General features: G+C 36.0%; 10 protein-coding genes and 4 pseudogenes across 22 annotated transcripts; 7 read left to right on the top strand and 7 right to left on the bottom strand.

Annotated features, from left to right (window-relative positions):
* Window positions 1-32609: 32609 nt before the first annotated feature.
* Window positions 32610-43519, bottom strand: LOC116105204 (annotated as a pseudogene).
* Window positions 43520-53951: 10432 nt separating this feature from the next.
* LOC116105188 lies at window positions 53952-59689 on the bottom strand (annotated as a pseudogene).
* A 1708-nt stretch (window positions 59690-61397) lies between these two features.
* Window positions 61398-64503, bottom strand: LOC116105203 (histone acetyltransferase TAP1). Its single transcript, XM_031391639.1, has 8 exons — window positions 64462-64503; window positions 64159-64357; window positions 64000-64060; window positions 63289-63472; window positions 63031-63130; window positions 62793-62893; window positions 62169-62262; window positions 61398-61833 (listed from the first exon to the last, which is right to left on the bottom strand). Exons 1-8 carry the CDS (start codon window positions 64501-64503, stop codon window positions 61757-61759), a joined length of 858 nt encoding a protein of 285 aa, XP_031247499.1. The 3' UTR covers window positions 61398-61756.
* A 2577-nt stretch (window positions 64504-67080) lies between these two features.
* LOC116105202 (BTB/POZ domain-containing protein At3g08570-like) lies at window positions 67081-70186 on the top strand. Its single transcript, XM_031391638.1, has 4 exons — window positions 67081-67172; window positions 67636-67702; window positions 67981-69135; window positions 69314-70186. Exons 1-4 carry the CDS (start codon window positions 67081-67083, stop codon window positions 69833-69835), a joined length of 1836 nt encoding a protein of 611 aa, XP_031247498.1. The 3' UTR covers window positions 69836-70186.
* Window positions 70187-72759: 2573 nt separating this feature from the next.
* Window positions 72760-74001, bottom strand: LOC116105221 (V-type proton ATPase subunit E2-like). The gene is given in 6 exon segments (XM_031391655.1): window positions 72760-72797; window positions 72975-73072; window positions 73196-73392; window positions 73493-73649; window positions 73726-73817; window positions 73900-74001. Coding segments are annotated over 6 exon segments (684 nt in total).
* A 246-nt stretch (window positions 74002-74247) lies between these two features.
* Window positions 74248-76481, bottom strand: LOC116105196 (acid phosphatase 1). 4 transcript variants are annotated; one of them, XM_031391634.1, is made up of 4 exons: window positions 76433-76481; window positions 74909-75312; window positions 74600-74812; window positions 74248-74515 (listed from the first exon to the last, which is right to left on the bottom strand). In XM_031391634.1, exons 2-4 carry the CDS (start codon window positions 75295-75297, stop codon window positions 74338-74340), a joined length of 780 nt encoding a protein of 259 aa, XP_031247494.1. In that variant the 5' UTR covers window positions 75298-75312; window positions 76433-76481; the 3' UTR covers window positions 74248-74337. The 4 variants fall into 4 exon arrangements, with proteins under 4 accessions (XP_031247494.1, XP_031247493.1, XP_031247492.1 ...); XM_031391633.1 differs by having other exon boundaries at window positions 76238-76476; XM_031391632.1 differs by having other exon boundaries at window positions 76333-76476.
* A 6816-nt stretch (window positions 76482-83297) lies between these two features.
* Window positions 83298-86846, top strand: LOC116105197 (sialidase). Its single transcript, XM_031391636.1, has 5 exons — window positions 83298-83585; window positions 83674-83779; window positions 84129-84252; window positions 84530-85441; window positions 86250-86846. Exons 1-5 carry the CDS (start codon window positions 83408-83410, stop codon window positions 86634-86636), a joined length of 1707 nt encoding a protein of 568 aa, XP_031247496.1. The 5' UTR covers window positions 83298-83407; the 3' UTR covers window positions 86637-86846.
* A 4886-nt stretch (window positions 86847-91732) lies between these two features.
* Window positions 91733-96529, top strand: LOC116105183 (probable inactive receptor kinase At5g58300). Of its 4 annotated transcripts, none has more exons than XM_031391619.1 (3): window positions 91733-91893; window positions 93952-95310; window positions 95632-96529. In XM_031391619.1, exons 2-3 carry the CDS (start codon window positions 94029-94031, stop codon window positions 96255-96257), a joined length of 1908 nt encoding a protein of 635 aa, XP_031247479.1. In that variant the 5' UTR covers window positions 91733-91893; window positions 93952-94028; the 3' UTR covers window positions 96258-96529. The 4 variants fall into 4 exon arrangements, with proteins under 4 accessions (XP_031247479.1, XP_031247476.1, XP_031247480.1 ...); XM_031391616.1 differs by having other exon boundaries at window positions 91733-92093; XM_031391620.1 differs by lacking the exon at window positions 91733-91893 and adding an exon at window positions 92479-92657.
* Window positions 96530-97585: 1056 nt separating this feature from the next.
* LOC116105177 (putative leucine-rich repeat-containing protein DDB_G0290503) lies at window positions 97586-102132 on the bottom strand. 4 transcript variants are annotated; one of them, XM_031391605.1, is made up of 14 exons: window positions 102023-102132; window positions 101594-101825; window positions 101246-101290; window positions 101076-101138; window positions 100784-100846; window positions 100593-100655; window positions 100426-100488; window positions 100206-100268; window positions 99958-100020; window positions 99715-99777; window positions 99171-99230; window positions 98883-99023; window positions 98564-98656; window positions 97586-98217 (listed from the first exon to the last, which is right to left on the bottom strand). In XM_031391605.1, the coding sequence occupies exons 2-14, from the start codon at window positions 101795-101797 to the stop codon at window positions 97765-97767; spliced, it is 1437 nt and encodes a 478-aa protein (XP_031247465.1). In that variant the 5' UTR covers window positions 101798-101825; window positions 102023-102132; the 3' UTR covers window positions 97586-97764. The 4 variants fall into 4 exon arrangements, with proteins under 4 accessions (XP_031247465.1, XP_031247467.1, XP_031247466.1 ...); XM_031391607.1 differs by having other exon boundaries at window positions 98564-98653; XM_031391606.1 differs by having other exon boundaries at window positions 101914-102024.
* Window positions 102133-103804: 1672 nt separating this feature from the next.
* On the top strand, window positions 103805-109786 carry LOC116105201 (annotated as a pseudogene).
* A 3176-nt stretch (window positions 109787-112962) lies between these two features.
* Window positions 112963-115514, top strand: LOC116105180 (thioredoxin H-type). Of its 2 annotated transcripts, XM_031391612.1 has the most exons (6): window positions 112963-113049; window positions 113160-113253; window positions 113762-113836; window positions 114031-114153; window positions 114820-114942; window positions 115136-115514. In XM_031391612.1, the coding sequence occupies exons 3-6, from the start codon at window positions 113816-113818 to the stop codon at window positions 115286-115288; spliced, it is 420 nt and encodes a 139-aa protein (XP_031247472.1). In that variant the 5' UTR covers window positions 112963-113049; window positions 113160-113253; window positions 113762-113815; the 3' UTR covers window positions 115289-115514. The 2 variants fall into 2 exon arrangements, with proteins under 2 accessions (XP_031247472.1, XP_031247473.1); XM_031391613.1 differs by having other exon boundaries at window positions 112987-113253.
* A 2957-nt stretch (window positions 115515-118471) lies between these two features.
* Window positions 118472-121781, bottom strand: LOC116105162 (receptor-like protein kinase FERONIA). The gene has a single exon (XM_031391585.1). It carries the CDS (start codon window positions 121417-121419, stop codon window positions 118735-118737), a length of 2685 nt encoding a protein of 894 aa, XP_031247445.1. The 5' UTR covers window positions 121420-121781; the 3' UTR covers window positions 118472-118734.
* A 2032-nt stretch (window positions 121782-123813) lies between these two features.
* On the top strand, window positions 123814-126800 carry LOC116105194 (eukaryotic translation initiation factor 2 subunit beta-like). 3 transcript variants are annotated; one of them, XM_031391627.1, is made up of 9 exons: window positions 123814-123941; window positions 124036-124150; window positions 124238-124296; window positions 124390-124444; window positions 124726-124802; window positions 125010-125155; window positions 125332-125474; window positions 125811-125896; window positions 126331-126800. In XM_031391627.1, exons 1-9 carry the CDS (start codon window positions 123897-123899, stop codon window positions 126406-126408), a joined length of 804 nt encoding a protein of 267 aa, XP_031247487.1. In that variant the 5' UTR covers window positions 123814-123896; the 3' UTR covers window positions 126409-126800. The 3 variants fall into 3 exon arrangements, with proteins under 3 accessions (XP_031247487.1, XP_031247489.1, XP_031247488.1); XM_031391629.1 differs by lacking the exon at window positions 126331-126800 and having other exon boundaries at window positions 125798-125873; XM_031391628.1 differs by lacking the exons at window positions 125811-125896; window positions 126331-126800 and adding an exon at window positions 125562-125773.
* Window positions 126801-127608: 808 nt separating this feature from the next.
* Window positions 127609-129921, top strand: LOC116105200 (annotated as a pseudogene).
* Window positions 129922-144179: the final 14258 nt, after the last annotated feature.

Genomic DNA, 144179 nt, shown 5'->3' with positions numbered 1-144179 from the left:
AGTAAAGAAGGTTTGGTCATAAATCAGGAATAGTTCCTTGCAATCTGCAGTTCCTAATCCTGTTGATTGAAAGGAAGAAATAAGCACAATGTTTTGATCCTTCAGTTTTTGTGTACTATTGCCTTCTATGTTATTTTAGCACTTGGCAGTGTATAAATAAAATAAAAGAAAATCCATGGGAGAGGAAGATTACAGCTTCACCAGTTGGGCATGTTTTTATAGAATTGGAATCTCGGTCCTTCAAAGTGTTGTTATCAAATTGTCTGCAACAATAAAGAAATGGGGTTATTACCAGAGACCAAAAGGTTTGAATACGGAGTCTGATAGTCATTACACAAGAGAACTTGAAGGAAGTGTGAACTTACAAAATCCTCAGGTTTCATCCGGAAAATTCTGCGGAAGATACCCTGATAAGTTTGTTATTGTCCAACAGGCTCAAATTAAATTTATCAAATATTTGTCATTGCAACACAGAAACATACTCATTGTGTAAAATAAGCAACATCAATAAAATAATGAACTCACAAGTTTAAGAGTTGAGGTAATCAGAAAGCCTGGTGGAATCTGACCACTGATTAGTTGTTGTTCAAATGACTGCCATTAAAAACAACTGAATAACTGCTTTTTGTAAAGGATTTGGCTAACTAGGGCACTTACAGTGCTGGCCTTGTCATATTTGCCAAAGTTTTTGGCAGTGGTCCAGAAATATTGTTACTGTCCAGGTTAAATTGTTACATTAGAAAGAGAACCAAGCTCATCTGGTATAGCCCTGATATTTGATTTCGCTCGAAGCCTGCATGCAAATAAAAATACACTTCCATATATAGGTCGAAATTTTCACGTGAGTAGTTAAATTAAGTTAAATGATAACTCGGCATCCAACTATAAAGTTATCACTCGACTTAGCTTGTAATTTGATGCTTACAGAAGCTTTAAAGTAATCAGATTGCCTATCTCCTTGGGTATGCTGCCGGTTAAATTGTCCACATAAATTCCTGGAAAAATGAAGTTAAAAAGCTAACTAAATTGATTAAATGGATGAAGGTTCATGGCAGAACAAGATATCATCAAGTGATACACAGAATGACATGACTCACAATACGGTCATATGAGAAAACAACCCAAGTGCCGGAGCTAGTTTCCCAGAAAGTTTCATGTTAGCAACCGCCTGTATTGCGAGATAAACCAGAAAACCAGAAAAGTATTAGTCCGAACAATCCCATGTGTTCATTTCATAATGTGCAATCAACTGTATGCATAAATCGTCATATTTATCAACTTACAGTTCTTGGACATGGAGATAGCCATCATTTGGATCCATTAAGCAGATTTCTCCGGTCCATTTGATACACATGGATCATTCTTTTCCAGCTATTGAGATTTTTCCCTGATCTTGAGTGCTCGGCGGACAGCTTGCAAAGCATCAACTGTATGCATAGTTCAGACATACATAATTTTTCAAAGAGATAAGAATCCAATAAAAGAAAATTAACTCCAAGTTTGAGTTTCCCTTACAAAATCACAGAGACCAACCTTCCAATGGATGAGTAATCTGGCAGAAGCAAGTTGCAGAAGTGACTGAAAGTAGAACAAGTATGATCCCAATTAGGCAAAATCTCCACCTTGGCATCTATGCAACAAGAAATTTAACACTTCAGTTAAACTACTTCAAAAAATTAAGAGATACCTAAAATGGCTAGTCGAAAGCAAAACAAACCTACTTTGAGAAGAAGCATGAGTTGACGTAAAAAGAGGATGAAGCCATTTTATTGCCTGAAAATATGGTGAGCTCAGAATGGAGAAGATTGAGTCAAATTATAATTTAGCTAACAATAAATGGATTCGGTAAGTTGGCACTTCCCAGTGGGGATTATTTTGGATTAATGGAGATTAAGACTGAAGAACTAGTGTCGAGGCAATTTAACTCTCACTTGGCCATTTAAAACTCCTGTTCTTGGGCCATAAAGCGGAAGTCTATATATTTGATAGCCACTCAAATTGTGCCATTTTTGGTGTCACTTTCTGAAAACTGTTGCGTATATACTGGCTCCAGTTAGTGCCCTTCTGAAAAAATGATTTCATCCTGGTATCCCTAAAAATCAAGGCTATTGAGTTTACGTCAGCTAACGCCAATCAGAGTTCAGAAGGTTTTGTGTCATCCTGGATTTACCACATTGTTACAAAGATCAGAAGAAGTATTTGTCATCACTTGCAAACTCAGCTTTGTCTATGAGTGGATAGAGCGCCAACTGTCCAAGCCTTCCGATTTGAGGATATCTCCATGTAATCACCATGGGAACCGGTAGGAATTGTCTACACCTCCACTTGCAGACTTATATCATTACCCTGAAACCTTACTATAAATACAGGTTCTCTCTTCATTTTCGGGATTGCATAAGAAACCCAGCATTCTCTGCAAGATAGAACTTGACTTGATATTCTCTCTGAATAATCAATCACTTGTACTTCTCTCGCTATTCACTAACGCGCTCCTATAACTCATATATATAAAAGAAAATGTGACGTAGGATTAGCTTTAAGCATCCAACCACTTTAAAATCATCTTCCATTTACTTCATTTGAATTTTCCATTCATGTTAATTCTCATTCGGCTTAGCCTTTGCACGTCGAATCATTAGTGTCAAAATCGCATTAACACATCCATTTATAGGATTACATTCGATTTTAACCACCGACAAAAATATTGTTGTTTAATTCTTTCTCTGCCTAACTCGTCAGCTGTTTACAGCCTGAAAGATCCTTGATCAAATTATAAATATCATCTCCTTTCAGTGTTCAGATGTCCCTTGGACTTATATTCGAGACCCATTATTTAGATTAGTGCTCTCAGTAGTTTATAGAATAGTTAATTATCAACTAAATCACTTTGGGTGTTTTGTAGATTATTAAAATATGATATTCAGAAAAACGATTTTAAATTGAGATGAGTTGGATTAATAGAATATGATAGGATTCTATTCTATCTTATTTCACACCTAATCTCAAACTCTTGATGTACTTGTCATTGGTCAGCTCACAAATGGTTCTCCCAACCCATTTGCGAGCAAACAAATGATGAACTGTCATTTTAAGGTTGTGAGAGAAGTTATGTGACCTATTATTATTGATTTAAAAACTATTTAATTTGAGTTGAGTTGATTAAATAGAATAGTAAATTCTAAGAATTGTTTGGTATATTTTAAATTTATCATGTTAGATAAAATGCTGAATAGTTGTTTAATATTTTTTGGAAAATATTTTCTGAAAATATTTGATTTTTTTTAACCCCATATTTTGTTAATTTAACAAACACCCCAAAAAACTTTAAAAATTAACACCACCCCCCAAAAATGGAGCTCATGGCCATCTCTGGTCATAGATTTGGTTGGAAATGGCAAGATTGACAGATCAACTGGTGCCTTCCCACGCGCGTTGACGGTGGTTGCTGGCTAAGGTGCTTTAATTAATTTTAAACTTTTATTGTGGGGGATGTTTAGTTAAATTAACAAATATAGGGGGTTAAATTAATCTAAATTTTGAGTTGAATAGAATAAGTATCTAGAACAAGTCCCCCCCTCTTTCATTTTCAATAGAAAATCTTATTTGATTGATTAATTTTCAGAATAATGATCCCAATAAGTAAACACATAGCCTAATGTATGCTCATGGTTTGACTAGACCTGACATTACTTTTGCAAGTTGCATGTTAGGAAGATATCAAAGTATCCAGGTTTAGATCATTGGGGAGCTGCAGAAGGTCATGAGATATCTTAAAGAACTAAAGGTTCATGCTTACTTATAGATGGCCTGACGTTTTAGAGTCATTCGGATATTAAGACTCAGACTTCGCTGGCTATGTTGATTCTCTGAATCACATCCGATATTTTTTTTTATGCTAGCGGAGGTGCTATATCTTGGAGAAGTACCAAACAATCTTTGGTTGCCACTTTGCTATGGAAGCTGAGTTTGTTTCCTGTTTTAAGGCTACTCAGGGTATTTGGTTGAGATGTTTCATTTCTAGGCTTAGAGTGTGAGTCTATCTCTAGGCTAATAAGTTTAATTGTACAATTCGCTGCTGTGTTCTTTGCTAAATAATAAGAGTAAATCGAAGTAAACACATCGCATTAAACTTAGCAATAGGGAGCACATTAAAGCCAAAAGTGCTCATTGACCACATACACTCAGTAGATGATGCTGTCTTTGACAAAAAGCATGCCCCCAAAGACGTTCAAATATCATGATACAAATGGGACTACGTCCTACTTTGTCATTATGAGAGGTAATACTTTCATTCTATGAAACTTTGTAATTTAGTTTGTTTTCTCTTTTTTGTATACATTTTAGTTGGAGACAAAACATTCTGGATGACCTAGAACAAACATTTGAGGTTTGTTCATAAAGTAATATTTCAATTTAAGCTTTTTTTAGAGAAGAAAATTGCATAGTACTACATGGAAGGTAGTACTTGTTTAAAAAGACTTACCGCTATATTCATGCAATTCTATTTTTCTAATTAAACATAAATAACTAAAACTACTAGGTTGAATTGTATAATAAAGTTGTGGACCAAGTGGGAGAATGTTAGAATTTTAATTAATTAAAATTCATTGCCCTAAAATTACTAGTTGGTCCTTCACTTTTATATATTATTTTTATATAATAAAATTTAAACTACTGAGTAGTTTTCAGCAGTTATCCCTAACAGTTTCTTTGATGGAAACTTACGTAAGTGGAAAAATGGGGTCGGTTAGGCGGCCAACCCTAACTCAGCCCGTAAAAAAGAGGCTCAACTGAGCCCCAACCCGCCAGCACCCCCGGTCGGCCCGTTACACAAGGGTAAACCGGTGGCCCGCGGTTGCTAATTTGTCCTCTTTGCAAGAGGCCCGCAACCCGCGGGTTGCTGGCGGTTTGGCCCAAAAAAAAAAAAAAAAAAGTAATCTTTTTTATTTTTTCAATTACACTTTATACCCTTGAATTAGCCGTTTTATAGCCGTTGAGGGGTCTTTTTCGTCATTTTCTTTCCCATTTTTTTTCTATAAATTGGCCCTAAACTCTCATATTTTTCTCACAACTCAAATTCTCTCATTTCTCATATTCTCTATTCTAATCTCTATTCTCTCAACTCTCAAGTCTCAATTATTCATTTATTCTCTTAATATTTTTGTTATCAATTTGCTCTTATTTAATTTTTATTAGGTTTTGCAATTTTCAATTCATATTCCAATTTCCATATTCCAATCTCTTTCTTTAATTTTTATTTCTTCTACATCATTTTTTTTTTCAACTACAAGTCTACAATGGATAGATATTTCTCTCCCATCAATTTCAATGAGGAAAAAACTATTATCCAAGTCCTAGTCCCGCCGATTTTTACTATGATGCAGGAGATTCAAATAGTCCCGCTCTGTCCCAATCCCAGTCTCAGAATCCGATACACCTCAAAATAGCCGTCGATTCACAGCGCCCGTGGTTCTAGAAGTCGTCCTCGAATCGTCGTCCTCGTCCAACTTCATCTCAAGCTGAGGCGGAATCATCAACTGCCGTCAAAGCGAAAACGACACCACATCAGACGTTTGGGCGCTTTCGACAAGTTTTACGAGACAAAAATGGCGTTCAAGTCAAGAAAGCAAGATGCAGATATTGTGCAAATGTTTATAAAGCTGATTCAGGTAATGTACTATACTTTAAAAGGCATGCTAATAACATCATAATCACATGGAAATAGAGAAAGCAATCAAACTCAAATAACTAATATGGGTACTACTTGGCGTTATAATCTGATGTATTAGGGAACAGTTAGCTTTATATATTGCTGCATCTGCAACCTATTAATATGACAAGATAAATTTTGAAAGATTTGTTCAAAATTCATTTTTTTCCAGGATTTAAAAGTTATTCTACAAACTGCAACTAGAAATGATTTAATAAAATTGTTTTTAAAAAAGAAATTAGAATTAAAAAATAATTTCATACTTGTCATATTAGTGTGGCTTAACTGCTGATATTTGGGAGTGGTAAGCTACAGTATATATTGTGTGACTAGTCATTATTTTGATAATGAATTTAAATTAAATAAATCTTTATTAGGATTTAGATTAATGGATGTGGATCATATTGGTTTAGAAATCTATAATAATTATTGAAGTTTTAGAAGATTATGATATTATTGTAAAGTGATAAGTTTAACTTTAGATAATGCAAGTTCTAATAGTAAAGCTATAGAATTTTTTCAAAATAATTATCTTTTATTAATAATTTGAAGTTTTTTCACCAACGTTGGCATGTCATGTTATTAATTTAATTGTGAAAAGTGGTATGAAAACAATTAAACAAATATTGATAGAAGTGGGAATCTTTAGCTTGGATTACTGTAGTAAAAAAGAATGCTGAATTTCAGACTTGTATAAAATCAAATATGTCTCCTAGAACTTTTGCATTAAAATATGTCTGTTAGATGGAATATTACTTATTTAATGCTTGATTCATGTTTACCTTATGCTATATAATTAGTTTATTTGTAGCAAATATAGAGGTCCTCATCATTTGGTAGAAAATGATTGGAAGATAGCTAAAGTATTTCATTCTTTTCCTCAAATGTTTTTACCAAGCCCTTTACAACTTTCTGTGTGTATTATCCTACTAGTCCATTGGTAATACATGCAATTAAAAAATTTCCGAGTTATTTACAAAAAACAAAACAATGAAATTTTACTGCACCAATAAAGGCATGGAATTTTTTTTTTTGAAATATTGAAACCCGTTCCTTTTCTTTATTGTTTAGTTGCTATATTTGATCCTAGAATTAAATTAGCACGTTTAGAAAATGGTCTTGACAATTTAAGTGAAAATTTACAAACGAATCATAGTCAATCAATAGAGAGGTAAAAATAGTCTTTTCGAAGTATATTTTCCAATATGAAAACAGGTAGGGAACCCGCAGTCGCAAAGAGGCGAAATATCCGAGAAGCTGTACCAGAAACAAATGAAGACTTATTCTCTTGGAATGCACTGAATAGGCCGAAGAGGACCCGAGTTCCGAAGCACAGCCTCCTCTTCAGAGCACCACCACCACCACCAAACAACTAATATGCTGTCCTCCATGGAGTCGCAAGTAATGAACTTCAACAATATTTGGCAACCCCCGAAAGTTTTCAACAGGTCCTTTGATCTCTTAGAGTATTGGAGAGCCAGAAATGTATTTTTTCCGGTATTATCAGACTTGCCTTGGTTTTCGCTGTTCCTGTCTCAACCGTCTCATTCGAACAAACATTTAGTGCAAGTGGAAGGATTTTAAATGAAAGGAGGACTAAACTTGCTCCAAAAATGATTGAAGTCCTCACATGTCTTCGAGATTGGGACCGTCGCGCCATCAAGATCAATACGAGTTATCGACAATGCTTTAGTAGAATCATTTCAATTTTGTAATATAGATGATACAGATGAGGGAGTTCCTAGTGAACCACCCCAAATTTAGTTGTTTTGTAAAATATAATTTTTAATTAATTGTCAATTATTGGCACTCTTTTTTCTTTCCAAGTTTTTTCCTCCCATTGGGTTTTTCTTGGTGAGGTTTTTAACGAGGCAATAATTGTTTAATTTCTTATTTTATTTTTTTGATAAATGAATAAGTCTAATTTTTTCTTATATTACAATTTTATTGTATTAAATTGAATTATATTTGAAATGTTAACAAAAAAAAAATTGATTGAATTGATTATTGATATTTGAAAGTTAACTAAACAATTATATTTATAATATTTATTTGAAAAGTTAAATTAAAAAACACAAAAAAATAAAAACACAAAAAAAAAAAAGAAAATCGGGCTAACCCGCCCGGACCGTGCCTAACCTGGCGGGTTAGGGCTGGCGGGCTGGGCTGGGCCAGCACTCTCCCTAAATTGGCGGGCCTAACCCGGCCCGCCTTTGTTTGCGGGCGGTTAAGCCCAGCCCGCCAAAGCATGTAACCCGCCGCGGGCCGGGCGGGTTACTTTCCACCTTTAGACTTACACGCATGCTTTAAAAGGGGAAACAGTTACGGTCTCTAATACACACAATTTTCTGATTTCCCAAACATGTTGTTCTGAGAATGCATGCATTGGAAGAGTCTGTAACCTTTGAAGAGCACAACAACAATAACTGCTATGGCTAGAGTTGTAATAAATTATTTTGCTTCTGCAAATCTTCATGAATATGTGAACATGTTATATGAATAATGTATATAAATATATACATGTTAGATTCTGGTGATTTCATTGCTGCTGTTTTAACAGTTTTATTATTGAAAGCACCACAGTATGTATATCATTTTCATAATGTAAATAGACCATCTCAATGTTGGATTAATGATCGTATTTTCGTAAGTTGTGATCAATCCAATCGTTAATATTATTCTAATAACATCACAATATTATATAACCATTTCAATAATGAAACTTTAACATATATTATAGACTTAATGATGATAAAGACGAATAGAGTCCTTGTTCTGGAGAGGGCATCATGTCGCATGTAATTTTTTTTTGGAATTGCCATCTTCCATTTAAATTTTCTTCACCACCTTGTGAATAAAAGTGAGTACCGCCATTCGAGAATTCGTTATGCAGGCACGATCGAGGATCAACTCCAAATGGAGTAAAGGCGTAGGCGGCACGGGTCTGTTTGGTAGAATATTTTCTACCCTATTTCTAATCCTTTCTCAAATACAGTTTGTTTCATTATTTAGGAAATACTATTATAATTTTATTCATTACTTTTAGACCTCTTAAGTTATAATTAATTAAACACCCCTAGAAAAAAGTTTAAAAATTACAAACATCCCCACCCACCCATATTTGCAAGATTCCATGCCCACCACCGGAAGTTGGCCAGAATCTGGTATATATGGCAAAATACCAGCTGGATCTTGGCGGTAGTGGCTGATCTATCATTTTTCGTTCAGATCCCTATGGGTCTAGCCGAAAGGCTGGATCTTTGGCCGTATATAGGTCATTGATGATCAAACATGGTCAGATCGGTCGTCAGTGTCCTTTTTCGGCCAGATCCAGTTGGATATGGTTGGAAAAGGCCATCTCGGCACATGACCGACTAAATCCAACTGGTTGCACGCTGATATGGCGACTCTGGCCATCCTCTGGCTGTTGGTGGCTAGCTGCCAAGTTTGATGGGTGAGTGGGGCTATTTTTGTAATTTTTAATATTTTTATTACCGGGTGTTTAGTTATTTACAAACCTAAGAGGTGTTTTTGTTAATTTTTAAATCCTACCTCGTTATTCCCACCCAACTCTAAAAATATCAAAAATTCTATCCAAAATACTAAACAAATGCATCCCTAAATTATTTTTTTTCATCACATCTTGATGGGTTAAAATTTTCTGGATCCATGTTTGTTGAATCCCTGTCCAGTGTCCAATATAGCTGTAAAAAATACTTTGTAATCAAATCATGAAGGTCAGAGCAGTGACAAAGCCAAAATTTTGTATCCAAGAGCAAAACCACGTTGAAGGTTAAAATTTCAGCCCTCTCCAAAATAAAATTCATATTTTGTAACTTAAATGTCATAGTCTATGTTACAAACAACATTTGTATAATATTATATATATATTATATATATAGGGAGAGAGAGAGAGAGAGAGTAAGGAAGAGAGAACTCTTTAGGATATATTCAGTGATTTTTTAAATTTAGACCACATTTATGAATAGTAAAATTAATAAATACTAAAGACAAATTTCCATCTAAAATTTGTATCCAAAATTAATGTAACAAACAAATCCCATATACCTTCCATCCTTTGGAAACGGTGTAACCAGCGTAAGTAAAATCTGTCATGACCTTTCTAAATGTCCCTCGAATTGTTGGTGTGAGTCTCATCACTTCACATACTGCATTCTAGGAATATTTCATCTTTTGCATATCATCCCAATTTAGAGCTCCCCAGGCTTCTTAGAGGCTTCAACTTCTTTTGCTGTAGTTTAATATATAAATTCAAGTCCAACATAACAATTATTAGAAGCCAAAGAATTTACTGATACATCTATATAGAAGTATCATGAATTTGATTTGGTTTAGATATGCATAGAGGGAAAAAAAAAGTGATCCCAATAGTACTCTACTATATAACAACGAGAATCATTAGACCTATCATGATAGTTTTCAATGTACTACTATATCCAATGATTGTTAGGGTCGATAATATTGTCAAGTCATACCTTAAAACTGAACGAAATACAGACACAATGAAACAAATAACAGTTAAACAAATACATAGTAAACAAAGAGAAATAACACGTGCATTTACCTTGGTTCATTTAATACCGAGTCAATATTATTGCATACTTCCTCACCTCTCTCGTTTACAATGAATGAATCATCCCTGATTTGCTACACACACTCATAATAAGAGGAAAATATGTTTATATACTAGGGGTTTAAAGTGACAAAACCTAGTTTTACAAGGATTCCTATTCTTATGTCCAAACCCTAAAAGGAATTAATGACTTAAATAATCTTTCATGGTTATACATGGAAAATGCCCAAACGTCTACGGGAGGGCCCCCCACCTGCTAACTGGGGAGTGAGACCGCCAATACACTTGCGTAGCCTTTATGTGAGTAGTCACAACTCCAACAAAAACTATCAATATCTTTCGATAGTCTCATCACACTAATCTAATTATTCTCAATAATCAATACTTTTTCCATTAGTAAGCATAACTCTAAAAGATTTTTTAAGGAAAAAAAAACTATATAATAAGTGTTGGTTAATCGCATGCAAAGAATTTTTGGTATGTTCAGGCCTCTCTCCAACATATTTCTTTCAATTTTTTTTTTTTTTTTTTTAATCTTGTCTACCTTTATACTGAATTTGATCAGTAGTATTAATTTAAACAAACATATGTGGTAAAAAATAATTGGTTGAAAATTTATTTTTAATTTAAAATTATCTAATTATTTTTTTACTACTCATTTGTTAAAAAGTTTGTACGTATAATATTACCCTTTAAATTTATGTGATGAATAAATTGCGTTAAGGGTGTTTTGGGAACAAAATTGAACAATTATAGATAATAAATGAACAACAATAATGTTTCAATCTAGTTTTAGTAGTCGTTAGATGTCTTGTACATTTAGTGCTAAGTAATGGCAATTCCTTGTACCCAACCTCTTCTGATCTGTTAATTAATTTTTTATTTCTGGCCGCTATGGAGTTTAATTCATCAATATTCTAAATTTTCCAAGTTAAGAAGTCAACACTACTATGATTCTTTTGATGACAGACCACTTTAACTAATCGGATCTCATTAACACCCTATAAGGTAATGTTCTAATAAATCATAAATATAGGAGGTGATCATAGGATATATCCACATAAAGAGTTTTTCTGTTGAATTGAACCCACTCAACTTTTTAAAAAATAAAAAAAATTCTTTATGTTTTTTAGATTTTTATAATTTTGACCTACTTAACTCTTCGTATTAACCCTACAAAAAATGAATTATTAATTAACATTTTTTTTAATTTTCCTCTCTTCTTCTTCTCTCTCATTTCTCTCATATTATCCTTTCCTTTGGTTTTATACTCAAGAAAATTTACTCTTTTGGATTACATATGAAATGATCACATTTTTTTTTTTTTTTTTTACTTAAATTCTTTTCTTCAAGCTTTCTTAATTGATAAATAATATGAACTATGAGTTTTTGTTGAGTTTAATAAATGTTTTGATATTGGAAGATTAATTCCCAATTTTGATGTGGGTTTTATTTATTTTGTTTATGATGAGGTATGAATTATTAACTATTTTTTTAAGTTAGGTTTGAAATTTTTGTTAGTTATTGATTATTTTTGAATGGTTTAAGAATTTATGAAACCCTAAGTTGTAGAGATTTGGGGATTTGATTTAATTTTTGATATATTGGTTAATTGTTTGATATTTAGACTTGCATTGATGAGTTTTTAGGGGTTTATGAGTGGAATTATTAGGTAGAAAATTTGTTGAAAAACTAAGTTATAAGATGTTGAGGTTTCGGTTTTCACTTAGATTGTTTGACCCCATTGAAATAAACCGTAAATCGCTTAGCGTCGTGCATCTAGCATATTGATTCTGCGTCAACTTGATCACTTAGCGTTCGAAATCGATTAAGCGACCCTGTGTAAGCACAAGAAATCATCGCTTAAGCCAGACCCGTATAAGATTGAAATTAACAAAACACCCCCTAGGTTTGTTAAATACACTAACACCCCATAATGAAAACATTAAAGTTACAAAAACATCCCCGCTCACCCATTAAATTCCGGCAGTCAGCCACCACTACCCGAGGCCGCCAGAGTCACCGTATCCACGCAGAACCGTCTGAAACTGGCTAGGCGTACTCGAGATGCAACTTTTTGGCCAGATCTATGGCCAATATGCCAGTTTGGTCATCAACGACGGCTGACGACTAGTCCGCCAAAGATCTGGTCATCAACGGCCATATCTTGGACCGTAACAAGCCGAAAAATTATAGATCGGCGCACTACCGACAAGATGCAGTCGATAGTGCATCATTATACTAGATTCCGCCAGCCAACCGCCGAAATCTGGTCATATGGGTGGGGATGTTTTTGTTAATTTTTAAACTTTTCTTCAGAACAAAAGATGTTAAGAGTTCGAGCAAGAAATGGCTTCAGAGTTGATATATGGACGAAGTAATTACCCTTAATCACTTAAGAAATCCTGTTTATTTAGCCTTGGTCGCTTAAGAAAGGTTACAGCAGTTGTGTTGAAAAACTTATTGTGATAACAAGAGCGAGCCGTTCTTCATATTGAAAAGTTTCTGAAAAATTCTGGCACTCTCTTGGTCACAGAGTGCAGAGCATATGGTTGCAAAGTTCAATTTATATTAATCTTATATTTTTTATATATTACTTTTCTTGCAAGAACTAACAAAAATAATAGAATAACATTAATAGATTGTTTAGCGATGTTATATCGCTTAGCGATCCATATACATAAGCCATGATTTCGCTTAAGTGATATCTCGCATCGGTTAAGCGATCATGCCTAATTTCCTTTGTACTCTACAATAATCATTCTCAATTCAGGGGTACGATTTGGGTTGAAGAGAACTAGATAACCATGCAGCTTAGTGAACATATCTTCTTCTTCTTTCTTCGTAACATAAAGATGTTAAGAGTTCGAGCAAGAAAAGGCTTCAGAGTTGAGATATGACGAGAAGAAGATGGTGAAATTTTTAGAGCATCGATAATTATTACACTATTTTGAGATTCTTCTTGTTCTGATTTTGAAAGAGATGTTTTTTCAAGAGTAAACGAAGTTGAATGACTAATCAACAGATTATTTGTGCAAATGGTTTTGCAGAGTTAGAACTCTATACATAAAACTAAATGATCTACTTTAATCTATTACTGTTGTTTAGTATTATTATTAACCAATTATTTTTTCATTTCAATAGAATGTGAAGAATTGTGTTAAATAAAAATATAAATAATAATATTAGTTGTTAAATATTTTTTTCATTCTATTGAAATGAAAAAAATAATTCATATAATAAATTAAATAAAAAGGACTACAACAGTAATATAATAACTGTAGTATTTTAGTTTTATTTACAGAGTTGTAACGCTGCAAAACCATTTGCACAAACTAGATATGTTGATCATTAACGATCTATTATTATTCTATTTTTTTGTTTGTTCTTGGCAAGAAAGTAATTATAAAAAATATAATATTAATCAAATTGAACTCTGCACCCATATGTTCTGCACTCTGTAGACCAAGAGAGTGCTAGAATTTTTCAGAAACTTTTTCCTATGAACAACGGCTCGCTCTTGTTATCCCAATAGTTTTTCAACACAACGTTGTACCTTCTTAAGCGACTTAGCCTAAATAGAAGGGATCACTGAAGTGATTAGGGTAATTTACTTCAATATTTATCTCCCAGTTCATGGACTATGTTTAATATAGACGTAACCATTCTACACCTATATGTTTAATATAGACGTAAAAAACTATATGTTTACTAAAATATATAATGGTCATGTTCTACTGAACGAATCATACACCCAATCTGTTTAATATAGACGTAAACATTCACCCATATATGTTTATATAGATGTAAAGAACTATGAGTTAATTAAAATATAATAACGGTAATGTTCCCTGAACAAATCGTACACCCTATATGTTTAATATAGACGTAAACATTCTACACCATATTGTATAATAAGACGTAAAAGAACTATATGACTGTTATTTATTAAAATATAATAACGGTCATGTTCCACTGAGAACAATCCTACACCTTATATGTTTAGGATAGCGTTAATCGCTTAACGATCTTATGAAATACAATTAAAAATATCAAATACACATCGCTTAAGCATCATTTGTATTAGACTTAGTCATTTAAGAGATCCGATGGTATTTATGATACGCTTAACCGATTCTAACCTTTTACACTTGGTCGCTTAAGCGATCACGAACAAAGAATCCATAATGCCCACACGAACATTGCTAAGAGATTTATATATTGCTAAGCGATATTTGCTTTTAACCATGGTCGCTTAGGCGATTTATAATTAACGCTCATGTCCAAGGTAGAATCAACCTCTACCCAGATGCACATCGCTTAAGCGATCGATTCTTCGTTTTTACTCTTGGTCGCTTAACGATTTAAGATTGCTTAAGCGATCATGTCCGAGGCAGAAACATCTGCCCAGATCTATGATCGCTAGTATCCTTTTGTATCGCTTAAGCGATTCTTCTCTTTTACTCTTGGTCGCTTAAGCGATCATGTCTGAGGCAGAAACATCTGCCGATCTATGATTGCTTAAGCGATCCTTTTGTATCGCTTAGCTCTTCTCTTTACTCTGGTCGCTTAAGCGATTTTAGATTGCTTAAACGATCATGTCCAAGGCAGAATCAACATCTGCCTAGATATATGATCACCTAAGTGATCTTTGTATCGCTTAAGCGATTTATCACTTTACTCTTGGTTGCTTAAGCGATCTTAAATCGCTTAAGCGATCATGTCCGAGGCAGAAACATCTGCCCAGATCTATGGTCGCTTAAGCGATCATTTTGTATCGCTTAAGCAGTTCTTCTCTTTTACTCTTGGTCACTAAGTGATTTTAGATCGCTTAGCGATCATATCCGAGGCAGAAATCAACATCTACCTAGATATGTGATCGTTTAAGCAATCTTTTGTATCGCTTAAGTGATTCATACTTTTACTCTTGGGGCAGAATCAACATCTGCCCAGATCTAAGATCGCTTAAGTGATTCTTCGTTTTACTCTTGGTGGCTTAAGCGATCATTTCGGAAAACTCTTGGTCGCTTAGACATATATGTGGTCGCTCATATATCGCTTAAGCGATCATGGGCAAAACAGATTTTTCATACTTTTCTCCTGAATTATGTAATAATCTCTCTTTACAGAGCTAATTTCTAAATTACTGGATTGTGATACTTTCGACCTCACTCATTTTCCTCCCAAATCCAAGAGAATAAGCAGCAAAATTAAGTAATTTATACAGCTAATTCATCACAAATCAAAATATAAGAGACATCAATGTAATTGAAGTTTAAACTTAAAAGCATCCATAATAGTCCAAAACACAATAATCCTAAGTCATTAACTCCAGTTCTGATTGTAATAAAATTTCCTTCACCCAGACAATTGCGAAGAAAAACCCAACTCCAAGTACCATTTTTCCTCTCATTTCCCTTCCATACATCTCATTTCCCTCTTGTGACACCCCAGCCATTTGAGAAGTTTTCGAATTCTATATAATCACTGTTTGAGATCATTGTTTGGTACCATGGCTTGCCAGCAGCCTTGATTATAGATGCCTCCTCCTGCCCACCAGTTTTTATTGTAGATGCTTTGTCGACAGCCTACTATGACACCCCAAACCACTTTGAGAAGTTTCCTCTCATTATTTGCCAAGAACCTACAAATTAGCCGCACACCTGCAGCCACGTCGCATTGTAAATTAAAAAAAAAAATCAAATTTTTTCAGAAGCATTTTGTTAATGTGAAACTTGGATGTCCGGAGCAAATTTTCTCTATTCACGAACCCAACTGTTGCTTTCATCCTTTTAATTTATTTACCAAACCAAGCTTCAAGTAGGAGTCTCACTCGCTTTCATGAATAGAAGGAAGCCGAAACGAAGCTTTTATTATGTAAAATGTTTGCGTCCAAAGAGGATAAGTTATGGAGTGCAAGATTGAGAATTCACTGAGTCGTCTCTTTCGTAAAGCTCTGTATAAGCATGACATTTGCAGCATTAGCACCACAACCCAAGTATCAACATCAACATCACATAAACTCACAATTCAAAGTCCAACTTCCATACCTTTGATTGGGTTCTATTCACTCAAAAGGGATCCATATACCTTGGAAGCACTCAATAGCCCAGTGCTCTCAACAGTTGCTCATGTTCGTCATTCAAGCCATCATTGGGGTGTTGGTCATGTCAGACTGAATAAATTTCAAGGTATGCCCCACAATCAGCACTACAATAGGAAGAAGACATAGCATTATATCAACTTAAGAACAATTGTATTATGTAAGTTAGTTTTTAACAAAATTTACCTTCCTCATTTGTTAGGACGGGAAAGCGCTTGAGTGGCCACTTTCTGGTCAGTATTTGATCATCGAGTGCTCAAACATCCCACGTCACGCAACAGCGGTGGGAACAACATGTACATGGCTCCAACTCGGTCTCCAACTGCCAGTCGACAATAGTTGGGTTGCAATCAAGGATCTTCAACAACCCCTCCTTTGAAGCGCGATGACTGCTATCTAGTGTATATCCTTGTTGTTGATGATGCAGTAGACTATTTTAACCTTTTCCCAACTGTGGCCATATTGGGCATTTCCTCCCATACATACTGCATGATCTTGTCACTCAGCTTAAAATTATCAGGACGTAGTCCAATCTTATGTGCCAATCTTTTTCGCTTGGCTCCTTTTACTGCACCTCTACTAATGGCCTTTTCATTAAACTCGCGATATGTCGTTACTAGCGTTTGGCCGAAGGCCACATTAGTGATGGCACAATCAGGATACAATCGATCACCAGTATTGGTCTGTCATAAGCCTCATCAGTGCCAATACCCATCGATATGCTGCATCAAATAAACAACATAATAAGTATACAATAGCTCATGGAAAGCATAAGCAAATAAGGAAAATTAAGCGAATAACTCACCAGTCGTCAAGCCACCTGCCCATGGTCAACATCTGTTCAAACCAGTCCCGAGGATAATCCCTGGTCTTACACTTTACATGGGCATCACTTCCGATTCTTGTAATAGGCATAGAAGAGTTTTTTTTCTTCCTCTATTGGCCTATACAAATCGACCATTGACTCCATTTTCACTTGCCCACTTCCTCCCTCTTCCTCCATTTGTACATCCTTGCTTTCTTCGCCTCCCACCTCACCTTTTTCCATTATCACTGCCCCACTTCCTCCAACAACCTCCTAAACCTCCTCCTTTTGCTTCTTCCTCATTTGTTTCTTCATTTTCCTCTTCTTTCCATGTGTTACTATGGTGTAAGGCGATTTGACAAACTTGCTCTTTCGACTCTCTCTTTTTAGCCTAGGTTGCACTTCAACCGCTTTCAAACTCTCCACCAACTTCCTCCTCCACCCTACCAACTTTCTCCGCTACCTTATTCACTTTCTGCTCTACACTTTCATCCGCTCTTCCATCTTCTCGAACCTCTCATAAACGATTGTTGTACAACCCTCAAACAGACCATTATGAGGTCAACACCTTTCTCCTCCTGACCCCGATGCCTCAGTAAGCGGTACTTGTTGTACCGTTTGTTGAGGCATACGAACCTCTTCCTCCCTCCTCCTCCCCTCCTCCTTCCTGTCGATTGGAGCTTCATCATCCTCGCGTGACCATATTCTCAAGCAGTGGCCCTGCAACTGCCATCACATGCATGACCCCTTCTAGGCCCCGCATCAGGCAGTCTATGCTTCATCATTTCATCATTTTCATCCTCCAGTGGTTGGAAAGATGTGACATAATGCTTTTCCTTCACCCGTAGTAGTGTGGAGAAAGGGATGGACGCCTCCTTATATAAGAAACAAAATCAATCAGATGTAGCGACATTTTAAAGCAAGTGTATATCAAAAGCTTATTCTTTATTTATTACCCGAGCCGCTGAATTTCAATGTCTATTTGGTCGTAATCTCAATGGGTACACTTCTCGCACATGCACCGCAACATCCTAAGAAATTGATGTCGCACATCCGAGTCTTCATCCCCCCCCCCTTCCCCCTCCCCCTTAGCGAAGACAAGGACAACCTCATACATCCAAGCCTACATTGTAAAAAAAACAGTTCATCATAATTCAAACACATATATTACAAAAATATAACAAAAAGCGATTAATATTTACCTATATTCCCCATGGGAAGCCAAACAAATTGTATGTACTCGGGCTGTTCTTCCCGCCCGTTGGGAGTGCTTTAACGCCATGTCTTTTAGTTTAGGGACTCCATGGTTCGCTTAAATGATACCCGTCCCCACGGATAGCATTAAAGAAGTCCAACTTGCTTGCAAACATCACCCAATCAATATCAACAGCTTTTGTTGAGTCAGCACATTAGGATCGAATGTAAGAACAATACCAAGCACAGTTTGAACTTCTCTGAAGAGCTTAGCCCACCTTTTTTCTAACCTCTCCTCTAATGCATCTCGTAATAGACGCTCGCCCCGCAAAACCTGTTAGCCAAACTTCTGGTTGCCCTACCTCCTTTTTCTTTTTTTGCTCAACCGCATCTGGCAATTCCCTACATCTTAAGCTTGTCACTAAGGCATATTCCATCATCCCAAAACATAGTGGCTTTCCATCCACCACGAACTGCATTTCTTGCTTTTTTTTTTTTTCTTTTTACTGAGTGCAGCAACATATAATGCACTCCCTGCCCCCAAACGCCTTTTCCATTTGTTCTGATATCCAAAAATGACTGAAACAAGTCTCTTTGAATCAGCTTTCACCATTCCTCACTCCCTTTAAAATCCCCTTTATTCTCGTAAAACTTCCCAACTCGACTTACGGTCACCCTTACAGGGAAGTACGGTACCTTATCGCTTACAATCTCTAACTAGTAGTCTCTATAGTTACACTCCGAAAATCTGCACAATCAATATACACAAATATCAACAAAAAAATAAACCAAAACAACTAATAGCTGCCAACATACTTTGTAAACAAGAAAAAGTATCTACAATCAACTTTTCAACTACACGTGTATCAAAAAAAAAAAAAAAAGGCTTGTAATGAAAATGTTTTCTTCTTAAAGCACAATGGTTACTATCCTTTCCGCTTGTGCTCATTTGGGTTTCTGAATTAGGCAACTGGGTTCACTCTTGGATTGAAGAACATAGACTTGGTACTAATCTTCATACCATTAAGGTGCTTATTGATTTGTACCAAAATGAGTGAGGTCGAAATGTATCACAATCACAGTAATTTAGAAATTAGCTCTGTAAAGAAGATTATTAAATAATTTAGAAGAAAAGTAGGGAAAATCTGTTTTGACCATGATCGCTTAACCGATATATGAGCGACCACATATATCGCTTAAGCACCAAGAGTTTTCCAAAATGATCGCTTAAGCAATCACCTCAATCCCGAAAGCGACCAAGGGTAAAAGTGAGAATCACTTAGGCGATGCGATATAAAAGATCGATTAAGCGATTTTAGATCTGGGCAGATGTTGATTCTGCCTCGTACAAGATCACTTAAGCGATCTGAATCGCTTAAGCGACCAAGAGTAAAAGCAATGAATCGCTTAAACGATCTGAATTCGCTTAAGCGACCAAGATATAAAGCGATGAATCGCTTAAGCGACCAAGAGTAAAGCGATGAATCACTTAAGCGATCTTGATCTGGGCAGATGTTATTCTGTCTCGGACATGATCGCTTAAGCAATCTTAAATCACTACGACAGTACAAAGCAAAGGGATGTTATTTCTGAATTTTGATTGCTGGCTATTCTAAAATGAGCCACTACAAAGAAGCATTAATGTTATTTCAGCATGCTATGATCAGATGTACAGCCTATGATTTCACCTTTTTAGCATTCTTCCCTTGTGCTTATTTAGGTCGATTGATCTTGACAAATGGATTCGCGCTTATATAGACAAGAACTTCCAAAAAAACTAAACAATTATCCCTCTAGACAAGTCTTGTTGACATGTTGCTAAATGTAGAAATATAGAGGCAGCAACACAAGTTTTTGACACCATGAGTTCCAAAAGCTTGGCTTCACTTTCTAAAACTTAAAAATCAAGCAAGCATTTCTGTTGACATTTTTAGTCGGATAGCACACTTGCATACATTCTTCCTACCGATATATGAATTTTCTGAATTCAAAAACTTAATGCATCTCTTATTTCATCACGATAAAAATGACCACCTGATTGTCCATCTATCAATAGTTCAATACACAACTTTCTCTTATTTATCAACAAGTGCTTGAAATTTTCAAGCAAAGTGTTTCACAACCAAATACAATTCTTGTTTCCATTTTGGGCAACAAAAAGTAAAACCTCACACCAAAACACAAGATCTAACATTATCAGTTAATAATAGAAAGTAAAAGGTTTCTTCTAACCATATATTCAAGATTGAAGTAAAGAAACAAAACTACCAAATCTTATATTACTTCCTTCAAGGAATGATTAAATTAGATCCTGTCTCTTCAAAGCAAATGACTGGCCATCAAACTAACATCACATACACACAATTCAAACCTGTGTCTGAATTGGTAGGTTAATCAGAGCCGCATAGAAGCACTAATAGAATAAAAAGCTTTTAATCATTCAAATTCCAGCAGTGTTTTCCATCCACAAGCAGTACCCGAGAGTACGCCATCACATATCTAGACCAGTAGCTCAGTGACATGAAATGTCGACACCACAGCCATGCACTAAACAAAGGCTAAGCATAGAATTGGTATGGTGACTAAAGTACAATACAGTACCATAACTCCAAAAACAAATACGTACCATTTCTTTGCCGGCCTCCTCGCCAATTCTCGCCAACCTCCTCCTTCTCACCTGAATCTCGCTGGCCTCTCCTCCTCTTCAAAACCGTTTTGTGATCTCTCTCTATTGTGTGCTCTCGTCTCCTCTTGCCTGTGGACCACCTTCACTGATCGAATGATCCACCGGATTAGCCATTGAACTGCTTGCGCCGTCGGACTTTAGGATCAAAGTGGCATTGGGTTTTCCTCCTCATTGTGGTCAACCGTGGTTTTAAAAAAGGAGCTTTAGGATTGAATTTGATGTGAAAATTTGCAGGAATGTGGACTGTATCACCAAAAATCACAGACAATGGGTTTAAGGTTCAAGAAATCAATTTTGCCTAATCAGTTTGATTAAGCGATTTGAATGTGTGGGCTCTTTTTAAATTTTAAATATTAAAAAACTTTCATTAACATGATTTTGCTCACATATGTTGAATCTTTTCATTTTAACCCATTTACGTTTAATGAATCCTAACTGTGCCACATCAGCTTTCTAAATAAAAATAAAATCAAAAAAATTTAAAAAAAATGAAAAATTTTCAGGCCATTTTGTTATAGGAACTTGGGATTGCGGGGAGTTAAATTTTCTTCAATGACATGACTTTCAATACGGTCATATGAGAAAACAACCCAAGTGCCGGAGCTAGTTTCCCAGAAAGTTTCAGTTTAGCAACCCGCCTGTATTGCGAGAGAAACCAGAAAAAAAGAAAAACCAGAAAATGTATAGTCCAAACAATCAATCAATGTGTTCAATTTATAATATGGCAATCTACTGTATGCATAAATCGTCAATTTATCAACTTACATTCTTGGACGTGAGATAGCCATCATTGGATCCTAAGCAAATTACGCCGGTCCAATTTTAATACACATGGATCATCTTTTTCCAGCATTGAGATTTTCCCCGTATCTTTAAGTGCTTGGCGGACAGCTTGCAATGCATCAACTGTATGCATAGTTCAGGACATACATAATTTTTCAAAGAGATTAAGAATCCAATAAAGAAAATTAACTCTAAGTTTTGAGTTTCCCTTAAAAAAATCACAGAGGAAACCAACCTTCCGATGGATGAGTACTGTGCAGAAGCAAGTTGCGAAAGTGACATGAAAGTAGAACAAGTAGATCCCAATTAGGCAAAATCTCCACCTTTGTATCTATGCACAAGAAATTTAACACTTTAAGAAACTACTCGAACATTAAGAGATACTCTAAATGGCTAGTGGAAAAGCAAAACAAACCATACTTGTAGAAGAGATGAAGGTTGACGTAAAAAGAGGATGACAGCCTTTTATGCTTGGAAAATATGGTGACTTAGAATGGGAGAAGATTGAGTCGAAACTAAATTTTAGCTAAACAAGTAAATGGATTTAGTAAGTTGGCACTTCCCGAGTTGGGATATTTTGGATTATGGAGTTAACATGAAGAACTAGGTTGGAGGAAATTTAACTCCCCGACATCCCAAGTTTGCATTTACAAAATGACCCTGAAAATCTTTTTCATTTTTTTTTTAATTTAGAAAATCTGACATGGCACACTTAGAATCATTAGGTGCATTTTATTAAAGTCATTTGAAGTTAAAATTATTAAAAAGCTATATAGTTGTAAGTGTAACTAAATAGTCTTGTTTTTATTAAGGTTAATTGAACATCATTAGGGTTTATAGGATTATGAAGTATTGTAATCTTTTAAAATTTATATACTCCCAAAAGAGCCGAAATGCTTGCAAACAAACCCAAACACCTCCTTCTCTTCCTCCACAACATAACGCATTCCCCCTTGGTTGTTGTTCTTGTAAGCTTGTCTACATCTTCTTCTTCTTCTCTTCTCTTCTACTCTTCTTCTCGCACATCTTCTTATTCCTGTACTCTTTTTCTTCCTCTGTCCTAACTTCTTCTTCTTGCTGTACATCTTTTTCTTCCTCCGTCCTATACATCTTCTTCTTCCCGCCATAACACTATCTTCTCCTTCTTACCATTACTTCTCCACCACATATCCTCCTTCTTCTTCCTTCGACATTTGTCCAAGATGTTATCTCCCCTTTCCATTTTTATTTATTTACAAAGATTTAATGATGGATTGGGTTGGGTTATGATTTTGATTTAGTTGTTTAGGTTTGTTGGTTTGGTTGATGTAATGGAGTTGAAAGGAGTGAAATTTGTTGAATATTTTATTGCATTGTGGGTAGCTGAGGGTGGTACACCGATTGTAGGTGGAGATGACTGAAAATGTGTTCTGGATATGATGGATCACTTAGCGACTTGGTATGTCTGACATAATGCAGCAGTTCATAGATCGCTTAGCGATCAGGTATATGGCAGAAGATCGTTTAAGCGATATTTTATAGTCTAGTAAATAGCATAAGATCGCTTAAGCGATCCATTATACGCTTAAGCAATCCAGTAAACGATATACCAGATTGCTCAAGCGACTCTACAATGCTTTTAAATCTTTCAACACTTATACATCAGTTAATAATATTTTTTCTTGCATTATAGGTCTTGCTATTATTACATGAGATAAGTGTTTTGGATGTTGAAATTTTGGTGAGTGGGTTGAGGAAGAAAGTTGCTTGAAGTGATTGGGAAGAACAAGAAGTTATACCAATTGTTGTGAGCACAGAGGTTAGTTTTGATGAGTTGATTGATGAATAATTAGAAGAGGTGTTGAGTTGCTCACATAGTGATATAGTTGTGAAGTATGTTTTAGCAGAGTTTTTGAACTTATAGGTACTTCCTGCTATATTAAAGTCAGATGAAGGTGTGAAGTTATATATGGTTGATTGGGCGATATGGTTCGAGGCCAATTTTAGGGTTTCTTTGTAGTAAACTGTTGGAAGTTGGTTCAAGGAAGGGGATAACGAGGAATGACAGGATTTGGCTGGTTTTAATTAAACTACGAGGGCATTGATTTGTTAGCTGAAAAATCAAGAGTAGTGAGGATTGGTGTGTGAGGAGTGCTACCACAAATCCACAACAAAGAGCCACTTTGATGTTTTAGAATGTTGTAAACCCAGAAATTGTATTTTCTTACGAATTTAACACTTTCAGTTAAACTACTTCGAAAATTAAGAGATACGCTAAAATGGCTAGTCGAAAAGCAAAACAAACCATACCTTTGCAGAAGAAGCATTAAGGTTGACGTAAAAAGAGGATGAAAGCCATTTTTATGCCTGGAAAATATGGGTGAGCTCAGAATGGAAGAAGATTGAGTCGGGAAATTATAATTTTAGCTAAACAAAGTAAATGGATTCGGTAAATTGGCACTTCCCAGGTTGGGATTGGATTAATGGAGATTAAGACTTGAAGAACTAGGTCGGGGACGAATTTGTCTTTCAAGTAACTGAGGAACTCGCCATATTCCTACTTCCTTGCAGGATTTTAGAAAGCCCTATAGGGTGCGTTTGGTGTATTATTTTGAATAGGATTTTAGGGATAATATTAGATAATTGAATATGAGATTATTACAAGGTAAAATTTAAAAATTTATAAAATAAATCTCTAAGTTTGCTAATTTAATAAATACCCCATGTAAAATGACAAAAATACCCCCACCACCTGCAGTGCCAGATTCCAGCCACCACCGTCGGAATCTGGCTAGAAAATCGTGTTACGACATAGACCAGTCGGAACTGCGTCGTAACGCATCGTTATGGCCTTTTCCGACCAGATCCACCACGAATCTGACCGAAAAAGGCCAGATCTAAGGCCTGCCGTGCCGTCGACGGCCGAGAAAGGCCAAAACGACGACCATCTTTGGTCGTCGCTCACGGCCAGATCTGGCCTTTTCTGGCTAGATCTGTGGTGGATCTGGCGGGAAAAGGCCAGATCGGTGAACTTTCGGCCATTTATGGTCGTCAGGTAGGCCGTTGTACAGATTCCGGCTACCACTGACGGTGGTTGTCGGAATCTGGCAAATATGGGTCGCGGGAGTGTTTTTGATAATTTTTAAACTTTTTTTTTCAGGGTGTATTTGTGAAATTAATAACTTTATGGGGTCTAAAAATACTTAAAAAAATAAGGTAATATTTCTGGAATAATATGCCAAATATTATTTGAAGAATAGGATTGGGAATAGGGATAAAAATAATAAGCCAAACATGGCTATAATTATCATAAACCGTAAATAAAGAGAGAGAGAGAGGTGGAACAAATAGGTCGGCTTAGCGGGTCAACCCTATGTCAACCCGCATCAAGATGGGTTCAACTCGACCCGTGTATACCCTATCAGGCAGGGCGGGTCTTTGTAGACCAGCCCGACGGCCCGACGGGTTATATATTTAAAAAAAAAAAAACATTTAATCTGTCAGGTTGGCAACCGCTAACTCGGGGGGTTGGACAAAAATTAGATTTTTTTTTTTCAAATACCCCATTTACCCTTAAAATGTAATCATTTTATAGCAGTCGGAGAGGCCTTTTTGGTCATTTTCTTTTCCCTTTTTTTTTTTTTAAATAAATAGGTCCTAAACTCATATCTTCTCACATCCCAAATTCTCTTATTTTCTCTATTGAAATCTCTCAATTATTCTCTTTATTGTTAATTTGCTCTCATTTTAATTTTTATTAGTTTTTACAATTTTTAATTCATATTTCCAAATTCCAATTCTCCTTCTTTAATTTTTATTTCTTCTATATCCATTTTTTTTTTTAACTATAATAGATAGATATTTCCATCCCATCAATTTCGATGATGAAGGAAATTATCCTAGTCCCCTTGAATTTACTAACGTAAATGCAGTAGATTCAAATAGTCCCGCTTTCCTATTCTCAGAATCCGATACACCTCATAATATTCCCTCCTTTCCTCCCCATGCTGTTACAGCTCCTAGTACTTCTAGAAATTGTCCTTGTAATCGCCGTCCTCATCCAATTCCATCTCAAGCAAAAGCGGGTTCATCAATTATAGTCGAAATCGACTATAGTCACACATCAGACGTTTGGGTGCATTTCGATAAGTTTTACGAGACAGAAAATGGAGTTCATGCACATGAAGACAATAAGATGCAAGTATTGTGGAAATATTTATAAAGCTAATGCAGGTAATGATACTAGTACTTTAAAAAGACATGCTAATAAACATATTACTCAACATGGAGATACAGAAACCAATCAAACTCAAATAACTAATATGGGTACTACTTAACGTTATAATTCTGATGTATATAGGAAATAATTAGCTTTATATATTGCTGCAACTGGTCAACCTATTAATATGGCTGAAGATAAATATTTTGAAAGATTTATTAAAAATTCATTTTTTCCAGGATTTAAAAGTTATTCTAAAACTGCAACTAGAAATGATTTAATAAAATTGTTTGGGAAAATGAAATTAGAATTAAAAAATAAAATACATGGTTGTCATGTTAATGTGACTCTAACTGTCGATATTTGGAGTAGTAGAGCTAAACAAGATTATATTTGTGTGACTAGTCATTATTTTGATAACGAATGTAAATTAAATAAATTTTTATTGAGATTTAGATTAATGGATATGGATCATAGCGGTCAACAAATTTATAATAAAATTGTTAAAGTTTTAGAAGATTATAATATTGTTCATAAAGTGATAAGTTTAACTTTAGATAATACAAGTGCTAATAATAGAGCTATTGATTTTTTTAAAATAAATTTTCCTTTTTATGACAATTTGAAATTTTTTTACCAACGCTATGCATGTCACATTATTAATTTAATTGTGAAAAGTGGTATGAAAAAAATTAGAAATAATATTGATAGAATTGGAGATTTTTTAGCTTGGATTACTAGTAGTAATAAAAGAAATGTTGAATTTCAAGATGATTGTATAAAATCAAATATGTCTCCTAGAACTTTTGCATTAGACATGCCTGTTAGATGGAATAATACTTATTTAATGATTGATTCATGTTTACATTATACAAATATAATTAGTTATTTTGTAGCAAATAATAGAGGTCCTCATTATTTGGTAGACAGTGATTGACATATAGCTAAAAAATTTCATTATTTTCTTAAAATTGTTTATTAATCCACTTTACAACTTTCTAGGGTGTATTATCATATTAGTCCATTAGTAATACATACAATTATAAAAATTTCAGATTTATTTAAAAAAATAGAAAAAATGAAATTTTAGCGGACCAATAAAGGCAATGGAATTAAAATTTAAAAAATATTGGAAACTCATTCCTTTTCTTTATTGTTTAGCTGTTATATTTGATCCTAGAATTAAATTAGCACATTTAGAAAATGGTTTAGACACGTTAAGCAAAAATTTATGAGACGAAGCATATGCCAATCAACAAGGAGAGATAAAAGAGTGTTTTGCAGAGGTATATTTGTAATATGAAAATAAGTATGAGAACCAACGAAGAGGCGAAATACCCGAGGAAGTAGCATCAGAAGAAACAAATTAAGACTTCGACTTCTGGAGTGCACTTAATAGGCCGAAGAGGACTCGAACCCGAAGCACAACCTCCTCTTCAGAAGCATCAACAAGAATGTACTGCCCTCCATGCAGTTACAGGGTAATGAGCTTCACCAATATTTGGGAACCCTCGACGTGCTATTTGCAGATCCACAACCAAGAGCCAACTTTGATGTCTTAGAATATTGGAAAACCAGAAAATGTATTTGTTTGATATTGTTAAGACTTGCCCTGGATATTTTCTCTGTTCCTGTCTCAACCATCTCATTCGAACAAACATTTAGTGCAAGTGGAAGAATTTTAAATGAAAGGAGGACTAAACTTTCACAAAAAATGATTGAAGTCCTCACATGTCTTCAAGATTGGGAACGATCGTGCCATCAGGATCAATACAAGATTGTCAACGATACTTTAATAGAATCATTTCAATTTTGTAATATAGATGATACGGATGAGGGAGGTCCTAGTCAACCCCCACATTAGTTGTTTTGTAGATTATAACTTTGTAACTTGTAAATTAATTGTCAATTATTGCACTCTTTTTTCCTTACCAAGTTTTTGTCCCAATTGAGTTTTTCTTGGTAAGGTTTTTAATGAGGCAATAGTTGTTATATTTTCTTATTTCTTATTTTATTTTTTTATAAATGAATAAATCTAATTTTTCTTATATTACAATTTAATTGTATTAAAATTGCATTAAAATTTGAAATGTTAACAAAAAAAAAAAAAACAAATTAATTTAATTATTGATATTTGAAAAGTTAGTTAAAAATAATTACACAAAAGAAAAAAAATTTAAAATTTAAAATTCAAAAAAAACTTTGGGCCAGCCTGCCCGATCTGCACCAAAACCCGCTGGGCTAGGGTTGGCTAGCTAGGCTAGGCCAGCCCTTCTAGCCAAGAGGCGGGCTGGGTTTTGCATAACCCACCGTGGGTCGGGCGGGTTATTTTTCCACCTTTAAGAAAGACTATTGAAGAAAATTACTATTTCATAGTGCATTTTAAAATATAGTTGATTAACAGCTTCAAATAATTAAGTGGAAACATCTCTTTCAAAGTATTGTCACCATGGTTATTAGTCTCCTACGATACCCGATATGTATCATACGATACGATTCGATACAGGTCACCAACGATATGTATCAGATAGTGTATTATAAACCTTTCAATATGTTAATATATATCCTATGATATGAGACATATCCATTCGTATCCTTAAAAATATCGATATAACTTTATTAATTTAGGCCAAAGGTCCAAAAAAGATTTTGGGTCGGAACCGGGTCATCCAACCCGATTCACTAAAACTTGCTCAAATTTACTCATTTTGCATGGAGAAAGTGAAGAGAAACATGTGTTGCCCATTTTGCATGATAATAATAATACAAGTAGAGATATAGATATTAACACTAATCTTGGAAATGATATGAATGGTTGAGAGAAAATAATATAGATTCTTAATTTTGTGATTAATTTTGATTATGTAATATCATAATTTAAAGCCAATAATACCACAAAATTTTTTAATTAATCTTGGGCATAATATTAATTTTTAATTTTTTTAATTATTTTATTCATTTTTTTAAAAAAGGCGTATTCTACGATACGATACGATACGATACGCGATTTGACAACCATGATTGTCACTGCAATATTGTATAGGAAGCATGGTTATTAGTATTCTACGATATACGATACGTATCCTACGATACGATTTGATACGGATTGTCAACGATACATATAAGAGAGTATATCCTAAACCTTGGTTATTAGTATCCTATGATACGCGATACGTATCCTATGATACGATTCGATACGGGTCGCTAACGATACTTATCAGAGAGTATATCCTAAACCTTTTGATACGTTGATATGTATTCTACGATACGATACGTATTTATTCATATCCCTAAAAATATCGATACGATTTTATTAATTTGGGCCAAAGGCCCAAAAAGAATTTTAGATTGAATCTGAGTTATCCAACCTGATTTACTAAAACTTGCTCAAATTTATCTATTTTGCATTGAAAAAATGAAAAGAAAGATACGTTACCAATTTTTCATTATAATAATAACACAAGTGCCTTCTACGAATTCATATGCAGCTATTTGGATATAAATTGACTATTTTCTTTCATAATTTATGCATATCCATCAATTATACAACTGCCCAGTTGGCCAGTTCTTAAAAACTCCTGTCTTGGTGCACATAAAGTCAAGCCTACAGATTTGATAGCCACTCAAATGGTGGCCATTTATGGTGTCACCTTTCTGAAAACTGTTGCCGTAAAATACTTGGTCAGGTTAGTGCCCTTCCATGAATAAATGATTTCATCCATTTACACAATTACATTAGATTGTTAAACCGACAGAAAAATATATGAAAAAAGACAACCACTGTGTTATTTAATTCTCTGCCTAAACTCGTCAACTGTTTGACAACCTGGAAGATACTTAATGCAAATTATAATATCATCTCCTTTCAGGCGTTCAGATGTCCCCTGGAGTTATATTCGGGGACCCATTATTCGATTAGTGACTCTCAGGATAGTTTATAGAATAATCAAATATTCAAACTTAAATCGGTTTGGGTTGTTTGGTAGAATATTTAAAATATAATATTAAGAAAAACGATTTTAAGTTGAGATAAATTGGATTAAACAGAATAGGATAGGATAGGATTCTATTATATCTTAGGTTTAAAATCTAATCTCACAACTTTCTCTCACAACTTCTAATGTGGTAACTCGTCATTAGTCAACATACAAAATGAGTCCTGCCAGCCTATTTGCGAGCAAACCAAACAAATGATGAACTATCATGTCGGAGGTTGTGAAAGAAAGTTATGGACCTATTATTATTGATTCTGAAAAACTATTTTAAGTTGAGTTGAGTTGGATTAAATAGAATAGGATAAGATTTTAAGATTGTGTTTGGTATAATATTTGAAAATTATATCAAAGTTAGATAAAATGCTGAATAGTTGTTTGATATATTGTTTGAAAACATTTTTTTGAAAATATTTAGATTATTTTTTAACCCCCTACATTTGTCAATTTAACTAAACACCTCAACAATAAAACTTTAAAAATTAACAAAAACACCCCCCAAAAATGGAGCCATCAATGGCCAAATCTCTGGTCATGGATCTGGTCAGAAATGACAAGATTGACCAGATCCGGTTGATCGTGTGCCATTCGCGTGCCGGCGACTGACAATGGTTGCTGGCTGGGGTGCTTTAGTTAATTTTTAAACTTTTATTGTGGGGGATGTTTAGTTAAATTTACAAATATAAGGGGTTAAAATGATCTAATTTTTTTGAGTTGAATAGAATAAGATAATAGAAACAAGTCCCCCCTTTTTTCATTGTTAATAGAAAAAGTCTTATTTGATTGGATTAATTTTTAGAATAATGATCCCAGTAAGTAAAGAAACACATCCTGTTTTTAAATTTACATAGGATAACATAAAAATGATAAAAAAAAGTGAAACAAACAGGGGCTTGGTATTTGGGATTTGAAATATACTATTCTTGATAGATACAGGAGGATTTGTTGTTGAGTTCGGAACTAAATTCAACTAGAATTAAAGAAAGCAAATATGCATATCCTATAGCAATTTTCTAGTTATAATAAAGATTTTTTTTTTTTAATATCACCGGGGGTGACCGAGCTAGCTTACGCATACTTTAATTAATCCACCAGGACCTTGGAATTGCTGGCCAGGTAAAAGCTCCAGTAGTCACCTCTATTAGTGCCTAGGAAGACTTAAACTTAAGAGCTCATGAGACCTCTTTTTACTCTTTTATCATCAGGCGACCCAGTGGTGGTTCATAACAAAGAATGTTCGCTATGAATCCCACAGGGTAAATTGCTGATTCACTAAGCGAATTTCTAAATAGTATTTTTTAAATTTGTAGACATTAAGCAAGTAGGTGGGATGCCCCTAAAACACTACTAAGGGTAATAATTTAGAGGTTTCATATGAAATTTTGCACCGGTAAAGTAGATATAACCTCTCATAGAGAATCAAACAGATAAACCCTTATGTATACGGTTTGTGATTTATCCTACCCTTTGTTTGCTCAATTTATATCGATTTTGTAGGGATTAAGGCTAGTGGTTATTGAATAATAAATCCCATCATTTACTTAATCACATAGTTTAGATTATGTTAGGATCCCACATTGGAAAGGAAAAAGGTTGGCACTGTGGGTTATAAAGAAATTGGCACCCCCCTTGACAAGCCAGTTTTCCACAGTAGAGTTTTAACCAATCCCACAAAAGGTCACTACTCAGCCCAATTTCCTACAAAATGCCCATTGCCATCCAATTAATATCATGAGTGGGAGGGTTCTATCATTGGTATCAGAGCATGATTCTATGTCCACTGTGGACGCCTACTGGCAGGTTGACTTCGAGCTAGGATGCTACCTCGAGAAAAGGCAGAGGTCGAGGGAAGGGATATGACGTAGTCACCCAAGGGGATAAAGAGGCCGACTGAGAGTAAGAGGCTGAGCGTGGACCTTGTCGGTGCGTGGAAGCATGGTGGTGTATTAGGATCCCACATTGGAAGAAAGAGTGTTGAGCGACCTTGGCCTGGGCTGCTTACCCCGAGAAGGGCATGGAGGCCCAATAGAAAGTGGAGATTCGTGTTGTATCCCAAGGGTAAGAGGTCGACGTTAGATGTCAGCTGTAAGACGCATAGTGTGTGTTGTTGAGTCCCACATTGGAAAAGATAAGTGTGGGCGTAGTGGGTTATAAAAGACTTGAGCATGTCTCCTTTGGCCAACTAGTTTTCTAGAGAGTTCTCATCAACCCACAAAAAGCTCATTGCCCAACCCAATCCTACAAAAGGCCCATTACCCAGCCATTATATAATTATTTGGGCGAGTGTGGTACCTACCTCTCTGAGCTCTTCTATTTGTTTCTATGGAAAGTCTTCTACATATGATCAAATATACAAGTGGCTCTAATAAAGACAAATATGTATTATTTTACAGCTCACTGACACGACCTCTCAGCTCGTACATCGAGCTAATACAAACTGATACACACAAAATCAGAGTTCACTTTATTTCTGCCAAAAAGGAGATAATATAACAGTAGTAATAGTAGATTCTAGTATAAAGTTCCATAAAGAAATAGTGGGAATCAGCGAGGCCTGATGGTGGGGACAACACCACTAACAAGGTCGCTTCCAGCTTCAGGAAAGTCACCAGACACGTATGAGTTTCTTTCGGAATAGAGAGATGATGTGGGGATTCCTGAGGATCTGAGGCTGAGATATCTGAATCTGTTTAGGATGTTTCTGATTCTGGAGCTTGAAGATAGGTTCTCTAATTCTCTCTACCACTTCCAGCATTGAAGGTCGACGCTCTGTCTCATCCTCACAACACTTGAGGGCTAATGCCATAAATCTTTGAGGCATTCGGAAGAGTATGGACCCATGCGCTGTCTATTACAGAGTACATCATCCAGATTGACATGCTGAATTCACCTGTTGTTGCATTTAAATCATGGCATCTTCTCAGACGTTAGGTGTGAACGAAGGCATATTGAGAGTGCTGGGAAAAAAGTAAAAAAAAAATCAAAGTACCTCTGGACAATGTTTCACCATGAGAAATAGGCTTCATTCCTGTCAACAACTCGAGAAAAACAATTCCAGGCTATAACATCACTCTTCTCGTTAACTGGTGGTGAGGAAGTACTGGGATCAAGGTAGCCCTGCAATAGGAGAATAAGTGGGTTCGAATTCACTCTGAAAATTGAAGCATGGTGTTCAGTGTTCATCATTTAAAGGATCAATTGAGAAAGATGACTTGAGAAATCCAAATTCATAACGGTTTCAATAATGCTACTATCTGGGTGCCTCTCAAAACAGTGAATACATGACCTTCACTCCTGATATCAGTTGGAAACTGGTGCAAGCTTTGAGATTCCGAAATCAGAAACTTTTGCAGTAAATTGGAGTCCAACAATATGTTGTTGCCTTGATATCTCTGTGATGATGGGTGGGTAGCTTCTTTATGGAGGTAGATAATGCCTTGGCTGAACCCAATGCAATATGCAATCTCATGGCGAAACTCAGGATTTCGGAATCTACCTGTCATAACACCAACAATATCAAATTCACATCATGATATAGGTTGCAAGAGGTAGAACAAACCAAGTTTTGCAATAGTAAACTGGGGAGGAAAAATCTAGAGATTTACCATATAGGAGGTCATACAGAACCATAGGCATAAACTCATATACTAACATCTGCAAACACAAAAATCAAGGATACTTTTGAGTATTAGCAGTTAATGAAGCTCACTACCTACTATTAATGTATCTTATTTTACTGAGCAATTTTATCTTGTTCTAAAATCCAGGCATGTTATGAGGAGAGTATCAAAAATTTTCTGATAATGCCATAATATTTTACAGAAGTGGCAATGGATAAAGTACTGCCTCGTTCTTCATCACAATATCCAACCAATGAAACGAGGTTGCGATGATGTAAACGCTGACAAATTTCTATTTCAGTTAGAATTCTCTCTCACCCTGCAAAGGATCCTTGCTGTGCCCTCTTGATTGCCACAGCTGTGCCATTGTCCAAAATGCCTTTATATAACCTTTCCATAGCCTCCTTGACCAACTAGACTGGACTCACTAAAACCACTGGTAGCTTTTAAGTTCTGTGAAACTAAATCCCTTGACACGCAGCTTTGATTGGAATTTTGCACTGTTAAAAGAAACATCATTTATGCTTCTAAATATAAAAACAAGAGAAGTAGCCCTCTAGGTCAAGGCAAATACAAAAGAACTTACTTGACTGTTTCTTGAAACTCTTGCTTGTGTTTGATTCTTTTTGTAGAAAATAAACAACAAGACCAAAGATATCGCCAATTAGGCCAGCAATGGACCTAACACAATTCCAATCCAGCACCTTTGCTCATGCCTGTATTTTGATCTTCGAGAATGACTGCAACAAGACAGGTTTGAGAACACCTTGCCATTAAGTTTAAGAATGCAACCAAATATGATTAACTATAATTATTGAACTACAAAATTTTGCATACCATGAAAATGAGTAATACTCTTAGGTAAGATCATTGATGATAGGATAAGTAAATAGTAACCCACAGAATAGCAGGCCAGAAATGGAACTGGAACTACAATTTTAATTGGAAAATTTTGCAGCCTTGAGACTTACCATCTGCATAAGGTCCATGGCGAGTAAAATATGATCAGTCATATGGGCCAAAGACATCACTCAAGAGAGAGTAAATGTAGCAATTCGGTCCATAATGATAGACCTCAATCTTGTTAAATTCATTGGTAGTATATTGATATACTGGAGAAAACCTTTAGGTAATCAATAGCTAGACCATTTGCCATAAATGAGTTGATAAGTAGTTGAAACGATTCAAGCCAAGACTGGAGAGGTCACGTACAGCACAAATGCATTCATGTATGGGGGAAATCGATATGCAGGACTTTTCAAACGTACATCAACTCCAAGGGGCAGAGCACAGAAGCAGGAAGCAGGCGTGATTCTGGGACATATTCCATATACAACTTGCCGGACAGGACTGTGGGGGCAGGTAGGATTAGAAGTGTTATTTGAAGTTCCAGAAACCTCATCATCTCCGATATTGGGGTCCACAGAATTGAACTATATTAGGAATTCGTTCTGCATTTGACAAATAGGATGCCCTGAAGCTAAGCATCCAAAAATTGCAACTGATAAGTAATAAACTTCTTACATGGATTTCTATTTGCAAAGACTACAAATACTCACCTAATGGTGACATTTGAGGAGGATCTATGTACCCGAAACATTTGTAAGTGAATTATTCTGGAAATCCCTGCAGAAAAAAAAGAAAAAGAAGATCTTATGAGAATTAGGTAACTAGAATGTAGTATTGATGTTCGACCCACTGTTCCTGATGTAGTTAATTCAAAACTAAGCAAATAAAAACCATTAACTTTTTCTTGTCTTACAAGGTAAGTGTCCATTTGCAGAAAATTAACATTCTGCCAAATGTTGAGGGAACACTGACCCTCAAATATTGTTTTCAAGTGACCTGCAATAAATTACAACTAGCTTATTAATTATTCATAGGAAGATATAAACTGCCATCTTAAGTATTCATTGGAGATAAATTTTAACCGCATATATCTTCATCTATTGAGGAATTCTAAGATTTTCAATAAAAAAAAAAAAAATTGAGATTAAAATGAGAGAGAGCCTCTTACAGTCTCTGGAAGAAGTAAACCTGAAAATTGAGGGGATAGGTCCAGTAAGCTATTATGGATAGATCACTGCAACATTGAAAACAAACAAGTTACCTTTATCATATCAAGGTATAAAGAAATTCATTATAAGCAATAGCCAGAGATATATGTATGTATATATGAAAAAAGTAGCACGTGTAAGGAACTTGAACATGGAAATGACATACATAGTTGTGATATGTTGCAAGCTTATTTGTTGGTATGCCTTCCGGTAAGTTGATTCGAGCTAACGATCTCTGTAACATGAAAAGTAATCGAGGTCAGATATAGATGAAGACCAACTCTAAGAAAGTCTTAGTAATTTAGCTAAAAGCTTGGTTATGTAATTCAGCCCAATTTTTCAAATCAATACTTGGAAATTGTGCACAGATGATAATCATAAATGCGAGAACAAATATTGTGGAGATAAATATTAATTTTGACTAGCTTTGTTCAACATAAAGATATAACCATCATTTATTGCCAAGAAATTATCAACAACTCCTGCAACTTACAAGTAAAGAAGGTCGGTACACTGCTAAAATCAGGAATAGTTCCTTGCAATCTGCATTCCTAAGACTCCTGTTGAGGTGAAAGGAAAGAAATAAGCACATGTTATTGATCCTTCAGTTTTTGTGTACCATTGCCTTCATATGTATATTTTAGCATTGGCAGTTGTATAAATAAAAAATAAAAGAAAAATCCATGGGAAGGGAGAGGAGTTACACTTCACCAGTTTGGGCATGTTTTTATAAGAATTTGGAATCTCGGTACCTTCAAAGTTGTTGTTATCAAATTGTCTGCAACAATAAGAGAAATGGGTTATTAGCCACAGAACCAAAAGGTTTGAGATACTGGAGTCTGATAGTCATTACACAAGAGAACATGAAGGAACGGTGAACTTACAAAATCATCAGGTTTGGCATCCGGAAAATTCTTGCGGAAGATACCCTGATAAGTATTGTTATTGTCCAACAGCTGCAAATTAATTGTCAAAATATATGTCATTGCACAACCATACAGAAACATACTCATTGTGTAAAATAAGCAACATCAATAAAAATGTATGAAATCACAAGTGTAAGAGTTGAGGTAATGCCAGAGAAGCTCTGGTGGAATCTGACCACTGATTGAGTTGTTGTTCAAATGACTGCCAATTAAAAACATGAATATGCTTTATTAAAGTATTTGTGCTAACTAGAAGGCACTTACAAGTGTCTCGGCACTGCGTCATATTTGCCAAAAGTATTTTGGCAGTGTCCAGAAATATGTATGTCTAGTTTAATATTGTTACCATTAGAAAGAGAACCAAGCTCATCTGGTATAGGCCCTGATATTTGATTTCGCTCAGAAGCCTGCATGCAAATGAAAAATACACTTCCATATATAGGTTCGAAATTATCACGGGAGTATTAAAAATTAAGTTTAATGATAACTCGGCATCCAACTATAAGTTATCACTCGACTTAAAGCTGTAATTTGATGCTTACAGAAGCTTTAAAGTAATCAGATGCCTATCTCCTTGGTATGCTGCCGGTTAAATTGTTCCACATAAATTCCTGGAAAATGAAGATAAAAGCTAACTAAATTGAGTTAACAACGGATGAATTCAGGCATAACAAGATATCATCAAGATACACAGAATGATCATGACTCACTACGGTCAATGAGAAAACAACCCAAGTGACGGAGAGTAGTTTTCCAGAAAGTTCAGTTTAGCAACCGCTGTATTGCGAGAGAAACCAGAAAAAAGAAAAACAGAAAATGTATTAGTCCAACAATCCATATGAGTTCAATTATAAATGTGCATCACTGTATGCATAAAATCGTCATATTATCACTTACAGTTCTTGACATGGAGATAGCCATCATTTGATCCATTAAGCAGATTATCCCGTCCAATTTGATACACATGGATCAGTCTTTTTTCCGCTATTGAGATTTTTCCCTCGTATCTTTGAGTGCCTCGCGGACAGCTTGCCAAGCATCAACTGTATGCATAGTTCAGGACATGACATAATTTTTCAAAGAGATTAAGAATCCAATAAAGAAATTAACTCCAAGTTTTGAGTTTCCCTTAACAAAATCACAGAGAAACCAACCTTCAATGGATGAGTAGATCTGTGCGGAAGCAAGTTGCAGAAAGTGACATGAAAGTAGAACAAGTATGATCCCAATTAGGAGAAATCTCCACCTTGGCATCTATGCAACAAGAAATATTAAACTTTCAGTTAAAATACTTCGAAAATTAAAGATACCCACTAAAATGGCTAGTCGAAAAGCAGAACAAACCATACTTGCGAGAAAAGAAGTATGAAGGGTGACGTAAAAAGAAGATGAAAGCCATTTTTTTGCATGAATATATGGGTGAGCTCAGAATGGGAGAGAGATTGAGTCAGGAATTATAATTTTTGCTAAACAAAGTAAATGGATTTCGGTCAGTGTGCACTTCCCAGGTTGGTTATTTTGGATTAATGAGAGTTAAGACTTTAGGATCTATGTCGGAGACGACATTGTCTTTCAAGTAACTGAGTATAGGCGCCATATTATTAAATTGTACATACTGAGAAAGATGCTGGAGAAAATTCTTTCATAGTGCATTTTAAAATTAGTGATTTAAAGCTTCAAATAATTCATGGAAACATCTCTTCAAAGTGTTTTCATTTTAAGGGAGTTGAAATAAATGACACAGAACAAGACCTGTCAATGAAGGGCCTTCTAAAATTCATGTGCAGCTATTTGGATATAATAATATGACAATTTTCTTTCAATTTATCATATATTAATATACAACTCCAGTTGGCCAGTCCTTAAAAACTCCTGTTCTTGGTGCACGATAAGCCAAGTCTACAGATTTGATAGCCACTCAAAATGTGGCCCTTTATGGTGTCACCTTTTCTGAAAAACTGTTGCTGTAATATCTGCGTCAAGTTAGTGCCCTTTCATGAATAAATGATTTATCTTGTTATCCCTAAAAATCAGGTTAACATGAGCTTACGTCAGCTAGCATCAATCAGGTTTAGGAAGGTTTTATGTCATCCTGGAGCTACCACATTATCAAAAAGATAGAAGGAGTACAGTTGTCATCAACTTGACAGACTCAGGCTTTATCTACGAGTGGGAGGGAGTAGCCACATGTCCAAGCCTTGTGCGATTGAAGATATCTCTGCCATGTAATCACCAATGGGAGCCGGCTGGTAGGAATTGTATTTACACCTACACCACCTACTTGTAGAATTGTAATCATTACCCTGAAACCTTCTACTATAAATAACGATGCTCCCCTTCTCATTTCGAGATTCTGATACAACCCAACATTTTGATTGATACTTTTTATCTAAAAACATCATAATAGCAGAGAAATAAACGTAACTTGGAGATATCTCTTAAAATCAGTCATTTGTACTTATACGCGTATTCAATAACGACGACCTCCTGATAATTCATTATATATAAAAGAAAAATGGACGTAGGATTCACTTTAAGCATCCAAACCACTTTAAAAATCATCTTTCATTTACTTCATTGTATTTTTCATTCACGTGTAATTTTTAAACCAGTTTAACACTTTGCACGTACGAATTATTAGTGTCAAAATCAAGCATTAACATATCCATTTATAGGATTACATTAGATTGTTAAACCGACATAAAAATCTGTGTTATTTAATTCTCTGCCTAAACTCGTTAGCTGTTTCACAGCCTGGAAGATACTTAATGCAAATTATAATATCATGTCCTTACAAGTGTTCAGATGTCCCTTGGACTTATATTCGGGGACCCATTATTAGATTAGTGGCTCTCAAGATAGTTTATAGAATAGTTAAATATTCAAACTTAAATCACTTTGGGTTATTTGGTAGATTATTTAAAATATGATATTCAGAAAAAAGATTTTAAGTTGAGATGAGTTGGATTAGATAGAATATGATAGGATTCTATTCTATCTTAGGTTCACAACTTACTCTCATAACTCTTGATGTAACAGCTTGTCATTGGTCAGCTCACAAAATGAGTCCTACCAATCCATTTGCGAGCAAACAAATGATGAACTGTCATGTCACAGGTTGTGAGAGAAAGTTGTGAACCTATTATTATTGATTCTGAAAAACTATTTTAAGTTGAGTTGAGTTAGATTAAATAGAATAGGATAAAATTCTAAGAATATGTTTGGTATAATATTTAAAAATTATATCAGAGTTAGATAAAATGTTGAATAGTTGTTTAATAAATTTTTGGAAAACATTTTCTGAAAATATTTAGATTATTTATTTTTTAACTCCCTATATTTGTTAATTTAACTAAACACCCCAACAATAAAACTTTAAAAATTAACAAAACACCCCCCAAAAATGGAGACATCAATGGCCAAATCTCTGGTCATAGATCTGGTTGGAAATGGCAAGATTGACTAGATCCAACTGGCCGTGCATCATTCCCACGTCGGTGGTCGACGGTGGTTGCTGGCTAAGGTGCTTTAATTAATTTTTAAACTTTTATTGTGGGGGATGTTTAGTTAAATTAACAAATATAGGGGGTTAAAATGATCTAAATTTTTTAGTTGAATAGAATAAGATAATAGAAACAAGTCCCCCCCTCTTTTCATTTTCAATAGAAAAAATCTTATTTGATTGGAATAATTTTCAGAATAATGATCCCAATAAGTAAATAAACATAGCCTAATGTATGCTCATGTTTGCACTAGACCTGACATTGCTTTTGAAGTTGGCATGTTAGGAAGATATCAAAGTAATCCAAGTTTAGATCATTGGAGAGCTGCAAAGAAGGTCATGAGATATCTTCAAAGAACTAAAGGTTTCATGCTTACTTATAGACGGCCTGACATTTTAGAAGTCATCGGATATTTAGACTCAGACTTCGTTGGTTGTGTTGATTCTCTGAAATCAACATCCAGATATGTTTTTATGCTAGCCGGAGGTGCTATATCTTGGAGAAGTACCAAACAATTTTTGGTTGCCACTTCTACTATGGAAGCTGAGTTTGTTTCCTGTTTTGAGGCTATTACATAGGGTATTTGGTTGAGAAGTTTCATTTCTAGGCTTAGAGTTGTCTAGGCTAATAAGGTTGTATTATGACAATTCAGCTGCTGTGTTCTTTGCTGAGAATAATAAGAGTGGAAATCGAAGTAAACACATCGACATTAAATACTTAGCAATAAGGGAGCACATTAAAGCCAAAGAAGTGCTCATTGACCACATACACACCGAGCAGATGATTGCTAATCATTTGACAAAAGGCATGCCACCAAAGATGTTCAAGGATCATGTAATACAAATGGGACTACATCTCGCTTTATCACTGTGAGAGGTAATACTTTCATTCTCTGAAACTTTGTAATTTAGTTTGTTTTCTCTTTTAAGTTATATATATTTTGGTTGGAGACAAACAAACAATCTGGATGACCTTGAGCAAACATTTGAGGTTTGTTCATAAAGTAATATTCCACATTTAAGCATTTATTTAGAAGCAGAATATTGCATAGTAATACGTGGAAGGTATGACTTGTTTAAAAATGACTTACCACTATAATTTATGCAATTCTATTTTTCTAACTAAACATAAAGAATATAAAACTACTAAGCTGTGGCTTATGTAATAAAAGTTTAGACCAAGCGGGAAAATGTTAGAATTTTAATTAATTAAAATTCATTGCCCTAAAATTACTATTTGGTCCTTCACTTTTATATATATTATTTTATATAAAAATTTAAATTGCTGAGTAGTTTTCAGCAGTTATCCCCAACAGTTGTCTTTGATGGAAAGCCTTCTGTGTGCTTTAAAAGGGGGAACCGTTACAGGTCCCTAATACATACAATTATTCTGATTTCCCAAAAACCATTGTTCTGAGAATTGCAGTACATTGGAAGAGTCTGTAACCTTTGAAGAACACAGTAACAACAAATTGATATGGCTAGAAGTTAGTGAATAAATTATTGTGAATAAATTATTTTGCTTCCGAAAAACTCCATGAATATGTGAATATGTATATGAATAATGATATAAATATATACATGTTGGATTCAGAGTGATTTACATTACTGATTTTAACAAATTATTATTGAAAGCACTACATATATGTATATCATTTTCATAATGTAAATAGACCATCTCCAATGTTGGAATAATGATCTTATTTTCGATAAGTTGGATCAATCCAATCGTTAATATTATTCTAATAATATCACAATAGTATATAACCATTTCAATAATGGAAACTTTAACATATATTATAGACTTAATGATGATAAAGACAGATTAAAAGTCCTTGTCCTGGAGAAGGCATCATGTCGCTTGTAATTTTTTAATCTAGAATTGCCATCTCCCATTTAAATTTCTTCACCACATTGTGAATAAAAGTGAGTACCGCCATTCGAGAATACTGTTATGCCAGGCACGATTGAGGACCAACTCCAAATGGAGTAAAGGCGCAGGCAAGTAACGGTCTGTTTGGTAGAATATTTTCTATCCAATATCCAATCCCCTCTCAAAATAACTGTTTATTTCATTATTTAGAAAATACTATCATATTTTATTTAATTACTTTTAGACTTTTTAAATTTATTAATTTAATTAAACACCCCTAGAAAAAAGTTTAAAATTTGATAAAAACACCTTCACCTACCCACATTTGGAAGATTCTGATGGCCACAACCAAAAGGTAGCCAGAATTTGGTATAATGGCACACTACCAACTAGATCTTGTCGGTAGTGGCCGATCTATCATTTTTCGACCAGATCCATCGTGGATCTGATTAAAAAGTGTCAGATCTACGTCCAAAAATTTGGCCATATGGTCATCGTTGACAACCAAACATGGTCAGATCTAGCTATCAACAACCTTTTTCTGGCTAGATCCAAGGTGGATATGACTAGAAAAGGTCATCTTGACGCACGACCGACCAAATCCAGCCAGTTGTATTCCAATACGACGACTCCGGCTACCCTCCAGCAGTGGTGTCCGGCTGCCAGAATTTGATGGGTGAGTGGCGGTGTTTTTGTAATTTTTAATATTTTTATTACAGGGGTGTTTAGTTATTTAACAAACCTAGAAAGTGTTTTTGTTAATTTTCAAATTTTACCTCGTTATTCTCACCCAACTCTAAAAATATCAAAAATCCTATCCAAAATACTAAAACAAGTGCACCTTAAATTGTTTTTTTCATCATATCTTGATGGGTTAAACTTTTCTGGATCTGGGAAGTATTTAGCGTCCATGTTTGTTGAATCCACTGTCCAATCTAGCTGTAGAAAATACTTTTCTAATCAAATCATGATGGTCAAGAGCAATGACAGAGCCAAAATTTTGTCTCCTGTCTCCAAGAGCAGAACCACTTTGAAGGTTAAAATTTCTGCCCTTTCCAAAATAAAATTCATATTTTGTAACGTTAAATGTCATAGTCTATGTTACAAGCAAACATTTGGTATATATATATATATATATATATATATTAAAAAAAAAAAAAACTTATTTTCATAAGTTACATCACTTTTTTATATAGAGAAAGGAAGAGCGAGCTCTTTAGGATATATATCAGTGATTTTTTAAATTTAGATCACGCTTATGAATAGCAAAAATTAATAAATACTAAAAAGACAAAATTTCAATTAATAAAATTTTGTATCCAAAATTAACGTAACAAATAAGTATCCATATACCTTCCATCCCCTGTAAACGGTGTAACCAGCGTAAGTAAAATCTGTCATGACCTCTATAAATGTTCCTCGAATTGTTGGTGTGAGTCTCATCACTTCACATGCTACATTCCAGGAATATTTCATCTTTTGCATATCATCCCAATTTAGGAGCTCCCCAGGCTTCTTAGAGGCTTCGACTTCTTTTTGCTCTAGTTTAATATAAATTCAAGTCCAACATAACAATTGTTAGAAGCAAAAGAACTTACTGATAATCTATATAAAAGGTATCATGAATTTGATTTGGCTTAGACATGCATTAAGGGGGGGAAAAAAAAAGTGATCCCAATAGTACTACTATATATAACAACAAGAATCATTAGACCTATCATGATAGTTTCAATAGTACTACTATATCCAATGATTGTTAAGGGTAGATAATATTGTCAATTCAATACTTTAAAACTGAATGAAATAGAGACAGCAGCCAGAACAAAACAATAGCAAAATAAATCACAGACAGTAAACAAAGAGAAAATAACACGTGCAATTTATCCTGATTCATTTAATATGGGCTGCGTCTAGCCGAGTTAAGAGAAAAAATATGTTTATATACTAGGTTTAAAGTGACAAAACCTAGTTTTATGAGAACTCATATTCCTATATCCAAACCCTAAAAGGGATTAATGACTTAAAGAAATCTTTCAATAGTTATACATGGAAAAGGCCTAGACCGCCTACGGGGAGGAGGCCCCTACCCGCTAACTGGGGAGCGAGACCCCTGAATACGTCTGTGTAACCCTTTAATGTTGAAGTAGTCGACAACTCCAGCAAAAACTATCATATATCTTTCGATAATCTCAATCACACTGATCTAATGATTCTCAGTAATCAATAACTTTTTTGGTTAGTAAGCATAACCCCTAAAAGATTTTTTAAGGAAAAAAAAAAAACTATATAATAAGTTGTAGGTTAATCGCCAGCAAGAATTTTTTGGTATATATCAGGCCTCTCTCCAACATATTTCTTTCAATTTTTATTTTTTTTTAGTAGTAATTAAATTTAAACAAATATATGTGATAAAAGATGATTGGATGAAAATTTATTTTTAATTTAAAATTATCTAATTATCTTTTACTATATCAATTTGTAACAAAAAAATTATTAGTATAATATTATTCTTTAAAATTTATGTGGAGTGAATAAATTGGTGTTAGGTGTGTTTTGGGAACAATAATTGAACAATTATAGATAATAAATGAAAAACAATAAATGTTTCAGATCTAATTTTAGAAGTAATTAGATGTCTTGTACATTTATTGCTAAGTAATGATAATTGCTTGTACCCATCCCTCTCCTAATCTGTTAATTTTTCAATTCTGGCTGCTACGAGAGTTTAATTCATCAATATTCTAAAATTTTCCAAAGTTAAGAAAGTCAACACTACTATGATTTTTTGATAACAGGAGACAGGACCACTTTATCTAATCGGATTTGATTAAACATCTTATAAGAGTAATGTTTTAAGGTAATCTATAAATATAGTGACGATAGGGATATATTCACATAGAGAGTTGTCAGTTTAATTGAACCACTCAATTTTTTAAAAAATTAAAAAAAAATCTTTATGTTTTATAAATTTTATAATTTTGACCTACTTAATTTCATATTAACCCCACAAAAATGAATTATTAATTAACATTTTTCTTAATTTTTCTCTCTTCTTCATTTCCTCTCATATTATCTTTTTCCTTTGGTTTTATACTCAAGAAAATTTACTCTTTTGGATTACAATGCAAAATGATGCATATTTTTTTTTTTTTTTACTTAAAATTCTTTTCTTCTAGCTTTCTTAATTAATGAAATAATATAAACTATGAGTTTTTATTGAGTTTAATAAATGGGTTTGATATTGGAAGATTAAATTCTTAGATTTTAATGTGGGTTTTGATTTAATTTTGTTTATGATAAGGTATGAATTAATTAACTATTGTTTTAAGTTAGGTTTGATAATTTTTTGTTAGTTATTGAGTTAATTTTGAATTGTTTAAAGAATTTATGAAACCCTAAGTTGTAGAGATTTTGGGATTTGATTTAATTTTGATATATTGGTTAATTGTTTGATATTTATACTTGGAATGATGAGTTTTCATAAATTTATGAGTTGAATTTTATTAGGATGGTAGAAATTGTTTGAAAAAACTAAGGCTCCGTTTGGTTCAAAATTTGGGGGTTTTGGGAAAAGTTTTTTGAAAAAAGTTAAAAAAAAGTTGAATTGGGCGGGTATTACGATGTAGGATTTATAAATTAATAAAATACCCTATATATTTATTTTTTTACAAAATAATAAAACATTAAAAGTTAACAAAAATACCCATAACCCACCCTCAAACACCCCCAGTCGGCCACCACCACCGGAGGTGGCCGAAGTCACCTTATGGGCGCATGACCGGCTGGATCTTGTTGGTCATGCGCCGATATGGCCTTTTCCAGCCAAATCCACGGTGGATCTGGCAGGCAAAGGCCAGATCTACGGCCAGATCTGGCCGTCAACCGCCAGATCTGGCCGTATTTGCTCTCAATGACGGCCAACAAACGGTCGTCGTTGATGGTCAACGACGACCGTTTGTTGGCCGTCGTGACCGACTGTTACGGCCAAAGATCTGGCCGTCAACGGCCAGATCTTTGGCCTTAGATCTGGCCTTTTCCGGCCAGATCCAACGTGGATCTGGCCGGATAAAGCTAGATCGGCGCACTACCGGCCAGATTCAGCCGGTAGTGCACCATCCTACCAGATTCCGGCCATTTTCCGGTGATGGTGGCCGGAATCTGGTAAATGTGGATTATTGGGGTGTTTTGTAATTTTAAAAAAAATATTTAGGGGTATTTAATTAAATTATCAAATTTAAGGGGTTTAAAAAAAGTTGAATAATATTGGGAGTAGTATTCCCAAAAATCTGAGTTTTTGGGTATTTTACTGTTTAACTTTTTTGGGAATACTAAAAGTAGTATTCCCAAAACTGAAACAAACACAGCCTAAAGTTTTTGGGTATTTTACTGTTTAACTTTTTTGGGAATACTAAAAGTAGTATTCCCAAAACTGAAACAAACACAGCCTAAGTTGTAAGATTTAGGGTTTCAGTTTATCAACTTAGATCTTTTGACCCTATTGAATAAAAATTCTGGCTACGTCCCTAGGTGACCTCGAGATAATTCGAACCTAAAAAATTAATGAAGAGACTAAACTTTCTTAATTGACAGACCAACCTCTTAGAGTTAAAATTTAGACACACCATGTCATCAAACAAATTTTTTTTTTTTTTTCAAATTTCTATCCTTACAGTCCCCATTCAATAGTAATAAATCTCTTGCTTTTGTAAGCAAAAGTCTCCCACTTGGAGATCAAGAATAAATATTTAACAATTACACTAACATTTATTGTTTCCCACAAAAAGAGAAATTAAAAATTAAAAATTTCTTTTAAAAGAATTGTAATGAGAGCTGGCGCTTGTTGGTAGTTGGGGGCCTATTTATAATCTAAAATTTCATTTAGATTTGGGTTTAATTATTTGATTGGGTAAAATTTTATTTAGCATATTTTTGGATTTGATTATTCGAGGGTTAATTGAAATTATTTTAAACAATGAAATCATTATTGGCCACTTTTTTTTTTTTTCCAAATTACAGGGATGGCGTGGGCCGACCCTTGCCTTTTTACTTTCCTTTCTCTCCACTACCATAGAACCACGACCAACAGACACCCTTCCTTCACCGGAACCATCTCTGCCAACCAGCCAAAAAAACCCGCAACCATCTCCCCCCACCAGCCTGTTATCACAACACCAATCCAAAATGGCTACCCCATTCCCACCCCAACTATCAACACCACAAAAGAATCAATTCAAAACACTGTAAATTCTAAAACAGCAGAGACAATAAAAGTGTTGGTAAATTCACTTAAAGAATTTTATGTGGTTCGAATTGAGGGAGAGTGTTGACTATGTTGCTCAAGTGGAGGTCAACAGGACTAAAGTGCAATCTTGTAAAACACAATGGTTGATGTTTAGAAATGTAATTTTGCTATATAAACTCAACTGTAGCTTTACCAATTCAGTTAAGAAAAATAACAGAAATTGATTCCTTGAAACAGAATCCAAACTCGTTTTTGCTTCTCTCTTTCTTGATTCTTTAGCTACATTCTTGCTCCTTCAGCTGCATTGACATGGTATCAAAGCGGTGACTCACGTCAATGGCAAAGGTTTCTGGTTCCTCTTCACAATTGCTCAAAAGTGCTGAAGAAATGATGCACGAATCTTCAAATCGCACTACCTCAGCTTTGGTGTCGAATCTGCATGTGATAAATCCTAAACTCACTCGGAATAACTATCGTTTTTGGAGCTCATAGGTCTTGTTTACGGTTTGGTTCACACAAACTTGAGGATCACTTGCTTGATAAAGCTCCCCGTCCTCCTCCTCTTATACTGTCTAATTCCGCAATTGAGAATGAATTAGGACAAATTCATGGAGAACCTAAGACTACTAGTGACTCTGTTAGTGATAAGATTAATCCTGCTTATATCATGTGGAAACATACAGACAAATTCCTTGTGCGTTGGTTGTTAGCATCCATATCCGAGAGTATGGAAATGTCTCTTAAGTGTAAATTTTCAACAGAGATTTGGTATACTTTAGAGAATGAGCTTATTAATGATTCAAAAGCCAGAGCACTTCATTAAAGAATTTATTACAAACAACTCAAAAATGCAATTTAGGAATTGCAGAATACATAAAAAAATGAAAGAAATTTCAGAAAGCCTCTCTGCCAGTGGGTTGGTTATATCTGATGAAGAATTATTGTAGTATGTGCTTGATGGTTTAGGCCCAAAGTATGACGCAGTTGTAGTTAATCTTACATCTAGGCCTGAATCAAAAGTGGACAATGTTACGTTACAGGAGGCTCAATTTTTGCAGCAGAAATTTGAGATTAGACTTGATAAGTTCAATTCAATTAATCCATACAATAGCTCTGCTAATTTAGCTTCAGTCAATTTATCTGGACTCAATGTAGAGAACAAGTCTTCTGATGTTCAACTTCACTCCACTACAATGTTTTAAAACTTAGCCCGACCGGTTCAACCGGGACCCGAAAGCTTTAACGGGTCGGGTTTATACTTTTCCTAGTTACCCAAAACCCTAGGATTTGGGAGGATGATCGACGAACAATTGACGGCCGGAATGTTGGGGCTTTTGAAGATAAAGTTCTGGTGAATGCAATGGTGGTGACGGAGTTTCGAACAAAACTAGCAGCGGCAACAATGGGATTTTTTCAACGATTGGCAAGGCTAACGGGCGTGGGGTGAGGTGGATTTTGGTCAGGAGGAAGAGGGGAGTAATTTCTAGGTGATGGGGAGGGTTTCTGACACTGGCGTCAATGAGATCTGGCCTAGAATGCCGACGCCGACGTCGACGTCTGTGAGATCTGGCCAAAATCAAACCTATTTCGGCCAGATCTTGGGTATATTTTAATGGGAATGGACTCAAGGGACGATTAGGGTTGCATCTGGGGTGTCGCCGCTGCCAATCAATCATCGGTTGATTTGCATTTGGGTGTGTTTGATAAGTTTCAAACTTATAGGGACTTACCTATAATTTTTAGGGGTATATTTGCTAAATTTTAAAAGTTTTTGTCAACCGGTTTGACCAACAGTCAATCCGGGACCCGAAAACTTTGTCGGGTTTCACCCCGGGTTGGGTTTTAAAACATTGCTCAACTAGAGGAGTTCAAACTTCCTCTAACCTCTTTCCTAATACTGTTCCCTCACTTATCTCACTAGGGAATCCACACTATCATCAAAACAATCCTATACTTGTCATAGAAGCTTATGGAATAGGAAACGGAGGACAACCATTTTACTATCCTAATGTTCCTTTGAATAGTCCAAGACCACCTGGTTTTTAGAATTATAGGAGAGGTAGAGGACGAACTACTTGTAGAAATAAGATAATATGCCAAGTCTGTCATAAAGTTGGTCACTCAGCTGCTCATTGCTATCATAGGTTTAACGCTACATATACTAGAACTTATCATGGTAGTTATAATATTGGTGCATAATCCACACAAATACCTGGTTCACAATCCTCGCACACTCAAGGGATGTTTCAGTTTCCTCAATCATCTCAGCCACAACAGTATGACTCTTATCAGAACCTTTCTTAAACATCACCACCACAATTTGGTTCTCCCTATTCTCACACTAACACTAATGCTTCCCAACTAGGAGGTGATTTTGTTCCCTCACAATTTCTTGTAGTACCCAATAAACAAGATTCAGGTACTAATCAAGCCTTCCTATCATCTACTAGTGTTGCTCAACCCATTCATAATGTTACTGGTATGCAAACGCATCCTCGGTAGCAAAGTCAACATTCAGCTTTGGCCACTTCACTAACTCCTACAAATCCTATATGGTACATGGATTCTAGAGCTACTGATCATGTAGCATCGGATCTCAGCCATTTGAACATAAGTCAGCCTTATGATGGTGGAAATCAGCTGTAAGTTGGTAGTGGTGAGTGCCTACCTATCTGACATATTGGCTGGTCCTTTTTACCTAGTACTTTGCGTTCAAAATGTCTCCATCTTAAAAATATTTTGTGTGTGCCCAAAATTACTAAAAATCTTTTAAGCATTTTCAAGTTTATTAGAGATAATAGTGTGGTTGCTGAGTTTAATGCTGACTGTTGTATTGTTAAGGACAAGCTAACCAAGGCAACACTACTATAAGGGGATCTTAAAGGTGGTTTGTACCAGTTCCAAGTTCCTCACCCCAAGTTCTTCAATGCATCATCTCATATGTCTCCTAAATCTGTTTTAGTTTCACAATTTGCATTTGGTTCCAGTTGTGTCAATAATTCTTTGCTTTCTAGTGATTTGCATTCTAGTAACATGTCTAATAGGCATACTGCTTCTCAAAGTATTCATAACAAGTCTGTGCATTGTGCTACTACTACTAATATTGTGTCACCTATGCAATGTAATAATGATACACAATGTACCAGCTCTCAACAATGTAATACATTACCTATCATTAAAGCTAGTAGTTCGAGTTTTTTGGATGCTACTATAAATAATATGACTGTTCAACCTGCTGATCACAATTTAGTTTACTCTGCTATACATGTTTTAATTGCTACTAATGCTAATTCTGGCATGATTTGGCATAAGCGCCTAGGACATCCACATTCAACTATCTTACATAAAATTCTTACAACATTGCCAAAGAACACTTCACCTAAAATTAGTTTACCTTCAAATCAGTCTAATACTTTACCAAATCCAACATCTGTGTTCTGTTATGCTTGCCAATTAGGGAAAGTACATAATAATTGTTTTCCCTCTTCTTTATCACAAGCAAGTACACCTTTAAAACTTGTCCATAGTCATGTGTGGGGACCTGCACCTTTATTGTCCTTTGAGGGTTTTAGCCATTATGTCCAGTTTCTTGATGATTATAATAGATACACTTGATTATTTCCTTTTAGAACCAAGGCTAAAGTTAAGTCAGTACTCATCAAGTTTCATCACTTGGTCGAGAGGCAATTTGGTCACAAGCTTAAATGCTTGCAATCTTACCAAGGAGGAAAGTACATTGCTCTCCACTCTTATCTCACTAGTTAAGGAATTCAATTCAAGCATTCATGTGCTCACTTTCATTAGCAAAATGGCAACCTAAAAGAAAACACAAATACCTTGCTGAGACAGATTTAACTCGCCTTGCACATGCCTCCATGCCCCTACAATTTTGGTGGCTGGCATTTGAGACTACTGTGTTCCTTATAAATAGAATGCCTACACACACTCTTGGTGATATATCACCTTATCAAAAGCCTTTTCAAACTACTCCTACTTATGCACATCTTAAAGTGTTTTGTTGTTCTTGTTTCCCTTTTCTTAGAACTCTCAACAAACATAAGTTTGATTTTCATATTGTGAAATGTGTTTTTGTGGTTATAGCTTAGTGCATAAAGGATATAAATGTTTAAAACCTAATGGCAAACTTTTTATCACACCAAATGTCAAATTTAAAGAATGTGAATTTCCATTCTCTCATGGAAATGTGTTTTTATCATCTGAATCTAGTCCTTCTTCAAATGATTTAAATTTTGCCATTTCATATTCATCCTTTCCTTTCATTTTCGTGCATTCACCTATTCATACTACTATACATACTCATGGTTCTTCAACTAGACTTGCCCCTTGTTCTTTAGCAGTTAGTCCTTCACAGCACAATCGTAGTGATACAGTAGCAGGTAATAAAACTACACCTACACTCTCTACTAAGCATGCACCTTTGTACTCATTACCTACCCCTAATGATTCCACTCAAGTTCATTCTCCACCTACCTCACCACTTTTTAACTCAACTCCTACCTCTTGGACACGTAAATCTAAATCCCTGCTACAGAATCATTCTAACACAACAAATATTTCTCATTCTAACTCAATCAAAACTTCCTATGTTCACATCTCCTCATCACCAGTTCGTACTTTAATTGAATTATATACTTCCTCACTACTTTCACCTGAATTACCCATCTTTTCCTTGCCAGTTATCACCTCATCTGACTCAATACCTTCCTGCCCTCTTGAAGTTGATTTATCATTGTCTAAGTTTGCTGACATCTCTGAAGTTTCTCTTAACTCAAAATATGATGCTATCAACACAAATCCTATGATCACACAAGCAAAAGCAACAGCACAGTCTAAAGCAGCAATTTATTCTCTTCCTGCAATCGGTTCTCATAATCAATCTGCAGCTCTACTTATTGGGAACTGATAACATTGCACCAGGATCTGTGTTTCCTACACATGTCAGTATTGAACCATAACCTTCCTCTCCTTTTGACGCTTGAGCCAGTGTTAAATGGAAAGTTGCCATGCAGGATGAGTTCAATGCATTGATCAAGAATGAAACCTAGACACTTGTTCCTCTCACTCCTGATCTCAATGTAGTAGGAAACAAATGGGTATTTAGAGTTAAATATAATACAGATGGCACTTTACAAAAGTATAAAGCTAGACTTGTTGCTAATGGTTTCCAACAAACACCAAGTCTTGACTATTTCGAGACATTTAGTCCAATAATCAAGCCTTCTACCATCAGGATAATCTTGACTTTTGCAGACGGCCAACGGTGGTGAGTCATGGCCGAAGGTGGTCTTGGGTGGCTGAGGGTATTTTGTTAACTTTTAAACTTTTTTGTGGCTAGGGTGTTATAACTAATTTCTCAAATTTATAGGGGCATGGCTAATTGTTATTTGTTAGACATTTGAGGGCAATTGTGTCCGAAATGGTTTTTAATTAAGGGCAAAATGAGAAGAAAAATCATATTACCCGGGTAATGTTTTAATAATACCCTCTAGCAAGGTAATAAGATTACCCCCCACATTACCAACAGTAACCATTATTTGCAATAAAAGATTACCGTAATATTTTATTACTTGCAAACCAAACAGATAAATCTTGCAAAATTAAACGAATATTACCCTAGATCCAAACGGCACATTTGTAGTGTTTAGGGCATCCCAACTGCTCTGCTAATGTAATACAAAGTTTAAAAATAGTTATTTAGAAATTCGCTTTAGTAACAATAAATTTACCTTGGGATTCATAGCAACCATTCTTTATTATGAACCACCACTAGGTCGTCTGATGGCAAAAGAGCAAAAAGAGGTTTCATGAGTTTTTGAGTCTGAGTTTGAGTTGGTCTTCCTAGGCACTAATAAAGGTGACCACTAGGGCTCTTACTCAGCTGGCAATTCCAAGGTCCTAGAGGATTAGTTAAGCCCTCCCTTGGCAAGTCAATTTTCTAAGGAGGGTTTTATCCAATCCCACAAAAGGTCCACTACCCAGCCTAATTCCTACAAAACGCCCATTGCCTAGCCAATTACTATCATATTGGGAGTGGTTTCTATCAATTGGTATCAGAGCATGATCCTACACCCACGTGGACATCGCCTACGTGGCAAGTTGACCTTGGGCCCGAGTTGCTACCCCAAGAAAGGGCATAGAGGCCCAAGGGAAAAGGGATCTATGTAGTCACCCAAGGGATAAAGAAGCCAACAGGGGTAAAGAGGCTGACGTGGACGTCGGCTGCGAAAGCGTGGTGGTGTGTTAGAATCCCATATTGGAAATATGGAAGATTGACCTTGGGCCCGGGCTGCTATCCTGAGAAAGGGCCTGGAGGCCCGATGGAAAGGGGATCCGTGTAGTTACCCAAGGGTAAAGAGGTCAACATTTACGTTGGTTGCAGACGCATGGTGGTGGGTTAGGATCCCACATTGGAAAAGAAAATAGTGGGCATGTGGGTCATAAAGAGCTTGAGCATCCTCCCTCGGCAAGCCAGTTTTCCAAAGATAGTTATATCCAAGCCCACAAAAGGCCTATTGCCCAACCCTACAAAAGGCCTATCACCCAGCCAATTAATATCAATTTGGGAGTGGGTTCCTACCTTGGAGTCTTTCTATTTGTTTCTATGGAAAGTTCTTTACAGATAAACAAATATAAAAGTGGCTCTAATAAAAAAGCATAAATATGTATTATTTACAGTTCATGAACACAACCTTTGAGCTCTACATTCAGCTATATACAAACTGATACACACATAAATCAGAGTTCACTTTATTTCTGCAAAAAGGAGATATAATAACAGTAGTAATAGTGATTCTAGATATTAAAGTTCCATAAAGAAACTGGTGGCAATCAGCGAGGCTTGATGATGGGGACAACACCACTAACAAGGTCGCTTCCAGCTTCAGGAAAGTCACCAGACACGTATGAGTTTCTTCCAGAATAGGCAGATGATGTGGGGATTCCTGAAGATCCTAAGGCTGAGATATCTGAATCTGTTTGGATAGTTTCTGATTCTGGAAGCATTGAAGATAGGTTCTCTAATTCTCTCACAACTTCCAGCATTGAAGGTCGACGCTCTGTCTCATTCTCACAACACTTGAGGGCTAATGCCATAAATCTTGTGAGGCATTCGGAAGAGTGAGGACCCATGCCGTTGTCTATCACAGAGTAACAAGAGTAAATCATCCAGATTGACATGCTGAATTCACCTGTTGTTGCATTAAAATCAGGCATCTTCTCAGACGTTAGCATGTGAACGAAGCCATTTGGAGAGTGCTGGGAAAAAAGTTTAAAAAAAATTAGTACCTGCTGGACAATGTTTCTACCATGAGAAATAGGCTCATTCCTGTCAACAACTCGAGAAAAAACAATTCCGAGGCTATAAACATCACTCTCTGTTAATTGGTGAGTGAGAGTACTGAGGATCAAGGTAGCCCTGCAATAGGAAGATAAAGGGAAGTGATTCACTCTAAAAATTTGAAGCCTAGGTGTTCAGTGTTCATCATTTAAAGGATCGATAGAGAAAGATGACTTGAGAAATCAATTCATAACTAGGTTTCAATAATGTACTTACTGGGGTGCCTTCACAACAGTGAACATATGACCTTCACCTCCTGAATCGTTGGAACTGGTGCAAGCTTAGAGAGTCCGAAATCAGAAACTTTTGCAGTAAATTGGAGTCCAACAATATGTGTTTGCTTGATATCTCTGTGGATGATGGGTGGGTCAGCTTCTTTAGGAGGTAGATAATGCCTTTGGCTGAACCCAATGCAATATGCAATCTCATGGCGAAACTCATAGGATTTCGGAATCTACCTGTCATCACACACCAATATCGAATTCACATCATGATATAGTTTGCAAGTGGTAGAACAAAACCAAGTTTTGCAATAGTAAACTGGGGAAAAATCATAGGATTTACCATATAGGAGGTCATGAACAGAACCATTAGGCATAAACTCATATACTAACATCTGCAAACACAAAAAATCAAGGATACTTTTGAGTATTAGCAGTCAAAGAAGCTCACTACCTACTATTAAGTGTATCTTATTTTTACTTGAGCAATTTATCTTGTTCTAAAACTCAAGACATGTTATGAGGAAGTATCAAAAAATTTCTGATGATGCAAATTTTCCAAAAGTGGCAATGGATAAAGTACCTGCTCGCCTTCTTCATCACAGTATCCAACCAATGAAACGAGGTTGCGATGATGTAAACGCGACAAAATTTCTATTTCAGTTAAGAATTCTCTCTCACCCTGCAAAGATCCTTGCTGTGCCCTCTGATTGCCACAGCTATGCCATTATCCAGAAGCCTTTATAAACCTTTCCATAGCCTCCTTGACAACTAGACTGGACTCACTAAAACCACTGGTAGCTTTTTCAAGTTTGTGAAACTAAATCCCTTGACACTTGCAGCTTTGATTGGAATTTTTGCAACTGTTAAAAGAAAAATCATTTATGCTTCTAAATATAAATAAAAGAGAAGGCAAATGCAAAAGAACTTACTTGACTGTTTCTTTGAAACCTCTTGCTTGTGTTTTGATTTCTTTTTGTAGAAAATAAACAAAATGATCAAAGATATGCAATTAGGCCAGCAATGGACCCTAACACAATTCCAATCACAGCACCTTTGCTCATGCCTGATTTTTATCTTCGAGAATGACTGCAACAAGACAGGTTTGAGAACCCTTGCCAGTTAAGTTTAAGAAATGCGACCAAATATGATTAACTATTATTTATTGAACTACAAAATTTTGCATACCATGAAAATGAGTAATCCTTTAGGTAGATCATTGATGATAGTGATAAGTAAATAGTAATCCACAAGAATACGCAGACCAGAAATGTAACTGGAACTACAATTTTAATTGGAAAATTTTGCAGTCTTGAGACTTACCATCTGCATAGGTCCATGGCGAGTAAAATTGATCAGTTATATGGGCCAAAGACATCACTCAAAGGAGAGTAAATGTAGCAATTGGTCCATATCGATAGACTCATTCTTGTTAAATTCATTGGTAGTACTATTGATATACATGAGGAAAAACCTTTAAGATATCAATAGCCTAGGACCCTTTTGCCATAAAAATGAGTTGATAAGTAGTTGATAACGATTCAAGCCAAGACTGGAGGTCACGTAAAGCATATATGCATTCATGTATGGGCGAAAATCAGATATGCTAGGACTTCTCAAACGTACATCAACTCGAGAGGCAGAGCACAGAAGCAGGAAGCAGGTGATTCTGGGACATATTCCATATGCAAACTGTGCGGACAGGACTGTGGAGGCAGGTAGGTAGAAGTGTTATTTGAGGTTCCAGAAACCTATCATCTCCGATATGGGTCACAGAATTGATATATTGAATTCGTTTGCATTTGTACAAATAGGATTGCCCTGAAGCCTAAGCAGTCCAAAAAATTGCAACTGATAAGTGCAATAAACTTCTTACATGGATTTCTATTGCAAAGACTACAAATACTCACCTAATGGTGACATTTGAAGGGGATCTATTACCCGAAACATTTGTAAGCGAATATTCTGGAAATCCCTGCAAGAAAAAACATAGAAACAAAGAAGTACTTATGAGAATTCAGGTAACTAGAATTGGAATATTGATGTTCGACCACTGTTCGATTGATTAATCTCAAAACTGAGCAAATAAAAACCATATAACTGTTCTTGTCTTCAAGGTAAGTGTCGCATTGCACGAAAATAACATTCTGCCAAATGTTTGAGGGAACACTACCACTCAAATTATTGTTTTCAAGTGACCTGCAATAAATTTCAAACTAGCTTATAATTATTTCATATGGAAGATATAAACTGTCATTCTTAATTTTCATATGGAAGATAAATTTCTAACCGTATATAGCTTTCTAATTATAGAATTCTTAAGATTTTCAATTAAAAAAAAAAAAAAGTGAGAATAAAATGAGGAGAGCCTCTTACAGTCTCTGGAGAAAAGTAAAGCCTGAAAAATTTGAGGGGATAGGTCCAATAAGCATATTATTGGATAGATCACTGCAACATTGAAAACAAAACAAGTTACTTTTATCATATCAATGTATATATGAAAAAATGTAGCATGTGTAAGGAACTGGAGCATTGACAATGGCAACATAGTTGTATATTGTTGGCAAGCTTATTTGTTGGTATGCTTCCGGTAAGTTGATTCGAGCTAAGATCTTGTAACATGAAAAGTAATCGAGGTCAGATAACATGAATCCAACTCTTAAGAAAGTCTTAGTTAATCTCTAAGAGCTGGTTATGTAAATTCAGCAATTTTTCAAATCAATACTTGGAATTGTGCACAGATGATGTCATATAAATGTGAATGACAAATATTGTGGAGATAAATTATAATTTTGACAGCTTTGTTCGACTAAAAGATATAACCATCTTATTGCAAAGAAAATATCAACAAATCCTGCAGACTTACAAGTAAAGAAGGTTTGGTACACTGCTTAAACAGGAATAGTTCCTTGCAATCTGCAGTTCCTAAGACTCCTGTGAGTTGAAAGGAAAGAAATAAGCACAATGTTATTGATCCTTCAGTTTTTGTGTACCTATTGCCTTCATATGTATATTTAGCACTTGGCAGTGGATAAATAAAAAATAAAAGAAAAATCCATGGGAAGGGAGAGAGATTACAGCTTCACCAGTTTGGGCATGTTTTTATAAGAATTTGGATCTCGGTACCTTCAAAGTTGTTGTATCAAATTGTCTGCAACAATAAGAGAAAAGGGGTTATTAGCCAGAGACCAAAAGGTTTGAGATACTGGAGTCTGATAGTCATTACAAAGAGAACTTGAAGGAACGGTGAACTTACAAAATCCTCAGGTTTGGCATCCTGGAAAATGCGGAAGAACCCTGATAAATTGTTATTGTCCAACAGGCTGCAAATAAATTTCAAAATATTATGTCACTGCAACAACAGAAATATACTCTTGTGTAAAATAAAGCAACATCAAATAAAATGTAATGAATCACAAGTGTAAGAGTTGAGGTAATGTGGAAAGCTCTGGTGGAATCTGACCACTGATTGAGTTGTTGTTCAAATGACTGCAATTAAAAACATACTGAATAAGTTTTTGTGAAGCATTTGGCTAATGAGAAGGCACTTACAAGTGTCTGGCACTGGTCATATTTGCAAAAGTTTTTGGCAGGGTCCAGAAATATGTTATTGTCCAGGTTTAATATTGTACATTAGAAAGAGAAACAAGCTCATCTGGTAAAGGCCCTGATATTTGATTTCCGCTCAGAAGCCTGCATGCAATGAAGAATACACTTCTATATAAGTGCGAAATTTTCATGGAGTAAAAAATATAAAATTTAAGTGATAGCTCGGCATCCAACTGTCAAGTTATCACTCGACTTAAAAGCTTATATTTGATGCTTACAGAAGCTTTAAAGTAATCAGATTGCCTATTCCTTGGGTATGCTGCCAGTTAAATTGTTCCACATAAAATTCCTGGACAAACGAAGTTAAAAAGCAAGATAAATTACAGTTGATGATTAACAAATGGATGAAGATTCATGGCAGAACAAGATATCATCAGAGACGCACAGAATGAGATGAATCACAATATGGTCATTTGAGAAAACAAACCAAGTGCCGGAGCTAGTTTCCCAGAAGATTCATGTTTAGCAACCGCCTGTATGCGAGATAAGCCAAGAAAAAAAAAAAAAAAAACCAGAAAATGTATAGTCCAAATAATCCATCATGTGTTCAATTTATAAACGTGCAATCAACTGTATGCATAAATTGTCATATATATCGACTTACAGTTCTTGGAATGGAGAAGCCATCATTTGGATCCATCAAGCAGATTACCCCGGTCCAATGATACACATGGATCAGTTTTTTCCAGTTATTGAGATTTTTCCCCGTATCTTGAGTGCTCGGCGGACAGCTAGCAAAGCATCAACTGTATGCATAGTTCAGGACATTCTAATATTTTTTCAAAGAAATTAAGAAATCTAATAAAAAGAATAACTCATCCCTTAATAAAAATCACAGAGAAACCAACCTTCGAATGGATCAGTCATCTGTGCAGAAGCAAGTTGCAGAAAGTGACATGAAAGTAGACCAAGTATGATCCCAATTAGGCAAAATCTCCACCTTGGCATCTATGCAACAAGAAATTTGAAACTTTCAGTTAAACTACTTCGAAAATTAAGAGAATGGTTAAAACTAAAACTTGGGTTACGCAAAAATGGCTAGTTGAAAAGCAAGACAAACCATACCTTTGTAGAAAAAGCATGAAGGTTGACGTAAAAAGAGGATGAAAGCCATTTTTATGCATGGAATATATGGGTGAGCTCAGAATGGAAGAAGATTGGGTCAGGAAATTATAATTTTAGCTAAACAAAGTAAATGGATTCGGTAAGCTGGCACTTTCCAAGTTGGGATTATTTTGGATTAATGTAGATTAAGACTTGAAGAACTAGGTCGGGGACGACTTTGTCTTTCAAATAACTGAGGAAGGCGCCATATTCCAACTTCCTTACAGGATTTTGAAAAGCCCTATAATTATTATAAACTGTACATAAAGAGAGACTGCTGGAGAAAATTACAGTTTTAGTTATACTATTTCATAGTGCATTTTAAAATATAGTTGATTTAAAGCTTCAAATAATTCAGTGGAAACATCTCTTTCAAAGTATTGCCACTGCAATTTTGTATAGGAAGTCTTTACAAAACCAGATACTAAATTCCAACTTGATCATCTCTGGCAAAATCTTATCTGAGTTACAGACTCTGCTGCAGCTTTCAACAGCCCAGGAGCCTATCAAACAAAAGGAAAATTTTCGACGTTTCGGTAATCAAAATGAACATCGAGTAGGTCACATACAATACATCATTAGTGAATAAGTCTACGATTCAGTTTATAAGGCATGAATATAATACGTCATCAGCGAATAAGTCTATAATTCAGTTTAACAATTAACAGCAGGCTTGAAAAAGTATACATAGAATAAGAATTAAATTCTTTTTTGAATGTTGGTTACTATTTGCAAGAAGGGTTTTATGCTTCCATTGCCATGAATAAGCCAAATGAAATAAATCAAATCAAATACAGACAACTCTCTCCTCGCATGGAACATCATACACCATTGAGAATGACCTGAGATGACAGAACAACACTGAGACACCAGAGAGATAATTTTCCTTTCTATAGCCAAGCTGAAGCTGGCAAAAAGGGAAGATGATATTCAATCCAAGGTACGGATTTAGCTTGTGCTGAGGGTTATAGAAAATTCTCTCCTGTATACCGGATGAACATACATCTGGTGTATGATCTGATGAGGGAATATGAATGCACATGTTGCATACACACGTCCCCTATCAGGGCATCCGTACATAAGGATTTTTTTTTTCTTTAAGCTGACTTTCATGGTTCAGGTGGCGTAAGGAGCTCTGAGTGATGATGAGGACAAGGATGAAACAAAATTCAAAGACTGAAAGAAGATAACCCTTTTGAGAGTGAAAGATCATATAAATATTTAATATAATGAAGTCCATGGTATTAAATATAATCAAGTTTATCCATTAACACAAACAATTAGTTGAATGAGCAATTCCTAAATGCAATTATGTACACAACAATTAGAATTCCATTTTAGAAAGAATTAGGTCGATCTCATACTATAAACAATTCAACAGCAAGGTGCATTAAATAACTTCCACTGGATGCTGCAGAAAAGAAATATACTAAGTTTCTTATGAGAAGGTAATACAGACTTTTAGACCATGGAAGTTCCTTCAAGTGCATACAAGCATACCCAATTGAGGAAAACACAAGAAAGTTAAAAAAAGAAGCTAAATCTAAATTCTTAGAGCAGCCTCGTCAAAAAAATTTAGTCAAGTCAGCAGCTTTTCCAAGATTTAGAAGCTAACCACAATTTCCTGGATATCAGCATTCATAATAGGTGCAGATGTCAAACCGACCACGAAGACCAGGTACAACATTCATCAAACAATAGTATAATCTATCAGTTTATTCTAAAATCAAACTTAAAATAATGCAATTAGACATTGCAAAACCTAAATATTATCTTATTGGGCAGAAATGTAAGCCTACAAAGTACATAAAGTGGAAATTATTCAATAAACATCCCTTCTAATTAAATAGTAATTTATCCGTGCTGTACTACAACTAGTTCCACAGGAAAAGGACTTTCTCCAACAAGGATATAAAAAATATACAACTTATGTCACAACGAATTCAAACTGGTAGTCGAATGAACTGCCCCTTGACTCTCAAGGTAAAGAAATTCACTTGAGAAGCATGGTTAAAGGCTCACATTGGATTATTCTGTAAGCCTAAGACATGAAATGTTTAAATTACTCTTACTCAGAAAATAATAATAAAATAATTACAATGTATTGTACAAACAGAATTTTCTCCCATCGTCCCAAACAAACCTGCCAGCTGAACCAATGTAATTCATTTAACGAATAGTTATCTTGGGTACCAAAACATTCCTTTAATGCCCTCTGGATCAGGTTCAAAACCTAAATTTCGATAGAACTCCACAACTGCAATGTCAATGTACAAAACAAATTTTAAACTGCTTAAGGTAACTTTGCAATTGATAAGGTACAATTTGTAAAATAGTTGCAAAAGAAATAAGGGAAGGACTAAATAAAAGGGCACTATTTATAAGGTTTGACACGGTAGAAATATACTGAGGTAAAGCAGAAGCTTGTAAGTTGATGGGCAAATGGGTTCTCACCCCTATATACTCAAGGATAGAGATGATTCTCAGATTTATAACATGCATGCTAAAATTAGCATACGAATGGACCAACTTTGGCAATTAGAACAGGATTCTGTGGTAATGAACTTGAACTACTACTGTTTAGAGTTATACCTTGACTATCTGCGAAGAGAGATATATTCCCAATATCCCTTTGTAGAAGAGCTCTTACAATCTTTTCAACAAGGGCCTTACCAAGACCCTGGCCCTGTATGGAAAGAAAATAGTCAAAATAAATTTATTGCAGTTTGCAATACATCAAACAATATTAATGTTTACAACACCAATGGTTTCAGCTCCCATAATGCCCACAATTTTACTCGGAGAATCTAACAAAAATTTTGAAATCTCAAACCATGACTGAATTAGAACATTTCACACAATGTTTTGTAGGTGTGACAAGAGCCATTGTACTTGAACTAGTTTGTGACAAAGTCCAGTTTTGTGTTGAGTTACTACCAGGTCCTTCTTACCCAACCTGGCCCAAAGACCTGTTTTATATCACCTAAGGACAAAATCATGTCAATAGTGGGTATATAGCGATTGGCGAGCTTCAGTTTCTCCCACTTGTCATAACTACCATATGCACTATTTCACTTATCATGCTTCAATATGTTTTGTGTTATTACAATTTTTTTCCAACACAATGACCTTTATATCCACAATAGTATCTTTGCCACTCATGCCTGCATGTGAATCCAGGAATGTTTGTCCATGCTCATGTAACACAAATTATACCTGATAGCTGGGATCAACAAGAACATCCCAAATTGTGGCATTGAAGGCATGATCTGATGTTGCACGAGCCAAGCCAATTAACTTCTTTTGGTCATTCCCCTCTGTCAAATAACTTCTCCTAAGTACACTAAAATGTTCATCAAATAATTTTAGAGGTAGAAACAAGTTTGCATATAGCTTAACATACCGTTACAAGCGAATATGAGAATACTAAAGCACTTCAATTCTCACTAAGTACCTGATCCTGGTGATTTCCTAACAGAATGCAGTGTGGCAACCATATAGCTATTTTTCAAAGCTGCAGCTAGTTTTGACAGCGGCCTCCGAGGCCAGCCTACCTGTTAAATAGTTGATTTTCAGAAGTAGAGCATAATACAATCACAAAACCCCATGCATAGTGACAACATGATGCATATATAAGTATGAAGTCGAGTTCTTTGACTTGCAGCTCTTACTTATGTGTGCACAAACAAAGATACTGACAGCCCATAGTTACCTTATCACATAGGGCTTGAAGATCATAAACATCAACATCTCCACCCGATGAGAATATAATTTGCTCAATTTCTCCATCTTGTTGAGTCTTTTCAATAAGAACAAACTCCTCAGGCATTGGCTCTTCCTCTTCTTCAAGTGTGGAGGGTGGATCCATGACTTGTGTTGTGTTGTTTTTCAAGAAACTGCCAGGAGATGTAAAAGTGAAGCCCCTCAGAATAAGAATACAAGTAATGAAACTGGCAAAGTTGATGATAAGATGACAGACAATAGGTTTCTTCTTCATGTGAGAAGAGTTGTGTTAGTTTGAGAGTAAAGTATAAGGTGTATAGTTATAGAAATTAGGTATAAGTTTTTTTTCTGAAAGAACTAAAAGGGCTCTAGTACATAAACCAATCTAAAACAGCAAAATTCGTTACCACCAGCTCAATAAACCTTCCCTATATAGAAATTCATGACACTACAAACTCGGCCAATTAAGAGACAGGAAGCTGATTAAAGTTGACAATACACAAGCACAAAAAGACCATATGTTCACTAAACGGTTAATGTTCCACTAACATAAATTCAACCTCACAGAAATGGACTAAACAGCGCACATTAATTTAAACAACCAGGTAAATGAATCAATCAGAAAAGCATATATGTATCTTCAACCACATGTGTATGAGTTTGGCGTGTACAGTGGAAAACAATATAAATCTTCCCTTACCCAGATCTGATAGAGTCCCAAAAGTTAGCCTTGAGTCGTGAAGCTTTAAAATTTCTGCTGGCTGCCAAAGAAAAAGTAAAAGCTGAATGTCACAAAACCCAAGACAGAAAAACACAAACTAATCACCATTAAAAACAACAGATTGTGAACCTAACATACCTTTGGAGAACCCGTAATTGAAATTGTGTGGAAACAGTGACTGATAGGAGAATTGAGAGTGGCAATCAAATGAAACAACTGGGTGTCTGAAAAAACATGAAAGAAAATCATAATTAAACCAAAAGAATAGAGTCACTTGAAGAGGATTTTGCCAGTGATTAAACCTAACGTAAAGCTTACAGAGGAGAAGAAGCCATAGCTTTTTGGGTTAACATTTTTTTATCTGGTTGCAGATTTTCTCTCAGTCTCTGTAGTCTGTACTGTACCTATCTTTAGAATTAACTATGGCTGCTAATGCCAAACATCAACTTGCACATTTTTAGTCTTTTTCACTTTACCCCCCATTTACTTTTTCATTTATCATGATTTTTTTAAGAAAAAATTTAACTTTTTTTTTTTACATTTGATTTTTAGTATTTTCATGTAATTAATCATTAATATGTTTTTATTTTTAAAAGGGTATTATCATTTCGCATAAATTTAGATTTTTTTATTAAACATTTATTATATTATCATCAGGTGGCAAGGCCAGAGTGCTAGCCACGCGAGGAGCGCCCAAGCCGGCGGCCTTGCGCGGTGAAAAGGAAAGGCCAATGGCAGCCGGCTACCCATTTTAGTTTTCAAATGGGCTCTACTTTTCTTCTAATTGTTTTTTCATTTTAACACTTAGGAAGAGAAAAGGAAGTGAAGTACTTGGGTTTGGCTCAAATAATTGCTGTCTTTATTGAGTTCTGTGCCACCTCTGTCGCCACCCTCCACGCCCACTCTCTCTTTGTCACTCTGTTTTATTCTTTTTCCAATCCACCACGCCCATACATTTCTTTATATTATCATAACCAGTGGCGGATTTAGGATTTTTGCCCAAAGGGATCCCTATACTTCTACCATAGTTTGTTACACAACTAATAAAAACTTTAAAAAAATTATCAAACCTTAAGCAAAGGATATAATATAATAAAGTAATGTAATAACATGATACTTTATTACATAAATAAATCTATGAGAAGCAAAATATTGAGCAAATTATGTTAAAAATAACATCTAATTCATAAGAAAACACAATAAAATTTTTATGTAGAAAAATTTTTTCAATTAAAGAGAGCAAAAGACCACGGAAATCTAATGATCCATTTAAATCCAATATAATTAAAAGAGTTCACAACAATCACAATTCGAAAAAATGTTCTACACAAATTTCTTATTTCTCTTATTTTTTTTTTTTTTTTCGCTCTCAAAAATTATAATATAAATTTTCATAACTTTGATCAGGCATAGCCTAAGCTACAATCAAAACTTAAATTAAGTGAGCGTTACCTTGACTTTTAATATGAATTAATAAAAAAAAAAAAATTTCTTAGTATAAACATAGATAATAACTCAAACTTCTTAAATAATTTTGAATTTTATGTAACGGATCGTACCCTGACTCTGATACCAGCCCAGTCACTTCGCGCAAGCGTCCTTCGTGACAAGTATTGTCACGAAGGACCCTTGCGTGAAGTGGCCGGACTGGTATCAGAGTCAGGGTACGGTCCGTTACATAAAAAGGAGCTAGTCAAACGATGACGTTTGAAATATAGGAAAGTAATGGGTGAAGGATGAAGAATAACATTCAGTAAAATATAGCTAAGGTTTAATTTGGGAAAGCATGAACATTCTTAAAAAAAAAAAAACAAAACAAACTCACAAAATACATGCCTTTTTCCATCAAATTAGAATAAAAAACTTTAAAAAATAAGTATGATTCAACCCTAAAATAAATTAAAACGAAATGAGCAATACACATACCTAAAACTGATAAAACAGAAAACAAAGCTAATTGTGACACCTTGATTAGTGAAAGCTTCAACAATTTCAGTCTTCAAAAGTTTTAAGAACAGATACGATAGAGAAAGTGAAAGAGAGAATGAGAAAATAAAGAATTTTAGGGATAAAATCATAAAAAACAGATTGACATAGAAAAAAGTGGTAAAAATTTTAAACTTTTGATATGATGTAAATCTGGAATATATATATTAATAACAAGTTTTTTATGAGTCTGAATATATATATAATATTTCTCATTAAATATGAAAATAGCCCTAGATATATATCTATATATTAATAGAATTTTTTAATGGTCTATATAAACTTTTTTTTTTTTCAAATGTGAGGGTAGGCCAAGGGCTGGGTCCGCCCCTGATCAGAACTGCCATGAGAAATCTCAATGGTGGACCAACAAAGGCCCCAGCCCCTACCCAATTTAACATCAAAATCTCACTCAGATTTCTTCCCCAATTAACTCGGTTGGCGCTCCATGCCTATCATCTCCATTCCACCCACAAAAACATCACATCAAATCATTTACATATTCATTCAATAAGGTTCCCATAACTTAGCCATGTCCTTGTCCATCGTGCCTTTTAGCCGTGAGAAAAAAAAAATGGAAAATTTATTGAATATATGAGGTGAGTGTAAAATAAAGCCGTTAAAAGGTTGAATGCAGGGGATAAAAAGCAGTCAATTCAAACAAAACAAAAAAATCAACGTACGACAGTGTGTTTGCTTTGCTTCTCGTAACGTCTTGGCCCCAACTTCGAAACTTTGAATAATAATTGAGCTCTCTTCTTTTGTATTTTTTTTCTTTTATCTTTCAGAATTAGCGTGAGTTCTGTTCTGTCACTCTTCATCAAGTCCTCTATTTTCTTCTTTTTCAGATAAGTTGACATAAATAATACATAAAGATAACACAACCCAACGACGGAGAAAGCAAAAGGTGACTCCAGTTCTTTTCAATTCAATTCATCAAGCTGTACATGTCAAAAAGACAAAGGTCATGCAAGTAAATTTGTGCCACTTTGAGTTATTAACGTCGTTTCAAGTTCATTCTCCAGCCTCACATGGTGAATGTTATTGACTGTTCTTTTGACTGACTGAGTTTGAATGAAGCTGATGAAAGAGACATGGTTTCTAAGCCTCCTTCCTTCTTCCATCCGCTCTCCAGCTCCCAAGTTCTGTAACTCCTTCACCACTCGGTAGTTTGCATTGCATGTATTGTTAAAAGTGTTACATTTTTCTTCCAAGGTTTTGGATTAGAATATGGAGGCTTCTAGTCTTATTGTAATTTTATAAGTGTATTTTTCTTGTCCTGTTAGCTTGCTGAACGTGGGATACTTCACTGCTTGCTTAGTTTTAGGCTTAACGGATGATTTGATTTTTAGTTTTAAATGGATAAACAATTGGTATTTGTACTGCAAGTATTTTTGTTCAGATTCTTGTGTTTTTTTTCTCACTTTGGTTATGCTGAGACATGAAAAAAAGGTTTCAGGTCTGAAGTAAAGAATGTGGATGGTTCCAATTCTTCTGAATTCTTGTTTCTTTTTTCTTTCTTTTCTTTTTTTTAATCTGACCTACAAATTTTCTTGAAGAATTTAATTTGAATGCGGTTATAAATCATTTTAGAATGCTTATATTTAATAAATATCCTTCTGCATGCAGTATCTTTTCAGATGTTGCAGGGGACATTACAATTGTTGTTGATGGGGAACCCTTTCTACTTCACAAGGTAAGGCTCCTTTTATTATAGTGTTTTGGTGATTTTATTCTAATATTTTCTGGTGTCTGCTTTTTATGTTGTTTCATGAACTTGGTTTCAATAAAGGTTCTTTCCTCCATATTACTTAATGTTAACAATTGCAAAATCAGGCCCAAGTTTTATTGATCTGGTCTAAACCTTAGCTCAATTTTCTTGTTGCAGCCTTGTATAACTAGCAATCTGAGCTCAATAACTACTTGATTTGTCCAAAACTAATCAAATTATGTTATTTGTTTTGGTTTTTGAAGTTTCCCCTGGTCTCTCAAAGTGGAAAGATTCGGAAAATGATTGCAGATGCCGAGGATTCTAATAATTCCAAATTGGAGCTTCACAACTTACCTGGTGGACCACAGGCATTCGAGCTTGCTATGAAATTTTGTTATGGTATGAACTTTGAGATCACAACTGCAAATGTTGCCCAATTGCGCTGTGCTGCAGAATACTTGGAAATGACTGAAGACTACCGTGACGAAAACCTTATTGCACGCTCAGAAGTTTATCTGAATGAGGTTGTGGTACAAAGTCTTGAAAAATCTGTGGAAGTCCTTTCTACATGTGAGATTCTACCTTCCTTAGTAGAGGAAGTGGGGATTGTGAAGAGATGCGTGGAGGCTATTGCTATGAATGCTTGCAAGGAGCAATTGGCATCTGGTTTGTCTCGGTTAGATTGTGATGGTGAATCGACAGAACTCAAGGGTGGGTGCCTTGATTGGTGGATTGAGGATCTCTCACTGCTTGGAATTGATTATTATCAGAGAGTCATCTGTGCCATGGGAGGCTTAGGTGTTCGACCAGATAGCATTACTGCGTCTTTGATGCATTACGCTCAAACATCATTAAAGGGTATTGGAAAATGTCAAATTTGGAATCCAGCAAGGATGAGATCAAGCCCTACTGCAGTAGAAAATGACCAGAGGACTATACTGGAAACTCTTGTAAATCTTCTGCCAACTGAGAAAAGCTCTTCCATTCCACAGAATTTTCTTTTTGGGATGTTAAGGATGGCAATCATGGTGGATACAAGTATTGCCTGCAAGCTTGAACTGGAAAGAAGGATTGCGTTTCAGTTGGAAACGGTTTCACTTGATGATCTACTTATACCATCCATCCAGGTTGGGGATTCATTATTCGATGTTGATACCGTCCATCGGATACTAGTAAATTTCCTGCAGCGGATTGCAGATGAAGAAAATGAAGAATGTGGTTATGAATCAGAAGGCTTTGGTTCTCCAGGCCACGGTTCTTTGTTGAAAGTAGGAAGGCTTATTGATGAATATCTAGCAGAGATTGCTCCTGATCCTTACTTGAGTTTGCAGAAATTCATTGCTATGATTGAGATATTGCCTGATTATGCTCGAGTTATTGATGATGGGCTTTACAGAGCAGTTGACATATATTTGAAGGTAAGACTTTTTTATTTTGCTGGATGGTTAGCCTAATTTTTCTATCATTTATGACTAAAATAGATTCCTGTTGAATCTCAATTATTACGACTAGTGTTGCTCGAGTGAGCCAATTTCTTTCATTGTTTTCTCCTTTTCAGTTCTAACTTTGGTCAATGTCTTTCATATTCTTGCCCAGGCTCATCCAATGCTGACTGAACATGACTGTAAGAAGCTGTGCAAGTTCATAGACTGTCAGAAGCTCTCACAAGAAGCCTCCAATCATGCAGCACAGAATGATAGGCTACCCGTACAGATGGCCGTCAGAGTCCTCTACTTTGAGCAACTCCGTTTGAAGAATTCCTTATCTGGAAATTCTGGAGATGGATTCCTGTCACAGAGAATAAGCAGCGGTGTCCCCAGTGCAGCCATGTCCCCTCGAGATAACTATGCTTCCTTAAGGAGGGAAAACCGAGAACTAAAGCTTGAGATCTCAAGAATGAGAGTAAGGTTGAGTGAGTTGGAGAAGGAGCAGATATTCATGAAACAAGGTATGATGGATAAGTCAGGAAATGGGAAAACCTTCTTTACCTCCCTCTCTAGAGGGATAGGAAGGATTGCTATTTTTAGTGGTCCGGCAGGAGGTAAACGTCAAAAGTCAGGTCGTAAATCTAGAGCAGAAGGGAAAACCGGCAGGAATCGGAGGCACTCTGTTTCCTAGGTTAGTTCTTTACCTCAAGCGAACTAATTGGTCAAGTGTATATGAGTTCATGTATCATGAGTTCTGAAAGAAATATGGCAGTTTACTTGTCAGGCCCTAGATGAACAATTCTCTGTCACCTCCACAAAGAAAATGAAGTCTGAAGATTGTTCAGGTCGTCTGGAAAACCTTGAGCAATCTCTGGAAATATATAATATAAATTTCTTTCTATCTCATCCAAACATCACTGACCAATTCATTTAGTTAAATCCCCCATTGTTATTGGCAAGATTATTTGTCACATTGAACACTTGTGTATTAGTATGTACAAGTAAGCAATTTTTTAGATCAAATCAGTTGAATCAGATGAGTTACTCTCCTTTTACATGTTTGTACAAACGGATAAGAGTGGAAAAGGAAGACATACTCTGCTTTATTTCATAAAATTATTAGAGAACAAATCAAAGGATTAAGCCCTTACTTAGAGCTAGAAAACTGATAACAAGAGAAGCATTACTTCTTGAAGAAGGAACCTTTTGATCTAAAGCAGCCTAGTGTAACGAAATCCTTATATGGAAAGTATATTGGGGAGGTCTTAAGTTTATAAATGGTTAGAGTCCTTCCATCTAATAGGTTAGTTTTTTGAGCGTGAAACTCTCATCCTGTGATAAGTGGTATCAGAGCAAATCCAGTCTACCTTTTGATGTCTTACCAAGCATTCATGTAGAGACATTCACGTGTGATTGTAGGTTCACATGAAAGTGAAGTAAACGGGTAGGCAAGGGGTCTCACCTGTGACAAGGGCGTCACAAGATTGGGTGAGGGAGAATGTAACGAATCCTACATCTAAAGCATATTGGAGAGGTCTTGAGTTTATAAATAGGGAGACTCTCTCCACCTAATAGATTAACTTTTTGAGTGTGAAACTCACAGCCCGTAACACTAGTTAGTATATTCACAGTTTATATGCAAGTTATATGCCCAGTCGTATAATTTGTGTATAAAATGTGAATTTACATATTTTATAAGTACAGTTGAATTATACACTACTCATATGTCCCAACCGTATAATTCGGCCCTAAATTTTTAAAATAAAATGCCCTAAATTTTTAAAATAAAATTTTGTTATTTAATCAGCCAAAACGTCATGTTTTAAGTGCAGTTTGCTCAAAACTCAAATGAAATGAAATCACTTTCTCTTCTTCAATTCTCTTCGTCTCTTTTTTGGCGCCCTCTTCCTCTTCTTCTTCAACTATTTTTCAACTTCTTCAGTTCTCTTTGTCCCATACACCCCACCATCGCTCAAGAGTCAGGACCTTCACCATCACCAACCCAATTTTGGTGTTTGTAATGGTGATGGAGGCTGTCATAGTAGTCTTGCCGTGGTGGTGGTTTCATGCGTTAACTGGGTTTTAAGCAAGTTGGTTCTTGAATTTTTTGGTGGCTTTGTTGGTGGTGCAGTGGTGGCGGCTTTATTAGGGTTGAATTATTGTTGTGTAGATTAGGGTTTTGGATTTGAATGATTTTTCTGGTCTTTTTTTTGTTTTTTTTTTTTATTTTATTATCTTGATGCTTGATAATACATGGAATTTTTTTTTTTAAGGTAGAAAATTTTATTTAAAATATTTAATTTTTAGTTTTAGTTGTGAAAATGTTTCAATTTTTAACAAATCCTGTTCATTTTATTTATTATTATTTTGTTATATTAATCTCCACAGTCTTAGGCTTCGTTTGGTTAGATTTTGGGAATACTACTTTTAGTATTCCCAAAAAAGTTAAACAGTAAAATATCCAAAAACTCACAATATTATTCAACTTTATTCAATATTTTTTAAACCCCCTAAATTTAGGCTTTCAATTAAATACCCCTAAATATTTTTAATGTTTTTGTTACGGCGACTCCGGCCACCCTCCGGCGGTGGTGGCCGGCTGTCCGTATTTGAGGGTGGATTAGGGGTGTTTTTGTTAACTTTAAATGTTTTATTATAAGGGGTGTTTTGTAAAAAAATAAACATAGGGGGTATTTTATAATTTGTAAATCCTACATCGTAATACCCGCCCAATTCAACTTTTTTTTTAATTTTTTTCAAAAAACTTTTCCCAAAAACACAAAATTGTGAACCAAACGGAGCCTTAGTATTTTATTTTGTATTTAGTCTTCCTAGTATGAGAAATGGGGGTACACTAGATTAAGAGTTGTTCGGGTGAGTTAGTGCTTATAAGCTTAAATAGCTAATTTGAGTTTATAAGTATTTAAAATTTTAAACAATTATATGTTTGGTTAAAGTATTTATAAGTAATTGATAAATAGTTGACGCGTTTAATAAAATGTGACTTATAAGTATAATTTATTATTAAAATAACTACGAATAATATTATAACAATGAAATTTTAAAATTAAATTAAGATAATATGGTAATATATTTTGTTAAACTAGCTTATTAACAGAATATTCATAAGCAAAATAATAATAATAATAATTTTTTTTTCTTATAAGTTCAAAAAGTTATAACAAATCGTATTAGCTTAATTTTAGAACTTATAAGTTAGTTTGACCAGCTTATAAATTTAGACAAACACCCCCTAATTCAATGATTATAAAAAGCCTTAACAAACACCCCTTAATTCAATAATTATAAAAAGTTTTAAAATCAAGATTAATATTATTGTATTTTTCAAAACGTACTATTAAAGTTATGTCATATAAAATCAGTATATACTCATATTGTATTTTTTCATATCCAAATTTTATGACTGAATTTTTATAAATATATTTTTCACCATATACCCGTATCATACCCTTACCTATTTTTGGCGTACCCATACTTACTAACCAGGTAATAGCAGTGGAAAGCTCATATACAAGATGCTTAACCAATGCTCAAAAAGAGGATTCTGCCGCTCTTACCATTATAAAGAAAAAGCAATAGACTAAAGACCAGCAATCATGCACCCACTTTTCCCAGAAGGCGCTTCCTAATCTGCAAGAACAGAAGAGTAGAAGAAGAAGAAGATTAATCTTAACTGATTGTTGATCAGTTCCATAAAAACATTAACTTCAGTGAATAGTCAATAATGCTACAAGCAATATACCAAGAAAACAGAATTTATGCAAAGGCATGCTTGGGGCAATGCTGCTGCTGCTGATCAATACATAGCTCAGGCAGTTTTTTGCGAAAAGCAATATCCAATCTATGATCTAAAGTATTCTCACACACTATCTTCCGATCCTGCGAAGCCGCGACTACCCCGCCAGAGCTTTCAAAGCATCAACCAATAAATGTGTTAAACAACAGTATGTAATGTGATCAAAACTTATTAGATAATTTAAGAGATGCATCGAATTTAAGAACTTGCAGATAGAGGTGGGAAATGAAATACCAAGAAGGAGCATGTGGATCTTCATTGCTTGGAGGTGGTGGGAGGTGCACTTTAGTGTCAATGGTGATACTGGGGGCTGCTACTTTGGCCTTCTCAGTATGGTCTTTTATCACTTCATACAAGATTGACTCAACCACTTTATGGTCTATCTCTCTGCACCTCAGCAACACCGCCGGCGCCCTCAGGCTTAGCATAGTCTAGAGGATACAAAAGAAACATATCAAGATTATCAGAATGTAAACAATGTCACACCATTTGTAAATTTAGAAGATGAAATGTAAAAAGAATTGTGATTGCCTGAACAATTAAGCTTTTTAGAAGCGTTTTGTATGCCTTCTTGTCATTGGAAACGCGCACAAGCTCCTCGGAAGCTGAATCTTTCATGGCTTTCACCACATCATCCTGCGCCTGAAGAACTTCTATTCGAGCTGCATTCAATTGGGTTGAATATTCGCTGCATGTATCACCAAATAATCACAAACACCATTGTGAAGATTACAGTTAATGCTCTGCTTTAGCGATGAGTTTACTCGCATTTTCTTGTTTTCCCTTAACGCTCATAATCTTGTTTGATCTTTTTCTTCTCAGCTTCAACTAGTCGCAGTTTCTCTATGTTGGATTCCTGTTAAATTATTTGCAGTCTAAGCAACTCGAAAATTAAGAAAATTTTAAATACAAAATTATTTTGTCAAGACATTAATGACCTCCTCGGCGGAGACACAGATTTCATTAGCTTTCTCCTCCGCCTCCAGGCGGATGAACCGCACCATCTGCTGAATCTGCCTCGATACATCAGCGTCATTCATTTTTTTTTTTTTTTAATTTTTTTGTCTAAATTTTTAGTTTTAATCAGAATTTGTTTTCATTACTTGAACAAAGAATGAAACAAACAGGGCCTTCCCCTTTTCTTTGTCTGTTAGTTTGATCCGAAATTTCGTCTCAACTTACTGCTGGACGTTTACTGAATCCAATCCAAGGAAATATGGCGAAATTTCAGAAGTGGGATAATTTATTAAGTCCATATAATTTCAAAATCAACACAAAGGTCCCTAAAACATGAACTTTTATTGAATTTGTTATATGCTTCATCTGAAGGGTTACAGTTCAAACTTATTTGAGTTGGAATTTATATATGTAAATTTTTAAGGAACAAAATACATGGGATTGGGAATCTTAAAAGTGCGGTTTCCCACATATTCTCCTTGCAAATCACTCCACTGATCGCCCACATTCCCCCAAATTCTGTAGCCTTCTTCCATTAACTGTTTCCGAATTCCAGATTTGTAAGCCACTGCAGTTTTGCCTCTGTCACTTTCACTCCTGTGCCCACAGAAACATATTTAAAACTTAAATGAAGTCGTTGACTTAGAAAATACGGCTTAAAAACTGCAGTTTTTGTCTGACCTCATAATCAGCTTTTCGTAGCCACTGAATCCCTGATTACGCAAATTCTCTCGAGTGACCTCCCCGAAAGTGGCTTCATCTCTGCCAGTCACCAGGATGATTTTGAATCCACCTTCAACCAGCTTGCTAAACAGCACAAGCATGGCAGGAATCGAAGGGCAACCTCCCTTTAACGCCCATGCCTTGAACCCAGATGGATCATATGGATCACACCTGCATATAACTCAAAACTTAACTCCGCATGAACACAAAATCATAACGATAATGACTGCATATATAAATCAATTATACAGCTTTATGTTGATGTACCCGTAACGCTTTCCTCTGTAGTAGAAAACGTTTGAGATGCAAGTGTCATCGACATCGAGAATCCAGGCGTCCATGCCATCGTCGGAAACAACGATTTCATTAACATAGCTTAAGATTTGCTCCACAATCAGCTCGACATCTCTGTCATATTGGCCGCCGATCATGTAAGTTTCAATGTAGCGCAGGCACTGAGTTGGGACAGTGCGCCATGCACGTACATTGTTGGCCTCGACTGCGAGCCTCCAGCTCAGGCAAAAGCTGATGCTTTGCTGAGAATCACTCGCACTTCTCGAGTGCGGAGGCCTCATGCCAGTGGCCTTGGTAAAAATCGCAAGCAGCAGAAACAACAGTAGTTCCTTTACGGGCTGCATCATTGCCTTTAATAACATAAGTTCCTGCTTTTCCTACACGAAGAAATCAAATCAATTAGATGAATTGAATTCTAACAAAATAAAAAAACCAACTCTTTGCAAACATGTTTTGTGGATACATTTCCCAGATATATAACTGATTAAACAATGACTTAGATCAAAATTAAGTCTACTAAATTCTGTCGTGCCTGTGGAATTTATGTTGCACTGGGGTCATAGGAAGGTTAACACTTACGAAGATGACAATGAACTTAGAATCAGGAGAAGACTGAGTCAAATTTTTCAGCACAAAACTTACGACGCAGAGGATTAAGTAAAGGTGTTATCATATTTATATATAGAAAAGGTGGGCTGATTAAAGAAAGAATGGTAAAGTAATGAGAAGATGGGGGAGCAAGTTTCTGTGTAACTAGGAGATGAGAAGGAATAACGTATGGTGTAGGGCAAATCAATCTAGCATTAGATTTGGTTGAAGGTCGTTTTCTGGTGGAAATTCCCAGGAAAGTGATGAGAGAAAGATCCATCCTGTCAAAATTATTTTTACCAAATTAGCTGCTGCTTTGTCTGCCACGTGAATTAATTGATTGAACCTATGTTTTTCTTTACTTAAATGATTGAGCTACGTATACGTATACTGTATACGTATAAAGCAGATAAGAAAAGAAGATGCTAAGTCAACAATAAGAGATTAAGTTGAAGAGAAGTTATTCTATTTCTACCTCTCAAGTCCAGAAAATAAGTATAAAAATGAAGTGGGGCAATTAAGATATAGACTTGTTGGGGTCACTGATATCTTGGAAAGGAAAAGGAAGATCATGAACAAGGAATAATATAACGAATTGCAGAAGAATGTCTTTGTGATTGTAACTATTATAAGTTAAGGAAGGTATAATCAATCAAGCACACCATTAATGGCCCCAAGGCCATCTATACATGCTAAAATGTTGAAGATGCATGCATCCGAGCAGCCGATCGACAATGGCCATGTGATGGAAAGTTTTAAATTTCAATAAGAAAAATCGAAGAAGATGATCATTAATGAACCTGGATTACCTAACTATTGAAGAAGGAGGAGATAGAGAGAGCTATAACATTGCATGAAATTTTGGAAAATATATATGTATAGTACATGAACTAGTGTATATAGATATACCAAAACAATATATATGGAGCAAGAAGAAGTTATAAAGTCCTTAAAACAAGAGACATTTTTAGAAATGAAGTTGGATGTTTACTTATATATAGCAAAATAAATCGGTGGGGGTGGCGTCAGAAAGCAAAAAACAGGTTGGGAAATGTGATTGGAGAGTATATCCCAGAAGTGGGTTGGAGAAAATTATTGATGATGATGAAGAAGAAGAATTGAGTAGCAACAACCGGCAAGGTTTGTGAGAGCTGGGATTATTAGTAGAGAAAGCCATGACAAAGTGGAAATGGAGTCAGAGACCATCAACTTCACAGAAGTGGAGGTCCAGCCGTCACTGTGCCATTCCATAACATTGCATTTTGCATGGGTTGGTTGGAAAGTTTTAAGAAATATTTGATCCCCATTTAGTCTTATTCTCCATCATCATCATCATCAAGTACTATATTTTCCACCTCAAAAGACGAAGTGTTTATTAATTAGCTTAATCATAAAGTGAATAGCTGGTGCATAAACAATTATGCACCAGCTACACCGCCTAAAATATTTCTGTATTTTCCTCCATAATGGTGGTACGCACATGCATTGACGGAGCATTTTCTTCTGCATTATATTCTGATAAAGGGCTGACCTATCCATGGATATATCAATAAACAAGTGAATGTGTGATTGAACCACCAATGGAAGTGTGAGAGAGATTCAAGGAGGGAGGCAGAATTGAGCCAATAAAGAAGGAATAATATTGAGATTGGATCACACGTAATGTAAAGCAAATATTTGATATAATTTTATGGGAAAAGTAGTGTTAGAAAGAAGTCAACTTATGTTAAAGATGTAAATTAGTGGGCATGATACAAAGAGTGGTAGCTACTAGCTAGGGTTTATCCAATCAAAACATAAAATTTGAAATTGGGAGAAGGTAGAGAGGGGGTGGGATTATTTTGTGTATTAGGCCAGCTCCCTATTTCAACTAGTAAGATGGTTTGTGTATCTTCCATTGTCGGCAACCCAATCCAAGTCAATTTAGTATCTCCTCAAAATGGAGGATGAGCTGTGTTTGACTTTACTATTAAGCACATAGTCATTAACAAGAATCATTACCTCTAATCCATTTTTCATTACCTAAAATTAACCTACCTGAGACCATTCATTCCAAGTATTGTAAGTTGCTAATTATATCCTTATATGTATATTGGTTTGTTTTAATTAGTATTAAATTATGCTCTCCCACAACCCCATTTTCACGATTAGGTTATGATCTTATTTTGCCCACCACTACTATAGGAATCATTATTCTAGCTACCAATGTTTTTAAACTCAACCTGGGCCTTGACCTGGGTTAAGGAGCCAATTCCTAAGTTAGGAGATCCCACTGGTAGGTCAAATCAGTGACATAAACATAAAACCAAAAAAAAAAAATAAAAAAAAAAACCATAAAAAAATTCTAACAGTACATATAGGTTTGAAATCCAGCAAACACACCCATACGTGCGAAACAAAACTCCACTTCAGAATCAGAGCATATCCACGATTGATCAATCATTCAATCAAACCAAAACACAACCAAACACAATCAGCATCAACTTGAGAATGACAGTGCGATGAGATGGTAGCTCGGGGAAGGTGAGAAAGCTTGTTCGCGTGCGGTTGGGGAGGCACAAAGTGTTGGGCGATTGATCGGTGTAGCAAGTGGCGGGCGATGATCAGCGAGCAAACTCAAGCCGTGGTGAATGGGGTTTTGGTGTGGAGAAGGAGATGGTGCTGATGGTGGTGTCAGGTGGAGTGATTGTCATTAGAAGCGATAGGAAATTGGCCTAAAGATTGGCAGTTGTGCAAACCAGCAAGTGGACGGCGATTGACGATTGACGGGTTCACTTGGCTTGAGATGGTAGGAGTTGTGTCATGGAGGTGAAGGTGATGCCGATTATAGTGTCAAGTGGTTGCAATGGCATCGGAATCAGTGAAAATGGCTCGCGGCGACGCCAACACTGTAGCAAATTTTAGTAACCCGATTTAGCCACCAAGTTGGTTGAACTGGCGATTTGATACTGTTCCACTGATTCAACCGCTAGTCAATTCGTGTTAATAGGGGCCTCAAACCAAAGAAGGGGCCGATCAATGGTCGAACCAATCGAACCAACCAGTCCGGTCCAGGTTTCAAATCATTGTTGGCTACTAAGATGTTTCAATTCATATATTGTCTCTTGTTTACCCATGAATTCAATAGTAGATCTAAAGTTTTAAATTATATCCCATGAATTAACTTCTTAAACTATATGAAGTCATTTTATTGTAAGGTTTGTTTAGCTCTCACAATACATATCATATGTATGATTTGAATTCATTCCTTTTCTTATCGTGAAATTAAACAAATAAATCATGATAATATGAATATTTCAATAACTAGCCATTGATCATTCCCTTTTGATAAAACTTTGTTTATGGAGGCCTCTTCGTCCAATTTCCTCAATTTGGTGTAGCAAAATATTTTAACTCTCAATATTTTTTAAAGATTAATAATCCCACCCGCATACATCATTTGCCTTCCATTTTTTTTAAACCGTGTGTCTTAACCACATATCCCAGCACTGGTCCAACCATTTGAGTTACCCAAGAACCAAGGGGGTAAATCTGTTATTTTTTTTGTGTAGCTATATATCAAATTCTTGTTTAACAATAAGTCAGATTCAACCATCAATATTCATCTACTTGAAATATTTGTGTGAATATTTTGCATATGGGTAAACTTCCATATTATTATGAAATAATAAGTATGTGTGTGTGTGTGTGTGTTTAATATGAGAGATTCACGACACCTCAAATATTAGTTCGTCCATAAAAATAGTATGAATACCAAATACATATGAATTATTAAATGAATAATATGAGTTTTATAGCAAGTTGATGGGAGAAGATGGCGACTTGCAAAGCTATCCTGCAAGTTCTTTCTTTAGCTGTCTACGTTGTACCATTACATTCAATAATTCAACTCTTAGGCTCTTACCACATATTTGGATATAGCAACCTCTCATGTACTTCAATAAAGAATTTAAGATGTAAAGTGAATTTGGTTTGTTCATACGAGTTAGCCAAACGATCAATTCTCTCTATTCCCGAATTATAGGGTTCAACCAGATTCTAAGTTCAATGTTAGGTTCATTTCAAAGATTTATTCTCAAAGACTATAGGGTTCAACATGACTCTAATTTCAAATTTGGGTTTGTTTCAAAGATTTCTTACCAAAAATTATAGGGTTTGATGGGATTCAAATTTCAAAAGCGGGTTTGCAAAGAGAATTGAGAAATTATCATCAGTCCCTACAGGTTTGAAATCCAGCAAACACACCCCTACGTGCGAAACAAAACTCCACTTCAGAATCAGAGAATATCCATGATCGATCAATCATTCAACCAAACCCAAACACAACCAAACACAATCAGCATCAACTTAGGAATGACAGTGCAACGAGATGGTAGCTAGGGGAAGGTGAGAAAGCTTCTTTGCATGCGGTTGGGGAGGCACAAAGTGTTGGGCGATTGATCGGTGCAGTAAGTGGCGGACAATGATCAGTGAGCAAACTCAAGCCGTGGTGAATGGGGTTTTGGTGTGGAGAAGGAGATGGTGCTGATGGTGTTATCAAGTGGAGTGATTGTCGTCGAAGCGATAGGGAATTAGCCTAAAGATAGGCAGTCGTGCGAACTAGCAAGTGGACGGCAATCGAGATCGGCGGGTTCACTTGGCTTAAGATGGTAGGAGTTGTGTCCTGGAGGTGAAGGTGATGTCGATGGTAGTGTCAAGTGGTTGCAATGGCATCGGAATCAGCAAAAATGGCTAGCGGCGACGCCGGCACTATAGCAAATTTTAATTTTAGGGATTTTAGTAAACCAATTTAGCCACCAAGTTGGTTGAACCGACGGTTTGGTACTATTCCGCCGGTTCAACCGCTAGTCAATCCGGGTTAATGGGGGCCTCGGACTAAAGAAGGGGTCGATCAATGGTCGAACCGGTCAGTCCGATCCAGGTTTCAAATCATTGCTGGCTACTAAGATGTTTCAATTTGTATATTGTCTCTTGTTTACCCATGAATTCAATAGTAGATCAAAAGTTTTAAATTATATCCCATGAATTAACTTCATTAACTATATAAAGTCATTTTATTGTAAGGTTTGTTTAGCTCTCACAATACATATCATATCATATCATATCATATGTATGATTTGAATTCATTCCTTTTCATATGGTGAAATTAAACAAATAAATCATGATAATATGAATATTTTAGTAACTAATCATTGATCATTCCCTTTTGATAAAACTTTGTTTATGGTGGCCTCTTCATCCAATTTCCTCAGTTTGGTGTAGCAAAATATTTTAACTCTCGATATTTTTTAAAGATTGAATAATCCCACCTACATACATCATTTGCCTTCCATTTTTTTCAGACCGTGCGCATTAACCACATATTTCAGCACTCGTCCAACCATTTGACTTACCCAAGAGCCAAGGTGGGTAATCTGTTATTTCTTTTCTATAGCTATATATCAAATTCTTATTTAACAATGGTTAGCCATTTCCGTCGTTACAAGTATCATTACAATTAATGAAAAATAAGTCAAATTCAACAATCAATATTCATCTAGTTGATATATTTGTGTGAATATTTTGCATATGGGTAAACTTCCATATTATTATGAAATAATAAGTGTGTGTGTGTATATATATATATAATGATGTGTTTAATACGAGAGATTCACGAAACCTCAAATATTAGTTCGTCCATAAAAATAGTATGAATACCAAATACATATGAATTGTTAAATGAATAATATGAGTTTTATAGCAAGTTGATAGGAGAAGATGGCGACTTGCAAAGCTACTTTGCAAGTTCTTTCTTTAGCTGTCTACGTTGTACTATTACATTCAATAATGCACCTCTTACCACATATTTGGATATAGCAACCTCTCCTGTACTTCAATAAAGAATTTAAGATGTAAAGTGAATTTGGTTTGTTCATACGAGTTAGTCGAACGATCAATCCTCTCTATTCCCGAATTATAGGGTTCAACCAGATTCTAAATTAAATGTCAGGTTCATTTCAAATATTTATTCTCAAAGACTATAGGGTTCAACATGACTCTAATTTCAAATTTGGGTTCGTTTCAAAGATTTCTTTCCAAAGATTATAGGGTTTGATGGGATTCCAATTTCAAAAGCGGGTTTGCAAAGAGAATTTGGAGGATTTTTGGATTACACAAAAACATTAATAATAGCAAGACTTTAGCCATTTGGGTGGGTTATCCAAAGGTCTTGTATTCGAGTCTCACAAAGTAATCATCTATCATATTTGTAACTTATCTGGTTCATTTGGCTTATAGGTTGTTCAATAGATTTTAAAAATTAGTTAAGATGGGTACAAACTAGCCCGAATACCCGGTTATTAAAAAAAAAAAAATAACAACATGGGCAAATTGTGAAACATCAAAGTAAGTGTTGTTGTCGGATACATTGATTTATGAATGATGAATGTGGTTTCTGAGGAAGCATCACATGGCTTAATGGCTCCTTGGGCTTGGTATGTTGGTCCATATGTTTCTCTCACATCCTTTTCCAAAATGGTCCAAATATCACAAGTCTTGGTCTTCTTTTTATCCATCATGGCCCATCATCGATTCATGTAATATCCTGTGCTTGCCCTTGCCCTTGCCCTTGCCCCCACTCATTTGATGTTTACGTATTTGCCCACCCACCACCATTCTTCAACATTAATCAAATCAAACATCACAACTTCTCTCTACCTTCATCATATCATGCAAATTCATCACATTATTTACATTTTTTACTAAAACTATGTAATGGGTCGATATGTATAACGTTTAGTATCCATCGCTTATAACTAGGGTTATAAGGATATTTAATCTTATTCTCTTCTAGCTTTCGTCTCTCAATGTTAGCCGATAATCCTCCCATCAACATCTGCACGCAAGTAGCATGCTCTTCAAAGGACTCAACCCCATAACTAAACTCTGATATCACTAGTCAAAATTAGACAATTATCACCATCAGTCCTATACAACGATCCAATGTGACTCTACCTCCAAGCTTCCGCCATTACAGGATATTGGCCCACCTAACCAATACAACAAAGTGTTTTTATTGTTTATGATTTTTTTTTTTTTTTTTTAAATCTCTACGCATTTCACCATTCTATCGAAAATTTCATTTACTTGAACCATGCTCTAGCTTAGTAATTATCCACAACTTCCCCATGGTTGAACGTTCATCGATAACAATACCCAAATTTGAACATAAATATTCGAAAACTACCTGACTTAAAAAGATGCTCATTTATCGTTGGTGGGTGTTATGTCTCATGAAACACACCTATAAAATAAGAAAAAGTTGTTTACTTGCAATCACCTAAACATTCATAATTAATCATATAATTATATATAAAATAATGACCTTAATTGTCAAAATTAATCCAACTAACTTTGAAGGAGTGGTTGGGATAATGAGAGAAGTGATCACATTCATCTTTATATGGGTGAGACATCATATCTTAAAAATTTCCCAAATATAACTATATACTATATAAATAACACATTAATTAATAAAAATTTTACAATAAGGTCGGTGGGTCCAAAATTTATCATATTATTATTATTATTATTAACAAATCAAAACTCCATGTGACACCCACACAATCACCCCCTTTTGTTTAATTACATTTAAGCACAGATCTTAAAGCTAATTATTAATTAATTAATTAATTAATTACGCTAAATGGCAAATTAATGGATCTCTCTTCTCACTGTCTTTTTCATTTCATATGACGTAAATTAAAAAATAAATATTTAAAAAAAATGGAAAAATAAAAATTTGAGAAGCTGGCTTTGCATATACTACTACTGCCATTGTGTAGCGGTGGATCTCTCTCTCTGTCTCTCGGTTATGGTGGAGGAAAGGAAGGTAATTAGTGTGAAATGATGAACAGGTCAAGGAATATTCCTGCGGCGGAGGGAATGCAGTTACGGAGTCACCGCCGTGGTCAAAGTTTGACCGGCGGATTGTCGAAGGACGTGTCGGATGAGAACCAGCTTGACCTTTTCTCTAAGACTCGTCGTACTCTGTCCGTTGCGTCCTCCGATGATTCTTCTGATGGTGAGTCATTTTTTTGGATTTTATTATCTGGGGAGGAAAAACGGTGGCGTTTTGGCTGATGTTAGTTAGTTATGAAAAATTTTAACAGTTTCGGTGAAGCTGGGGAGACTGTCAGTTGGATCAGCGAAATTGGCAAGGAGTGGGATCGATGATCTGTTGTCGTCTACGGAGGGAGGAAAGCACGATTATGACTGGTAATTTTTTTTTAATAATCATATGTTTACTAAGTCAAGGTTTGGATCTTTAATATCTTTAGTTTGTTTATTTGAATCTGATGCAGTATGAAACCAAGTCATTAATTGAAAATTTGCTTGTTTTTGTTTGTTTGTTTGTTTAGTAACATCTTTAGAGACATTTGAGTGAGTCTTGCGGTTGATATGGCTTCTGCCATTGAGATGTTTATTTATCTTGAGATAGTTAGAGAATCGACTAAATATTAAGATAACATTTACAGGGAGGACCTCACTTTAGGAGATCACTGCCTGTGTTGAATTAGTGGCTTACTTTTTTTTTTTTTTTTATTAAATCTGTTAATGAAATTAGGCTTCTTACTCCTCCTGGCACTCCTCTCTTACCTTCATCCGATGGAAGTGAATTTCAAACAAACCCAGTTGCTCCGAGAAGCAGTTCCTTGGCTAGATCTGTTTCCACTACAAAGGCTTCAAGGGTATGTGTTTTCATCCTTATCTTAACTCTGCCTCCCTTCCCTGGTTTAATGAATAGATGTTAGACTCAACGTTTGCAGTGTGATTGTTCTTTTCCTTTGGATGGGAGGAGGGGGTGATTCATGACAAACAACATAATATTGTTTTGGCTGCCCAAGATTCAAAAAGTTGAAAATAATTAATTGAGAGTAAAATTTTCTTGTAATTTGGCTTGCATTTAATTAACGTTGAAGTTTGTGAGTGTGATTGATTAAAATCTCTTGCTGTCTTTTGTTTCAGCTTTCAGTTTCACAATCGGAAAGTAACCATACCGCAAGACCAGCCAGAAGCAGTTCAGTGACTCGCTCTTCAGTTTCTTCTTCACAATATAGTACTTATTCTTCTAATAGAGGACCTTCAATCCTCAATACTAGCTCAGCTTCAGTCTCATCTTACACTAGACCTGCCTCCCCGAGTACACGTTCTGCATCAAGACCTTCCACACCATCGTCCCGCCCAACTGCATCCAGATCTTCAACTCCTTCTAGAACCCGTCCTTCTCTCACCAGCTCTTCTGTTGACCGGACCCGACCAACCCAAAATTCAAGGCCATCAACTCCAAGTTCTAGGCCTCAAATCCCTGCAAACTTGAATTCCACAGCTTCCCGATCAAACTCTCGTCCATCAACTCCCACTCGTCGGAATCCAGTTTCTTCCATAATTCCAGCAGTGGGTCCTTCAAATTCAGCTGGCCGTGTTATGTCAAATGGGCGCACTTCTGGACCAGCATCTCGACCCAGCTCCCCAAGCCCCCGAGTTCGGCCCCCACAACAGCCAGTTGTTCCTCCTGATTTTCCTCTTGACACACCACCAAACCTTAGAACAACTTTGCCACCAGACAGGCCAGTGTCTGCAGGTAGGTCCAGGCCAGGTTCTGTAACTGTAAAAGGGAACCCAGAAGCTACTGGCTCTGTAAATATGCCAAGAAGACATTCATCACCCATTGTGTCGAGGGGAAGACTCACAGACCCCCCTGGAAGGAGTCGTACTCCTGCCAATGGGCATACTGACATACCAGAGTCTCGAAGGACCTCACACATCTCCGAGTTGTCGATGCGGAAACCTGTAAAGCCCTCATCTACAGTACCAGAGAGCACTGGATTTGGGAGGACAATATCCAAAAAATCACTGGACATGGCCATCAGGCATATGGTATGTATTTTCCTCTGCATCAAAATGTGATATATTAATTAATTAGTTGGAGTGTGAAAATAACATCAACTAGCTTAACTAAATGGTTTGGCATATAGAGAGTCATCTACGGATTAATTTTCCATCTGGTTTTTGCTTCATTTTTTCTTTCGGTAGGTTTTCTCTCTTAGTAGTCACTTTTTTTTTTTTTTTAATCTCCTACCAGAACTGAAATTAAATAAAGGAGAAAAAGATACATCAGGACTTTTCCAAATTTTAATGCTATTATTCAAATTACATTCAACTTTCTAAGCCCCGTCTGTGTGGAATAAGTGATTTCAAGATAACAAATAGAGGATATGACCCACTATCATAGAAGTTGGTTACTTCTTGGCTGCTGCAATGACTATTGTCTCAGTCATACTGCAACAACATTTGCATTTCTATCAATCACAACTTCTAATGAACTGAATGATTAATTTCAAATACAGTTGTTTGGGATATGACTGAAGAAATCTATTTCAGGTTAGTAGTTTGTTTTTTGCCCATGCCAGATGATGTTTTTACTTTAAAGATATCAGCTAGGTAATTCCCTTCTGTCTGAAGTGGCAGCCGATTTGCTTCGGTATTTGAGTGGGAGCTTGTATCTATGGCTTGTGTAATAGCTGCATAAGGGGGTAGTAACAACGGTGGGTTTTGTTATTACTGCTAGTGCAAAGTAAGAGATTTCATCATCTTAGGTTGCAAGTTAATAGAAATTCTTTCTGCTGTAGGAGACAAGCTATATCACTTGAGATAAATCCTAACCATATATCTATATCTGATGTAGGATATAAGAAATGGTTCAGGGAGCATCCGTCAACTTTCAGGCACCACCCTCTTCCCTCAGAGTATTCGATCTGCCACTTCTAAAACCCATTCTGCTCGAGCTTTGGAATCTGTGAACATCAATGGAGGCCTCCAAAATAGGGGCATTTGGGAGAGAGGAAACAGCATCAGCAGAACCTCAGAAAATGGAAATGATGCAAATGATGGACGATACTCTGCAAAGTTGAGTGAAGTAGACATCTATGAAAGCTCCCGTTATGATGCATTACTACTTAAAGAGGATTTGAAGAACACAAATTGGCTGCATAGTATCGATGATAAATCCGAACAAGGACTGATTTTTGATAACGGGTTCGACCCACTGCCAGAACCCTTCGGCCTGTTATAGCATATCGGAGAATTGGGTTTTTTCTTTTTCTTTTTTCTCTTTGATAATTTTTAAATTATATTCTATGCTCTTACCATTATTTGGTTACTTTGGAAGAATGGAATCTGTCAACTTCTATCACTAAAACACCTGAGTGTAGAGGCTGTATTTTTCTGCAAAAGATAATGGCTCTATTATCTGTCTTCAATTATTTGCATTTTATGCTTCAAATTTGTAAGTGTATCAAGCATCATAGTAACCTTGTGTAAGATAACGCCTTGGCACCCATGGGCAGCAAAATAGCCAATCAACCTGGGTATATGTTGTGCATTTTAGTACCATACAGTTTTGAGGCTAACTGATTTGGCAGGTGAGTTGTTACATACTCTTGAGTGGATTTTGACTTTCATGACCATCATTATTTTATTTTTTTTTATGACCAAAGGTGTCCGACTCAGTTTACGTACGACTTAACTAATTTTTCTATACCCTGAAACTATCGGTCAAGTAAAAGCTCTAATGATTATCTCTATTAACAATCGAAAAGAGACTTAAATTTTAGACTTCTTAAGCAATATATCTAAGAGTCTTTATTGAATCACTCAGGGTTAGTTACATGGCCATCATCAAGCTGTCTTAATCAACTATGTAATACTTTTCTATGGGTTCTAGTTCAAATATAATGGGTCTATGAGAGTATGTTACATTAATGTGGTAATTTCAACATCGGAAGAGTAGTGAGTCTACTAACACGGGAGAAGCCCATAGTTTACTAGTCAGCCCATTAGTCCAATGGAGTGGCTGTCCATGCTTGTTCCTATCTTGAAATTTCGTTTTACATACCACAATATTGCATGAGTTACCTGGGTCAAAAGGCAAAGATGACACATTCAAATCAAATTTCAATGCCAAGATGAGATAGAGGACAAAGGGAAAAACAAAAAACAAAAAACAGTAGGACCGAAAGAAAAGGCAGACTAGAGTATTGGAAATGACAAAAGGGACTTACTTTTATATGTTTAATTTTATTATGTTCAACTAACGTTAGTTGGTTGAAGTGGTTATAACTTATAACTTGACCTTTTATTTGTATTTTTCTTTTCAACAACTCCACCATTTCTATCCTTTTCCAAATGGGTTTATTTTATATATATGTTAATGGGTTTTTTTAAATAAGTCAAAGAGGTATACATTTAATCTTGTTCTTAATTAGCTATGTGTTTTTGCATGACATCTTAGGGTTAATAATTTTCAACTTTATTTTATTTGCCTTCACTAGAGAGAAAAGAATCTTTGATTTATATTCTATATATTTAAAAACCTATGTGACCTCCTACACCATTTTAGTGGTAAGAAATCAAAGGAGATATAATAATGCATGTGACTTCAATTTGTACATTAATTTCATATGTGGTGGTTTCAACTACTACTTCCTTTGCTACCCATAATAAATTCATACATTAATGTAACACCCCCTGGCCCCTTTTGTCAAATGTATTAGCAAATCCAATTCATCCACATATTTCTATTATAGCTTGGAAACCCATAGCCATAAGTGTTGCAACATTATTTCTTGTAGGAGGAGTTTGGTTGAGGGTTATATGGGATTACTGGGGTTAGGTCATCTTATATTACTTAATTACCATGTTTGGTTGTCAAGTAATATAAAATATCGATAATCTTCAAATACCAATAGTGGTTACTATTGGTAATACTGGAGGTAATCTGATTACCTCTATTTTCTTAAGTATTCTAAGATTACCAGTGTTATCTTTTTTTGTTACAATTCTATCTCTTATTAATAAAATTTTAGGACAATAATGCCCTTATTTTTAAATTTATTTACATGAATATGACTTTTACTATTTCACCCTAATTAATTAACTTTTTGGACAAAATTACCCTTGAATTCAAAATAAATTGCAGCCCACCCAAGCCACCACCCCCACCAACCTGCCGCCAGCAACCACCGCCATGGCCAGCCGTCGCTGCCATCGAAACGGCGCACGGAAGGCCCAAAATGACCGTCGTGCACCAATATGGCCATTTTTTGCTAGATATCTGGCCGAAAATCGCCAAATCTGTCGCGCATGGAGGCCATTTCCTGTCGGATCTATGGCCAGAAATGGCCATATGGCGCACAAAAGCCATTTCCTGCCTTCCGGCGCCGTTAGGTTGCTAGCTGCTGGTGGCCTGCAGTGGTTGCCGACGGCCGACAGTGGCTAGGTTGGTAGGGTGCTTTGTTGATTTTCCAAACTTTTATTATGGGGTTGTTTTTGCTAAGTTTTTAAATGCAGGGGGTTATAATAATCCAAATAATAATCAATATTAAAAAATAATATAATAATAATATTTAATTAGAAAACAATTCAATAATTTAAATAACATACCCACCAATTTATTCCTCTCAACCAAACATATTAATATAACATACATACCAATTAACCAAACACATTTTCCTAATGATTCTCAATAATCTTCAAGGTAATCTAACTTTCTAGTAATCCAACATTCCCTGAACCAAACACCCCCATAAAGTAATACTACACCAACAACCATTTCTCACAACCTTGACGTGACAGCTTACAATTGATCAGCTCGCAATTAATTAGTGGGACTCATACGGGACCCATGAAGGATCCGTTGTGAGCTGACCAACTGCGAGTTGCCATGTTAAAGTTGTGAGAAAAAGTTTGTGAAAAAGAGTTGTTGGTGTAGTATTATTCTTTCTTGTAACACACATATTGTATTGAATTATTGCTTGCTGGTTTCTAAACACAACAATAATGATGTTTTGAGTATTTACCATGACAATAATAACAACACTAACATTATTAATTCTGGTGATAATAACGCTTTCATTATTGCATCAAATCCTTAATTTTCCCTTCTAAGTCATTTAATGAATGATATATTTTACCCTTCAAGTCAAAACCCTTTATAAATTCAACACCAACCTAAACCTCCTAGGTTGTTCAATTATTAAAGTTTCTTTTTCACATAAGACTTCAATTAAGCAATTAATCCAGTGCTTTCAAAGCCACCATTGATAGTTCAAGTGGTAGGACAAATATTGAGATATGTGGTTAAGGCGCACGGTTTCATGTTTGAATCCCCCTAACTTTAAGATTTAAGCAGACGATCATGACAGTGGGATGTCATGCTAGTCACTTATATGATTAGTTGAAATATGTATAAACTGGTGTTTTGTCTTACCAAATTGTTTAACAGATAATTTGAATGAGTTTATAAGTTTTGGATTTCTCCATTTACATAAACATGATTTGCATGAAAGATGCTTGCGTGAAGTTCAAAAGTAAATATAAATTAAACTAAAAATAAACAATATCTACTTAATAAAGAGTGAAGGAATACATCTTTTTCTTCTACAACATTTATCATCACTTTCCATTGGAGGCCACAATAATTTACTACTATGCACATGGGAACATTAGCATGGGGCTTAGGGCATCACTTTATGGGCACCACTACCACAATTCAACTTTGTCCTTTTTCATTTGTAGCATCCAAAGCCTTAATGTACCCATAAAATGGTTCCATACATTTCATGATTTACACTTTCTAAGATGACCCTTCTTTATTATATGTGTAATACAAAGGTTTTATACTATGTTACCCAATTTTAGATTTGAGAACCAATAATGAAAGAAAATATATATATAAAATGACCCACCATTGGATTTTGCAAAAATTTTCTCCTCAAACCTTCCAAAACACAATCTCCCAACCAAAGAAGGATTGAGTGAGTGAGCGTGATGGCTTTTGAATTCTCCCTAAGGATCCAATAGCTTGTGTGTCCAAAGAATTTTATTAGTGGGTCATGTAATTATTGTATGATAGAATCAAATTTATACCCCCCAACTTCTTTAGTGACTGGTCAACCTTTTGAAATTTGATTTAAGGGGAGCTTTCAACCCTTATGCTACTTTGAATATAATAAAGTTCTTCGTATTACTTTTTTTTTTTTTTATTATAACCAGGGTGTTCGTTATCGAGGTCTATTGAATACCCTACAAGTGCAATAAGTCAGATACGTCACAAATGTGAGTCAAACCAAGACCTTTAAGTAACTCACCCAGATAATTAAAGTCTTACCATCCGACTATAACCTAAATGGTTAATTCTTTGTATTACTTCGATTAACTTTTGTAGTATAGAATATAAACAAGTTTGCAAAGAGAAATTATAATTAATTTTCTTAGAAAGTTTGTGAAATGAGAAATTACATTATTATCCCTATAATTTTAGTCTAGGATACTTGCTCCAAATGCATTTTGGTCATTTGACTTGCCATAACTTTGATTGTTAATTGACATTGGAAGTCATACTGAAATGACAAAATTAACCTTCTAGAAAATAACGAAAAAAATGCATTACATAAGCAATACTAATGTAATTCAAACCATTTCCCTTACGTTATTAAACAAACACATTACACACTATTATTATTCATGTAATGCATTTTTCATTATTTTATAGAAGGGTATTAATGTCATTTCAATAATTCTAAGTCGATTAGCTTTCTACTAAGTCAAATGAGCAAAATACTAGTATTTGAAATAAGCATCCATGACTAACAATAGGCTAAACGATAGGGACGAAAATGTAATCCCTTTCGAAATTAAAAGCCAGTTGACCACATTGGGTGGTTAGTAGTTGGATAAGAATTTTTGATAGCATTACTCGAAAGGTCCTGAGTTCGAATCATCTTGATTGTTAATAAAGATGACCACTGAAGAGTATACCAGATTATTAACTTTAGAGATTAGTGAGGGTTAATTAAAATACGTGTAAAACGAGCCGGACAATCCCCGTCACCAAAAGGATAATAAAATAAAATAAAAAACCCCAATCACCAAAAAAAAATAAAAAATAAAACCAGTGTTGTGATCGATCTAAATTTATCTTTATCTCTATCTCAATTCAACACATTGTATTGTAACAAATCGATAAATCTAATATTTATCTTAATAATTTAAGTAAAAAAAAAATTAACCTTTAATTAAAAAAAAAAAATTTACATGATTTTTGGTGTTCATGGGTAGCTTCTCATATTTAATTATTTATTTTGAGTCCGTTAAGGAGTTTGGTAGAGCTCCTCAACTAGAAGTGAAGCTGAGGTTTATTGTGTTTGTGTTAATGTTAATGTAAATGCAGCATCGAGATCTGCGTTTTTCACACTTCGTTGGCTTAACGCAGAAGCTTTCAAACTCCTTTGAATTGAATTGAAAGCTCTGCCGAATCTCCTACAACTCAAGTACTTTCTTCTACTTCTACTTGAGCTTCCTACTTTAATTTAACCTGCTTTTTTTAGTGAGCGTGTAACTCAAGTTTTGCCGTTAAAGCTATAGATTTTGTTACCCCCTTTTCATATGTTCCTGTGTTCCATTTTAACGTTAAGCCATGTCTTGTTGCTGTCTTCTTCAAGCTCCTGCTTCATGACAACACCAATCCCAGGTAGTGTTTCAGACTCTTTCTTGGTTTTTGGTTGTGGGTTTGTTGTTGTTTTGCTTCGTGGAGATTTGGGAAACATGTTTTCAGGTGTTAAAGGGTGGATTTTTAGTATGAATGTGGGTGTGTTTTGAGGAAAGTTTGGTGGGTTTTAGTTGGGTTTTGGATAGGAAAATGTGGGTATGACGACTCTCTGCTTGGTTGCTGAGAAAGTTTTGAGGAAAATGACAGACAATTTATTGTTTTTTAATTAGATTTTAGTATTTACTTTGTTTAACGCTTATTATAATGACAGTCTCTGCTCAATTATGGTTTGAAGAAGCGTTTTCTTCACCGTCTGAGACTAAATTTACTCAAAAGCTTCAGTTTTTCCTAGCGAATTGAATTGATTGATTGCAAGAATTTATACCTAAATAAGAGTCTTTTCTTGAAAGAAGAGTTTTTGACACCAGTGCTTTTGTCTCTGGTGATGTTTCATAAGAAAAGTTAGATTTATTCTGTGCTTTTGAAGTAAATTGACATGTATTACAACCATTGGGACAAACTTCAATTTCCCATTTGGCATTTGAGGTTTGAGATCATTACCTTTCTTCTTTTGAATTCTTTCAGCTCTTTTATTATTATAATTATTTTTGCCCATGGAATGTAATGCACATAATCAAAATGGCTCTATTTCTTGCCCTTTGATTAACATCAAGTACTTAATTTTTGTTTAAGGCTTTAGTATTTTCTCAGCAATTGGTTTGCTCTTTTTGACTATGAAATGTTTAATTTGTCATCTCTTTGCCATTTCGGAACTACTAACAAGAAATTTCTTAATCAAGTTTCCTCTCTCTTTTTGTTTTCAATTAAAAACTTTGAGATATCACTTGGAAGTTTTCATGGGTATATTTTGGTACATTATTTCTGTTGTTTACTTGATATTCCATGTTATCTAACTCACTTTTGTCAAGGTGAAGAATAATTGAAAGCTAAAAAAAGCATGCTTTTTGGGATTTGGAATTACTTGCTTTAGTGATTTTGCTCTCTCTCTCTCTCTCTCTCTCTCTCTCTCTCTTTTAGAAAAGGATTCTTCTTTTGCTTCTTTCTCTGTAGTGACTCCACTTTAGATAATATTGATTAGCACAAGTACCTTTTTGTAATCCTTCTTGAAATTTTAGATTTATATTCTAATAATATACAAGTTAGGTTAAGTGAGGCAAAGAGGTGCGCTAGGAAAGCCACTTTGGTTGAGTTGGAGATATAGTGTATCTTTCAGTGGTTCATTAGACACAATTTCTTGAATTTTTGTAGAATTAAGAAGGTTTCCAATGCTGCTAATTGAAGTCATGAAGTATGCTGCATCTGGCTGTTTCTGATGTTCTTGTATATTTCAATTGGAATATACAGATTACAATGATGTTCTTTCCAACTTCAAAGATGTATATCCTTTTGAACAAGATAATGTGAGAAACAGTCTAAGTGGGGATAGTTCCATCATCTTGCTGATGTCAAACCTGGGTTTTCTGTCTCAATTCCCTTAAAAATCTAGTGCTCTAAGCAGCATTGTTTACAAATTAACTGGCTTTTCATTTTCTACTGGGTTTTGTTTAACGTTTTTAGTGCTTTCTCATCTTAAACGGTCTCTGTTTCAAAAAAAAAAAATAATAATAATAAATAAATACCTCTTCTTTTCCTGTTAGAAAAGTTTCATTGTATGGTTTCTCTGCCTCATAAATATTAATAGTTAAACAACAAAGTATAAATTTTCTTTCGTTGTGATTCTTTGTTTTTTGGTTTGTATGGTTTGCTACTTTACTTACCAAGTGTGAGTACCAGGAAAATGAACAGCACTAATGTTCTGAAACCTTCTGTGTTTTTCCAGGAGAACTTGAAGAATTTGTGAAATTACACTCTTCACGGTAGCAAGCACCTTCATAGAACTTCAATCAACAACACACTATGAAGCTGCACTCATTTTTTGAAGCACTGCCTCTGCTCTTGCTCCTTTTCTCTATTCCCCAAATAATTGCTGATCTGAATTCAGACAAGCAAGCCCTCCTTGAATTTGCTGACAGTGTTCCTCATGGGCGGAAGCTAAATTGGAGCAATTCTACCTCTATTTGTACTTCTTGGGTTGGCATCAGTTGCACCCAGGACAAATCTCATGTGCTTGCTGTCCGCCTCCCTGGTGTTCGTCTGAATGGTCCAATTCCAGAGAACACACTTGGAAAGCTGGACTCACTTATGATCCTCAGCCTCCGATCAAACGGCCTCAGTGGGGATCTTCCATCTGATGTACTCTCCCTTCCATCCCTTCGCTACATATATCTTCAAAAAAACAACTTCTCAGGAAATATTCCTTCCACCCTTTCCCCCCAGCTTAACTGGATTGATCTCTCCTTCAACTCCATCACAGGCAACATTCCAGCCACAGTTCAAAATTTAACACATCTCATAGGTTTGGACCTCCAAAATAATTCCCTTACAGGAGTCATCCCTAATCTAACTCTTCCAAGGCTTACACAATTGAATTTGAGCTACAACCACCTAAATGGTTCAGTTCCACCTGCCCTTCAGAAGTTCCCTTCAGCCTCCTTCGAAGGGAATTCCATGTTATGTGGACCACCTCTAAACCAATGCTCCACAATTTCCCCCTCACCTAGTCCATCCCCAGCTTACTTTGTACCTCCGCCAACAGGTCCCAAAGAACCAAGAAAGAGCCCTAAGAAGATACTCAGTACTGGCGCTATAATTGCCATAGTAATTGGGGGTTTAGCTGTTTTGTTCCTTCTAATACTCATGATGGTAATTTGCTGTTTCAAGAAAAAAGATACTGAAGGTGCTGCGGCCGCAAAAGGGAAGGTTGGAAGGGGTGAAAAGCCCAAGGAAGACTTCGGGAGCGGGGTTCAAGAGGCTGAGAAAAACAAGCTGGTTTTCTTTGAAGGTTCTTCATATAATTTTGATCTGGAGGACTTACTAAGAGCTTCAGCTGAAGTGCTAGGAAAGGGAAGTTATGGGACAACTTATAAAGCCATCTTGGAGGAGGGAATTACAGTGGTAGTGAAGAGGCTGAAAGAAGTGGTTGTGGCGAAAAGAGAATTTGAACAACAAATGGAAATTGTAGGGAGGATAGGTCAACACCCTAATGTCGTGCCTATCCGTGCTTATTACTTTTCTAAGGATGAGAAACTCCTTGTTTATGACTTCATAGCCGGTGGGAGCTTTTCCGCATTATTGCATGGTATGAGCTATCCAATCATCTTGTTCTCTTGCTTTCAATTCAAATTTTTACATAAAGCTATGTTTCAGTATGTTTTCGTATAATGATTGAATACATAACATAAAAAAAATTAAGCTGCACTGACTGCACTTTACTTTCCTAGAATACCAGTGGAGTTATCAAGCTTGAGATTAGTTATATGAAGACATTTTGAGGTCTTATTATGGCAATAATGGTTCGAAAGGCTGTACGTAAAGTGCCTTTGCTTCTCTGTATAACTATGTATGATGGTATATGATTTTTCTTCTTTGTGTTAATTCTCTACTTCTGATATGAATACAGGAAACAGGGGAACTGGACGAACTCCACTAGACTGGGAATCAAGATTAAAGATTTCGCTTGGAACTGCAAGGGGCATTGCCCATATTCATTCTGCAGCTGGGGGGAAATTAATCCATGGGAACATCAAGTCATCTAATGTCCTTCTCACCCAAGACTCTACCGGATGCATCTCTGATTTTGGCTTAACTCCTCTAATGAGTTACCCAACAGTCCCCACGAGAAGTGCAGGCTACCGTGCTCCCGAGGTGATTGAAACAAAAAAGTGTACCCAAAAATCTGATGTCTACAGTTTTGGTGTCCTTCTCCTGGAGATGTTAACTGGGAAAGCACCAATCCAAGCATCAGGACACGAAGATGTGGTTGACCTTCCGAGGTGGGTTCAGTCTGTTGTTCGAGAAGAATGGACCTCTGAGGTGTTTGATGTAGAGCTAATGAGATACCAGAATATCGAAGAAGAGATGGTGCAGATGCTTCAGATAGCAATGTCGTGTGTAGCAAGGGTGCCAGACATGAGACCTAAGATGGACGAAGTTATAAGGATGATTGAGGAAATTCAGCCATCTGATTTAGAGAACCGGCCATCATCAGAGGACAAGTCCAAGGGTTCAAACACACAAACCCCTTAAGCAATCCAACAATGATGTTCTTATTCAGTTCATAGCTCTGCTTGTTCCATTTCGAGAATGAAGATCTATTGCCTAAATTGCTTGCTTTTCCAACGGTAAACTGTGTGATTCTTTTAGGATTTTAGTGTCAAAGAATTTCACCAACTATCATTTTTTCCTCCTCTTTTGCTATCATTGTAGCTAAGTTATTTCTAAATAAATCACACTTTATTACATGTATATCCATGTCTGTACTTGGTAGAAGAATAATAGTGTTCTCAACAACTTCTCGCACAAATGGCTCCAAACTTTGCTTACATTTTATGAACATCTAATCAGTAAAAGATTCTGCAATCACAACCAAGGTTTTAAAACCCGGCCTGTTCAATCGGGCCTCAGGTTTCACCAGGCCAAGTTACAAAATTTAATTATTCTCGAAATCTCTAACAACTAGAGGCCAAGTGTCGGGGTTAGTGGGTTTTTGTAGTGTAGAGGCTGATTGTTTAAGGGGTGGTATCAAAGTGAATTTTGGATGTGTGGAATCAGCTGTAACTCTCTGTTTTAAAAACCGGACCGGACCGGCCGGTCGGACCGGTTGGACCGTGAACCGGTAGCTTCTCCGGTCCGGTTTAGGTCTCAGGGGGGTTTTTGAAATATTTTAAAATTATGAGGGTTACTTTGTAATTTTATAAGGGTATTTTGAAGATATATCAAAAGTTTAAGGATTAATTGGTAATTTTATTGGGGTATTTTTGGAATAAATAAAAATTTTAAAGACCAATTTGAACTTTTTTAGGGGAATTTTTGTAATATATTAAGATTTAAGGGGTTAATATGTAATTTTTTAAAAATAAAATATTGCTGACGTCACCGGTCCAACCGACCGGTCCAACCGGTTGGACCGATTGAACCGTGACCCAGACAGCAAAACGGTTTGCCCTCCGGTCCGGGTTTTAAAACAATGCTGTAACTTGGCAAAAAAAATCAATCCAATCAACAGAATGCGCAAATCACAGCTAGGGAATGAGGGGTTACCAAGTGTCAAGTTTAGAGAGTGGAGACCAATGGTTCAAGTGGTGGTATTGGATTGAACTTTGGCCGGAAAAATCAAAGCCCTAACCGTCGCAAGGGTTGTTTGCTAGTTGTCAGACCTGCAGGGACTGATTTAAAAGGGGATATTTGCAAGATTTCAAACTTTCTGGATCTCCGAAGACCACCAATTTAACCAGTCCAACCGGTCCCAGGACCCTTTTGGCCGGGTGACACCCCTGCTCAGGTTTCAAAACCTTGATTACAACCAAAATGCAAACAATGTCAAACTCTAGCACATACAAATATTAACTTGAACCAAAAAAAATGTCCCACTTGGTATGAATTGTATTTAACGTCGTATCAGAGTAGCTCTCAATAGCTTACATTCTTCCAGTATAAAACAATGTAAATGGCCCAATCTAGGCCCACTTTAATTTCTAAATCTAAATGTATATTACCCTTGTATACAAAAATGAAGGATTATAATAAAACTAGGTTAAGACCCCACGTTTGAAGAGTTTTCGACCAGGTCAGCACCACTAACATATTTAGCAACGAATGAAATTAATCGGAAAGGAGCTCCGACAAGAGGAGCGTCTGACAGCGGCACAGCAGTTTTTTCATCCATCTCACCAGCCTGAGACTCCAGATCCTGGACTTCATTATCATCCAATGGAATTTGGACTATTTCTCCAGAATCATCGGCTTCTGAAGGGTTTGGAACAAAAGCAAGTGGCTCTGCATGCACATTATTAACTGTGTTTCTCCCATCTTTAACTTCTACTATTTCCGGAGACTCCAGGTTATGGCTCAACATCGGCATATTTACACTGGATTCAGAAATGGGTTCAGCATTAATGATGGTTTTAGCCGATGGATCACTTCCAATGCCAGAAGATAGCCCAGCTTGTTGAGTTTGTCGATCAAGTTTAACAGACAAATCATTCACCTAAGAAATAACATGATCAGCGAATAAAATAATAGCGGGGAAAAGATCAGTTTAAACAAGATCCCAGAAATCATTGCACGAGAAAACAAGTGGACGCCTTTAAAACAAAAAAAAAAAAAAATATCAGATTAAATTATAATCCCAGCTGAAACACATCAGAGGAAAACAAGAAGCCAATAACTACATATCGGTTTATCAAATCCATACGAATATTCATGATATAATCTGACAGTATTAACTATTTGCCTGCATAAAACACTACAAAATAATTTCCAGACACTCCAAGTCAATTCAGAAGACATATAAACCAGCAAAATAACAATCTAGGAGAAAGCCTTTTAAATACCTTCTCAACAAGCTCTACATTTTCTGAGATCAATTTATCAACCAATCGACATGCGGCTTCAATCTGAGTGTTGAAGTCCTCTTCAGAAGTCTGCTAAATTACAGAAAGCCATTATCAATTTCTCCAATAATTTCAGAACACTCTCTTTAATTGCTAAAAAAAGATCATACGAAGAATAGATTTTGCCACCAAAAACATAAGACAAATTATAATCTAAACAATTCAACCGCAATCCCTAAACCACAAGATATCCAAAATTCCTAACTGTGCCTAAAGTCTAGCAAACATCTATTTATTTCTGGATGTTCATATAACAAACCTTCTTAATTTCATCGGATGAGCGAGCAGAGGAAACACTATTCTCAAGGTTTTGAAGCTGTAACTGCAGACTAGACACATTTTCATTCAGTTGTTGGTTTTCTTTTATGAGAGAATTCCTAGATTCTTCCAACACCACCACCTGCCAGGCTTTGTTTTAATCTCCATATCAGAACAAATAGAGAATTATGCAGCAGAATCATCTTATCCAGGCGATCATCATGCAATTTACCATGCTCTTAACATAAGAAAACCAAAGGACAAAATTAAACATGAATATCCTATGTACCTGCATCTTTAGTTGTGTGATATCATCATTCAGGCTAGTAATTGTATCTTTGGATATGTTCTGCAGAAACACTATTCAAAATTAGATGCACAGATACATTTACATTTGAGTTCTTGTAACTGCAAATAATAACGATCCAAAAGTGCATCAACAAAGCAGACACCAATAAAACAAACCCCTACCCTCAACAATTCAACTCAACTTAACTTAGACTATCAACCAATTTGCCCTATAGAGATCCATGTAATGCTAAGGACTCCCTTATTCCTGCTTTCACATATATCAGAAGTTGCATAAATGCAAAAGAGTTCATAACAGTCTCCTAGCTGAACACATTTCCATTCAAACAACAAAATGATCACATTAAGATAGGGTGATTGGTTGATTTAAAATTGCTTATAAAACTGTTATACCGATTAGAATTTATCAACATTATGATGATGTGAATAACATCTTTATCTGAGCCCATCAATTGGCAAACAATTTGCAGAAAAGAAAAAAATTGGGGAAAAATAACACAACAAAACAACAGAAAAGTCACTACCTTCATTTGGATCCAAGAATCTTTGTCTCTCTGCAGAAGTTCTATTTTTTCCTCCAAGCTTGCCTGTGAAAATATTTTACAATCTATTTTCATGCAGGAAACGAAAATTTTGAGGAACATAGTATACATGCATAGAAAAGCAGACACCAAAAAAGAAAAAAAGCAATCCTCAATCCTCATTAAGGGAAGCAAAGTAAGCTCTTTTCTATGGGTCTTCTTTAAAGTCTAAGTAAGAAACTTTACCCCCTTGAAATTCAGGGCAGCATTTTCATCCGCTAACTGTCTGATTTTCCCCTCAAAGTCAGCCTGCATGTATGACCGTTAGCAGTTTACCAATTCAAAGTCGACAATGACAATCAAAATCTCAAATATTGTACAAACATAAATGCTAATATTATCTTTACACCCAGATGTTCTTAAACAATAACTATTTAAAGTTTGTTAAAAGAAATTACAATCTACAATGCAACACAACAGCCAGCACAGATTACCTCTTTTTGAAGCCAGATACTTTTTTCACTCTGTAAGTTTACAATACTCATCTCTAGACTACCCTGTAAAGCATCTAGTTAGATAGGCCAGTCTGATAAGATAGATATAAGAAAAATGAAAACCACACATAAGGCAGAATGCAGAACAAATAATGAACTAATTAAAGGTTCTTAAAGCGTTTCCTTTCGTTTCTGATAATTAGATTCAACTTTACATTACCTCTTTTTGCATGTGTAAATTCTTTTCATTTCGTAATTGTTTGATTGTCTGTTCTAATGCATCCTGTAAGAACAAAGTGAACAATTATTGATTCATCAAAACAAAAGGGGAAAGTTGATGGAACAGTAGAATATCTCTCCCCAATCAAAGTAAAAACAATTTTTTACCTCTTTATGAATGTGTAGGTCATTTTCCCTTTGTAACTGTTTTATCTTTTCTTCTAAGGTAGTCTGTAAAAGAACAATGAGTAACTCAGTGCTTCACAATGAATATTAGAACAAAACATAGTATATAGACAAGAGCGGGAAATGAAGTAACTTTCTAAGTAAGTTCCACAACTACAATAAACTTATATTACCACTTTTTCCATGTATGAATCACTTTCTTTGCGTAATTGTTTGACTGTCTCTTGTAAGGTAGCCTGTCAAAACACAGTAAGTGACCATGTGCTTCACAATAAAAATAAAAATCAAATCAAAGACAAGTGAATTTAAAAACAATGAGAAAAAAGTATCTGCCCACACACTCACCTGCAGACTCAACTTCAAAAATCACGTCATTAAAAATAAATTGCTAAATGAAAGGCTACCTACTACCACAAATAGAATAACTTCTTGCCTATTTCAGCATTTGGGTTCAGTTTAAATTACCTCTTTCTGTAAATAAGAGTCTTTTTCATTTTGCAGTTGTTTGACTATCTCTTCTAACATGACCTGTAAAAACATCAATATTCACTTATGAGCTTCACAAAATAAGTGGGAAACAAAAAAAAAAAGAGGTAGAAGAAGAAGCAGCTAAGAGTTCACAAATCTCCTCTCACCTTTCTTTGCAGCAGCTGTTGTTTCTCAGCTTCCGCTAAAATGGCCTGTATAACAAATTTTTCAAACAAGTAGTGTCCAATTTAGCAGAACACCCAAAAAAAAAGGTAGCAGAACACATAGGAATCTCTAAAAATCCTTATAGAGTTCTTACAAAAGAAATGAACCGTATAAACTATTTCATTCTCCTTTAATATTAATCAGTACTTACATTACAACCTGAACACACCACGCAAAGCAGATTACACAAAACATATCATGTAGGCCCATTCATCAACCCTAATTCATAAATCCATACAACATAATAAAAATAATTGGTGTAACTCCAAATTGATTAAAGCCAAACTTACGCCTTCAGTACCATTGGAATGGTGATGGTGTCTACTCAGATCCACACCACCATTTTGAAGCTCGGCCATCTCCAAAACTTCGCTATGATTATTATCCTCATTGCTCACGTGATTCTCATCAGCACCACGCGCAATGTCCTCCGCCTGTTTCGTCTGTTTGTTCTTCTTCTTCTTGTTTCTCTTCTTCTTCTTCTCATCCTCCATTTTGTTCTGCTCAAATCAAAATTCCGATCTGAAAATCCAAAAACTACTCGTTTAATCAAACTATTTCAAACATGAACATATAACTTGATCTAAATCAGCAAAAATGAAACCCTAACCCTAGAAATTCGTCAAAAATGCATGACACTAATTAAGATTGAGATGAGTGTGGATTAATGGATTAGAAATCAGATTATGAATCAGTAGAAGGTGATTCAGTGAGATTACGCTTTGAAAATTTGTCCTTAGTGATCGTTTCGTGCGTTAATTAACCTTTGTGAATAAATGGTATTTATATAAGAAAAAAAAAAATGGAATGTTATGTTTGAGTGTGATGGTTCGTGTTTTTGGCTCGATGAAGGCGTGATCCTTCGTCTCGTGAGAAGCCACTTTGCAAGCCTTGATCGGCTCAGACGCCCAGGCACATGGACATCACGTGTTAGTTGTTACCATTTTTGGAACATTTGAATCATATAGTGCATGTTTGGTTTAATATTTTTATCCCTATTCTGGATCATATTCTCCAAATAGCATTTGGTACAATATTCTAAAAATATTATCCTATTTTTTTAATTACATTTTAACCCCATAAGATTATTAATTTCACTAAATACTCCCTGAAAAAAAAGTTTAAAAATTAACAAAAATACCCCCATCAACCCAACTTGTCAGATTCCGGCAACCACCATCGGTGATAGCCGGAATCTGTACAACGGCCTAACTTCCGACCAGAAATGGTCGGAAGTTCACCGCTGTGGCCTTTTCCGGCCAGATCCACCACGAATCTGGCCGTCAGCGACGGCCAAAGAAATGGCCGTCGTTGACCGAAAACGACGGCCACATCTTTGGCTGTCGCTGACGGCCAAAGATGGCCCTTGTTTGGCCTTTTTCGACCGTCGACAGCCATAACAGGCCATAGATCTGGCCTTTTCCGGCCAGATCCACCATGGATCTGGTCGGAAAAGGCCATAACGACGTGTTACGGCACAGATCCGACAAGTCTGTGCCGTAACAAAATTTTCCGGCCAGATTCCGGCGGTGGTGGCCGGAATCTGATACTGCAGGTGGTGGGGGTGTTTTTGTCATTTTATATGTTAGGGTCTTTAGTTAAATTAGTAAACCTAAGGGCTTTTTTACAAATTTTTAAAATTTACCTCGTAATACTCCCATATCCAATAACCCAATACTATCCCTAAAATCCTATCCAAAATACTAAACCAAACGCACCCTATATGTTTTATTATAAGGGTATATTATATTAACGGAAAGAAATATCACCTTAAAGATTATTGAGAATGTTTAGAAAATATGTTTGGTTAATTCAAATAAATTGGTGAATAATATGTTTGGTTGGGAGGATAAATAGGTGAGTATGTTATATAAATTACTAAATTGTCATTTTTAAATATTAATATAATAGTTTTTTTTTTTTTTTGATCATTTTTTTAACCCCTTATATTTGAAATTTTGCTAAAACACCCAAATCAAATAAAACTTTAATTTATAGCAAAATCACAACCACCAACCCCAAGCCATTATCGGCAGCCAACCACCACCGCTGACAGTTAATGGAATGGTGCACGCCTAGCCGTATATGGTCGACCGTGCGTCAGCAAAGTCGAAAAGGGTCATGGATCACAAAAATTCCATGGCCGGAAAACAACCAGATTTATGGCCATTTCATAGTCATAGAAACACCAGATTTAGTTGTTTTCGCCTTTTTATTGTGAGAGCCCCCTTATCTTGGACCATGGGTTATCCCAGTCTTGGCCTACTACGGCCTCATGGGCTTTCCACATGCGCCCCCTCATCTTGGGCCTCACTCATCCGGATATCCCCACCCCTGCAAGTGGGTTTCTTTCGCCTTCCCCATCTCTCAAACACAAGACCTGCAGGCTAAGTACTTGTGACAAGAGAGATAAGTACCATCAGGCTTGGCCGAAAAATGACTTATTAGCACACGATTGGCTAGATCCCGCTGGTTGTGCACCATTACGATGACTAACGCCGATGGCCGATAGTGGTCTTGGGTGGCTGAGGGTATTTTGTTAACTTTTAAAAAAAATTGTGCCTAGGGTGTTTTAGCTAATTTCTCAAATGTAAGGGGGTTGGGTAATTGTTATTGTTAGACATTTGAGGGCAATTGTGTCCGAAATGATTTTTAATTAAGGGCAAAATAGGTAGAAAAATCAGATTACCTCGGTAATGTTTTAATAACACCTCTTAGCAAGGTAATAAGATTACCCCCCACATTACCAACAGTAAACACTATTTATAATAAAAGATTACCGTAATATTTTATTACTTGCAAACCAAACACAGGAATTTTGCAAAATAAACGAAGATTATCCCCGTTATCATATTTACCTCTGATCCAAACAGTCCCTTTGAGGAAAAAAAGTTTTAACTTATTAACATTTGTTAATGCAATGTTTTAATAACCAACCCGGGTGAAACCTAGCAAAGTTTGGTTTGATTAGCCGGTCAAATCAGGTGACAAAACTTTTAAAATTCAGCAAATATACCATTGAAAATTACAGTTAAGTCTATATAGGTTTGAAATTTAATAAATATACCCCAAATACAAATCGGCTGACGATTGGTTAGCAGCGGCATGACACCTCAAATGCAATCACAATCGTCCATTGATCACATTTCCCACAAAATCCATTCAAGATCTAGCTGAAATCGAACAATCTCACCAATGCTGGCGTCAACATTCCAGGCAAGATCTCACCGACATCGGCATCGACAATGCTCCCCATTACCCCAAAATACTCCCCTCTTCCTCTCTACCAAAACCCACCTCACCCTACCCCCATTAGCCTCGCCAATTGCCGACTGTTGCCGCCACCAGTTTTTTTCGATTTCCGATCGATTCACCCACCAGAAATCAATTATATCGCCACCATTGTACTCATCGACACTTTCTCTTCAAAAGCCTGAGTATCCTGACCTTCAATTGTTCGCTGATCATCATCCCAAATTCTAGGGTTTTTGGTGAATAAGGAAAATGTTAACCCGACCCACTGAAGCTCCTAGGTCCTGGTTAAACTGATCAAGTTGGGTAGGGTTTTAAAACAGTGTGTTAATGTTTAATAGGAGTGACTACTAGAGAGTTTACCCAGTCGTTAATTCAAAGCCCTAAAAGATTTGATCGAATTATCAATGTAAAATCGGACCCTTTTTTTTGACTAATTTATAATTCAAAAATATAATTTTTTATACATATTTCTGTTTTATAGAACTTCAATTATTTTGCAGTAATTAACATATAAATCCAACAATAATTAATGGGTTAAGATAGTCAAAACCCTAGTAATTTTTTAATTCAAAGCACGAAACTTAAAAATAATAATAAAAAAAAAATGAAATGGATAAGAACGACAATTTAAAAAAACAATCTGGGCAGGCACATATGTATAAAGGGCTCCAAAATACAAAACTAATTTCTCTCTCTCTGTGACTTATTGCCTTGTTCTTGAAGAAGAAAGAAAGGGTTGTAGAGGAAGAGGCGGGGCGGCCGTTTCGAATCGATTTGGATCTACCTCGAAGCCGTTACCATTTCTCACCGCTATTCCCGTCGATCGCCTCCTCCATCGCGAAAAACACAAGGTTGATTTTTAATCATCATCTAATTTTTAAAATTATGCCGTTATTTTATTTGCGAAGCATTCGATTTTTTTTTTATTCAGCAGTATCGTGCATTTTGTGAACATCTTTGCAGGTTTTAGGTTCTAGCTTTGTTGAAGCATCATGGCTTCAAGCGCATCTTGAAGGAACTCAAGGATTTGCAGAAGGATCCTCCTACCTCTTGCAGCGCAGGTTAATTTTTAACTTAACCGAATTTGACCTAATCTAGATTGCGTGTTTGTGTTTCTTTGGTGATTGGAATCAAAATTCCAATCAGAACTCAAACACCTGATGTTTTGGTCAACAAATCCTGGAATCCGTTGTGTTGTAAGAAAAAAAAATGGGGGAATAAGAATAAATCTTTTTTTATTGAATGTGTTCGCTCATTTTGACGATTTTATCATATTATCCCGATTTTATCGTAGTATTTTCTATCTACCTTCCCGGAGTTCATTCTCCAGAGAACTCCGTTTAAAAGATTCTGGAAGATTCCTTCCAACCTCCTTATTTTATGATCTCATTGGAAATCATATAAAGACAATACTATTTGATATAGCATTTGTGCAAGTATTTTACGATTAAGAAGCACTGCCCCTTATACAGATTGTTTATTAATCTACTATAAATATAGATACTCGATTTCGCCGAATTGAATTACTGCATTTATTCGAGTGATCCACAACGACAAATCTCTTTTTTTTCCTATCTCTATCATGATGAGCCGAAGCCAAAGCTCTTATTTTCTGTTGCGTAATTGTTCGAGTAATCTTGAATGAGCCCCCGAAAGTTTGAGGCAATAAACGAAGTTTTGTTCTACGTCTCTGAGCTATATATCCTCGTCTAATCCTAGTCATTGAATAAATGAAACTTTGATGAATATAATTGATTCCTTTCTTTCAGTTATTCATTTCCCCTTTCCTAGTCTATTAATACCAAACGAATTTTTCCAATTTATAGATAAAATTCCAATGGCTTTTGCTGCTATAACCTTCCGACCACACTTTTTCCTTTTTCTAGGCGCATTGGAAATAAAATAAAGTAGTAAATAGAATAGATAAAGAAATTGTGGTTCCATCGTCTCTATGGTTACTTTAAACAGTGAGGTTCTTTCTATACACCGGAGCCCTTTCCCTCATTAATCAATCCTATTTATTGGTAACTTTTATTGTTACCACTCTTGGCTCTACCCATGAATTTTCCAGTAATAGTCTTTCCTAACGAGATATACCTTATACATTAACGGTATTTAATTATGAATTTTGTTTGGTAGCTGACCCTGTTAGTCCGTTCTTGCAAGGGTAGAAACATAATCTTTCCGCTTTTTAAATAGGATTTCCCCCCGCTTAATGGATAACTATTTGTTACCAATGGGAATTCATTCTCATATTAAATTGCAAATTGAAGTGATTGAATTTGCACCAATGGAAACCATAAATTTCATACACAATAGAAGTATGATAGATCATCCTTTTTAGTTTTAGATTGTGAATAGAGTTCTTACGTTCTATCTGATTCAATGGTACTGATCATTGATATTGGAAAATTTGTTTCTTTTCTTTTGTTTTGTCTCAACCCATGATTTAAATGAGTCGCACATACACCCTTGTACATGTTCCTCGGCGCTGAGGGCATCCCCCAGAGGCGGGGGATTTCGTGACGTTTCTGATTGGCTGTCTTGGGTTTCTAATAAGTTGTTTAATAGTTGCTGCTGATTATACATTGGGGGTTTGTTTAGATCGATCCTAACTGGATGATTATGATTTTCTTCTATTTATAAGATTATATAAATATAACCCTTATGAAGTAGAAGATAAAATCGAAATCATGTATTTGCTTGAAATCACTGCTATTTTTTATACAACTGCTGCAAGATCAACATTCCTGAGCTTGGCTTCTGTTGCTGACATAAAAACATCCCTTTCCATGTCTCGGATACACCCATAAGGGCTTGTGTGTTCTTTGTACATAAACCCTTGTAGTTTCATTAGTTCTTCCACTTCCGGGATAAATTTTCCTTTTGTGCCTCATAAAAACGGCAATAGGTTGATGGATCATTACCCTGATTATATAGATAAGATAACATAAATAAATGATATAGATATATAACATAATAAAAGATTCATAGCTCGACGATCTGTGGAGGGGAAGAGAAAGAATAAGAAATAGATAGAATTGAACAACCGTACGGCATTTTTGTGCATTGCATACGGCTCTCCAATGGCCTTCACTTTTTTACCTTCATCGAAGAAAAAGAAAATGGGACTCTATACCCAGATCGGTAAATGTCCAATTACCACCCTTCTTTTTGTGGAGAGTTCAAAAATACTGTGATGGCCCTGTTAATTAATGTTGTAAGAAGATATTTTGATTGCTTGTCAAACATATTTAACCTTCTAAAGAATATCATGAGTAATGTAGTCTCGTTTGTTGTTATTGCTTTTGCGGCATTTAATATATTGATAGAGTGTGGTTGTGTTTTATGTTTTTCTCTGTTGAACTGTTAATTAATGTTCCTGGAAAATATTTTGGTTGCTTATCAACATTTTTCCATGCTATTTATTTGGCTTTAATAACCTTCTAAGAATAGATGAGATATGTAATCTCGTTTGTTGTTATTGTTTTGTCGGGACATTTAACATATTGATAGAGTGTGGAATATGTAATCTTGTTTGTTGTTATTTGTTTTTGGACATTTAACATATTGATAGAGTGTAGCGTGTATTATGTGTTTCTGTATCTAGCTGATGAATTAATATGCCGTAGTTGAATGTTTTAGCTCATGGTTTGATCTGACGAATAAGCTATGTCTTCCAAATATCTAATGTAATATTGTGCTATGAATGGTTAATTATGGTAGGTCCTGTTGCTGAAGACATGTTCCATTGGCAAGCGACAATTATGGGGCCACCTGATAGCCCTATGCGGGAGGTGTATTTTTGGTTACCATTCATTTTCCTCCAGATTATCCTTTCAAGCCCCCGAAGGTAATTTTTATGTGTGTGCAGATAAGTTTTTATTATATAGTTGTAATAAAGCTTAGATTTTATAGATTATTTTTTTAACCTTAACAATGTCTTGTATCATTTGTTGTTTAGGTGCTTTTAGGACTAAGGTGTTTCATCCAAACATCAACAGCAATGGAAGCATTTGCCTCGATATCCTTAAGGAACAGTGGAGTCCAGCTCTTACAATTTCAAAGGTTTGACCGTTTAAATCTTTTAATTTATGTATTATGATGCTATGTGTTTATGATCATGTTATTTTTGCATTTGCATTTAACTATGCCACATGGACACCTAACAGAAGTTTGTGAGGATCGATACCGGCAGAATGTTAGAGATGATTGTCAACTTGTGTTGGCTAACTCTTTTGTTTTTGTAAGAAAGCCATTTTTGATTGTTGGAGACCACACAAGAAATGTATACTGGCCATGCCTTACCTACCAATATAGTATGTAGCTGTGGATCCATGAATACTGAATTTCGTAAGTGAACTAGTATGTTTAATTGTTTATTGAGATCTTTTCTTGTCCGTTGTCTTTTGCCACCTATGCAACACTAAAGGCTATTCACCTCAGACCCTCTCTGCTCAGAAACTCCTAAACTATAAACCTGAAAAATCATCCATGTGGATAGTGGAAGAAAGAGGGAAAGGAAATACTGTCTTGTATCTCCTTTTTACTCCCATTCATATATTTATATTTGGTTTCCTATAAGAGAAAAAAAAGGTGGCCTTCTCACTTTGATTTTGCAAAGAATGATGGAAAGTGAAGAAAGTGTCTTTCTCCATCTTGTAAGCATTAAAGGAGAGTGAGAAAGAGATTAAAAGAGTGTTTTAGCATTTCTCTTGTTATAATTATACGTTTATGCCATGAGTGATAGTCTTCATTCAGCATTCCTAACCTATGCTTCTGTTAACATTAGAACTATTTAGTATGCTGAGTTGTATGCTAAATGTGACATCTGTGGCTGATATTGGGATTGGATGGGGGCAGATGGAAGGAAATCTTGTGCTGTTCACCTAATGAATCTGTTTAAACTTCGTTGATTTTATGGCAAGATACTAATTGCTTGTTGATTACCTAACTATAATCTGAATAAATCTGTATCAGGTCCTGCTCTCTATCTGCTCATTGCTCTGACCCAAATCCTGAGATCCTCTTGTACCCGAGATTGCCCACATGTATAAGGCGACAGGCAAATATGAAGCCACTGCACGCGCTGGACTCAGAAGTATGCCTGGGATGACAGTTGTAGGATATTGCAAAACTGGAACCATAATTTGTGGAGTATGTTTGGCTTGTTATGCTTTGTTTTTCCAGTGGTTGTAGAAGGATTGGGGTATGTTGGTGTGTTTTGATACAAAGAAACTATATATTGGGTTCCCGGGTTGTTAAGGCTAGATGTTTTTATGTTTATGACCCATTCCAGTTTCTTGCTTAAGCTCCTTTCATGCTCCTATCGCTGAATTAGTGTTATAAACAGACCAAAACTAGATGGTAATGACTATCAGTTGCACACATCCATTTCAAGATTTGAAGAAGTAATTCACCATAAAGCCTCTAAATCTAGTTTCTACTTTGGGATTTAAACTATTAACAAATTGTATTTACTGTCTGATTTTTGTCTGACGCCTTTAATATTATTGCCTATTGGTACAAGTTTTTTGTACAATTAATTATATAAGGTGGACATATCCAATACGCTTATTTTTAAAAGAGTTATGCCATGACAATAACTTATTCTTACAAACCTTTTTTACACTCTCGATGTAGCACTTGACCTAGTACTATAACATCAGTTTCATCACACCCAAGATGTAACATGATTTTGATTAGACCAAAGAAACAGTCATTCTTTATATGGTTGTTCCTTCGGGAATAATGTTGTTCTTTAAAAGGTCAATTATTCTTTACAAAGAAATGATTGTTATTTTGCAAGAGACACCTGTTCCTTATGAAGGAACGATCGCTCTTTCATAGGGGACGATTGTTCATTCTAAAAGAAGGATCGTTCATTCTAAAGGAACGATCATTTGTTTTTTATAGTGTTTTGGGTGTCTTGAGTATAGTGAAAACTAACGTGATAGTGCTAATCTATTGACACATTGGGATTATAAGATAGATTTATGAAAATGGGTTATCCGCATAGCATTAGTCATAACTCATAAGTAGAAGGGAAAGTTGGGTGGATTGCCAAGTGCCTATCAAGTCCAGTGTCCAGCATTGACACGTGCGGTTGTGGGATTGATGTCCTAGCTCAAACTAGAAATCCTAGCGTTGTTTAACAAGACAAGACAACCAATGCCATTACCAACTTCTCTGGCTTTCACTTTTACAGCCTGGCTTTCTCATTCTAGAATCTCCAACTACTATATCCCTTTAATTAATTATAATCTTTTAAATAAGGAGGAAATTCAAATCTGTCCAGTGCCCATCTCTTTATTAAGTTTTGCTTTGAAGATAAATTTGGAATATAGTTTATTTTATGTAAATATGATCACTTATAATTCCAAACTTATCCTAATGTTGTCTCTTAGTCCTTTTTCTATTAGCATGGGTGGAAACATTCTAACCAACACTCCAAACTTTATGAATATTAAGTAGGGTTAATTAAATTGAACTCTAAAACCCCCCAATAGAAGTTCTATCATTTAAATGTAACGATACAAATTGTAGAAATGATATTTAAATTAAACGTTTATCAGTTTAGGTCAAACAGGCACGTAGCCACATAGAGAGTTGTGGGTTCAATTGAACCCACTTAACTTTTTAAAAATTCTAAAAAAAGTATTAATATTTTATGAATTTTATAATTTTAACTTAACTTAATTTCATATTGATCTCATGAATTATTAATTAACTGTTTATTAACTATTCTTTCTTCTTCATTTCCTCTCCTTTGCCCTTATATTATATGTTTCTTTTGGTTAAATACTCAAGAAAGGTCATTCCTTTGGATCACAAGGTAAGATTATGCTCTTTTTTTTTTTTTTTTTTTACTTAAACTTCTTTTCTTTTAGCTTTCTTAATTGATGAAAGATCATCAGCTATGAGTTTTTGCTGAATTTAATAAATGAGTTTGAAATCGGAAGATTAAATTACTAAATTTTAATGTGGGTTTTGATTTAATCTTGTTTATATTGAGGTATAAGTTAATTAGTTGTTGTTTTAAGTTGAGTTTGATACATTTTGGCTAGTTATTAAGTTAACTTTGAATGGTTTAAAGAATTAATGAAACCCTAAGTTGTAAGATTTAGGGATTATGCAACGTTTTCAAAATATGAAAAACCTTTGAAGACAATTGTAGAACTGATAATTTGATATGTATAACTTTTAAAAGTACATTTTTTATATTTATTACTTCAGTATATATTTTATTGTAAATTTATCAATTTTGATATTTTGAACCCACTGACTCAGAATCCTGGTTACATCCGGGAGGTCAAACCATATAATGTAGTATCAAAATTAGAGGTGGGCAAGGGACCAGTCCCTTGTGGGCCCAAGCCTGGGCCTGTTTGGGACTGGTCCCAAATGGGACCAGTCACTCATGTCCCAGGCCCATAAGAAAAACCAGGACCCGGACCAGGCCTAGGCCTGGTCGGGACTGGTCCCATGGGCCCAGGATCGGTCCCATGGGCCTTGGATAATTTCATTTTCCCTCCTCAATTTTTGTATATTTTGGGGGCAAAACGAAATTTTATAAAGGGTTTTTAGTATTTTATAGGGGTAAATTTATAAATTTTATAAATTTTTTAGACCTGGAAGATTTTTTTTTTTTTTTTAATAAATTTTGTAAAATTTCATTTTAACCTTCGTAATTTATATTTATTTTAAAATTAATAGGGGGTTTTATGTAATTTGACAGGGGACTACATTGAAAAAATACAAAAAATTTTGGGCCCAGGCCTAGGACCGGTCCTAGGCCCGGGCCTTGGAGGAGGGCCCAGTGGAGGGCCCGGGCCCTCCTCCTTAGGCCTGGTCCCGTTTTGGGACCAGGCCTCCTAAGTCCGATCCTCTCAAGGACCGATCATAGGATTGGGTTTTAAAGCTGTGCTTTTGGGCCCGGTCCCAAATGCCCAGCTTTAATCAAAATGATAAACCCACATTAAATATATTTATAATAACTTTTTCATGAAATGGAGTCCAGCCTACAATACCACTATTTCCATACATTCTCATATCCCAAAGGGCATTACCGTAATTTCCATCACAATCTCCACGTTTTAAATGTAATAGAACCGTCCAATACTCCGACCTTGGTAATCCAGCTAATTTGATCCCGTTACGTACAAAACTGATGTTTTTGACTGGCTGTTTGTTTATTAACCGTATGAAACACGTTTAATTTGACGAAAACACCCCCGTCACACCACCCCACTCGCCAAAAGCCTAAGCTTCTTCGAGGGCATTTCCGGAACATCGTGGGTTCTCTTATGACAAGAAAGGAAAGTGAATGGTGCTAACTATTAAATACGATAATATCTGAAAAATCAGATGGTTATTTATTTAAAAATATAAATATATTATATAAATTACACTCCCCCTTCCCCCCCCCTCCCGGCCCCCTCCTCCAAGTTCAATCCACACACAATCAAATCGATGTTTATACTGTCGTTTGGTAACTCTGATTAATCATTATTATTATTCCTCTAATCGTCGTTTTATTTTCGCTAATTTCTTCAATTTATCCTTTTGATTTTGTTTCGGTTTGCTCAACGTCGTTGTTAGGGTTTTGATCCGATTACGATTCGCTATTCCAATTCTCGCTCTCGCTCTATTTGCTGAGTTATATATTAAGCGGCAATACTCCTTTAATCTTCAGGTGATAATTTCGGTTCTGGTTGAACGTTCGTTGTGTTTCTGTTTTGTTTATTTCGTGATTATAGATGCTTCTATTGCCGTTGTTCACATTTTTGGTTATCTGTTATTACTTTTGAATGTTTGTTATTGTTAAGATAGAGTTAATCTGCTGAGTAAGCAGCTTAGATTCGCTTTTAACAGAAAGAAAACCATTATTTGTGGTCAACGAAGCTGAAATTTTGATGGGTTTATTTTTTATAATTTTTTATTTTTTTTATTGTTGTATTTTTATTAAGTAATCTGAACCTCGCATGTGGTTATTGTTAGATGTAATGGATTATATTATTAAACAGTATTTAAAGTTGTGTTGTTATTGATGTCTTTTGACGAATAGTGGTTCTAACTTATGATTTACTTAAATGAGACCTAAACTTTGAATCATGAATGAACATTTGAAGGATTTTAGTGCTTTAAGTGTTGTTTTGGTCTTTATCTGGGATTTAGTCAAATTGATGGTTTTCAATTTTCAGGGTCTGGCGTGTTACTGCAGTTAGGATATACGAATTTGCTTTATAAGCATCAATATGGGACATTGCTTGACTAAGGTGAGTGTTATGTTCTGGTGTTTGTTGAACTTTTCATAGAAGGAAAAATAGTTGTTTTGATTTCTGCCTTTTCAAGAGTTCCTGACTTTTGTTCTGGCTTGGCCTTTAAAGAATGGATACAACCTTAAAACATGATATCGTACGATTTGTGGGTTTTTGATTATGACTTTTATTAATGTTCATGGTGCTTGTAGAATCAACAAGACAAAGACGAGTCTGATCATCATGTTGATTTTGCTGGTGCAAATGTGACTGTCATTACTACCAAAGAGAGCTGGGACCAAAAGCTATCAGAAGCTAGTAGAGATGGCAAGATTGTAAGTATTTCATCATATTTTCTTCCAGCAATAGATGAACAATAGTGAATACTATTTAGGCACTTAATTATCATTTTTTCCAACTGGTTGGGTGCTATGTTTTTTGACTGAACTGATATAAATTTTAGTGAGTTGTACTAACCTTATTCATATACTGAGGGTGTACCAGCAAGTCTAAGCCACATGTCAAGAATGGAGCATACTGGCTTAGGCTTTTCAATGGTCCGCGGTTGGAGCCCTTATTAAAACATGGTCCCATATAAGTCTCTTTTGGTCTTAGATATGTAGAAAATTGATAACATTCTTTACACTTGCATGAAGGAATACCATCATTTGACTATGAGCTTGGAATAATCCAAGAACTGGTTCCATTTTTGTCTTGTTTGGGCCCATGGAAACCAATGTGCAAGTCCTTGCTCTGTCATTACTTACTTTGTCATCGTGTTTTCTTCTCCTGCATGAACTGCTTCCTGCTGATCAAATACTCATGTGCTGAACCTTTTTTTTTTTTATTTTCCTTATATGGATACAGAATCATGGTGTGCAGCTACTTCCATTAAGCATAAGGATTTAATATCTGATGACTCTTCTTTAATGAGTTTCTTTTCTGTATATGCTTGAATAACTCTTCTTTAATCAGTTTCTTTTCTGTGTATGCTTGAATAGGTGGTTGTAAACTTCAGTGCTACATGGTGTGGTCCTTGTAGAATGATGGCACCATTTTATCGTGAGCTATCCGAGAAGTACCCTTCTTTAATGTTCCTGGTGGTAGATGTTGATGAACTAATTGTAAGTAATGGAATGACTCTTTAAACTTTGAAGAATATAGCTATAATCTACCTATAACATTTTATCTTTAAATGCCTGCTTTTGCTGTTATATTAACTGTAAAAGCTTGTAACTGACTTGCAGAATCAAATTGTGAATTATTCAGCATCTGACCAAATAAGCTGAATTTTGTAAATGGTTTTACTTTTTGTAGGACTTCAGCACTTCATGGGATATCAAAGCCACGCCTACTTTCTTCTTCCTTAAAGATGGGCAGCAAGTTGACAAGCTGGTGGGAGCGAACAAGCCAGAGCTACAGAAGAAGATAATTGCTGCTTCAGACTTAGTTCCGCACGTTCAAAATTAATTGTTATAATCAATGTCTCTGTTTCAGCCAGAGGCCAGTGGCCCTTGTAGGTATGTTGAATGGTTGTTTGAGTACTTCATTGTGAGAATTTTTCATTTGTATATTAATGCAATTTTCATGTAAAAATTAGGAATGCGTATGGCAACTTTATCCCTGTTTTTGTGGACTGTTGAATTAGGAATGTAAGAGTTATTTTCATTGCAACTATTTAGCCATTTATATTGTGTCATTCTGAGAGACCAAAGACCGGAAAAGAGAAACCTACAGTCATTGTTTTGTTGTTTGAAGAATTAGTGTTAAAACAACTGGAGACTTCTGTAATCTTGACTTCCTGGACATCCTATAACCATCTGTCTCTGGTTCTGCCTTGTGAGGAATATAGGCAATTGTAGAAAACAAGAAAAGAGCACATGAGGGAACTTTAAGTATCAAACTATGGGAAATTAATTATGTGGGGCCTTTGAGAGATCAAGTTTTTTGTTGACACCCCATAGTTTGAGAAACTATTTATAACCACCTCTTTCTAGGGAGTTTCTGTCACTTTGCGGGGGTTTTCATGGGTTTATTACACTGCCACCCCTGAGTTTAGCATGAATCACCCCTCCCCCCTCCAATAAAAAAATGAATTAATTAATTAAAAAAAATGGAAAACTAACACTATTACCCCAAACAACGCTTTTGTCAATTAAATGGAATGTGTAACAGCTAGAAAAGATATTTTGAATAAACAATTGGATAATTTTGGAAAATAGTTGGCTGTTTTAATCAAAATGTTTGGTCATTTTGAATAAACAATCGATTGTTTTGGTGCTGTTGTAGTTCTTATACGTTAAAAAGACAATAATTTATTTAAAATGTCGTGTACTAAGGGTGTTCAAAAAAATATAGAAACTGAACCGAATGATTATTTGAAAAACCAGTTCGGGTTCGGTTTAAAGAAATATAAAAACCAATTTTTTGGTTCGATTATTGGTATATGAGAATATGAGAACCAATTAATCGAAACTGGTTTATTATAAAATTTTTAATATAAAATATATATAATATTAAATTAAAACCGGTTTAAAATTGGTTTTTTCCTTAACTAGTTCGTTTCAGCTCAAGAAAATTCTTAAATTGAAAAACCGATTCGATTCACAAAATGGGTTAACCAGTTTTGAATATCCCTAAATGTGTACCCTTTTATCCCATGGCATTAAGCTGACAGAACATTAATATGGGCGTGACAGTATTAGTCTCCCCAAACTGGGGGGAAACTATTACCACACCAAACATTAGTGGTGGGGATGTAATTACTAATTAACCCAGGTTTTTATTGATTTTAATTAGAACTCATTTCTTAAGAGGGGTTTTAATAGTTTTCAAAAAATTTGGGTGTCAATAAGAAATCTTGACCTCTTTGAGGTTTAATTTAATTTAATCCCCCATCACTAAGGACCGGCATTAGTGCCGCTTGCAATGTACTAACACCACTTAATTGAATAGAATATATATTCTCTTCACACCCACCCACCCACCCACCTACCATTCATCATTATCCCTCAACTCTTTCTTCTTAAATCCATACTTATCTCTTTGAACCCATTTATTTTCTACAATTTACATCAAAACCTGCTGCTGGTAAATGAAAGTTTTTTAATTTTTAATTTTTTTTAATTTTCTGTGAACGGGGTTATTCGACACCTTACGCACAGCTCGACTAATCCCTTATAACCTTAAAGTTAACGATTGGACAAACCCTCTAATAACCACCTATATTAACAATCGAGAGGAATGATAAACGAAAGTTGATGCAAGTTTTTTCTATTAAGATAATAAAAAAGACATTTCAATCCATATTTTCTGATCATCAAATTTTATTTGCAATATTAATTTATTAAATTATTACCAATGGAGAAAACATTTATTTTTCCATAAGCATGTTTAACACAAAAGATTCTTTAAATAAGAGGAGATTTAATTTAGAGATAGATTCATATTAACACTATATTACCAAGGAAGAAAACATGTAATTCTCCCTAAACATGTTTAAGATGCTAAATCATTCAAATATGAATTAAAAACTTTTTACTTGAATTATCTCATTGGTTGGCCAGTCTTTTTGAACAGTCAATACTTGTTTTTTTAGTCCAAAGTTCACACTGTAAACTACCCATCAATTAGGATTTTTCAGTTTCAAGTATAAATCAGAGGAGTTGTTTATGTTTTAGGTGGGATTAAAGAAAGGGAAAATCACTTAAACCAACCCTTTTTTAGGGTTTTAAAAAAGAAGACAGCATATGCAACCATTAACCACCATGTTTTGACTCTTTCCTATGGCTAAACCAGTCATGTCAAGGTGTCTTCTTCTAGACCCAACTTAGAAAAATAATATACAAAAGTGGAGGAGGTCATGTTCTCTGTCATTGCCCTCTCTATTTTGGCTTTTTTCCTCAATAAATGATACAAGTGGAGGTACCTCCTCAAACGAAATCGTGTGGACCCTTAAAATCACCTGTCACCCATTACATATTTGCATTTTTCTAATACACCAAGTTGGCCCATTGCCCCCACTCAATACAGCTCTACTACATGAGGCAAGCACCAAGATGTTTCTTGTGGCCAATTATACAACCTTTACCATTATTACTCCCTCTCTTTTAACTAGGAAAATCTAAAGTCTTCTCTCCATTCAACTCTTTGATCCTCTTTTACCAATATAAATATCCATTCAAACAAGAGAAACTAAACTGTATATGCATCAGTTCAATCACGCGTTTCATCCTATTGGCGAGTTTTTGTCTGGAAATACTACATGCAAACAATAATTTAAGACAGATTTAAGTAATAAATTAGGTAAAGATGAAGCATAAGTCAACAATAAAAAACAATGGCCGCGTATCTGCGAGAAACTAAATAGACTGAGTCACACAATAGACAGCTCTACCACTAACACCTTCCCACCTTTGCCAGCTTATGCAAATATCCTTCCTACCAATTGGTATATATTTCTCTGGTAAGAATATAAAAATTGGAAAAAAGCTAAATTGTCTTTGTCTTGCATAAATGGACTTCCTATAACAACAATCAATGAGGACCGCATTCACATGTAGCTGACTATTTTTGTTGTTCTTTTCAGTCATCAAGAACATGGACGGTTGAGAAATGGGTATCTAATATGAACTAAGCATAAGATATACTATATAGATATAAATACCAAAATACATGTTCTCATTGAAGGGATATAAATGTGAAACAAATTACTTTTACACTCTTCATTCAACTATAGATACAAATTGGGACTTGATCAAAACATATCGATCATGACTAAATTGTAAAAGAAAAATCATTATTAGTAAGTAAATGAATTAACGAAAGTAAACCAAACGGATACAGCGATGCAGAATCAGAAAGCATATTGCATTACCAGTTTCTGGGAGAGGGGGCAATGAAATGATGTTTTTATCTCAACGCCCTTTTGGGTTCATGATCTGTGAGAAAACTGCACTTGGTGTCAAGCCATCAGAGTCTTCACTGGCTAAGCTCCGACCACCTATGCTCATGCTCATACCACTGCTCCTGGAATCCGTAACATTACCATCAAAACCTGGAGATGCGTTGAGGTCTTTCTTTCCTTTGCAAGCAACATCAAATGCCCCCTCCTCAATGTCCATTCCACCAATACCCTTGCCACTCTCCTCTGCACTCTCTTGTAGCTGCAAAGCAAACTCTAAGTTCCACAGCACATCACCCATTGATGGTCTTTCAATGCCCTGATCAGAAACACACTTCATTGCAGTCTCGGCAACCTTTTTGAAGCATTCTGGTGCAATCTTCCCCTTTAGATATGGATCAACAATTTGATCAAGAATGCCTTTCTTATGGCAATGAGCAGCCCACTCTGCCAAACTCACTTGCTCCTTTGGCAGTGTCGGGTTCAAGGCTGGTCGAGCGCACAGGATTTCAAAGAGCACAACCCCAAATGAATAAACATCAGATTTCTCCGTCAGTTGCTGGCGCCTGAAGTACTCAGGATCCAAGTAGCCAAAGCTACCCTTCACAACAGTGCTGACATGAGTGTGATCCAATGTAGGGCCAGTTTTTGACAAACCAAAATCGGAAACCTTTGCCACCCACTTCTCATCCAAAAGAATATTGGTAGTCTTAACATCTCTGTGAATAATAGTGTGTTTCGCACCAGTATGGAGATAGTGTAAACCTCGAGCGGCGCCAATGCATATCTCAAGCCTTTGCTTCCACGGCAGAGGGGGTTTCTGGGTTTTGTAAAGATGCTCACGCAGCGTTCCGTAAGCCATATAATCATAGACAAGGATCATTTCACAGTTCTCCTCACAGTAACCAATCAATGACACAAGGTGGCGGTGTCGAAGTTTTGAGAGCATTTCAATCTCAGTCTGGAATTCATGCACACCTTGCTCAGAAAGTGGGTTACCACGCTTGATTGCAACTTTAGTTGTACTACCATCAATTTCTCCTCTATAGACTTTGCCAAAACCCCCAACCCCAAGAAGTAGAGCCTCATCAAAGTTGTTTGTAGCTGCTTTGATCTCAGCAAACGAAAAGTGGCGGCAAAGGTTTGAAGGAAGAGAAGACGCATAACTTCCAGTAGTGTTTGTCTTGGCTGAACCAGCGGAGTGAGAATTTCCATATAGTGAAAGAGGAAGCCACCCTGATGGCCCATCACTTGCACTCGGGTCCTTCCCACGCCTACTCCGACGAGAGGCAAAAAGAACACAAACACCAATAGCAAGGACTAGAACAATTCCTCCAGCAACACTACCACCAATTATTGCTTTGTGATTTTTCGTTCCTGAGCCATGCGAAGGTGGAGCCTTAGATGGGTCGATTTCATCCTGTTCGGGAGCAGGGATTGGATTGGGCCCGGCAAGATTACCATTTGCACTTAGTTTGAATATCTCGGCTCCATTTAAGATCGAATCATAATAATTCGATCCCGATTTCACATTTGGATGCAGCGCAAGCCATAGATCCTGCTGTCGGCCATCACCTGGAACGAACATCACATAATCCTTATATACTGGAATTCCGTTACCCTTATTGTCTGTCCAGGCAATCACATCAGCCTCATTTGCAGCAGTTTGATTACCAAGGAAAATTTTGAAGTTTCTCTGATTAATTTCCGTTATGTCTGAAGAAAGCTCACAAAAATGAAGCCTAACCAGGTAACTAAATCCTGAGTCAACACTGAAAATCCAGGTCAAATTGTAATTCCGGTTGATTGTAGAATTTGGCCCCATCGACCTAGCAGTGGAATATACATTAAGAGGTGCAACATAAGTGGGCATGTCGGCGGGATACTTCACAGTCACATTCTGATTGGCAGAAATTGTCACCCCATACCCTGCTCCATAGAGATAAGGCTGGTCATCATACCAAGACCTAAACAGACCCGTATCATCAGAAGGCGAGATATCATTTCCACCCACATTCAACCGGTAAACATTCTCAAGTGCAGTAGTATTATCAATGTAGAACGGAGAATTCGTACCCACAATACTCAAAGTTCCATCATAAGAACTATAAATATCAGGCATTGACATCACCTCAATCCCATTCACAAACGCAAACGAATTCGAACCATTAGTAGAAGGACTAAAAGTTATATTTAAACTTTCTCCATCTACATTCACCGAATACTCCTTAATAATATAAGCATAATTCAAAGCTTCAGCCGTCTGAGCAACACTGAAATTATTAAGAAGAGTGTACCCTCCGGTTGTGACAGAAAAGAGAGCATTACTTGCATTAAACCCGTTGTATGAGTTGGGATAGAAATAAAGACGCACAAATTTTCGCCCAGACACAACAGGAAAACTATAGGTAAAGTTAGACGGCGAAATCCTAGCTGTCATGTAAGGAATTTCAGGGGTTGCAGCGTCTTGAGTGGCCGCTTTCGCAGTCCTGGACTTGCTTGATAACAAGAACTTAGACCCCAAATCCGGAGTCCAACTCCTGTTATCATCATCACTTTGCATTGAAGACTCTCCACAATTTATAAGAAGTTGCTCGGTTGGAACATAATCAGCAGCCAAAACAACATGAATGAAAAAAACTAACGAAGCAAAGAATACAACTTTAGAAGGAAAACAAGAACTTTTCGGGTTCTTCATGGACTCAAAACAACCAATTTCAAGGCTCCGAAATGAATCAAAACAAGCAGAAACACATAAGAGCAGACCCAAAATACAGATTTCAAACTAGATCCAACTCTCTGATAACATTAACTCAAGCTCAAACACAACAACAACAACAAAAAAAGCTTCAGATCCAGGAAGACAAGCTCAAAGCAAGAAGTAAAAGAGAAACCGATTGAGCTACGAACTTAAAGCCATTACAGAGACGGTGAGTAAACTTTACCTCAACAAAGAGAGAACAAACTCAGTGAGTCAAATCGGAGAGCTCTGTAGAAAGAGAAAGATGAGAGAAGAGAGAGAGAAAGAGAGAGTTGTGAATTGAAAATCCAGAAACTGAAATGAAGATATCAGAATTTTATACTTGTTTAGTTCTTAATAATAAAGTAATTCGTTGAGTAACGCATAATTACAATTTCATCCCTCCTATTTTGTCAAACCAATTTGCCTTCATAGAATTTTCAAAAATACTACGTTTATAACCTAACTTCATAACCCTAACGTGACAGTGGAATTGATACTATCACGTTAACCAAAAAATTTGAGTAGACATAAACGACCATTCTTTAGAGACGAATAGTCGTTTCTTCACAAGGAATAAACCGTTCATCTTTAAGAAACAACCGTTCGTGTTTAATCAAAGTTATTTAATACCTTGGGTGTGATGAGAACTGACATGACAGTTGTCAACTCAGCTGCCACCAGGGGCATATCTAGAGTTTTTTAAAAAAAAATATTTATATGTAATTTTTTTGTCTTTTTATGTCAATTTCAACTAAAAACATATAATATGAATATTATATGCTATTACATTTTATTTTGACCCATCCTAACAAAAATTTCTAGATCCGTTACTGACTGCCACGTTGGGATTGTAAAAGAAGATTATGAGATTAGGTTGTGAGCGTAGTATTACTCAAAAATTTTGTACTAATATTTTGTTCCCATTAGTAACTGAGAGTCTGGGACCAAAATGTTGCTGGCAGCCCGACACTGACAGGGACCAAAATGTTGGTAAAATATTTTATGAGACTAAAGGGACCTACGTCAAAACCTGTGGGACTAAATAGATTTTTGTTGAGTGTTTTCCATTGAGTTGAGTAAAGAAAATGTTGGTTAGGGTCCTAATCAGACCGAATTAATTAAAGAAACTTGAGCAGAACATGTGGAAAAGACGGAATTGACACTGCGGGGTGTATTGGTTTGTCAAAAGGTAATGGATGATGGTTGGATGACAGGTTGGTCATCACAGTCACAGCACAAACAGAAACAGGCGCGTTACGCGGTTTCCTAAACTGGTTTTATGATTGATTATATTATTATTATTATTATGGGTAGAATGGACCTTTGAGGAACTGGTGGACCCCATTTCCGTCTTTGGAGGGGCCCCCATGGCTTCAATCAGACGTGAAATACGGGCTGTGCCAGCTGCACGTCTTTTATGAAGTTTCCCTCTTATACACGAACCGTATTTACGTTTCTACCCTCTGTTTATGGGTGAAGACAGTAGAGCGGTACATGAGTCAAACGAAAATTGAATTTAAACGGTTAAAATAATTAGAGAAGGGTAGTTATGTCATTTACTAATAAAAATATATTATCTCCTTAATTTCATAAACTAACAATTTGGTCCTCGTTATTAGGATTAATCGGTTTACGATTTTACTTGTATATATTGATTGCTAAAGACAATTCAAACATTTTTTTTTTATTTGGTGATCGGGGTGTTTGGCCAGTTTGCATGCACTTCGACTAATCCTCTCGAGACCCTAAAGCTAATGACCAGGTAAACCCTTCAGTAACCACCCTTATTAACAACCGATAGAAATCGAACTCAAAACTCTTCTGGAATAACATACCTAAGAGTTTTTATCACTTTACCCAACCATCTAAGAGTGGTTGGGCATTTCAAACATTACATTCGTGGTATTCGTGTTGGGTGGTAGGTTTCATTAACGAATTTTATTTTATATGTTGTTTATAAGGATGGGTGTAATCAGGAATATTTTTTTATTCGGTTATTATTTTCCTTGTATAATGTATATTTATCAGTTCGATAAAAAATATAATCAACCTTATTATTCCCATAACAAATGATCTTAAAAATAAAGATTTTTTTTTTCATTATGATATAAATATTTAGAGAGATTGTTTTTAGAAAAGCATATACAATTTTAGAATTTATTATATTTAAAAAACTAATTAAAATGGAAAAAAGAGGCCCAATCAATCTTTACAATATGAGCCCAGTAGACAACCACGGGCCATGGGCCTAACCCCAAAGAGGGCGACTATGAACGGCGCCGTTTCGAGTACACCGCAGTTGCTGTACTGAAGCACCAAGTCAAGAGTTCTTTGTTGATACATTTGTATTCTGTCGTCTTCCCTGCAATTCCCAACCGGAACTCATCGTCTCTGTTATATTCTTTAAGAAAGAGTTTCTGGGTCAACGTAAAATGTCCGAAGAAACGCCTGTGGAAGTAAAGGAAGATAAATCAGAGGTAAAGTTCCTGTCTTTAGTGTTAAACATTCTCATTAGGCTTTAGCTAAGTTTATTTTCATTGTTTAATGTTAATTTTGTCTATGTCTATGAAGATTGCTTCATTCAATCTTACTAAAAAGAAAAAGAAGAAGAAGAAGAAGGTGCAGCCTGAGGATAAAGCTGACGAGTTTGTGGATAATTTGGCTGACCAAACAGAGAACTTTACAAGTATGTGTACTTTCAAACAAAATACTAGTTTTCCATCTTTTGGCATTTGTATTTATGTTTATATAGATAATTGGTTTATCATTGCAGTTAATGATGGAGCAGAAAGTTCCACTTTTGGCCTAAAGAAGAAGAAGAAGAAGAGACCTGTAAGAGAGTAAGTTTGTGACTCTCTTCGTTACTACAAAAATTTGCAACATATTAATGCATACTATGTGTATGCTGGTTTCATTTTTCTGTAGGTGAAACTTAATTTCTTCAATGACGAAAATGTCGGTCCAGAATCGGATTCTGATGGTAATGCTTCTGGTCTCCTTTTGAAATTATTTGATTCTGCTGAAAGAATGAATGCAGATGTAGTCATTCTCTTATAATAAAACTCCTAGCTCAAAGAGTTCACTAAAAGACAATTTTTGCTCAACTCCTTTTATGAGGACTTGATAAGGGTACACAAAAATTTATCTTTTTACCAACTCCTTCCGTTAGTAGTTTAAATTGGACTTTACAAAAATGCAGATGTTCTCCGGAAGAACTCGGTTAATTACAAACAATATATTCATCATTTCCAAATTATATAGGTGAGGAAGGAGGGGAAGAGGTTGCCCTGTCTCAAAATCCTTGGGAAGGAACTGATAGAGATTATAGATATGAAGAGGTATGGTTTCATACTCATGAAATTTTAATATTGACTCGCAATTGACATGCATAGAACTGTTGCATTTTTTATAGAGAGAGTAAAGTTTGATTTGGGTGTTTGGATGTGGGCTCCTATCATGATTTCTCATGCCTCGTTTGTCATCTGTTTACTAGTTTTGAACTGTGGTAATGTATAACAGTGGATGTGCTTCTTGTGAGTGTGCAGCTTCTAAGTAGAATGTTCAATATGCTCCGTGAGAACAATCCCGAGCTTGCGGGAGATAGGCGCAGGACTGTTATGAGACCTCCACAAATTCTTCTAGAAGGCACAAAGAAGACTGTTTTTGTTAATTTTATGGATCTTTGTAAAACGTATGATTAATGATTTGGTTTTTAGTTTTCATTATTTGCTTTCATAGTTTATCTTATTTTTCTGTATTTTAAGAGTTTAAGCATCACCTTTTAAATATATGATTTATAATTCACTGTGATCTCTGATAATAGTTTGTTACTTATCTCTATTCTTGAAATTATTTCTCTTGTTTCAGGATGCATAGGCAGGCAGAGGATGTCATGACCTTCTTGCTGGCTGAAATGGGGACAAGCGGATCTCTTGATGGGCAGCAGCGATTGGTAGTGAAGGGCAGATTTCCTCCTAAAAACTTTGAAGGGATTCTGCATAGATACATAAGTAAGTTTACAATCATTTAACTCTGATGTTTTGTAATCTTACCTCTATTTTACATATCTGACTAAACTGTTTTCATGTGAGTGGCAGTGTCTTTGCATTTTTTGGCCAATTGTTCATACTTCTTTTCCACTCCATAGATAGTAAGGAATAGGAGTGTGTGTGGTAATGTATGTAGTCTGCAAATTATATCATTCATGGTAGCTGTATTTTATCTTTCCTCGAAAAATGTTGTTATAAGGATGAATTTATAGGTTAAAATTTTCAGCAATGTCATCTCTTTCTGTTAATGCTTTTTCTGTTTTAAGTATTAACCTGAATGTTAGTTTGTGGTTACAGATGAATATGTAATATGTAATGACTGCAGAAGTCCAGATACAATTCTGACAAAGGAGAATCGTCGTTTCTTTCTCGGTTGTGAGCAGGTCTGTACAATAGTCTGTATCTTATGTAATCTGACATGTATAGTTAAGTTATGGTGCACAAATGTATGATATTTGAACCAATAATTAGTTTCATGCATGAACATGTGATCTAGTTTGGCAATGAAACCAATAACAATTAATCTGTGTTTCAACTCTTGAATTCACAATCAATTGTAGAAGTATTTTATCCGGAGAACAAATTGTAGGTGGAACTGCTAGGCCCTTTTTCCCCGTTTTCCTATAATATATTATCTATAATTCAAAATGCTTATCGGTATAAAATTTCAACTGCCAAAAAGTGTGAAGATGGAACATGAATTCTACAAAATAGGTGATGTCTACATGAGTTGTGCAATAATACTGGTTGCTGAATAGAGTAGTCTGTTTTTTTTTCCGATGTAATGATGCCTTTTATAATTATTATCTTTTTGTAGTGTGGTTCTGTCCGGTCTGTAGCTCCCATAAAGACTGGGTTTGTTGCAAGGGTTGGACGTCGAAATGCAGGGACATGAACAATTTTCACTGCTCTTGTTCTCATGAGCCTTTTGTAACTTATGAAGTTGAAATTCTGTATACTTATGTTCCATGAAAATACTCATTTTGACCTTGACTCTCCCTTCTTGTTGATTTTATCCGCTAAGTTAGAATTTGTCTTAAACTTTATGAATCTAGCGAGGTTTTGTGTAGTGATTAAACTGGTGGATGAGGTTCTGGGAACTTTTCTTTGGAAAGGGAGCAGTGAATTTTCCTAGGAAGTTTCAGTAATGTATCTAGTTCTCTCTGTTTATGAGTTCATGGACATGCATTCTGTCTATGGCATAGTATTTGAGATTAAGAGATCCAGGGACCAATATATATACTGGAATAATTCTTTTTTGGTGAAATTAAGAAATACAAAATACTTTTGAGGAAAATATGTAATGTAGAGAATTTTCAAAATTAATTTTGAATGCAATATTTATAGATGATTGATTATATACAAATCCAACAATTACGAAATTATCAAAGAAAACGACGTGTCATACCTGGGCAGAATGGAACCGACCAAAACCAGCTTTTTGGGTTTTGAACTTGTGGAACTCTTCGGCGTCTTCCTTAAATCCCCTTCGCAAAGAATCAATTTACAAATGGGTTTTTAGCAGGACAGGGAAACTGATATAGAAGGAAGAACTATGTAGCCTGAAGCTGCAAAAGAGACGAGCTAGAGACTAGAGAGGCTGACTCTGTGACTTGCGACATCTGAACTAGAATTTATTTGGGTCCCATATAATCGTGGGAGTTTAAAAACAAGACCCATTTAGCTTACCGTGGGAGTGACATTCAGCATCTTTACATACATATCCAAGTACGAAACTACCTACCTTTCTTGTAACCTATAGAATTTTCTGGATCTGCAAGAGAAAGTCAGAAAAGACGAGACAAGATGAGAACAGAATAAAGTTCTTTGCTTCAAAGGTAGAGAAGTGATCTCTCTTAAACATCTTCTTGCTTCTTACAATTGCGTTACTTTAACTTCAGAAACCTTGATAATCGATATATATATATATATAGATATGTGGTCCAAGAAGATGGGAAATGTTGTAGTGACTTGATACCATGGATTATCACAACATAAAATTTGGGTCCAGGTTCATTTTTTCACTGTCTTTTTTGATTTTCAGTGACACTCAAGTTGGAATGTCTTTGGTGTTGAGAATGAGCAATTTGAGTCAATGGTGAGGGAGCAGAGAATGATTTATCATGTGGTAGCACAAGTTCTAGGTAACTAACCCATTTGGAACACTTCTTTTTTTTGTTATTATTTGAGTAGTGCTTAGTGATCGGGTGTATAATTAATCATATTTTTTTTTTTTTTTTTCAGGATTTATGGTTGCAAGTTAAGGACGATGATGATTGGCCAATGGTGGAGAAGAAAGGGAACCAGTTTGTGGTTAAGCCAACCCTTTATGTTAATGGGTTCAATACTTACTGGCTGATGGTATTCGCTGCGATCAATCTACCAGGGGAAAGGTCAGTGAAGTGTTCAACAGCTTCTTCTGTGGGTCTAACAGTTTGTAGGACTTGGGCTTTTAACGATGGCCAGTGGCGAGCTCTTCGAAATCCCATCAGTTTATGATGAGGAAGTTTTCCAGGTACTTGTTCTCAGTTTTCATGCTTGTGACTTATACTAAATTGTGCTAATTCACAGTAGAAAAGTACTTTTTTTGGTTTTGGATTCTTTTAAGCCCTTTTACTTCAAGTTAATAAAGGATCCATATGTTAAAGTTCATTGAAACTACTCCATTTCTGTGAAAAGGCATTGCCAATGTTCTTCAAGATATATATCAGACTCCCTTTTTCAAATTGTAGGCCCTAGATTTTGTTGTAAGTGAAGCAAAGAAGTACAAGATCAGGCTCAATTAACATTAACCAACAACTGGGAGGCATAGGTGGCAAATCACAATATGTTAAATGGGGAAAAGCTGCTGGCCTTAATTTGACTTCAGATGATGAATTTTCCTCTATCCACTCTCAGAAGCTACTATAAGGCCCATGTTAAGGTGATTATCTTTAGTGCTTCTCCATTTGATATTTCCATGGAATTGTCAAGACCTTATATATATGACTAATGTTCCAGTCCAAACTCAATATTTGTATATATCGATCAGTGGCCCTAACTCTGTTTATCTCTGTGACATTGGGGCAATTTAGGCTGTGTCAATGGTCAATACTTTCACAAACATAACTTATAAGAATGACCCCACCATTTTTGCTTGGGATTGATGAATGAGCCTCGATGCACCTCAGACGCTTCTGGTAACACACTGCAGGTTTGTTTTCTTCCACTGTTTGATAGTGTGTTAGCTTTCATATGTGAAGTATATAACTATCATATTCTTGTAGTTTTTGGTATATGAATATGTCAAATGTCATTGTATCCTGAACAAGGAATTTTTCTCCTCTAGTTGGATACAAGAAATGCGGTCTATGTGAAGAGCCTGGATGCGAAGCACCTGGTGGAGATTGGATTGGAAGGATTTTATGGTCCCTCGACCCCTGATAGGGCCAGTTTAATCCAAATTCATATGCTACACAAGTTGGAACTGACTTCATAAGGAACCATCAAGTTCTTGGTGTTGACTTTGTTCTGTACACATATATGCAGACTCTTGGTAAGTACTTGATGCAATGAGCCTTTTTTACCACATGTTCAGGAACTATTGCAATTTTAATGTTCCGAGGCAATAGTTATTAAATACAGAATGAGTCCTGTGTGCACTATCACATCATAACTAGAGGCGCGGTGGGCCGTGCCGGGCAAAATTTTCAGGCCCCATGTGTCATGCCAGACAACCAAAACTCAAGGCCCATGGCCCGGTGGGGCTTGCCGTGCCTTTGTGGGCCGACCCACAATTTTTATTTTTTAATAAATTCGGGCCGTGCAGTGCCAACCCAGGTGTCAAATCCTAAGCCCACGGCAGGCCCACAGGCATGGCACGAAATTTTCGTGCCGTGTAAAAAAAAAATTGGGCTGTGCCCGCACGCTCTATAACACAACTTCTGTTAACTCAACTGAATTTGCTGATGAAGGATTCCCCAACAATATCTGATGCTCATATCCAATTCACCAAATCATGGATGGAAGCCCACATAGAGGATGCTGAGAAATATCTGGGAATGCTGTTGTGTTTGCTGAGTTTGGTGTATCACAAAAGATCCCGGCTACAACTCATCATACCGAGACACGCTTATTATACAGTGTACACAGACTCTCTTAAACTCAACAAAGAAAGGAGCAGTGGGGCTGGGAGTCTTTGTGGGCAGCTGTTCCCTGATGGTTCGACTACATGGATGATGGGTATGCAATTGTTCTTTCAAAATCTCCTTCGACGCACAACATTATATCTCTTCATTCAACAAGAGTTGCCATCTTCAACCACTTGTGTTCTTGGAAATGCCGTTGGGGTTGTAAGAAGAGAAATTCTCTAGAGGCTTTCCTTTACCATGATGACTGTAAAATAGTAATGGAAAAAACTCTAATATGAAGAAAAAAGAAAATTGTAGTCATCATAAAAATATACTGTTTGCTGCTGCAGAAATATGAATACTAAATGGTATTTAAAACAAAGCAATTGAGCCATGAGGGAGGAAAAATAAGAGTGCAGTGCTGTTGTCTATAGCAACTATAGATGAATTCATATACCATAATATTAGGGTGTTTGGGTTTTTCTCATTCCTATCAATACTTGTAGTATGCAAAAGCTTTATAATCTTTAATAACAGGATATAAGTGTCAACCACAGATAGGAATATGCCTCTTGGCGGGAAAACGAAAGACATTCTCCCCCACCTAATCTTGTGACGCCCTAGTCACAGGTGGGGTCTCCTGCCTACCTATCCATCTCACTCTGGAGTGGATCTACTATTACACGTGGATGATGTCCCTCTGCGTGGGCGCTTGACAGGACACTGAAAAAGGGATCGAGTTTGCTCTAATACTAGAGTTACGAGATAAGAGTTTCACACCTAAAAGGCTAAACCGTTAGGTGGAGAGACTCTCCCTTATGAGCCCAAGACTTCTCCCATACGCTTCTGAATTCTGATGAGGGATTCGTGAAACTTGCTGGCTTAGAATTAGAAAAAACTCGGGACTGGTATGACGGCGGTTTCCCAGCATTTGCAGTACACATCAGAAGACGACCACCAGAAGAGCTATATAACTTATTCCCCGGCTTCTGTGGACTTGCATTTGCAGTCATTACAATCCTGAGTTCAATCGCTACTGTCGTAATTGCGACTAAGATGTTCCTTACTGTATATAGGATGCCTCCATAGAGACTTCATGAGTTTTTTTGTTTTGATATCATGTAGACTGTAGAAATGGGCATCTTACCCACTTTGGTTTTGGTTTAACAATCTTGGGTTCTCTCTCGTCATTAGGTGTGCATTGTGCCACAAATTATTGTAACCATGAACTTGTTTATCAATAAAAAATTCTCTTCATCACAATTCCTTGTTCTACGCAGTTCCAACTTTTTGATTTGGAAGGTTAAAGCTGACTTCGAACTAATATTACCGCTTGAGGCCGCACAGTTCTTAAGGGAAACTTGGAATTGAGTGAAGTTCTTGTCCATGTTGTTGCCATGCGAATATGGGAAGAAACAGTGATTAGAAACCCGACTCGTGCAATAACCCGGCCAGGCCACCGGGTCATGGGTCGAGTAGTTTAACCGGTTTGACGACGTGTCACAAACCGTGTCTAAAGGTTTGAAATCTAAAAAAATCACCCCTAAAAATTACTGTAACTCCTCACATGTTTGAAATCTTACAAAAACACCTCAAACACCACCGTCGGCATCGTTAAATAGAGTCTGTTTCTGACGACGACAACACTCCTTATCACTATGAAAACACTCCCCTCAGCCTCTTGACCAAAACTCATCTCACCCTTTCCCCTGTTCGCCTCCCCAGTCACCTGAGACAGCGAGCTTTGTTTTGCGATTTCTGGCAACGCTATTTTGCGATTTCCAATTGATTTAATCACCAGAAATTGACACCGTTGTCACCATTCCACTCACCGGTCTAGAGGTGGAAATTATGGGCCGGGTTAGACGGGCTAACCCTAACCCGGCCCGTAAAAAAGAGGGCTCAAACCGGCCCGCCTTCATGGCGGGCCGGGTTGAGCCCAACCCGCCAGCCACCCCCGGGCGGGCCGGGTTACACAATGGTAACCCGGCGGCCCGCCGGGTTGCTAATTTGGCCTCTTTGGAAGAGGCCGCACATAACAACCCCCCACAAAAAAACCCCGGCGGGTTGCTGCGGGTTGGCCCCAAAAAAAAAAAAAAAAATTGGTAATATTTTTATTTTTTCAATTACACTTTTACCCTGAAATCTAGCCGTTTATAGCCGTTGGAGGGGTCTTTTTCGTCATTCTTTCCCATTTTTTCTATAAATGGACCTAACTCTCATATTTTCTCACAACTCTCAATTCTCTCATTTTCTCATATTCTCTATTCTCTCAACTCTTAAAGTCAATTATCATTTATTCTCTAATATTTTGTTATCAATTTGCTCTTATTTAATTTTATTAGGTTTTGCAATTCAATTCATATTTCCATTCAATTCCAAATCTCTTCTTTAATTTTTATTTCTTCTACATCATTTTTTTTCAACTACAAGTCTACAATGGATAGATATTTCTCTCCCATCAATTTCAATGAGGAAGAAAACTATTATCCTAGTCCTAGTCCCGCTGATTATATGAATGCAGGAGATTCAAATAGTCCCGCTGTCCCAATCCCAGTCTCAGAAACCGATACACCTCAAAATATGCCGTCGATTCCAACAGCGCCCGGGGTTCTAGAAGTCGTCCTCGTAATCGTCGTCCTCGTCCAACTTCATCTCAAGCTGAGGCGGGCTCATCAACTGCGTCGAAGCGAAAACAGAACAACATCAGACGTTTGGGGCATTTCGACAAGTTTTCGAGACAGAATGGACGTTCAAGTCAAGAAAGCAAGATGCAAATATGTGCAAATGTTTATAAAGCTGATTCAGGTAATGTACTAGTACTTTAAAAAGGCATGCTAAATAACATATAATCAAATGGAAATAGAGAAAGCAATCAAAACTCAATAACTAATATGGGTCGTACGGCGTGTATAATTCTGATGTATATAGGGAACAGTTAGCTTTATATAGCTGCATCTGATAACCTATTAATATGGCAGAAGAGATAAATATTGAAAGCTTGTTCAAATTCATTTTTTCCAGGATTAAAGTTATTCTAAAACTGCAATAGAAATATTAAAAAATTGTATTAAAAAAATGAAATTAGAATTTAAAAAATAAATTTCCTACTTGTCAATTAGTGTGCCTTTAATGCTGATCATGGAGTGGTAGAGCTAAACAAGATATATTTGTGTGACTAGTGATTTTGATAATGAATTTAAATTAAATAAATCTTATTAGGATTTAGATTAATGGATGTGGATCATAGTGTTTAGAAAATCTTAAAAAAATAGTGAGTTTTGAAGATTATGAATTATTGTAAAGTGTAAGTTTACTTTAGATAATGCAAGTTCTAATAGTAAAGCTATAGAATTTTTTCAAAATAAATTATCTTTTAAAATAATTTGAAGTTTTTTCACCAACGTTGTGCATGTCATGTATTAATTTAATTGTGAAAGTGGTATGAAAACAATTAAAAAAAATATTGATAGAATTAGGGAATCTTTAGCTGGATACTAGAGTAATAAAAGAAATGGGAATTTCAAGAAGCTTGTATAAAATCAAATATGGTCTCTAGAACTTTGCATTAGATATGCTGTTAGATGGATAGTATTATTAATGCTTGATTATGTTACCTATGCTAATATAATTAGTTATTTGTAGCAAATAATAGAGGTCCTATATTGGTAGGAAAAGATGGAAGATAGCTAAAGTATTTCATTCTTTTCTCAAATGTTTTACCAGCACACTTTACAACTTTCTGGTGGTATTACCCTACTAGTCCATTGGTAATACATGCAATTATAAAATTTCCGAGTTATTTACAAAAAACAAAGATGATGAAATTTTACATGCACCAATAAAAGCAATGGAAATTTTTTTTGAATATTGGAGACCCGTTCCTTTTCTTTCTTGTTTAGGTGCTATATTTGATCCTAGAATTAAATAGCACGTTAGAAAAGGTCTGACAATTTAAGTGAAAATTATTACAAAACGAATCATATATCAATCAAATAGGAGAGGATAAAAAATAGTCTTTCGAAGTATATTCCAATATGAAAACAGGTATGGGAACCGCAGCGCAAAGAGGCGAAATATCCAAGAGAAGCGTAGCAGAAAGAAACAAATGAAGACTATTCTCTTGGAATGCACTGAATAGGCCGAAGAGAACCCGAGTCCGAAGCACACCTCCTCTTCGACGCACCAACCCCAACAACAACAAAACTAATATGCTGTCCTCCATGGAGCGCAGAGTAATGAACTTCAACAATATTTGGCAACCCCCGAAAGTGTTTTCAACAGGCACTTTGATCTCTTAGAGGTATTGGAGAGCCAGAAAATGTATTTTCCGGTATTATCACGATTGCCTTGGATGTTTTCGCTGTTCCTGTCTCAACCGTCTTATCGAACAAACATTTAGGCAAGTGGAAGGATTTTAAATGAAAGGAGGACTAAACTGCTCCAAAAATGATGAAGTCTCACAAGTCTTCGAGATTGGAACGATCGCGCATCAAGTCAATACGAGGTTATCGACAATGCTTTAGTAGAATCATTTCAATTTTGAGATATAGAGATCAGATGAGGGAGTTCCTAGTGAAACCCCCCAATTTAGTGTTTTGTAAAATGTAATTTGTAAATTAATTGTCAATTATTGCATCTTTTTCTTTACCAAGTTTTTTCCCATTGGTTTTCTGGTGAGGTTTTAACGAGGCAATATGTTGTAAGTGCTATTTTTATTTTATTTTTGATAAATGAAAAGTCTATTTTTCTTAATACAATTTATTGTATTAAAATTGAATTAATATTTGAAATGTTAACAAAAAAAAAATTTGAATTGAATTGAATTATTGAATATTTGAAAAGTTAACTAAAAACAATTATATTTAATTATTATTGAAAAGATGAATTAAAAAAACAAAAACCAAAAAAACACAAAAAAAAAAAAAATCGGGCTAACCCGGCCCGGACCGCGCCTAACCGGGGGTTAGGGCTGGGCGGGCCGGGCTTGGGCCAGCAACTTCCTAAATGTGGCGGGCCTACCAGGCCGCATTGTTGGCGGGCGGGTTGAGCCCAGCCCGCCCAAAACAGTAACCGCCGCGGGCCGGGCCGGAGGGGGTTAACTTTTCCACCTTTTACACCGGTCTCATTCCTCTTCAAAAGCACTTAAAATTCTAGCCTCAATTATTCACAGATTTGATGTTCTTAATGTCTAGGCTTTTTGAATGAAACTGAAATTAGTAACCTACCTGGTCAAACGGCGGCGGGGAGTCTGATTAAAACTGGTGGGGCTAGGTTAGGTTCCTAATCACTGAGAGAAATATGTAATGGACATTTAATTACATATCATTTGGACATGGATTCATTCCATTTCTAACTCATACAAGTAATTATAATTAAATGATTTCTCTCATATATCTCTAAGGATATACTCCGATCATTTCAATGTGCTTCTGCTCTCTCAAAAATATCTTTAGGACATACTCAGGAATCTTTCAATTGTTTTTAATATGTGCATAGTATAAAAGCTCGCTCCCACAATTCTATAGCACGTTTTTCTGCATCGGCTTTATATTAGGAGGTGTTCAAAAAAATGCAAACAACAGAACCGAACCGATAACCGAAACCGGAAAAACCGGGTGTTAAACGAAAAAAAACGGTTCGGTTACGGTTCGAAAAATTCAAAAAAACGAATTTCCCTAACACGGTTAGGTTTTGGTAGGAATTTTTCCGAAAACCGAAAAACGGTTCGGTTCAAAAAAGCGTGTAACGGTTCGGTTAACCGCTTTTGAAACACCACTAATTTCTATCATATCTCTTCTTGCCCAGTTCACCACTGAGGTGGCTCTCTTTGGTTTTTCCAATGTAAATTGACACATTACACACGTTCCATTTTGGGCAGACCTTTTTATCTTCCCCCTTTTTTGGCGTTGTCAAATTCAGTCAGTTACAAGAGATTAAATAACCAGATCACTAAATTTTCCCTTTATGTTACATAGTCACCAAACCATGCCAATGCTGCCATTAAAAAGTACTTTCTTCCAGGCTGGCTTACGGGAAAGGGTTAGAACCAGGAAAAGAAAGTTGTTTATGGGATCACTTTGGTCACTGGCTGTGCAATGCAAGTAACTTACATGATTTAATGCTGTGATAGTATCCATGATAGCGTGGATGAACTTGTTGCTGTACCGCAAGGGCTTGGAGTGGAAGGACGTAATGAGGGCGGTTTCCAGCATTGCAGTTGCTAGTCATCGGAAGGACGACCCCACCAGAGAGCTATGACAAACTTATTCCCTGGCTTATGTGGACTGCATTTGCAGTCATTACAATACTGACTTCAATCGCTACTATCGTAATTGTGACTAAGATGTTCCTTACTGTTATAGGATGCATCCATAGAAGTCATGAGTTTTTTTGTTTTGTATTATGTAGACGTAGAAAGGGCTCTTACCACTTTGGTTTTTGGTTTAACAATCTTCGGTGGCGTATAATAGGCAGAAAGAAGGAAGCTTAAGGCCTCTCTCTGACATAGGTGTGCATTGTGCCAAATATATGAAATGTTGATACAATAAAAAATCTCTTCTCACATTCCTTGTTCTCGCAGTTCCAAGTAAATATTCTTCGTTGCCATTACCACATGAGATGCTCCTCTTTGGTTTGTTCCAATTAACTTGCGATACAACGTTCCGTTTTGGGACAATCTTTCTTGGCGTTTGGTCAATTCAATCATAGTACAAGATATATTATTTTGGTGACGGGGGGTTCAAGTCAGTGTACGCCAAAAACCTCGATTCATTGCCCCGTTTAATTATCCCCTGGGGTCTGTATCGGAAGTTGACAGCCGAAATAAATAGCCTTCAGGAGCTAACCTATTAGCAACCCAGATGGGATTTTAACTTAAAAATCTCTTGAGCTAAACATGAAGAGTCCTAGTTGACCGGTTCTATAATTATACAAGAATATATTTTATACGAACACAATAATTCCCTTTGGTGTTACCAGTCACACAACCATGACCAATGCTGCCATCACAAAGTACTGTTCTTCTGGTTGGTCTACGAGAAGGCGTTAGAATTAGGAAAAAGAAAAAAAAGTTGTTTAGGGATAACCTGTCACTGGGTGTGCAATAGCAAGTACTTATCAACATGATTTAATCGTGTGACAGTATATTTTGCTTTACCTCAGGCTTGGAGTTGGAACGGAGGTTGACGGCGGGGTTCCCAATTTTATGGGTTTCTTCAAAAGAGTGCCACACAAGTGCATTTGTGCAAACTTGTTCCCTAGCAGCTGCAGACTCGCATTCTCAGTGATTACCATTTGTTTTCGGTTGCTGCTGTTGTGATGTTATGACTATGATTTTTGTTAATGTAAAATAGGATGCCTTCTTAAGAACACACACAGTCTTACTAGTTTGAAAAACGGGATTGCTCATGTTAAGTTATTATAAACTATCTACTGTTAGTCTGGCTGCTAAATTAACTGGCATTAGAAATTATTAGCCACTAGCCGTCTGTGGTTTCTCTTCATTGTCATGAGAGTGTTGTAGCCTTCGCTCTTTGGTTTTTCCACCAAGACACCTGACAGTTTCAACTACACAGTTTTTGTTCTCAGTATTATGTGGATTCAGGCTCTTGAAAATTCCATCAGTATACTACAACCCAATACACCTTTTGACGTGCAAATTGACTCGTCCAGTTCAAGTTTAGAACACATTTCTGTCATTTATTTACCAGTAATGAATGGTTAAAAGTCATTTCGGCTTGGTGAAGGGTCCCAAAGCTGAGCCTTACGTGAGACCGCTCACAGAAAAGGTATGGCAAAGAAGGCAAGCTTTCAGGATCACACTTTAGATGGGTGCAATTGCAAGCATACTTAGTTAAACGGAGTATTGAACTGTGTGACAGTAGGTTCATGTATTTCAGATATTTTGTGTTTGAACTAATGACTTGAAGAGAGTATGCATTTTTTCTATAACCAATACGAGGGACCAAAGCCACAAGTGGATGTGAGCTTTTGACCCCTCCAGCTGCGCAACTTGCAGAGGGGGAAAACATTTTTCCAGCTTGTTTCTAGTTGTTGCACTATATGTTATTTCTAATATGTCATCAAAGTGTATAGAATAAGCTCCTAGTAGGCTAGAGTGTTTAACGGGGTCATTTTGACCCTCATAGCAAAGCTTTTAGGCAGCCAAATAGTTGCTGTGGACATGAAAATATAAACAAATACTTTCACTTTCCAAACTTCAAATTTATGGTTCTGCATTGCCAGTTTCCACCAAATGCAAGAGCAACGATGCGGAAACATATTGAATCCCAGAGTGTTGCATGCAAGGAAATTCTAAGACTTTACCAAGTAATGATACATAATATGGATTGCCATGCTACCTTCTTTGGTAGCCACCCGAGTCGATCCCCAGGCGGGTAGGATGGATAGGGGCAAAAAACTAATTGGGCGATGCCCGACGCCCCCCCCCCCCCCCCCCCCCCCCCCCCCCCCAACACACAAAAAAAAAAAAAAAAAAAAAAAAAAATCAACGGTACATAATATGGAGTTGTTGACCATAACTTGAAGAACTTGTATCAAAAACTGAAATAAATTAGAATCAGGATCACAGTGATGTTACGGTTTAAAGATGGCACAAAAGAGCCAGAGGAGATAATGCGAATAGAATTTAATACATTAGAGGCCTGATGCTCCTTCCAACAGATAACAAAAAACACAGTGGTATGTATGAATCAACTATCTAATGGTTGATTCACTTGATCGATCTCGTGTAACAACTTTAATTTTACCATAGCTGCTGCGGAGGAAGAGTTCTTGGCAACTGGCATGAGCCTTTTAAGGAAAAAAATATTGGAGTAAAAGGTTTAGAGAAGAAGTGATTAACTGAACTGCAGAAGGAAAGACTCTAAGGGGGGAAAAGCAGTGAACATTTGATATGTTCAATTTCCCAAAAAATGATGTAAAGTAACATTTGACCTCTTGTATTGGACAGAAAGAGGCCAAGGAGTATGTGAGCAACAGTTTAACTAAACAGAGATATGAACACATACATTAATTAATCATCTGTTGTGAAAACAAAAAATAACTTTGATCAATGGCAAACACGTCATAGTGCACACTCACTTCGGCGACTTTTTTTCATGCCTTCATCCCTGAAAAAAAAAAAGTGTTATTCTCAAAAATAAGTAGTTACAAGCAGAATAGATCTCCAAATCGCATAAACAAGCTTGTAGGAATGCATAAAAGTACCATTAAACTTTATGACTATTCAACTTTTTCGATCCTTGTCCACCAAGTATTATATAAAAATAAATAGGAGCCTCATTCCAAATATGATAAACTTAGTTGATGAATACTGTCTCTGAACCTACCAGAAAAAGCTTAACAATATGACAGAAAAAGAACTCAGGAGTGCAAAATGAAAACCTCATCAGGAAATGTAATAACATCAGCAGTAGTAACTACTTGGATAAGGCTAAATTTTGGAAAGAATGGCAAGCAGCATGGGTCACCACCCCAACAGAAATAAGGATGCCTCAAAGCAAGCAGCAGCTGAATAGACGTTCCTCTCGAGGAACCCCTCCTCTGAAAATAAGCTATTGGGCTGATCCCAACCCTACCCGAGTCAAATCAAGAATAGGAAGTCAGGCCTCACCCAGAAGTGTACCTCTCTCCATTTATTCAAGTCAATTCATCTGTCTTATTTCTGACTTGAATTTCTTACGCCTGCAGTAGACCTCAAGGTGGTGATTGCCCATTGAAAGAGTACAACCCAGCAGGTCAATCAAACCGATCAGGACTATTCAGCTGACCAACAAAATTCAAACTCAACTAGTAATGTTTTGCGACAACATTCACGTTTCTACTAAGCTTCCAAAAGGAACTCCATGTATCCGCAAGGATTCAATTTTCGCTATCTGATATTCAGGCATATATTAAGGGTGGAAGCTTAATACCTGCCAGAGAATGGAGAAAAAAAAGCAGCAACAGGCTCAGGAGGAGGACTAGGGTGTTTCCAGGTAGTACATAAGTTCAGGAGGACAATAATCAGGATCAGCAGAGTACGGTGGGACCTAATTTTTGCCAATCCGAAGTCAGTAGGCTTCCAAAGCTAGTAAAGGCTTGATCTGTCCCTTCTTGTGTCACTCTAAATTGGCTGGCTTGACATCCCGGTGAACAATGCCTGTGTCATGGATTTTGTGAGGGAAAGGAAAATTAATTTGGCGCATTTTATTGTTGATAATAAGCACTCCTTTGCGTTGAATCGACCCTCTCAACACAGTCCGAACAATAAGGACTCCAAGTTAAAAGGGAAGTTGCGGTCTTTCATGAATCAGACAAGATTCGATTGCCCTGAACTCACATGGACACTCCTACAGATTAGTGCAGCAAACATGAATTTAAAACTCTGGTACATCAACACGGTAGACAAAACATTAAAAGTTTAGTAGGCGTTTTAAGTAGATGATAAAAACGGGCATATATTTCGTTCAGGATAAATACACTAACATTAATGCGAAAAAGCCCATAAATGAATAGTAAGTTTATTCATCCATAGCTTCGCATCTCATCAAGAGTCCTCGGTGACATGCAACCACTTTTCTACATCAAAGGAAGTTGAATATGGAACAGACTTTCAAATTAGTATGTTGAATGCTTATTAATTGAATTGAGTGGCAGTACCTCAAATTCCAAACAAGCCATTTGCCACCTTCGTCAAAATAGAGTTTGTTTGTCTGCAACCAAACTCTGCCGAGGAACTCCGCACATGTTTGCCGGAGCCGCTCTTGATAATCTCTTAATTAAACCATCTTCTAATCACCACGTTTTCAGCCCCCTGAATCCAACTTTCACTGAGTTCCAATCGATGAAAATCAATAATTCAGAAAAAAGATGATAATACTTTTATACATTAAAATTCCAGAAGAGAAAAATAATAAAAAAGCTAACAAAACGTTTATTTATATACAACAAGGTAGATCTGAACTACCCTTCTTAAGAATGACTTTTTCTTGAACCGCTATCTAACTTAGTGAATCTGCCTCTCCCTTTCTCTGTCAACTCTCTTCAACAGCACATTCTTTGGAAACAACACTCAGAACACACAATACCAAAAGACCTTATCCATAGTTATACCCAATCACCAAAATTCAGCGCCTTTAAGTTCCTCCTCAATCAAGTGTCAAAAAAACCAATGTGCGGAGGAGCTAGACGGTATGCATCAATGGCACCTACAAGACCACCAGGCCTTGCAGTCAAATAGATCCATGTCAACCCAGCAAAAGCAAACGAAACCCCCATCTATCGAACATCATGAAGTTCTCGGTGCTCGATTGAAATTTCCACAAAAACCAGATGAAAAAATTGGAACTTAGGAAAATGACTGGTCCAAAAGATCATCTGGGATGTTTGACCAAAAAAATGCATGGAATCTTCCAGGATTACGTCGAAACGATTGTCCAAAGAAGAGAGTAGTTTGGACAGTGGGTTTTAAAGGAGAGAAACACATAATCTTGGGGTTCTGTGAAAGAGTAATTGTTGGTGGAGACACAGAGTGAAGCATATAATACTGGTAGTCTGGCACTAAAAGAAGCAGCTAATGTGTTGAGTGTGTGTTTGTGTCTTTGTTCAAGAGTCTGAAGAGGTTGGTCTGTGGCCAAGTGCCATGCTTAGATCTATCCATTAGCAAGAACTATGTGGGCCAAGAACAGCTATATTTCGTTCTTAATCTCCAGCAACTGATAAGGTTGCTTCTTTCCTTTTGAAAAGGAACAATGACGGACTATTTCAGCTTAGGAATGATCAGGTTCTAATACTATAAATATCTCAAATGTTATGGGGGAATTCCAGAAAATAGCATTCCTCAGAGTCCATCCGACAGAAAAAGTAACCTGTGATTCTAATGACCCAAAAAAAGTAAAACAGCCAACATATTCTAGAGATAGTGTAGATAATAAGATAACAGTGATTTGTTAAAGCATAATACACTTTCATCTGAGGAGGATAAAGTACTTGGGGAACACTAATGGGAAACAAGGATCAAGAGTCTGCAGAAACATATGTTTATAGCACAGAAGTAATACAACAAGAGTAAGTGTCTACTGAGTAGATACTCAAATTATGCCACATAGTAGATCCACTATCGATTGGCCTCTTAGTAATACCTTGAAAAAACCTCAAACCACGAGGATGATACAAAGCTAGGAATAGGGGGCTACTACTGAAGGAATGGATCCGTAGGCCTACATAGAGTAAAGTCGACAAAGGGTTTACTATGTTCTTGGGAGAGGCAGCTGGAGGAATCCGAAGTGGCATCTCAGTCTCGCTTGCCAAGTAGCAATGCAGGCTTACCTGCAACATTGGACGAAACACTGGGTGTGGATTTCTCTTGCCCTCCACAATTTCTTCCAGTATGACTGATTTGAACACTTGTGTTGTTAATTGTCCTACTGCTCTGGGTCCAGTGACCAAGCGCCTTGCCGGGTTCTTTGTAGTAGCTGAAAAACAACAAACAAATTTTCTCAGCTTTTCATCATTAATTGATAAAGAACATATCGATTAGCATATGCAGGAGCCAGGCCCAAAACCCTTCAAATAAAGAGAATGGAACTTAAAGAAACCCAAAATTCTGTAGAGTCACCAATAAAACCTGTCAACTGCAAAACCATAATAGGACCCATATGGTCCTCAAATCAGAATGAATGTTTACACTTGACCATGAAAAAAACTCTTGATAATGACACAGGTTGGGTGGGGAATAAGTCCCAATTAGCCAGCCAGACCACATACATTATCTAACAACAAGAAAGATACAATGTTACAAGGTTGGTTACGGAAATATAGAATTAAAAAGAAAACACTTTCTGAGGCATTAAGTTTGCACCCCTTTCAATAGAGCATGTCTTCATGGGACAAAAATGCCGGCGATGATCTTATCCTTAACTAGCTTTGACTGAACTTTTGCCTGTCCCACCAATAAAAGGAGGCCTGCCAAATTGAAAAAAAGCTGAACAATGAGTATAATTCAAAACGAAAATACGGTACAGATCACAAAAGAGATAGCAGTGAAGAATCCAACCATTCCCAGTGAGCACTCATACAAAAAGTTCAACCCACCTCCACCACGGTCTGGCAGCCGATCGGCCCTTCAAGAAAATTTCAGGTGCATATATTCCATAATGTACCGACTAGAGTTGATCTGTATTTCATCAATTGCTTGCTAAGCCAAAATCAGGTAAGCATTAACTCGTATTTAAAAATTGAGTTAGTAAATGTCAGAAAAACTATGTATTTTCACTTCTATTTTGTGCTTTGATGCACCCCCCATGTTGGTGGAAATAAGAGACGAGTGTTAAGACCAATTAATTCCCTTCGTCCCCAGTCACTGTCATCAATAAGAACAAATAATAAGAGAGAGGAAAGAAAAGAGAGTACATGGCCATCTGCATCAAAAGGAATATTTTCAGGTTAAGATCCCTATGCATTATGCCCTTTGTATGACAGGTGGGAAACGGCAGAAACAAATCAGCAGCCAGATATATACGTGCACAGAATCCTCTCTAAAACAAAAATCGCAGGTTTAATCTGGCCCTAATGCACTTGAGGGTCCAGAAACCATCCAAATAAGAAAGAAACAAACAAACACTGGAAAAGAAGGGCCGGGGCGGTAGAAGAGCTGGAAAAAAAGGTGATCCCATTTATGAAAGTCCAGCACAAGGTATAATCTATGTTTGGTCTGCGTGTAAAGAAACAACTATTTAATCTTCAAAAAGTTTAAAAAAAAAAAAAATCTATACTATATATGGCAAAAATGAGATATTAAAGTGAAATCTATTCTCTATCAAATCAGGTGCTTTTTATGGTTGTAATACTTCAAAGAGCAGAACAGGCCTTAGAGCATTCATAATCACTATGCAGATACTTGGAATGAATATTGAGCTGGACAATAAAGGGGTGATCTCATTTCGTCAAAATATACCCTCTCCGCTTTCATGATATCAGCATGTTCTTTCAATAATCTTGTCCTTTCGCGAACCTTCATCGCAAATTCTGAGGTATGCTCTTCCCACCTGATACACCCTTCAAATGCACCCGCCAACCAACCTTCACAAACTTCAAAACCGCAATGCCTACACTAAGGACCATTCATTGAACATCCATCGAATTCTCAATAAGCATCATCACTGGCAAAACCTCTCAAACGAAGGATTCCCCAAATTCTTGTGATGGATTTCCTCTCCCGTTGACACAGTCAGTAGTTCCTCGATCCTCCTGTCTCATTGTAGAGTGAGCTTGTTCAATTCAATGATTCACTAAACAAGAGAAGGGGCACAACCAGGAGAAGTGTGATCGGTGTAAATGACAACTGGTTCTTCATGAAATTCTCCCCCCCACTCACTAGACTATATCCAATACAGAAATTTTCCAAATCACCACTCAAATTAATGAGGTCTGGAAATGGAACAGAACCAAAAACATCAGAGCAAATCACTCAAACACTGTATCAGACACAACATCATCTGCAGTTGTTCACAGGGAAAAAACATAAGCTGCGTCTGGAAGTGGTTTGCACATG

The sequence above is a fragment of the Pistacia vera genome, unplaced genomic scaffold, assembly GCF_008641045.1.
Source record: "Pistacia vera cultivar Batoury unplaced genomic scaffold, PisVer_v2 Contig495, whole genome shotgun sequence".
Classification (NCBI taxonomy): Eukaryota; Viridiplantae; Streptophyta; class Magnoliopsida; order Sapindales; family Anacardiaceae; genus Pistacia; species Pistacia vera.
This window is presented reverse-complemented; position numbering and strand designations above follow the sequence as displayed.

Bases quoted from the DNA above. Each gene is read 5' to 3' on its own strand.
- LOC116105203 (XM_031391639.1), bottom strand. From the start codon at position 64,503: ATGGGGGGTAAAGTGAAAAAGACTAAAAATGTGCAAGTTGAT. The intron at 64,358-64,461 runs GTTTGGCATTAG...TAACCCAAAAAG, and splicing joins CTAAAAATGTGCAAGTTGAT to CTATGGCTTCTTCTCCTCTG. The intron at 64,061-64,158 runs GTATGTTAGGTT...TTTCTTTGGCAG, and splicing joins CAATTACGGGTTCTCCAAAG to CCAGCAGAAATTTTAAAGCT.
- LOC116105202 (XM_031391638.1), top strand. From the start codon at position 67,081: ATGAAGCTGATGAAAGAGACATGGTTTCTAAGCCTCCTTCCTTCTTCC. The intron at 67,173-67,635 runs GTAGTTTGCATT...TTCTGCATGCAG, and splicing joins TGTAACTCCTTCACCACTCG to TATCTTTTCAGATGTTGCAG. The intron at 69,136-69,313 runs GTAAGACTTTTT...ATTCTTGCCCAG, and splicing joins CAGTTGACATATATTTGAAG to GCTCATCCAATGCTGACTGA.
- LOC116105196 (XM_031391634.1), bottom strand. From the start codon at position 75,297: ATGTTATTAAAGGCAATGATGCAGCCCGTAAAGGAACTACTGTTGTTT. The intron at 74,813-74,908 runs GTACATCAACAT...AGTTATATGCAG, and splicing joins TACAGAGGAAAGCGTTACGG to GTGTGATCCATATGATCCAT. The intron at 74,516-74,599 runs GTCAGACAAAAA...CTGTGGGCACAG, and splicing joins TACGAAAAGCTGATTATGAG to GAGTGAAAGTGACAGAGGCA.
- LOC116105197 (XM_031391636.1), top strand. From the start codon at position 83,408: ATGATGAACAGGTCAAGGAATATTCCTGCGGCGGAGGGAATGCAGTTA. The intron at 83,586-83,673 runs GTGAGTCATTTT...AAATTTTAACAG, and splicing joins CTCCGATGATTCTTCTGATG to TTTCGGTGAAGCTGGGGAGA. The intron at 85,442-86,249 runs GTATGTATTTTC...TATCTGATGTAG, and splicing joins ACATGGCCATCAGGCATATG to GATATAAGAAATGGTTCAGG.
- LOC116105183 (XM_031391619.1), top strand. From the start codon at position 94,029: ATGAAGCTGCACTCATTTTTTGAAGCACTGCCTCTGCTCTTGCTCCTT. The intron at 95,311-95,631 runs GTATGAGCTATC...ATATGAATACAG, and splicing joins CTTTTCCGCATTATTGCATG to GAAACAGGGGAACTGGACGA.
- LOC116105177 (XM_031391605.1), bottom strand. From the start codon at position 101,797: ATGGAGGATGAGAAGAAGAAGAAGAGAAACAAGAAGAAGAAGAACAAA. The intron at 100,847-101,075 runs GTAATTTAAACT...GTGTTTTGACAG, and splicing joins ACTCTTATTTACAGAAAGAG to GCTACCTTACAAGAGACAGT. The intron at 99,778-99,957 runs GTAAAGTTTCTT...ATATTTTCACAG, and splicing joins CTGCCCTGAATTTCAAGGGG to GCAAGCTTGGAGGAAAAAAT.
- LOC116105180 (XM_031391612.1), top strand. From the start codon at position 113,816: ATGGGACATTGCTTGACTAAG. The intron at 113,837-114,030 runs GTGAGTGTTATG...TGGTGCTTGTAG, and splicing joins TGGGACATTGCTTGACTAAG to AATCAACAAGACAAAGACGA. The intron at 114,943-115,135 runs GTAAGTAATGGA...TACTTTTTGTAG, and splicing joins TAGATGTTGATGAACTAATT to GACTTCAGCACTTCATGGGA.
- LOC116105162 (XM_031391585.1), bottom strand. From the start codon at position 121,419: ATGAAGAACCCGAAAAGTTCTTGTTTTCCTTCTAAAGTTGTATTCTTT.
- LOC116105194 (XM_031391627.1), top strand. From the start codon at position 123,897: ATGTCCGAAGAAACGCCTGTGGAAGTAAAGGAAGATAAATCAGAG. The intron at 123,942-124,035 runs GTAAAGTTCCTG...ATGTCTATGAAG, and splicing joins TAAAGGAAGATAAATCAGAG to ATTGCTTCATTCAATCTTAC. The intron at 124,297-124,389 runs GTAAGAGAGTAA...ATTTTTCTGTAG, and splicing joins AGAAGAAGAAGAAGAGACCT to GTGAAACTTAATTTCTTCAA.